The 144,179-nt window shown below is 44.0% G+C and overlaps 3 protein-coding genes and 1 pseudogene across 9 annotated transcripts in view; 1 reads left to right on the top strand and 3 right to left on the bottom strand.

The window, feature by feature from the left end:
* The window catches only part of HTRA1 (HtrA serine peptidase 1), a 46,048-nt gene extending 2,891 nt beyond the window's left edge, over positions 1 to 43,157 (bottom strand). The window contains exons 1-7 of the mRNA XM_081268001.1: positions 42,545 to 43,157; positions 20,198 to 20,297; positions 19,567 to 19,771; positions 3,813 to 4,007; positions 2,851 to 2,883; positions 1,632 to 1,746; positions 321 to 378 (exon numbers count right to left, since the gene is read on the bottom strand). Coding sequence (XP_081124127.1) covers positions 321 to 378; positions 1,632 to 1,746; positions 2,851 to 2,883; positions 3,813 to 4,007; positions 19,567 to 19,771; positions 20,198 to 20,297; positions 42,545 to 43,028 — 1,190 coding nt within the window. The 5' untranslated portion in view covers positions 43,029 to 43,157. The remainder of the gene's footprint in view (positions 1 to 320; positions 379 to 1,631; positions 1,747 to 2,850; positions 2,884 to 3,812; positions 4,008 to 19,566; positions 19,772 to 20,197; positions 20,298 to 42,544) is intronic.
* Positions 43,158 to 75,705: 32,548 nt separating this feature from the next.
* PLEKHA1 (pleckstrin homology domain containing A1) lies at positions 75,706 to 137,689 on the bottom strand. Of its 6 annotated transcripts, none has more exons than XM_081267774.1 (13): positions 137,535 to 137,688; positions 116,062 to 116,222; positions 110,496 to 110,552; positions 106,907 to 106,952; positions 100,165 to 100,262; positions 93,825 to 93,950; positions 89,641 to 89,784; positions 88,342 to 88,410; positions 83,962 to 84,026; positions 82,548 to 82,611; positions 80,979 to 81,068; positions 79,617 to 79,687; positions 75,706 to 78,259 (listed from the first exon to the last, which is right to left on the bottom strand). In XM_081267774.1, the coding sequence occupies exons 2-13, from the start codon at positions 116,200 to 116,202 to the stop codon at positions 78,046 to 78,048; spliced, it is 1,185 nt and encodes a 394-aa protein (XP_081123900.1). In that variant the 5' UTR covers positions 116,203 to 116,222; positions 137,535 to 137,688; the 3' UTR covers positions 75,706 to 78,045. The 6 variants fall into 6 exon arrangements, with proteins under 6 accessions (XP_081123900.1, XP_081123901.1, XP_081123902.1 ...); XM_081267775.1 differs by having other exon boundaries at positions 79,647 to 79,687; XM_081267776.1 differs by lacking the exon at positions 79,617 to 79,687 and having other exon boundaries at positions 106,907 to 106,947; positions 137,535 to 137,689.
* LOC308634055 (ATP synthase F(0) complex subunit B1, mitochondrial-like) lies at positions 107,205 to 109,678 on the top strand (annotated as a pseudogene). Its single transcript has 2 exons — positions 107,205 to 107,227; positions 108,911 to 109,678. The product of its transcript is annotated as an ATP synthase F(0) complex subunit B1, mitochondrial-like (transcript).
* LOC308634646 (small ribosomal subunit protein uS10) lies at positions 128,485 to 128,992 on the bottom strand. The gene has a single exon (XM_081268641.1). It carries the CDS (start codon positions 128,863 to 128,865, stop codon positions 128,506 to 128,508), a length of 360 nt encoding a protein of 119 aa, XP_081124767.1. The 5' UTR covers positions 128,866 to 128,992; the 3' UTR covers positions 128,485 to 128,505.
* Positions 137,690 to 144,179: the final 6,490 nt, after the last annotated feature.

The following is a 144,179-nucleotide window of genomic DNA, read 5'->3' as shown; positions in this document are numbered from 1 at the left end:
GCGGGACCGCCCTAGCATTCCTCCCGCCTCGGCCCACGGCCTCAAGGCCAAGGAGACGCAGGTGCTCTGGGGCTGGGCGGGCGCGTGGGGAACTCCTGGAATGTGGGTTTCAACAGAACAAGTGGTGAGAGGGCGGCCTGAGAGCAGGCAGAGTGCTCCAGAGGACAGAAACAGGGGGAACAAAACAGAGGGCCAGAGCCCTGCTCCTCCCAGTGTGATTTAAGTTTGAGCAGAAGCTGAGATGGCTTCTCTCTCGGGGTGCCAGCCTGGTGAAATTCAGGGCTACCTCAATGCAGGCAGACACGCTCCTGCTTACCCACCTGGACGTGAGTGACATCATTCGGATCCCTATGTACTTCTTCTTGGTGATGGCTTTCCCTGGTGTAACAAAAGGGACAACAGGTCAGCCCAGTTGGCAGGGGTGGCGGGGACACAGGAGCCAGGGGTCTGATGCTATAGTTTGCAGCGCAGGGTCAGGGCCAGGGCGGCATAGGCTGGGGCCGGGGTGCATGCTAGTCTGGACTCCTGTCTGCTATGGGACCTTGGAAAAGTCCCTCCATCTCAGTTAGTAGACAAAACCCTAGGAAGGGTCCTTAATCCTCACTGTCACTGACCTCTGGCCTGCCCCCAGGCTGGCTCTCTGCCCCCTCCCCCTCCACTCTGCCCTGGGCTGCTCCGGCCTCTCTCCTCCGCTGGAGGACTGCCAGAGCCTCTTAACAGGCCTCCAGCTCCCACCTCACCCTGCAGTCCCCTCCCAGCTGGCTGCCAGAGTGGCCTTTCTTTCCAGTGACAGCAATCCATCATAAGATTCCCTGTTCCCGTGCGGTTAAAACACAGCCCAGGCCCCACACCTTGGTGGCGTGAGCCTCGCTCCTGGCCCTGGCTGGCTTCCTGCACCTGCCCTGGGTGATTGCTCATGGCCACTCGAGGGGACAAGTGCCTGCTGTCTGTGCCCACTCCACTGGCCTCTGTCTGCACTGCCCCCCACCCACACACACGCTGGCTCCTGCTCACCCAGTCTGGATTGGGAGGCGTCTCCAGCCTCGCCGGCTCCACGGTCAGTCCTGCCTGTCCCTCCCTGGCCATCCGCCTGCCTCATCTTCTTGGGGCACTTGTTGCTATGTGATGTTATCTTATCTGTCTGACTGCTGCCAGCTCCACCCTCCCCAGCATAACTAAACATCACACCTGCAAGGGGCCCTGTGGGCTGCCCACACCCAGCCCCCAGCCTCCTCAGAGCAGGTGGATGCAGACATCTGATGAAGCAATGTGCTCCCTGAATCTCAGTTTTCTCGCCATGAAATGGGACTGCTCATTCCTACCTAATGGGTCACAGGAGTCAAGTGATGTAATGATAACTGATATAGTGCACAGAAGTCACCTGGGCCCATGCCTGAGACAGACTAGAATGGGAACCAGATGAAATATCCATGATCACAGGACAAAAATGCTCCAATACCTGTGACCTGGTACCAGGGACCGGCTAGTCCTGGGCATCCCCTTTCAATTCCTGATAGGAGCCTACTCAACTGGTTTTAGGGACTGCCATTGTGCCCCGCCCCATATCATCAAGGGGCAGTAAAGCTTTAGAACTGATCTCCAAAGTCCCAGGCTCTCTGGACCTTGTTTACCTTTGGCCTGCCGGTCATGGGACTCAGTTAGAAACTTCTTGATCTTGTCAGATGGAATTGCAAAGGAGATTCCGGCGGTCACCTTCAGAGTGTTGATGCCGATCACCTCACCGTCCTGAAACAAGGAGAAATGGCTTACCGCGTCGCCTGGGGCTTGGCAGCTGGTACCCCCGGGGAGCAGAGAGTCTGTATGAAAGAGGCCTGGACATGGGCAGTCAGCTTCAGAAGCAGCACACACCCCAGGCCGGAGCACAGGCCACAGCTGTGTGCAGTTTCAAGACACAATGTTGGCTCCTCTCAAAGCGAATGCATTTCCCCAATCTCTGAATCTTGAGGTGGCCTTCCTGCCTCTCCCATTTCCAGTGACTTTGAGGCAATAATTGCCTCACTGATGTCAGAAATGACCTTAGAGCCTGGGAGCTGACGCCCCCCCCCCCCGCCCCTGCAGGAAAGTGTCTCCACAGATGCTGATGTGACTGACCGGGAAACAGACAGAGGACAGGACAGTGTCAGAGTTGCACCTCTTAGTTTCCTCTGCAGGGAAGGGAAGACTGCCAAGACAACATCAATCACCTCTCACACTTCCTGCAAGTGCTGAGATTTCAGGCCCAATACCAAGGGACTGAGGGATCCTGCAGGAGGCACCGCTGTCCGGGCCTTGCCCAAGATGACCTTGATTCCAGCATCTCAAGTGGCCCTTGAGCCTTGCTCTGGCTCTGACAGTCTGTGATTCCAGGTTTTGCTTTTCACGCTCAAGGATGTAAGTTCAGAGGGAGGGAGATGCTGTGAGCAGCCTGCTCCTCCTCATTCCTCAGGTCTTGAGGGAGGGCTCCTGGCCTGGGGAAGCTCCTCCCTGCTTCCCTGCCCTGGGGACTGGATCTGGAGGAGGTGCTCCCTACAACCCACAGCTCTGCTGCGACCTTCAGCACAAAGCTGCTCCCTCTCTGGCCTGGACTGGCCCCGGACTCGACTGCGTTGGCCTGAGACTGTGAACACCTGCATGTCCCAGGGCCTTCCCTCCCCAGCCTCAACTCTGGCAGGCCCTACTCCTTCCAGAAAAGGTGTATAGGGTGATATGCAGAGATACAGTCCACTCAGAGCTCACTTTACAAGAACTGGATAACACGCTTTTGCAAGTTCATGTTCAGAAAGAAATTAAAACAAAACAGCACGCACACAGATAAAAACAAACCACGACATGGGTAATGACAGGCCTTACCAGGTTTACCAGGGGGCCTCCCGAGTTTCCATACTGAAAGAAACAGAAAAAGGAAGGTTATACTTGTGTCGTAACATGCTTCAATCTGTCCTTGCCTGGCGGCTTTCTGAGCACCGGGCCTGGAGTATGGGGTCCGGTTCTTCCCTGAGATTTGTAAGGATTCAGAAACTTAAGGGTTTGCCATAGATGGGGATTTGGGGGCTCTTAGACTCAGAGGCCCTACCGCCTCTAATCCCACTCTCTTGGCCTGGGGTGAGGCCCACTGCCCACTTGCTCCTGGATCATGGGGTCCAAATCTGCACAGCCCCCTTGGTAGGTCCCCTGTCTGCTGCTGGGGCTGGAATCCATATGGTCTGTCCTGGTTCCAGAACCTCGTGCAGATTGGAAGGAAGTTTGAGAATAAAACCTACGAGGGGCAGAGCTGCACCAACACACCTTTTCTGACTTCTCAGACAGAGGTGGGGGGAGTTGCTCTCAGAAACAAAGAAGAGAAACGTGGTGCTCGAGGGAGTCCAATTCCGAAGCAGCACCAAGAGCTCCAGTCTCAGGAGAGGGCATGGGGGCACAGGCCCGGCACTCAGGCTGTGGCCTAGGGCAAGGGCACAGGGCAGAGCTCAGGCCACCTCGAGGCTACAGGGCCCTGCGAAGTGAGTGGCCCTCTTGCCAGAAAGGGAGGCTCTGCACATCCTCAATGTGCCCAAGGGGCCTGTGGGGCAGGGCAGCCAGCAACCTGCCCGGGCGGGATGAGGATCCCCTTGCCATGCAGCCCTCGGGCAGGTCTAAGGCCCCTGTTGTAGGAATGGCAAGGATCGCTCCGGGTGCTGCCAACCCTCGGCGTCCCTCTACTTCAGAGGTTCAGAGGGAACCCCCGTGCTACAAGGATCCTGACTTCTAAGCCTGACTTTCCTCTGGCCAAAGCCTGCCCCAGTCCCCAGCGGGTGGAGGGGGGGGGGGCGGCTCACGTTGATGATGGCATCCGTCTGGATGTAGTCCATGTCCGAGTTCCGGAGCCCGAGCTCCTTGCCGCCCCGCTGGGTGGTGCTGACGATCCCTGTGGTGACGGTGTTTTGGAGGGAAAACGGGCTCCCGATGGCGACCACGAACTCTCCTGGCCGCAGCTCCGAGGAGCGGCCGAGCAGCAGGACGGGCAGCTTCCCCTGCAACCACAGGGCTGGCGTTGCTGTTTGTCTCACGTGACAAGACGGATAAACGCACAGACACAGCAGAGCCCGGAGCGGTGACGGGCACGGATGCACCAAGCCCATGGAGGGCTGGGCTCAGGACCCACACGCCTTTCTGGGGGCAAGGGAACCCACTTAACCCACATGTCGCAAGTAAACACTGAGGCCAGACCCCAAGGAGACCACCCCAGGGTCTCACCACAGCTCGAAGCTCCCAGCAGATACTTGCTCTGAACCTTCAAGGCCAACAACAGGGGGAGAAAAACCGGGTTTGGCATTTCTGTTGGGGGGCTGAGGCCCAGCAGGAGCCTGAGCCCACGCAGGCCTCTGGGTAAGCAGGGAACCTGCCCATTTCTCACATGCTCGCTCCTCCCAAGGCCCAAGGATTGGGTCCTGCCACCAGGGACTTGCTGACTTGTTGGGTAGGCACAGGGATGGCCAGGGGCCAGCAGCATCCAAGACCCAAGTAGTGGGCTACCTCTCCTGTCCTGAGAAGATCCCCAGCCTGGGCGGGAGTCCATCCCCAACACCCTATCAAGGCGGCGTGAAGTTGCAAGCCCCAAACAGCTCTTTAGAACAAGACAGGGCCCAATCAAGCCCCTCCAAGAGCCCCAGGACTGAGGGGCTGGAGGAAGGGCCCGGGGCCTCCCTGTTCCATCAGGGACACCTTCAGGTCCCGCTCTCTTCCTGCCTCTGGCACAGCCAAGCAACCTCCCAAGTTCTGAGCTCCTTCAACTTCACAGAGTCTGGCATGGATTAGGCCAGAGAGCAGAGTCGAGGCCTGTCCCCGAATGTGCCCACCTGAAACAAAGAGGCCAAGGGGCCAGGTGCGGCAGAAGTGGGCTGCTCTAGCATCTCCCCTGCCAGGGACAGGGCAGCACCTGCAGATGAACTGGGGTTGTCATTATGCCCATTTAACAAAGGAGGACATGAGTCACTCTAGAGGGAGGGATTCAACCCTGGGACCCCCCCCCCCCGTCTGCTCTACAGCACCCTCCTGCCCCAACACACCCAATAAGGAGATGCTGGCTGAGAAAACTCAAGGAGGAAGAAAGGAATGTAGAAGGGGGTGCGAACCTATAGTGACTAGCAGACTGTGAGGAGGAGGAGGACGCCCCTCAGCTCACAGACACAAGGCCCAAGAGAGCACCATCCCAGATCAAGGGCACAGACGGGGCCAGGCCTGAGCTTCAACCACTGGGGCCTGCAATTTCCTCATCTGGACAGTGGAAATAATGTGGTCCACCTGCTTCACTGTCTATTGTGAGAACCAAGGGACAGAGAGTCAGGGCTGGCATAGCATCAGCCAAGCCAGGTGCTGACCATTGTTAACGGGGTCCCTGCAAACCCCCATGGGGAAACTCCACCTATGCTGCCACAGGCCAGTGTGCCGTCACCTAGCAAGACACAGCTCCGCCCTGACTGTGACCCTTCCCCCTAGGGTCCCTGTGGCCAGAGCCTGCAGCATTCCCCACGCTCCTTATCATCCTTAGCATCCAAGGCAGGCAGGGAACTCGGCCTCATGTGTCTCTCTGGGCCCATGCCAGCAGCCTGTGCCAGGAATGACTTCAGCAACCACTGCAGAGAGGGGCAGGACTGGGGGCTGCTGACGTGCACTTGGCCTCTCCCCAAGGGATGGCCTTGAAGGACAGGCAGGGGTGGCAGAGGCTGCTGGGGCAGGTCAGCCTTCCACCCAAAGAAAGAGGGTGACAGACAGGAGGCCAAGGTGGGACCCTAACAGGGGCTCAGGCACAAACTGGGAACCAGGCAAGACAGTTCCAGGCAGGGTTCACTGCGCATGGCCACCCCTCCATCTCCTGGGAAGGCAGCCAGGAGCAGCTCCATGTCTCGGGGCATTAGACAGAGAGACCTAAAGACAGCTCTGCCCGTGTCTTCTGTTCCAAGGTCCGATCTCAAGCCTAGAGGATGCTGGGAAGGGGGCAAAGGCTTTGGGAGAAGCCATGGGGCGGGGGTGTCATCCACAAGGAGTGGCGTCCAGTCCTGCCTGCTGTCCATCCATACTCCCTGGGAGAGTCAGGCCTCCAGGGACACTGCCTGCTGCCACAATGGGCCCAGAGCACCCCACGGACAAGCCTGGCATGAGAGCAACAGAGTGGTCCACACTGGCACAGCCACCCAGGCCTGGGGAAGGTGGACACTGGTGAGGAGAGCCCAGCGGTCCCTGCAGGGGCCAATCCCCCCTCAGACACAAAGGAGGGGCGCACTGCACTGGTAGACCACCCGAATTGTCACCTCGGTCTAGGTGCTTACTCACTTGACAACGTCAGAGATTATGAAGAGTGACCTTAAGACAGAACGAGCGACAGGATGGCCAGGGGAAGGGGGCCCTTGTCACATAACCCTGAATTCACGTGAAAGGAATAAACCTGCCAAACAAAGCCCTTCCAGGACACTTAGGACTTGGAACCTGATTCTCCCCGTTTTACAGGTGAGAAAACTGAGGCTGAGAGGAGGGACTTCCCATGGCCAAGGAAGAGCCGGGCTAAACAGAACAACTCCCCAGCTCTGGGCTCACGCTCCAGCACACGGCTCTAATTCCCAGGCTTCTAATTATAGGCAGAAATCCCTGCAAGGGACGGATTGGCGCTGAGACACAGGCTAGGCCAGCTTCGCGCTCTCCACAGGCCGAACTCCTCTAGGGGCTGTTTGGCCCTGCTCCGCACAGGTGCTGGCTGGTTGCAAGCCCCTGGCCTTTCAGCGTCCTTCAAATCCAAGTGGGGTTCGTTCTCAGCCGCAATCCTCACCCGGGGCTGTCTGCTCGCAGCTCTCTGCTGGCCAAATTCCTGCTCAGTAATTGAGCTTTTTACTCCATCACCGGCTAGACATTTCTCCACGGGGGGATGGGGAGAAGAAGTGCACAGAAGGCTGAAAGGCACGGCCAGGCTCCGTCTTGACCTGCTGAGGCTGCACAGCACCTGGGGTCCTGTCCGCCCTGCTCTGGGGCCCCGGGCTGCTTCTTGCACTCCCCACATCAAAGCTTCTCCAAGGTTCCTGGCGGCAGACACTCTGTCTACGGCTCCCTTTGAAGCAGCACCGGCCACAGGCCGTCTCCACGATGCCAGCCACTCTCCCAGCAGCCTCTTCACACCCCATCTCCCTGAGCCTCCAGCACACCTGCAGAGCCACCAGGGTGAGCATCCACCCCCTCGTGTCAGCGGAGGCCAGGGAAAGAGAAGAAGGTGGCCTGTGGGTCCCACTGCACACGTCCGAGTCTCACACTCTGAGGTGCTGCGTGTCACTGCAGAGGTAAGAAGGTGACCTCAGGCCCTAACAGGAGGGCCAGCAGCTCACATGGGCCCAAGTCCTTCTAGGATACGGAACACTCCATAGCAAGTCCCTCCTCGCACCACTTGTTCTCACGGCCTCACACACTCCTGGAGATCGGGAGCCTGGGAGCCGCAGTAGAGAAGGGGCATCTAGGAGGAGGGTGGGCCGCCCACAGCTCCAGGGGACTCCCTGATACTCAGTGGTGTCCTCAGAGCCCGAGATCGACCTGAAGAGAGCATCAACCCCTAGCACCTGAGTGGTCAGCATACTGCCAGCCAGCCAGGTGGAGACCCACTCCGGGGACGGTGGCAGAGGCCTGGACGTGGGTCCAGCTCTGCCGTGTCTACAGAATTACCAAATACAGCCACAGGCAGGGAAATGATTAAAGAAGGCTCTGGCCATCTGCTTAGATTACAACCACCCACCACAAGCCTGGAGTTTCGCTGAAGGGAAACCCGCCCACCTGGAAGGACCCCTCATTGACACTCGGGGAGTCTCCTCCACGCACAGCCCAGGGTCCTGAAGACATTCACCCTCCAGGCTTCCTAACTGATGGACGGAGGCACAGACAAGCCACCTGGGCCCACAGGGTCCATCTTCCATGCCAAAGGCAGCTCAGCCCAGAATCTCCCACAAGGTATCAATATTAGAAATGATCTGTGCTTGTTAGTTAGGGTGTTTTCAGCCATGAATAAAAGAAAACTCAGCTCAAGATAGACCAAACAGTCACCTATCCAAGGGCAGAAGGGACAGGGCTGGTAACTTCAAAGCCTTAAGGACAACATCAAGAGCAAGGCTCCTTCCCGTCCATCTCCACTCCAGGCTGTCCTCATGGTCACAAGATGGCTGCCACCACATTAGCCCGGTGGAAACATGACTCCTCCAAAGAGCAAGGAAATTCCAAAGGTGCCTCAGCTTGCTCCTCACAGGGCGTCACAGCACCCAGGCATAAGGCCCCCTCCCTATGGCAAAGGATGTGAGCCTAAAAGGTACTCAGGGCTCTGCTGAGGAGGACAAAGGCTGAAGGTAGGGAGCAGCCAGCAGAGCTGACCGTGACATGGGGAGAAGGTTCGCCTGCGGGGGTGACCCTGCACAGCATCCAGGGGTGTCAGAAAGGTCTCTAATGAGTTCTCCTCTTCCATGCATGGGTTGTTTTTTGTTTATTTGTTTCAGGGGTGGGGATGGAGGGAGAAATCTTCTTAAAAGGAAACAGTGGTCCCAAATGTCCATGGGGGGCCTTGTGCCTCCACTGGGTCAAGAGGAGGTGATCAGAGCAGAGCCGGGTCACTGCGGGCAGGCTCACTCCTGCACCTGCCCTGAGCTTGCCCCTCACTTTTTCCTGCTGTCACCCACGCGGCCTGTACCACAACTGCTCTGCAGGACAGATGGGGGCAGGCTGCACATGGGGGACCCAAGTTCAAACCTCCCCCAGACCTTCACTCCAGCTCTTCTCACCAGCCCAACACCAAGGAAGGAGCTGCTCTGTCCCTCAGTCACTCCACAGAGGCAGGTGACCAGGTGGGCGTTAAGAACAGAGACCAGCAAACAGCGCTGGCTCAGCACGTCCTCGCAGTGAAGGACTGGCCTTGCTGCTTGTCCCATGGTATCCTCTCGGGAGCCCCTGCCCTGCAGCCCAGCCCTGGCGGGGGTGGGGGTCGAGGCAGGCCTGTGCCATGGCCTGGGCCTTGAGGCATGGTTTCCACAACTGGACCCTGGATGAGCCACACATGCGAAACTTCTCCAGGGCGGGAGAGCAGGCCTGTGCTGAGTGGTGGGCTCACGGTCCAACATCAACAGGAGGCACAGAAGTGAAGACCTAGACGACACCGCAGGTGTGTGCACACGTGCACGTGAGCACCTTGGGCTCCACTGTCCCAGGCAACGGGGCATCTGGGTTTGGTGTGGGTCCTGCATCACTCTGTGACCTTGGGCCACTTGGTTAACTTATCTGAGTCTGGGTTTTCCTTCCTCTAAAGTAAGGGAGCTGAGCCTGCTGAGAGCCAATGGTCATCTGAGCCCTGACAACTAGAGTTCTTTCCAGAAGACGTCACTGTTTCCAAAAATTCTATTAGTGGAAAAGAGTTAAATGGATGAAGATTGAGACGGCACTAGAAGCCTTAGTAAACCTCTTTGCATACAAGTTCCAATGGGGTCAGACAATCCCTTCCACAGCAGGAGAGGAAAGGGGAGTCCTGGGATCCTCAGGTGGTGGCCTGCTCAAGCCATCCCCCTGGGAGGAGCACAAACAGCTAGGAGCCCCCATTAGTTCGGCTTCTGCTCTGGGTTCTGCCTCACCACCCGTGGCTGCTCTGCACTGCAACCTCATTCCCTGAAGCTTGGAGAGGAGAGCAGTAACAACCAATAAAACCAAATTAAAGGAGAAGCTGGCAATCTGTCCCTAACTTAATGAGCCAAGTCAATCCCTTCTTTCTCTCCTTTGAAATCTACAAAGTGCTCCTCGGTTACAGAAATGTTTTTGTTGCTGAGTCTGCAGAATCCACCCCATCCGCCAGCCGCCCAGCACGCTCGTTTTCAGAGGCCGGTGCTTCCAGACCGTCCCTGCGTTGGTTGAAGTCTGTTCCAAAGGCTAATGTTGCAGCAACTGGCTGCCACTCAAGTGAGTGATTCAATGTGCCTTCTGGAAACGGTTATGCTAACGTTTCATTTTCTTTAAGAAACATGCCACAGAGGAAATAGCATGTCCCCCGGACCCAGCAAAGAGCCCGTGTGCCTCCTAAGGAAAATCTTGCGGGGGAGAGCTGCCAGGAGGATGCTAGGTGTAAGGACACACTCAAGAGACAGGCCCGAGTGCTCCACCTGGGTGAGAGGGGGAGGAAGAGTGACGGACTCGTGGAATACAGCCACACGAGACAGAGACCTGCTGCGACAGGTCACAGCATTTAGGGCCCAGCACACACGCCCCTTGCTCATAAAGGCACTAAAATACAAAACTTTTTCCTTTCTTCCATTTTCTCTCTCCACTGATCTTGATGGTTTCTATTTTCTAGTTATCGTCATGGTCCTTTGAGAACAAAGATACTCACAGGGCAGCAAGACACCAAGGGGGCCTCACAACTCAGTGCTCCACCAGCCAGTGACGTGCCCCACACACCGTGCTGCCGTTGGGGGTGGGGAATTGAGCCAGGCATCTCTCCTTTCCAAAGGCCCACTGTCCCAGACCACGGACAATGGACAATAAGCAGAACTGCCACCCCTGTGCCAGGACACATTAGGTACCTGGATCAGGGTAGAAGCAGCTCGCTCCTGCCCAGTGGCCTACAGGATACACCGGAGCACCATCAGCCTGAGCCCTGCACCAAGCTGCCACAGGATGCTAAGGGGTGTGATGTGCAGCCTCCCACCGACTTTCCCACATCTCTTTCAGCAATGTGGGGTGAAGTGACCACTGCAGAGATGGGAGGGAAGGTCAGGCAGGGTTGGAGTCCTAGGAGACAGAGTGGGAAGGCCAAGGACCTGTCCAGCGGAGGCAAGGCTCCAAGCCCCCTATGTGCACTCCCATCTTACTGGATGATTAATAGACGACACAAATCAAACACAGAATTAGGACGGTGATCTTGGAGTATGGGGCCCTTCTGGCCCAGAGCCTGTTATGTACACAGGCCACACGCCATGAAGGTGCCCGGCCAGGGGACGAGGAGGTGGTGGGCCAAGAGGGAGATCCTTGGGATTCCGGTTAGAGAGGATGAGGGTTGTCAGTGAGGACCAAATCAGGAGTCTGAGGCTCACGAAGTCAAGGTGGCTGCGGTGAGTGGAGGGAGAGACCAAGGAGGTGAGAGGCCAGGGCAGGAAGGCCCTGCCAGGGGCACTGAGACCACAGCACGTCAGGCTCAGAAGAAACTGTCCACCAGTCGCCATCATCCTCCGCCCAGCCGACTGTTCCTGCTGTCAGGGATGGAGCGGAAAGAAACGGGATGATGGAGGGAGGGAGAGTAAGGGGAGTGAGGAGCCGGAGAGCAGAGGGTGGCTGTGCAGACTCGGTGTGGGGAGAGAGAGCGCAAAGGAAAGGACACCACCTTCCTCCTCCCCATTTACGACACCACCATAATATTTAGTCTCCCGTCAGGTATCAAGAAACGCCTGCCATTCCAAATATCCTCTTACTCAAACCACAAAATGTCAACAGTTCTGTATGGGCGCCCAGCAGCCAGTGACTGTATACATTCTGAGCGCCCAGACGTCGCCTAGGCCAAGTCCACCGTCCGCCCTCTCCACACTCAGTGCCTTTGCTCCACCCGCTGCTCTCCACTGACCTCAGGAGGGTGACGGCAGGGCTAGGCCATGGCGGACGCTCGGTAAATATTTATGAAGTCAGTGGATAAACGAGAAAACGAACCGCCAGATCTCAAAAGTCCATCGGGATCCAAAGAGCAGACGACACCTGGTTGGCTGGGGCTGGCGCTTCGCTCAGGGCAGCCTGACTCAGGAGGCCTGGTGTGTAGCGGTCTGCGCGGTTGCGAAGGCGCCCAGCTCAGAGCAGCCTCTCAGCGACTGCTGACTGAAGTGAGGGCGCTCCAGCACCTCGTGACCCCAACACCCAAGTGCTCGCAAGGGGAGGTTCCTGGGGATGCTGCGTTGTTTTTTACTGTATTTTAAAATGTTTTTAAAGATGTATAATCTCCTCTAGATAAAAGCAATTTGAGACGTTCAATGACAAAGGGCACAAATTAATTAAATATGTGTTCAAACCATGACATGGGACATAGGGAGGCCAGTGGACTCTAAGAGCTGCCTGGTGGACAAAGCAAGGAAGGAAACGCTGTGAGTCACATGCTCCAGTTATCAGACTCCAGTGCCCTGCTTAGCAAAAGTGACCGATTAATTAGCACGTTTATTAGCATAATCAGTCCTCGATTCACCAAGAGGTCTTATTTCTCGCTTGGACAGAGAGAGGTCTGGATGTTTTAGGAAAACAATCACAGGAGACCCCAATCTCCTGCTGTGAGTGAAAGGTGGCCGGGTCAGGAGGAATCCTTTGTATTCTCAAACTCTTAGGAAATTGACTCCTTATGACCTTGGAGCTTTCTAGAGTATGAGCAGGAATCCCAAAGAACCAAGGCCAATAAGAAATAGACAATAGACAGAAAAACCAACTAACCAGAAACACTGGCTTTCATTCTGGAAGGTTCTAATAAACTCACTGGAAAATAACCGTTTGCACATGGTCCAAGACCTAGGTCCTCCAGGCTTGGCATGAAAGGAGAATTGAGTAACCCCCTCCACAGCGCTCATGCCCTCCACTGGCCCTGGGGCCGGCTCTCTCTGTCCTTCCTCTCAGTGGGCTATCCCTTTCTCACAGAAGCTCCCCTGTCTACACCACCTTTGGAGGCCTTCCCAGGCCCGACGCCCTACCTTCCTGTCTCCTTCCTCGCACTTCACCTGTTCCCACAGCAGACCCGCCTCTCCACGGCTTTCCCCATCTTGCCACAGCCTCAGCTCCTCAGAGAGAACCTGCCCAAGACAGACGCTCACCGGGCATTTATGAAATCAGCAAATGAATTAGGAACAACTGACTTTAAAAGATCCGGTAGGATCTTAAAGTCAGATAATGATCTGTAAAAAACTGTGGAATTGGAGCAAACTCCTTCCTACCAAAATCACAAAGCAATGGGCAAATACAAGGCTTCTACTGTATCTGGCAAGACCAAAGTGTCATCTTCAGCAAAGAAGCATGATTCCTCCCAAGAGGAAGAGCAGACAAACCGGCTTCTCTGCCTCCTTCCCCTGGCCACTTAGCATTTCTCCTCACTTGGTTCTTAGGGGCATTACTTCTCAGCCACTGTCAGCAACTCCAGGATAAGGTCACCGTCTACTAGTGGGGTTGGCAAGCCTTTTGTATGTAGTGACAGAAAAAGCAAATATGTTTGGCTTCACAGGTCGTATGGTCTCCATTCCAACTGTCCAACCCTGCTGGTACAGGACAAGAGCAGTCATAGGCTCTTCATGAATGAAGGAGCACCACTGTTCCAATAAAACTTTATTTACAAAATCAGGTGGAGGGCCGGATCTGGACTGCAGGCTCTATTGGGACCCTGGACTCTAATCCACTGTCATCACACTGCCAAACTCACTGAACTGCCAAGTGGAACCAATTATGTCTCCTCAAGGTGAAGAGAGCAGGAGACATTCCCATGGGGGCACCTGCAGACTCAGTCCCCATAACCTGGGCCTGGGACCTGCTCCGTCAGAACCCTGAGGAACAGTCTTCATCTCATTCCCTGAAAAGCGAGCCAGCAGGACAAAGTCACTGCCATATTAAGAGAAAAACAAGAGCCAAAGAATTTCCTCAATAATCAAAGAAGTTCCTGAAACAGGGCCAGAAAACACACAGGGCCCCAGTTCAGAGGGTTTGGGGGACTGAAATGTCTTCCCATGCCAAAGAGAGCAGGAGGGAATGAGAAGGAACCCCGTCCCCATTCACCTCTGGACAAAGGCCGGCTCAGGGGACGAAAGCCAGCTCCCACTCGCTGCTGGGTTTCCATCCCTCATGAAATATTCATCCCCACCTCCCCAAAGACGGTAAAGATCAATTTGGTAACAGAAGCCACATGACGTCAGCAGGTCCCTGGTGACTACAGCAAACGGGACGGGAGCCCTCGGAGTTCTGGAAGGAAAAGAACACCACAAGACAGTGGTGCAGAGGGAGTGGGGGAGAATCCAGAATGGAAAAACACAGAGACAGATCACAGGGCAACTGCAGAGTGTGCATTCCTGGCCAGCTGCTCTAGGGACACCCGCGACGGGCTCCGGAGGACACGCAGGCCCTGCTCTCCGACTCGCTTTGGGCAGCTTGTGCGTCTTAGTCAGCGCCCTCTGACAATCAGTTTGCCTGGAGAGGACCAGCATGAGTCAGACTGAGGCACACCACCCCCACCTTGGCCACTGCCTTGTCCCCAGAGTCTGCCTGGACCCTCCTCACTCAGATAACTCAGGGCAGAGTCACCACACGCCAGGCCAAATCCTGATGGCTGGGCCTGGAGAGACTTGGATGTGAAAGGCCCAGTGTTCCCACTCCCCCACCCCAAAGTGACCCTGTTCTGAACCTGATGATCAAGTGACAGCCATCCTGCCCCGTCAGCAAGCTCGAGGTAAAAAGACCCTCTGCAAACAGAGCACCCCAGCCCTCACGCTGTGCTTTGGCCACTCTAAACAGGTCTGTGGGAGTCACCAGCCTGAGGGTGGCACAGGTCTGAGGGGAAAAAGAAAACCAGCTCACAAGACTCGCCACAGCTGCTTGCAAATATTTACCCGGTGGCCAGCGTCAGGGAAAAGCGGCCACAGGAAATCTGACTGCCTCAGTACTTTGAGTTACCCGAGACCACAGACCTCCCCCCGCACCACAAAGCCCTGGGCAGCCGGCAGAGGCAGGGGCCACCTGTGTAGCAGCAGGCCCAGCTTCTCCCTGGACAGAGGGCTCCACGTGCACTCAAGACGCTGCCGTGGAACACCCACACTCTGATGGGTGGATGAGATGAATGTGTCCCACTCCTTCAGCAGAGGTGAAGTTGAATCAAAAATAAGTGAGGCCAGGACTGGGGGCGTAGCTCAGTGGTCGAGCATGGTCTTCGCGTGTGCAAGGCCCTGCGTTCAAACCACAGCACCAAATACATACAGGAAATAAATGAAGCCAGCCGATGCAGCCCGCACCTGCAGTCCCAGCTACTGGGAAGGCTGACACAGGGACATCACTCAAGGCCATCTGGGCCACAGAGTAGGACTCCCATCTCTAAATAAATTAACAAGTAAGCTGATCATAAGTTGTGATAAAGAGGTGAGGAGGCATGAGATAGGGATCATGTCTAGACTTTGTTCCCACATGAGGGGTCGGGGTTAAGGGGCTGAGGGATGGGGAGCTATGCCCCACAGGGGGTCAGGAAGGGATGTCTCTGGGGTCTAGGTAGGATGTGATCACAGACCTGAAGGATGGGGAGGCCTCAGGGAAAGGAGATGCCCAAGGTCGGGGGTGGCTGGGCAGAAGTGAGGAGAGAACTTAAAGAGGGCTTCAGATTAGTAGGAATAGCCCAGGTAAGACATTGTGACCTCTTTGTAGCAACAGTGGGAAGTCCATAAAGCTTTTACACAGGACAGGCAGAGCACCCTCTGAGAGAACCAGCACAGCTGGAAAAACAGCTGTAACAAAGTAACTCCCCCCCCCCCCGCCTCCCTCCATACCTCCCCATATTTCTGCCCTGTGCTCCTGGCCTAAAGAAACCCAATAGACCCCTTTCCCCCTTCTCTCCACCCACCCCCACATCTGTCTCTCTCTCTAAACTACTCAGGAAAAAAGGAACCCCGCAGACAAAAAGCTGCCGCTGGATGAGGTTAAAAATACTCTGTGCACACGCCAGTGGCTCATGTCAAGCACATTTGGAAACAGTTTGTATCCCAAGCTGAACTGGTTTGCCCTGGAAGCTGCTTTCCATTAAAGTGTTTACAGACACACTGTCCCTACATCCTGGGACTGTCCTCCTCCAGGCTCCCGCTGGCCCCGTGGAGGGTCTTTCAACCCTCAGACAACACTGTAGAAAGGGCGGTCTGGTCAAGTTGGAGGGCTGGGCCACCAGGGGACACCCCCTCTCCTCCAGCATGTGGGGTGAGAGGGCTGCTCGGTGGGCTGTTCCCCAAAGTTCTGCAGGGTCTCAACACACCCGGCACGGTGGGTGCACAATGTCTTCTCAGCAGAGAGGCAAAAAAGAATTATTTGGTCACGATCCCAGAAACAGCTCTGGCAACTGCAAGCCCCTGGAGATGGGAGGGGCGGCCAAGGGCGGGAGGAGGTGCAGAAGCCCAGAGCTGGGCTCCCCGTGGGGCGGGGCCACAGTGGCTCCTCCACCCTCCTTCTGTGGGCAGCACCCCATGTGGTCGGCAACTCCAAGGGAACGTCTGCTGGCCTAACTGGGTCACATGTCCATCCCTGGGCCGTGGGGGTTGGGGCACAGGACAGATGTCTGTGGCCCCTTCCATTTCCTTAAAAGTGTCAGGAATGCCACCTTCCAAGGGCAGCAGCAGTGTGAGTGGTCGAGAACCCTCTGAGTAACTCATGACGCTGCAGAGGAACCCCAACCGTGAGCCACCAAGTCACTGGGCCCATGGATGTGGCAGGTGGCCACACTCTCTTCACCGGGCTCTTCATAGATGGCCCTGGGGAGACTGGGCCATAGTCTTTCATGACCAGGTGCCACCGTAACCAAGTTCCTTCCTAGGGCGCGATTCTGCGGCTCTGCCTGCCTTCCCCGAGTTCCCCTGGTCTGTTACTGTGTTGTCACTGTCCCTGAGATGGCACAATACCAGGCAAGCTCATGCCCCATCTGCTGCCCACCTCCCACCTAAGACATCACGTGCAGATGGGTGAAGCTGTGCAGGGATTCACTCACCCAGTGGGGGGCTCCTTCCAAACCGAGCCTCATGACCAGCCAGACTGCTGCCCCACCACCACCTAGCTCTCATCAAAACAAGGGACAAAAGGGAAAAGCCTGGAAGAGGTGTCTTTTTTCCCCCTACTTCCAGCTAATCAGCAAAAAAGAAGAAAGAAAAAAAAAAACAGCAGTTAGTCAGTGGAAAGCGGCTTTTGTGTGGGTGTCTGCAATTTAATATCCTTTCATTTCCGATTCCATTCTGAAAAGCCACATCAGTTCAATTTTAAATTTTCCAACACCCTTTTTTGGGGGCTGGCAACACATGTCACGCAGCAGGCTGCTGGCTACACAGCTGGACTCCCAGGGACAGCACAGCTGCGTCCGAAGCCCTCTGCACGGCTCGCCTGCTGGAGCGCCCACGTCTTGCCTGGAGAGCCAGCGATGACACGAGGCTCCAGGCTCCACTTTGGCTCAAAATCTGAGAAGATCCCTGGGCCAGGAGCAATTGCACGGAATGCACCACACATTCCAAACACAGAATTACTCTGCGGGGACAGTGCAGGCACGGTACAGGCCAGCACCCGCCTGTAGACAGCTCGGCCCCACGCTGGCCACCCTCCAAGGGCTCGGAGGAGCTGAAAGTCACAGATGTGGCCACAGCCCGTGCTATTCTGGCTGCCCTCCTTCCGGTGAGACAACCACGTCCTGCACACCTTTCTAGCAGAGTTCTAAATGGGGATGTGCCAGCCTTCCTACAGGCTATTTAGAGTGAGCTGTCCCATCACAAAGAGGACAGGCTCCATCCCTGAGCTCATGGCCATGGGCTTGGGTACTTGGGGAGCGGCACCCTGACTGACCAGGAGGCTGGGGTAACTAGGTGCAGCTGTGTGGCTTCAGATCCATCATTTATACTCTCTGAGACCTGTTTCTCCCTCTATAAAATGGAGATGATACAGTTATCTCGCATACAAGTAAATGAAGGTGAGGCCTGGCCCAATTATCTTGTGACCAAGAAACAATTTTCAAAGATGAGCTGTTGCTAGAAATTCCACAGTAACCTACCAGAATAACACACAGTTGTGGTCTCACTGAAGGCCACTTGCTCTGTGCATGAGCACAGAGCCTGGATCTATTACTGTGTTGTGAAATTGCCTGGGCCAGGGTGCACAGCCTGAGCAGGTGAGGGAACATGCATAGATGTCTCAAAGCTTGTGTTTTCTGAAAAGCTGTCTGGGAAGGAGCCTGGGAAGGAACAGCAGCCTGGTGCTGTTAAAAAATAAATAAATAAAATGAAAGATCCAGAATCCAGAATCCTGTGCCCAAACTGAACACAGAACTAGCTCCACCAAGCAGCCACACCTGTTGACCTCACAGGCAACACCCAGGGGAAGCTGGAGGGGAGCCGGACAAGACCCCCCCCCCATCCCTGCTCTCAGTCTAGGGTCTCTTCCTAGACCAGCCACAGGAATCCAGCTGACCCCTCTTCCTCCTTCCATCTGAAGTCTAGAAAACTGTAAGGATGTGAAAAACCAGAAAAAGCAATTTCACTGCACTTGGCACCTGGCAAACTAATGCTCTGTAATCAACATGACGATGAGTGGGAACTTTTGATGAACTGGATTTCGTTCATGCATGAAGACTTTGCTAAGAAATCTGCAAAGCAAAAATGACTGCAAGGAGACTAGCCAAACAGAAAACATCTTCTTTTTTGTTTTTGTTTTGTTTGTGGTGCTGGGGACCAAACCCAGGGCTGCATGCATGCATGCCAGGGAAACCCTACCACTAAGCTGTGTTCCCAACACCAAACACATTTTCAAATACAACATTCCCCAACTTGAGCTCACTCTGTCTCAGCTTTGAATCCCACTTCCCATCCCTGCCAAAAAACAAAACAAAACAAGACAAAACCTGAACACTCAGAGAATTCTAATTTGAGCAAACATTGTAGTCCCTGCCCCCCCACACCCCGGGTTGGCAGGTGTATATTAGCATATTAAAGGCTCTGAGAAGTTCTGTAAAGAAGAAATCCATTGGCTTTGTTCTAATTCTAATTGGTTTCCAAGGCCCCTTGGCCCTTTTCCTTTTGAGGTACTGAGAGTGAAGCCCAGGGCCTAGCACAAGCCAGGCAAGTGCTTTATCCCTGAGCTGTATACCACCCCCCAAAAAATGTTTGAGTTTGAAGATGGATTGAAGCCTATCTAGTTACCCTGCAAAGTCCCCAACTGGGGAGACCTGTTTTGTTCTCAAAGTAGTTGTTTGGTGTCAAAGATGGCTCATCCTAAAACCCGGTACATTCCATGCTACATGGTGAACATATAAGATACCCGGGGAGACAGACAAAAAACTTTTAACAGATGCCTCAGGATCAGAAATGGGAGGGAGACTCAATTACCACTGTTTACCTACTAATTTCTTTCTCCCCCCCCCCCCCCGCCCCTTGGTACTCTGGGTGGAACCCAAGGATGTTCTACCACTGAGTTATATCTCTCTCCAGGGTCTGAAGGCAGGGTCTGGCTAAGTTGCTTTGGCTGGCCTTGAACTTGTGATATTCCTGCCTCCCAAGCAGCTGGGATTACAGGCATGCGCCACCATACCCAGCTCCACCTACTTATTTCTTTACCAACCTATTGCTTTATTTTATAAACAGTTTAAATATCTGTTGTGAAACTCTCTGACCTAGGAGACCACTTTTTCCCACAGCTTTTCTGACCCCCTTCCCCCAGGCTAAACTCCCCAAGGCCTCTCCCTGGGATCCCAGGAAGTCAGATCCCGGGTGCCTTTACCAGGTCTGGGTTTGGCCAAGATCTTGGCTGGGACATCTGAGATCTGGGCTCCGCAGGTGGACCACTGTCAGGGACACAGAAGCCGCTCACCTGGTGGTCAATCTTGATAAGAGCAATGTCCGCCTTTTCGTCGACGTCCTTGATTTTGGCTTCATAGGTGGCTCCACTTTTCAGCTCGACTTTGACCCGGTGCTTGTTGGTCACCACGTGGGCATTGGTCACGATCAGTCCGTCTTCTGACACAATGAACCCAGACCCGCTGGCCACTGGCACCTCCCTCTTGGAGAAAGGGAGCCTGGAACCAAAGGACAGAAGGTAAGCCCCCAATCCCAGATCTGTGCACCTCGCCCACCGAGGCTCTGGGGACTGGCTCTGTGTGACTCGCAGGAGGGGATCCCTGCTTCACACACCAGGTTTAACAGCCCAAGATGAAACGTCGTGCCAGTTTTTGCAACACATCAAAAAATTCCACTTAGAAAATATTCTTGGGGAATCTCTGCAGAGCCAGACGTTCTTAAAGCATCTGAAGGGTCAAGAATGTAGATTTAAATGGTCAAATGGAAAAATGTCCTAAGGGAGAAGCATTTATCATAAGGCAAGAATCTACGCAGTGACACTCTGACACTTGAATTCGTCTCAGAAATAGCACTGGTGTTTTGCTAAAGGCAGCATTTGTCATCGAAAGCTTCAGAGGTTAGAGCAAACAAGGAGGCCTCTTTACTTGCGAAACAACTCGATGTGAACCACCGCAGGAGCGATCTTCTCCACCACGTCAGCGATGAAGTTATATTTATGGCGCAAACTGTTCGGATCTTCCTGCCCTGAGAACAAAGAAAAGACCAGGCACTTAACCCTACTGTGCTTTGTGCCGCGGGGCCTGGAGGGAGATGGGTTAGAGGGAGCCCAAGTGCATCACAGCACCACCGTGCACACTCAAAAGCACACACATACACACAAGCCTGCACACTCACAGTCACGCACATACACACTCAAACGCATACACACTCACACATGCACGTGCGCACACACATATATTCGTACACATGCATGCATATACATGCAGACGCTCACATGCTCACATGCATGCACACACAGGTGCTTACATACATGCACACCTACTCTCACATGAATGCTTGCACACACATTTACATGTCTCCCTTGACTCGAGGAAAGTAGCCATTCCCCAGGCTCTAGATTGAGTGAAAACTGGACACTTCCAGGCCCTCTTGTGACTGGTCACAGCTCCCCATCTGCAGCCTCCCCCAGCAGCACCTGAGCATCTGAAGATGGTGTCTCAGTTCCTCCCCAGCTGTGCCACCAGGGACCACAGCAACCCAACTCCATACCACTGCACAGAGGGACACTCCAGGGCCAGCTTGCCTCTCTGGAGCATCTCCTATTGGAAGTGAGGGAGCATCTATAGACAAAGGCCCTCTCTGCCTGGCTCCCTGGTTCTAACAAGCTTTTCAGGGTTGAAATCTGATCCTTTTACATAGAAGGATCAGAAAAAGCCCTGCTACTACTAGGGGAAATCAACTAATCTGACAAATTCACAATAGCATCATTTTATTATTGCTGCTTTTATTATATTTGCTTTATCATGTGCTACCTCGGTTTAGTTTTTTTGTACCTTCTTGTAGAAGAAGAAAAAATCAGATACTGCTCCCATAGTATATTTGGAGAAACTGAGGCTTACAGGTTTTTGAGGGACTTCTCCATAGATCAATAGCATGCATATATGACAGGAAAATCTGAGAAAGGCCCCTGGACTTCACGGTTTCTCCAAATCCACAACTTTCCCACTTCAGAACTCTCCCCAGACATATCTGCTGCCCTCCTAGGTGTGCAAGATAGAAATGAGGGGATGGAAATGTTCCTTTCAAACACGAAGCCTGGTGAACATCACCCAGAGGTGGCTGTAAACAAAGCATCTGGGCTTCCTGGGACTGGCTTCCAGAGCAAAGACTGGGCAGAGGGCTGAGTGTGACTCAGGCAAAGCCGGCAACTCCAAAGAGCTAACGCATTCCTGAGGATCTCTCCAGAAGCACAACTACTAGATCTGCCTGCTGTGGATCATTAACTCACTTCCTCTTTCTGAGGTCCCACATTGGGCAGGCCTGGGAGAACCTGCCTGCAGCAGGGCAAGATGAACACAGGGGTTCCCGGCTCAGAGGAGAAGCCGGTGTTTTCTCACTAGTCCAGAAAAAGTGACCAGGAATCTGACCTGGACACTAGAAGGCCTGAGGTCCATCTTCATTCCACAGAATGACCTCTGCCTCCATGTCCCCATCTGCAAAATGGGGCCACTGTCTCTAGAATGAGCTGCCCTAGACTCAGAGTGAGCGCAGGGCTCTTCAACTTGGCAGATGAATAAATGGAGGGAGGGGCAGCGGAGGGAGGGGCAGCGGGAGGACAGATGGTGACACAAAGCCCGTGACAGGCCTGAATTGTGTGGGTCAGATGACCTCTGACCTTTCGAGACCATCTTTTGGTGGACCAGCATCCACAGGAAACTAAACAGAAACAGCTGAACACAAGGAACATCGATGAATTGTTCAAAGATGGCCAAAAAGCCAACCCGAGGAAGAATATTTGGCTTCTCCAACCAGAACGAGGACTGAAGGATTAAAGGAGCACCTGGCTGGGTGTTAATTCCTGATCCACTTGGAACGGGAACCGCTGCTGCCTTATCACACCCTGGCTGGCTCTGACCTCAGCTGCCAGCCAACTGTCCTCCTTGCAGCAGGGTCAGTCCAGGTGGGGACGGCTCATGGGTGAGGCCAGGCCAGGCAGCTCTGCCATGAGCTGCAGTGCAAGGGATGATGAGAGTCGGAGGCTGGGGAGGCTGGGGAGGCTGGGGCATCCCAGCCACTTGGCAGAGGGGGGCGTGCTGGGCCTGGCTCTGGACTTCGGTGGAGCAGAATATGGCCCTGGGCATGGTGCCCACTAGCTGTGTGGTCCCAGCTGTATCACAAACTCTCTCAGTCCCACCCCTTGTCCTGCAGGCCACCATAGCAGCACCCACCTCAGTGCCTGCTGTGCTCCTTCCTGAGCAATGCACAGGAAGCCCTTGACCAAGCCATGCATCAAGTTCAAGAAAGAAAGAAAGGAACTGGCACAGGGTGGTCAACAGGACAGCAGAGAAGGAGAAGGAGAGGCGTAGGTGCCACCCTGGCAACACACATGGGTCCCCAGGCTCCTCCCAGCAGTGTCTTCATGGCCACCCCTGTAGAGGACTGATCCAGGGGAGGCTGTAACTCACCCCACAGCCACTGTGGGAGGGGCAGGAGCTGAGTCAGCAGGAAATCCAGGCACCCAGACGGGCACAACCCAGAGGAAGGCAACTCTGGCCCCTGGGAAGCCAGACCCTGCCTCTCCCCTGCTTCATTCCTTTAGGCTAGAACTGAGGCCTCAGCCAGTCGCGAGGACAGGAGACCCTGCAAAGTCAAGGCCTGGCCCTTCTAACTGGTGGGTCACTGTCCTGAACAGAACCTGGCTCTGGCTGCCATACAGTGATTGGTGTGTAACAGACAAGGACGGGGAAAGGCACGGAGATTGGAAAGGAGAGAGGAAACTGCCTGTGAGAGTCTTTCTGGAAAATGCTTCAGCTCTACAGACTGAGTCAGTGTGCTGACCAATGTCCCAGAAGTACAGACTGTAATCAGTTGTACTTCTAGGTATTTGTCTATAAAAAGTTGGTATCAATTTTTAAGAACATCAATGATGAGCATCAAAAACATTAAATACTTGGGGAAATGTGTCATGAAATACATGAGAAACTGTGCACCGAAAGTTCCCAAACACTGTCAAAATAAATCAGATACCATACTTGTGGCTTGAAGATTCATTATCTTTAAGCTATCAGTTCTCCCTAAAGTGATCTGCAGATTAAACACACTCCCCGTGAATAATCTCAGCAGATATTTTTTTTTTTGAAATTTGAAACCAATTTCTCAAATTTATGTGGAAAGCAAAGAATCTCAAGTATGCAAAACATTCTCAAAAACAAAAACTGAATGATTTATACTATAGGGCTTCATTTTTAAACAGAAAAAAAAATGCTAAATAACTAGGATTAGCAGAAGGATGAGTCACAGTACTTTACAGAGACAGATCTTTCCACTTACCTAATACATGTTTATCACTACTGATACTTCTTTTTTTGTTGTTGTTCTTTTTTTGGGGGGTACTATGGGGCACTTAACCACTGAGCCACAGCCCCAGCTCTTTTTATTTTTTGTGTTGAGACAGAGTCTCACCAGGTTGCTCGGGGCCTCACTAAGTTGCTGAGGCTGGTTTTGAATTTGCAATCCTCCTACCTCAGCCTCCCAAGTGCTGGGACTAGAAGTGTACGCCACCACCATGGCTCACTACGCTGGATATTTAACACAATGAAGGACCCATTCAGAGTGGCTGGCATTTCCTCTAACTTTATGAGTTTCACGTTGCCAGGATTTTGCCCCAAGATAATAACAGATTCCTCTCTCCTCCTTAAAAACTACTAGTCAAGAACACAACTTCATAAATGTGGCTTCCTTGGGGCCCACGCTCCTCGGTGGTTTACAAATACAAACACATCTTAACGACCATCAACAACTGCTAGGAAGAGACTGCTCAGTGTGGAGAAGTTTCAAAAATCACATTCCCGTGTTTACTGAAGAGTGCCAGGGAGTAAGTGCAGTGACCCTCAGTGTCCATGGGGATTACATCCAGGACCCTCCTCAGACACCCAAATCCCTGCGTGTTCAAGTCCCTTATAGAAAAATGGGGTAGAGTACTTGATACAACCTATTCACGGCCTCCCATGTACCCAAAGTCGCTTCTAGATGACTTGCCATACCTAACACAATGTAAATGCCGTCTAAATAGTGTACTGAATCATTTAGGGAAGAGTGGAAGGAGAACATCTGTACATGTGCAGCCAGATGCAGTTTGCTTTTATTGAAGTATATTTCATTTTATTTTTTTTTACCTGCAGTTGGTTGAATCCATGCAAGAGGACCCTGCAGATACAGAAGTCTGACTGTATTTGACATCCATTATCACATTTAAGAAAATTTGTTGCAGTGAAAATGGAAGTCACACGCAGGAAGTGTGAACCCGAGAACAGACCTTTTTTGTTGTGTGGTTCTGGGGATGAACCCAGGGCCTTGTGCATGCGAGGTAAGCACTCTACCAACTGTTCCCTAGCCCAAGAACAGACTTTTCTCTTTGCTTCTCTCAGGAGAATGAGCATACATTGGATGTGTTTTAAATACATCAATATGTGTTTCATCTTTAAAGCAAACACATCAGGTAAAGATTAGAACTGAGGCAGGAGGAAGAGAAGCACATGCTTATGGTCCTAATGCCATGTTCCTCAATGTCTGCCCCAAGGTTCCCAGAACATCACAGCAAGCTCAAAAAATATTGCACGTTCTCTGGGGAAACACGAGGCTGGATATCCCCTGGACACCTTGGGAACTAGCTCCAGCAGTTCAGTTTCAAATCGGATGGCACTACCTTCCTCTTTGCGATTCACACCTTTGCAAAGTTGAGTTTCTGGTGGTTGCTGTGATAAAAGAAACAAAGCACATGAAACTCAATGTTGAACTGGAGACAGGGCTGGCAGGGCAGTCCGAATTTGAGATGTGAAAGGTCATGTGGCACCTAACAGGTGCATAAATTCTATTCACGGGGACTTATAGTTCTTGAAAAATAAAGTGAAGTATTACTTTATTCTTTTTCAAATGTCTACCATGTTGTAAGGACACAAATACTTGGTAGGTTCTTTGGGACCTAACTACTAGATCAGCAGAACCCTTGAGCAGTCCATTTGGACTGTAAGTCATGAAAAAATTACTGGGACGCTAAAGGTGCTATAAATTGTGCACATTTAGGAACCTCTGCCTGGTGTCTCTGGGCTCAGTGTTTCAGAGCAGAGGTGACTGGACAGTGAAGGTCGAGAGAGCTCCAGCTTAGGGCGCCCCCTTGCCCTTGGAAAGCGGAGTCATCATGCATCTTGGAGGGGAATAGTTAAGCTGCAGGTGGCAGAGGCCACAAGTCCCTTCCTCCATCACAGTGCAATTCCCTATCAGGGAAAGTAAAACTGGAGAATCATTTTGTTCGGGTTAAGTGAGATGTGTTTGCATATGCTGCAGTCATTCTGGGTCTACTTAGATGACCCTGCCTGTCCTGGTACAGATACAGCTCCTGGGGACACTGCTATCACCCACCCACCAGTCCCATGTAGCAGACCAGAAGTGACGTGGGGGTCCAGAGGACTGTATGTGGGTAGTAGGGAAATACGCCGGAGGATAGACTGAATTACTCCTAGCAACATAAGTAATAATGAATATAAAAATAACTGCTTCTTCTCTGTAGGAAATTTACGAAATCACGGTCACTTGAAAAGGTGATCAATGAGCCCACAGCCATAAAATAAAGGGGAAGGGACTACCTGAAAAGTGCAGGTATAGGGGCTGGGGTTGTGGCTCAGCAGCAGAGCACTGGCCTAGCATGTAGGAGACCCTGGGTTCAATCCTCAGCACCACATAAAAATAAATAAATAAAATAAAAGCAACTACACCTAAAAAATAAATATTAAAAAAAAGAAGAAATGTGAAGGTGTAAACTGGGCACAGTGGCCCACGCCTGTAATCCCAGTGGCTTGGGAGGCTGAGGTAGGGGGATTGCAAGTTCAGACCCAGCCTCAGCAAAAGTGAGGCACTAAGCAACTCAGTGAGACCCTGTCTCTAAATAAAATACAAAATAGGGCTGGGGATGTGGCTCAGTGGTCAAGTGCCCCTGAGTTCAATTCTTGGTACCAAAAAAAAGTGCAGGGGTAGTCGGGCATGGTGGCACACATCTATAATCCAGCAACTTGGGAAGAGGACCACCAGTTCAAATGCCAACCTTACCAACTTAGCAAAACTATCTCTAAATAAAATATAAAAATCTCTGGAACCCCAGGCCAACCCTTGCACTACGACAGCCAGCAACTCTCCCAGCCCTGGCCCCTGGCCAGTCCAGCACTAGAACTAGCTCAGCTCTGTCCTCAGTGCAGTCCTTTGTCCCTTGTCCTTCTCCCTGCAAGCTGCCTGCCCTCTCCCAACCTGGCATGGCAACTGTGGCTCACAAACTCAGGAGCCTCCAGGGTGGGCAGGAAGGCCGAGCTGAACCCCAGCCCCCGCAGTCCCAGTGAGGTCAGTGAGGCTATGAAAAGTCACAAGCCCCCAGTGAAAGCCACTTTGGCTTCAGAGGCAGAACTAGCATCAAACTCCTCCTCTGCCCCTTGCAGCTGGGACACTCCAGGCAGCAGCTGTCCTTGTCCACACCTCCATCTCCTTTCCTGGAACATGGAACCCTGTGACATGTAGGGCAGGTAGGGGGCCTAAGTGACAGAATGCATATAAAACACTCATCTCATGGCCCACACTCAAGGTCATGGTCTCCGGGTTACCATGTCCTAGATCTCAGCCCAGCACCGGGTCAATGCATTTCAACACCTCCAAGAACTCCTCTCATACTTCCAAAACTTCTAAGCATCTCATTTCTCCCTGAGCCCCCCCAGATGCTGTGCTCCGTCCTAATCCCCTGCATTCACACTTATTCTCCTTCCTGCCTGGGACACTTGTTTCTCCCCCACTACAGCTAGTCAAATCCCACCCAACCTTCGATATTGGCAACAAAATAATACACCAGTAAGAGTAATGGTAGTTATTTATTGAGCACTTACTATTTATCAAGCACAATGCTAGACACAGATGTGCTCTCTAATTTTTCCTGCACGCCTGAGAGGTGGAACTTATGTCCAGTCTACAGAAAGATGGAAAAACAGAGTGTCGAAGAAGGAAAGCACCATGCTCAGAGCCTCAGCCCTGGCAAGTAGCAGAGGCCGGAGGCCAGCCCCATCCATCTGGAGCTCCTGAGCTGGAGCTTCCCGTGCTCCATCACTGTGGGACGTGCTTTGCACTTCCAGCCCAAGAAATAAGGGCCAGGATGCATAACCTTCCTTTCCAGGGAGAACAATCCCACCATCCAATTTCTCAGCAGAGTTGATAAGTAGAGCTAATTTGGAAAACAGAACACAGTGTATTCGAGGGAAAAGAAATGAATCCCCCTTTATTCACAGGGAACAGCATGTTCCCAAAATTCAAATCAGTTGCAAGAACAGATTGATCAAATCCCTGGCATTTTAATGCACTGTCCTACATTCAGGACGGGCTACATAATTTGCAGAGCCCAGGGCAAAATGAAAATGAAATTTTTGTTCAAAAACTATTAGGATCTCAAAACAGCAACCCCAGAGCATTAAGACAGGTGGGACCCTGCTGAACATGGGGCCCGTGTGACTGCGCAGGCCCATGTCCAGGAAGCCTGCCTGGCCTGCACTGCAAGTTCATTTCATTTAAATCCAAAATCCAGATTAAGTAGCAAAAGGTGCCACAGGTAGTTCAGGAGCTACAGGAACTGTGGCCTCAGTCTGTGGAGCCCAGGTGCCTGTGGCCCTCTGCAGGGGCTGACACAGCACCCCGCTGCTAAAAACAGGAGGTGAGGCAGCCAACCTCAGCGACCTGCAATGCCGGACAGCCCGCGCCCAGCCAAGGACAGCTGCAGGAGTTCAGGCAGGCCCATCAGGTGGGGGGCTCCTCAACTTTTAAATGAGGAGACTTAACTTGGTGACCTCTCAGGTCCCTTCCTGTTTTTAAATCACTTGTGATTTTTGACCTAATTTCTTCAACTTTGAACACAGCACAGGCTTTCCAGACTACAAGCAAGGGCACAGCCCAGTTCCAACAACCGCCCGGATTCAGGGAACAGGAAAGATGTGAAGAAAACAGCCAGTCAAAAATACAGCAGAATGGGCACGGGGACTGCTCTTTAGGACGAGGGACAAGCTAAGGCACCAGGCAGGCCGGTGGTCGGTGAGGACGGCTGGACGTCTCCTTTCTTCTGCCACTTGGACCTGGCCAGAGACAGAAGCATGCAAGTTTTTTCGAATCCATCGTGCAGAGGTTGGAAATGAGGGCAACAGGAGGCGTTTGCACACTGGGAGGGCCAGGAAGCCACTCTGACCATCTGGGGTTCCAGGAGAGCCTGTGCTGCGGCCTCCACTGCTGTGGGCTCAAAGCTCCGCCCAGCTGCCCAGGAAAGTCTCCCTGGCCTCCTGTAGTCACTGCTCTGGGTCTCCCTGGAAAGGAAACTGTAAACAAAGAAGGCAAACACAGCAGCCCCCAGCAGGATGCTGAGCAAACTGGGAAAGATCTTTGGGACCAGTGCAGTGTATGAAGGGGTGGGGCACCTTCCTGCAGCCCGCCCCAGAGGTCCAGCCTCCTGCAGTGACACCCAGAATCTGTTGCCGGAGGCATCCTCTCATTCCTGCGCAGTCTGAGGGCCACTCTCACATTCCTTTGGTCCTCCCATCAATCCCTAGCATTACCAGAGGAGACCACAAAGACGCTACTAAGCAAATCCAGGCCCCAATCCACAGGGGACCCCCAGGAGGAAATGACACTCCTGGGACCCACGGACAAGTCCTCACCCACCTGCTCTACTCATAGTCCAGCACCTTTACAAGGGCTGGGACACAAGGGAGCAGCTGGGGGGATCCACAGGTCAGCCGACCCCCACCACTCCTCCTGCTTCCCAGCACCCCCTGAACCAAAGCCCACCACCACCAGCACGTCGGATAAGGGGGTGCACTAGCAGAAACAGAGCTACAGAGAGGTGGGAACAAGCAGGCTGCAGGCCAGGGTAACCGACACCAAGTGCCCAAACTGGCCAGTCACTGGACAGGACCTGGAACACAGATCTTTACTCAACACTGGGTCCCCCCTCAGGACTTTTCGTGTCAGGATGGAATTCGCCTCATCTCTCTGGCTGAGCATAGGCACCTGAGGGCCAACCAGCACACCTGTCCCAGGAATGGGTGGCAAGCTGAGACAGGACCAGGAGACAGGCGGTTAACTACTGTGCTGCCTGCAGCTGGGGTGGGGTGCTGGGTGCATCCAGGGAGGGAAAGGGGGATGAGTCTTCCCCTAAAAAATGCTCCCTTTGTGAGGATTCTTGCTGAATCTGAGAATGGCCTGAGAAGACAGCGGGGAAGAAGCCGGATGAGCAGGGAGGGAGAGATGGGCCGGGAGCGGAGCAGGAAGGAGCACGGCCTTCTCCTCCTCCTCCAGCGGGGCTGGCCACCTTCTCCCTGCAGGTCCAGGGGACATCTATCTGAATCAGTCACGAAGCGCAACGGGATGGATGGGGCCTCCTGCTTGCGAGAGAGTTTGCCTGGGGAAGGGAAAGCAGAACCCGGCGAGTGCCGGAGATGCCCCACAAGACCGCTGGCTGCCTGTGTTGGGTTTGGGTGGCTGCGCTCTGTCTACGCCACTCCATTAAATTCCAAGGAAACTCGTCAGCAGCAGCCAGAGTCGGGCTCAGGGCTGGTCTGAGGCGTGGAGACGCTGAAGCAGAAGTGACACCTTGCACATTCCAGAAAACCAGACCCCCATCCTAATCCGTGCTGGGGCTGTAGATTCCAGGGCGAGGGGCCCCGGGGGCACAGAGGAGCCCAGGCAGAGCGGTCTCCTAGAGCCCAACAGAGATTGTGCCCAGGAAGGACACAGGCATCACCGAGCTGTGGCCACAGTGGCCAGCTGAGGTCTAAAATCAACCTGAAAAGCCCAGGCGCCATCATCATCATCCCCAAGTCCAAGGAAGAACACAACAGAAAGACGTGGCCCCCGGTGTCCCTTTGGTGTCCTGTCAATCTTCCCACAGCCAATAGCCCTTAGAACCGCTCTTGCTAAAATACAGTGAATTCACAGGTAGTCACGGTCGTTTTTCCTAAGATTAAAAATTGAAAAATGGGCAGAGACCCGCCCTGTCGTTTGCAGAGAAAGAAACAGAACTCATGTGACCTCTTTCTTTCCTTTTAATGAATAAAGGAGGAAGAGGGGTGGAGCAGGAGCCTGGCCTCCCGTCTCCAGCCCACACTGGCACTCCAAGAGCTGGCAGCACCTCTCTTTCTGGTGCAGTCTCCCAGGCGGCTCCGAGGGGAAGGCTCAGCCGACAGCAGACCTCAGGCCGCGCTGCCCGGGGTGGTGCTCTGAGCAGGGCCTGTTTACAGGGCCTGGGCCAAGGCTGCGGTCGATGGCGGCAGGTGAAGGGAAGCAGAAGGATCACCCAAACAAGTCTAGGACAGTCTCCCTCAAATAGGCGCATCAGGAACCAGCTTTGGGGGCACCTGGCCAGCTGGCTGCGAGCCCCTAACTCTGCTGTGACTCACAGGCTCAGCCCAGTTCCTCAGCTTTGGCTTTACTGGGAAAGGGTGCCTTTTCCAGAACGAGTCTCTGCTCAAAGGTGCCTGCCATTGAAAAGTTGCTCCTCAGTTTCAACGGCAAGGAGAAAAAAATTGTGACAGTGACCCTTGCTGGCAGCCTGTGTGGAATGCTTGGCTTCGGTCCAGATCCTTGCATTTGACTGACTTTTCTGGCCTCTTTTATGTAGTAGAAGAAAGTTTCCAATTATGTTCCACCGTACAACTTCTTTTCAGCAGTGTGTGAAGGCCCCACATGATGCATCTATTATCTTTGGGGAAACAGCTGACTGCCCAGTCTGCAACGCCATCAACAGTTCCTCTTGATAAGCATCTGGCTCCGGTCCTGACCTTCACAGATTTCTCCACTGGCCTCTCTTCCTGCCAGGACTCCTCGGGTTGTTTTGTCTGGGGCTGCCCAGGCACTGCGGGCCTAGGAGGCAGGGCCAGTAGAGGCTGCTCGCCTGGGGGCAGAGGGAGGGTCAGGCTAGCCCCAGGGGAGAGGAGATGGAGAGCAAGCCTCGTCCTCCAGGAAGAGGCCAGAGCAGTGGCCAAGGCCCACTTGCCCATGAGCTGCTAAAGGAGGCCCATGAGGGACCACAGAAGCCTCAGCAGACACCAGAAGGAAATTCCGCCTCAAGGAAGAAGAGTGGACCCGGGACCCAAGACAAGCCACTTCCCTGCTCTGGGCCTCAGTTACCTTGTCTGTCAGATGAGGGGGAGGGCTAGACCACTTCCCACATCCTTTCCAGAGCCAAGAAAAGCATATGAGCTAATGAATCCCAAAACGGCATTTCCTCATGTTTTTGCTCTCCCAAGACAAGGTTCCCGCCCCACAGAATGCCCTGATATTCAAAGCCCGGACTGGCCGGGCTCCGCTTTCTTCTGACAGGACCCTCGGCACTGCCTCAGCAGTTTAGGCGTCCAGGGCTGGTGTCAGGCTCCACAGCAGGGAGATGCAGCCCTCCTAAAGCCACAGTGAGGGACCTTGAAAACAGGCTCAGTGACAGGAGCCAGTCCCAGAGGACCAGCCTCTGAATGAGGCCAATTACAGGAAACATCTAGAAAACACAAACTCAGAGACAGGAGGCTGGCTAGGGCCAGGCAGAGGGGAAGAAGAATGTCTTATTTATGTGCTTGTTTGTTTGTTTATTTAGTGTGTTTGTGGTACCAGGGATTGAGCCCACAGGTGTTCTACCACTGAGTCACATCCCCAGTCCTTTTTCTTATTTTAAGACGCTTAGGGTCTCGCTAAGTTGCTGAGGCTGGCTTCGAGCTTTCGATCCTCCTGCCTCAGCCTCCAGAGTCTGGGATTAGAGGTGCGCATCATCACAACCGGTGAATTATATCTCGATGAAGTTACTATGAAATTAATGTTACTTTTGTTTTACTTTCTTAGTGTAACTACTAGAAAATTGAGTTTCTTATGTGTGGCTCACATTCTACTTCTAAGTGTACAAAACATTTGAATGGGGCTGGGGATACAGTTCAGTTGGTAGAGTACCTGCCTTGCATGTGCAAGGACCTGGGTTCAATCCCCAGCACCACAAAACAAACAAGCAAAACATTTGAATGAACATATTCTTCAAAATAAACAAAACTGGGGCTGGGGATGTGGCTCAAGCGGTAGCGCGCTCGCCTGGCATGCGTGCGGCCCGGGTTCGATCCTCAGCACCACATACAAACAAAGATGTTCTGTCCGCCGAGAACTAAAAAATAAATATTAAAAAAAAATAATAAAATAAATAAAAAAAATAAAAAATAAATAAACAAAACCGTCTGGCCTCCTCCTGCATCCTGGACAGCAATGGCATCCTGGAGATTCCTTGCTAGAGTCCCCGAGCTGGGCATCCAGGAACTCCAGCTCTGATATGTCCTGCCTCATGACCTTGGGCCTATATCTCCCCTACTGAGCCCAGGCACACTGGACCTGACAGCCACACGAACCCTCCCAGGTCAGACAGTCTGTGATCACAATTCTCCCTAAACCCAGGTAAAGGTGAATGTCCAAAGTGCTCATTCTGCCCAAACATCGCTTATCCCTTACAGAAGATGAACCTCAGAATAAAGGTAACTTTGAAGACCAAGAAAGTAACTAACAGAATGACTGGTTTGGACCATCATTTTCCATCTATCCCAGAGGATTTCCCTCAGGATTTTTCTTATTGACCTTCAGTGACTTAAGAGGTTGAAATTCTATAACTGATGGCAACAAATATTGCCACAACCTTCTGGAAAATAATTTGGCAATTCACAAGTAACGTCCTTCCATCCAGTTACTGCACTTCTCGGTGTCCACCCTAAGAGAATGACCCAAGAAACTTAAGTAGCCATGAACATGACTGTGCGTGCCTCTGCACTGTTGCCCCTGCCCAAAGGGACATCAGCAGGGATCGCTACCCAAACAGTGGCAAAGCTTGGGACAGAAATGAGGATGCTGCTGGAACACTAGTGGTGGAAAATTCACGAATCTTTTCCCTTCTTTTATCTTTGATGTGTTTAGATGATATTTCTAACTTTTAAAAAACGGACACAGTACAACATGCTGTCAGGTGCATGAACGCGCTTCCCAGGATGGCTCAACAATGTGGGGAAAACAAACTAAAAAGAGCCTTTACGCTAAGAGGAAAAACCTGGCAGATTTATCCCAAAAGAAACCTAACCAACCACAGGCTAAAAGCACTGAAGCCTCACCTCGGCCGATTCACCGTGTGTCCACCATGATATTTCTGTGGGTTGTTTTGCCTGCAGCAAGAGCACTATAATTACCATCCCAGCCTTCACGGGTGCTTCCAACCCCCCAGGGGAGAAGCCAGTCATAGAATTGCTTTGCATTCATCTTCCAACCCGGAGAACAAAAAGTTATTTGGGGGAAATAAAAGCTATCCTCAGCACCATCTTGAAAAGGGAGAGTAGGTGAAGATTCCCGCTGTCCATCACGCTTTGAGGGGCGTCCTCTCCCAAACACCCACTGCTCCTGCAGGAGGAGGCAGCTGGGAGGGGCTGTGGGAGGGGCCCCGGGTCAGGTGCCCCAGGCGCCCGTGGATGAGCTATGCCTCTTGTTCCCATTGGGTGCCTCAGTTTCCCATCTGTGAAGTGAGTTTGGGCTGTAGAACCTGCAAAACTGTCTACACTCCAGTTTTAGGCACATCTGCCCCACAGGCAGGTGGTGGCTTTGGCTAGCTACCACGTCTGTCGGTGCAGGGAAGGCAGCATCCTCGTCCACAAGGTCCAGGAAAGTAGGAAAACGAGGAGTTGATATGGGAGACGTGGAAAGTGAGAGCTGTGATGTTTTTTCAGAGGATGAAGGGGTTCTGTGGTGGCCGACGATGACTGTTCCAAGGGGACAGACTGCAGATGCTTAGGGAGAGCAAAACCTCAGTGCACGGGGCCCTTGGGGTTGTCTCAAGTCTCCACCCTTCCTTCCGCATCTCCCGGACAATTACCTGGGTTTTCCTGCTAAGTTTTGGCCAAGGGGGGCTGAACCATATTGAGCTATACTTTTCAGAGCCAAAAATCTCAGACTGGTGGAGAAATGTCCGGCTAGGATCTGAGGCATGTCAGCTCAGGCCATTTCCTGACCAGCAAATGTTAAACAGAAACTTGGCCTGAAGCTGGGAGTGGTGGCACACAACTGTAATCCCAAGAACCCAGGAGGATCACAAATCCAAGGCCAGTCTGGGCAACTTAGCAAGACCCTGTCTCAAAATAAAAAGGACTGAGAATGTAGCTCAGTGGCGGAGTACTGCTGGGTTCAATACCAGTACCACAAAAACAGAAAAAGAAGAAACTCAGACTGAGAGGACACTATGCAGACACAGCCTCATGATGGGGAACGTGCCCTCTGTGACGCTGGCTCAAGACAGTTATGTGCTCCGTATAGTGACTGGGATGCTGTGTTTTGGAACAAAGTGTTTTAGTATTTTGCCCTTGGAGAGGATGGTAGTGAACTCTGCCTTGGACCTTCCTGAGCTACCACATCACCTGCTACACTCTGAGCGTGTCCCCAAGGGTTGGTGTGTTGTCAGCCTGGGCCACAGGGTGGCGATGTTGGGAGGTCGTGTGGAACCCTTAAGTGGCAAGGCCTAGTGGGATACAACTGGATGATCGGGGTGCTGCCCTGGGATCCTGGTCAGCTCTTGCAAGAGGCTTGTTATAAAAAAGCAGGCCTTGGCCCCTCCTGGTGTGTGTGTGTGTGTGTGCGTGTGTGTTTGTGTGTGTCTGGCTTCCTGTGTGGACATGTGACCTCTTCCTTTTATATGCACTCCTACCATTATGCCACCACCCACCATGAGTTCTTCACCAAAGCCAAGCATACTCTGGCTGGCACCACGCCCTTGAACCTCGGGAACTGTGAGCTAAATAAACGTCTTTTCTTTTTAAAGTACTCAACCTCAGATATTTCATGATAGTAACAGAAAACTGACTACGACAGTGCCCAAAGGAGACCTATGCCTGGACACCTAAGAAGCATATCATTTTCCATCCTTCCAGCTCCATTCCTGGTCCTGGTTCTACCTGGACTCCTGGAAGAGTCTAGCCAACTAGAAGTCCCTCTCCCTTGCGCTACTCGGAGACCTCAACGTCCCTCTTGGGCAGGCAGAAAAATCAGTGAGGACCCGGTCCATCTAAACAGCATGATCATTCCCCTACATCTACACAATGGCCAGTGGACACCTGTCCTCCATCTAGCAGGGAGCAGTCACCAAGACTGAGCTCTCTGACAAGCTTAAAGGAATAGAAATAATGTAAAGTACATTCTCAGACCACAGCAGAATTAAAGTAGAAATGAATAACAGAATTGATGATGGAAAACTACCCAGAGGTGAATCAATACTTCCAAGCAGCACTGAGGCAAAGAAGTCTCAGGGACAGTTCCCAAGTGAGAGGACTTGGGGTCAAACCCCGGTCTGCCTCCCTCCGCCTACTGGCTGAGTTAGGTGAACCTCCCAGAGCTTCATCCACCCTGGGGCTGGGTAGCCCAGATGGCACCTCTCCCTCCCTGGGCAGCTGAGGGAAGAACCAGGCAAGATCTGGAACCTGACGGTCAGTGTCCAGCTCAAGAAAGCACATGGAGATGACAGCTCTTTGGTCACTGTCCTGCATGGTGGCACCTCCCCCATCCAGCCTGTCCTGGGAATGTAACACTCGCTTCCCCACGTAGCACCTTCCACTCCAGGGAAAAGCAGAGTGACCACAGAGCCTTCCGTGGCCCACATCCGGTGGGCAGCCATCTGCCTGGCAAGTCCAAGTGGCAGAACTCTGTGTCTGTCCCAGTGCAGTGACTGCCACTTACAATGCTGGCACCAGAGCTCATCTCAATCATGGGGTGTGAGATGACACGAGTGTTGGACAAGTGGGCAAAGTCTTGCCCCGCTGGTGTGCAGGGTTGGAGAACATGGCTCCTCGTGCAGGCAGGCCCACCAGCTCCCCTGGCTATTGCACAACTACTGAAGAAGATGCTCCTGAAACTTCAACTATTGCACAAGGCTCTGACTCATTAAGACGAGGTTATTCAAATTTGGAAATGATCAGAAATTCCAGCCACAATCCTATGCCCTCAGAGACGTTCATGTGCAGGGAGACGCGGTTCTCCCATGCGGAGGCACCAGCTACAGCCCTTCCAGGCTGTGGAGGGCAGTGCTTATGAAATGTGCTTACATGACAATTTGTCCTAGGAATTTAAAATTGCAGGGTACTCGTGGGCTCCCGGCCCAACTTTTCCTTAAGCTGTGACAAATTTTTCCCTGTAAGGAATTCCCAGAGCACGGGAAACCAAGCCACTTGTTGTCCCAGAAGACCCCAGGGCTTCTCCAAACTGCCATCCCCGGGGAGTTACAAACTCCAGAAAGGGTTAACAAGATGACATTTGTAAAACCCCAGGTGTCCCAGACACTGGGCTCTTAATTCAAGGGAAGCCACATACTTCTTGGATCTCCATCAGAGTATGACAGACAGCGGAATCTGACTCGCTCTGCCCGGAGACCTTCCCGAGGTATGAACTGGTAATTCCAGGCCAGCCTCCAGGACACCTGCCCCGGCTCCCCTTCTCGATGAAGCCTTCCTAACCAGCCCGCCCACTCACCCCGGGGAGAAGAGACGTTCTCCCACTTCTGCCCTGGGCTGGCTGCCCTGGCAGTCCTGGGTGACGGTCACAGTGGTTGTTACAGCTCATACAGCTGCTGATGGAGCTCTAGAAAAGCACCAGGCACAAAGCACTTCACCAAGCGCGCACAGGCTCACTGGATTTCTGTCAGTGCTGATGAGTGTTTTACAGTTGACATCCAAGAAGTCACACATCCTCCAAGTGGTGACCAGACTTCTGAAGCCCAGCCCTCAAGCTGGGCACCACACAACCTGTGATGAGCACCATGAGATCAGGGGACACCGGGCCTTACCCTCATTCCCTCTACTGGGTACATTTCAATGCACAGTAGTTATTCAACAGATGTTCTGAAAGAATTTAGAAATGGACCTCACGTCACTGAGCCTGAAAGGTGAACTCTGCACCCATCCATCAGTGACAGACAGGCCTCTTCCTTGCCACTCCTTTCTGTCCTGAGGCATGTTGTCCTGGCTAATGTCCTCCTGTGGTTTTAAACACACATCACTAAGCAGAGCTGAATCACACCAACTTCCCCGCCACTTCCGGGAGTCTTTTGAAAAAGTACTCAGAATGGCTACAGGTCTTAACTTCTCCGTTGATGGCATTTTTCTCTTTTCTCTGTTAGTGGCAGAGAAGGTGGAAAAAGACAAGCCATGCTGGCTCAGTAGGAGACTCACTCCAGAGGACCAGAGGCAGTCCAGCCCCAGGCCCCAGGGAAGGACACCAGGCCCCAGAGCCTCGGGTTCTTGGGGGTAGATATGTGACCCACAGTCTCCCAGGGACTTCCAGCAGCCAGCACAGAACCCAAGTTCAGGACAAACAGGCTCTAGATGGGTCACATCCATTCAGTGCCAACCTTGACTTTGACAGTTGTAATTTTCAAAAACGAAGTAACTCTTTGGGCAACGCACTCAGCCTTCAAAATAGAAAGGCTGGGGCTCCGATCTCCTCTGAGACTGATTTTCTTACAAGAAGCACAGGCCATTCTAGCTAGAAGGGACCTCAGAGATCAGCTGGTCCAGTCCTCTCCTTGCTGAGAGCTCAGAAGGAGGAGCTGGTCATGGGTCAGGTAACCGCCCACAGAGGCCAGGGCCAGGTGTCAGCCCTCGGGCCCTGCCATCCCAGCTGGTCTTCCAAGGAACCTCAACCCCTGCCAAGCTTGATTTCTCCTTCTCATTAAATTTAACCAGAGATATTTATTCACTAGAAATATAAGCTCATGGAAAGTCTGATTTCTGAATCCAAGGCACAAAACTTGTCCAGAATCACGAAACTCCAAACCTACTCAGAATCCAGCCCCGCTGTGCTGAGGCTGTCTGGCCACCGTGAGCTCATGGTCCGGCCATAATCACCTACAGACTGCAGTTATTTTAAGCTCCAATGCAACTATTTACAGCTCTCCTGGACAGAATGAAGTAAATCAAATGCTTGGCTTTTGATCCTGTTAGCTTACTAATTTTATGAACACTTAATAGTTTTTAACTCTTTAGTAAAACCATCAGAGCAATAAAAGTAGATAAGCAACCACAGTGAGCAAAGTCTTTTATATTAAAATTTCCAAGTTTCAAATGACTGAAACCTGGAAACTCAAAGCTCTCTACCAACCCTGCCCTAAAATGAAGCCTTGGCCCTTGCATGCTTATTTCTTAAACGGCAAAAGATGTGTTTGAAGTGCAGATAGTGGAAATGACCCTCTAGCAGATGCTGCACTTGTAGTGATGGAGGCTGGTACCTCCCCGACTGTGTCAAGCCTGAGCCTCCAGGGCAGGGGCTTTGTTTTATTCCACGATGTCTCCCCCATGTTCAGCAAAGTGTCTGGTCCTCAAATAACAATGATTAAGGTTCAAGGAACCCATAAAAGAACCACTTAAATAGAGTCTACAAATGGTGCGAGCCTTGGAGAAATAAAGCAACTGTCTATTCTGTGACCCCCATCTTCAGAGGCTCTGGGGCGAGTCCAGGACCCGGCAACCCCTGAGAACCTCCAGTGCGGGGGTCCCCTGGGCATCCTCCTCCTGCCTGAGGCTTGGAGACTCTAGGCTCATCGGGGCCACCATTGGGGATAAGGTGGGCTTGTCTGGACTGTGTACTAAGAGGAGAAATGAACTGGGCTTCTACGGTCTGGGGAGTCTTTTTCGGAGCTCCTTCCTGGCTTCTCGTCCACTTAGCAGAGACATGCTGTGTCACACAGTCCTGGCTCATCTTTTGGAATCTCCAGGGATCCAGAAGGGCCTTTTTCTCTCAAGAGCAGCTTGGGATCTGGGACTCTAGTTTGGAAATGATTTAACTACAGCCCCTTCTAGTTTGCTTCTCCTTGGCAGGGCTACAAGGATGGCAACTGAAGAAAAGCTTGTCCTCAAAATCCTGCGCCTGCAGAGGGAGAGCTGGGATCTGTCCTGCTTAAGGCCACAGCCATCTGGAACACTGTTTATCTCAGCTCTTAGCTGTGGCTTAGCTGCAGTTGGCTTATAATCGCTGCTGCTCTGTCGACAGCACCGAGTGGGGGTTATGAACAGAGCTCTGGAACCAGAAGCATGGGTCCAAGTGCAAGAAAAGGCACTGCTATGTGATTGTCACCCAGCTGTGACAGGGGAGAGTATAGCAAAACCATTGTTAGGAGGATGAAGAGTCGATAAAAAATGCCCAGAGCAAAAGAAGCACGAGCTGTACATGAGCCCTTATTATTATTATCCTATTCTTAATTGCAATTCTATCTTTTCCCTGTACTTTCCTAACCACCATAGCACATGACAAATGCCTGTTCTCTGCTATAACTATAGTTTTCCAAGGAGACCCTGCCAGCAGCGATGAGTTCTGAAATTGATGGTTTGCCTTCATTTCCAATTCCATAATTAGAGATGTTCTCTGAGGTCTTCATTAAATAATTCACAGACAAAAGTGCTTTTTTTTGAATGGTGACACTTTCTCCACCCAAAGGGCCACCAGGACTCCAATGGATGGCTCCCCTGCCCAAGGACCTCTCCTCTGACAGCATCCCCCTCTCTTCCCCCACACACTGCCCAGACAAACCCTCCTTTGAATTCCTGTGATCCTGGACCACCCTTACGGCAGAGTGCTCCCCACCCTGCCCCATCTTCTACTCAAACAGCACCTCTCTAAAGGCCTCTGTGTCCACCCATCTAAAGCTGCACTCCGGCAACCCTTGCACGAGAACAGGCGGCCAACTCTCCTCATTCACTATGATGTCAACTGACCTACCCTGGGTACCAGATGCAGAGAGCTGGAGTGGGGCTTGGACTGAACAAAGGTCATTGGCACCCAGGCTCCCGTCCTGGAAATAACTCTGGGAAGTTAGGGCAGAGTGACAGATGGGGAGCAAGGGGCAGAGCAAAGCAACGCCTTCCACTAGCAATAGGATGGCTACGGGTCTCCAGCACCTCCTATTTACGCACTCATTCATTCATCCATCCACTCATTCATCCACCCATGTATCGATTGGGTGCTTTCTATATGCCAGGCAGACAGACACACAAACAGTGTCGGACATGTTACAAACTCAATAAATATTTGCAAAAGTAGGAGGGATGGATGAGGCCAGTGTTGCACCCCTTCTGTCTCCCTCCAAGCTCATTCTTCTGTGTCTGTCCCCACCCTAGTGCATTGGAGAACCGCTGGTAGACAGAGGGCCAATGAGGGACCTGTTTCTCTCCAGAGGCAACTCAACCAAACAAGTATTTGGACTCTGCCAACTCCAGAGCTCGTTAAGTGACTCGGCTTCAGTGGCAATAAATTAGGCGGTTCCCATGGTGAAAGTAACTCAGGACCCCGGGCAGCCAGACTACAAACAGTAACGGCTGCCTTTTTTTGACCAAAAAATGCTTTCCTAACGTTGTCACTACACACTCAGGTTCTGGCAGGAGCCCAAACTCCTCACCCTCTGGTATTCTCACTCCTCCACTAGGCTAGTCCCCCGCCAGGCTTTCTCTGAGCTGCCAAGAACGTCATTGTACATGACACGGTCCCTCTTCCTCCATCCAGGGACTCTGATCACCCAGCCCGGATCATTCCTGGCCCTCCCCAAATGTCCACAACCCCGATCCATTCCCCACTCCCCAAACAAAACTATGGCTCTGCTCAGGCTGCTCCACGCCCCAGATGAGGGAGCACCCCCAGGATCCCTTCCTCCTGGAAAGCCCCCTCCCAGGGCTTTGATGTGGCCCTAAGGCTGGCTCTGAATAAGGCTATCTGGGTTCACATTTCAGCTGAGTGCCCTTGGAGAAGTGATTCAACCTCAGCTTCACTCGTGTAAAACAGGAAGGGGAGGCAGAAGCTTCCTCCGGAGAGGCTATCAAAACTGAAAGCGTCTGGGGCAACTCACCTGGCAATGGACTTGCACTCCGAAGGTGTACCTTCTCCACGCTCCTCCCTGGCCCTCAGATCACTTGTCTCTGAAATAATTCTCCTCTCCTTAAAGAAGCTGAGTTTCCTGAGGGCTGAGGTTGGGCTCTGTGCTCCCGTGTTAGTGGATGCACGTCCTCTGGCCACTCCCTGTACCACTCTGGCACCCTCCTCTCCATGTGAGCCATGCTGTGCCAGGTGGTCATGCTCCTATAAAGAACAGTCTAGACCCTCAGTCCTGCATGCTCCCATCCCTCTCTCCATATGCATGCACTGAGAAAGTGACACCAGGTCTGGGCAGCAACCCGGTGGCTGTGGCCAAGTGCACTGCCAAGCCCAGCTGGCCAGTCCCCACACCACTGTACTGGCTGGGGCTGAACTCTGTATTGTTTTTCCACATGGCATCTCTTCATGGAGACACAGGATCTCTCCCTAAAGTTAGGACAGGCATTTCTCCACTGTCTTCCCTGCCCCCACCCCACCCCCCCACACACACACACCTCCTGGGTCAGAAGGGGTCTGGATACAGTCAAGCTGAATGAGGGAGAGCTGGTCATTTTCCTCCTCATCCCTAGCCCATCCTGCCTCTGGCTCTGCAGATTTCTGATCCAGCGCTGGAGTTTAGTTTATTCAGAAGCAGCCGCTTTCACTTTTTTTTTTTTTTTTTTTTTTTTTTTTTTTTTTTTTTGGCTCAAAACAAGCGAGACTGGCAGCGACAGTGCTGAAACGTCAGGGGTACTAACACAGTCCTTTCCCCGGGAGATCATCTGGGGGAAACTACAGGCAACGCTGTTTCTTTCCCAAAAAAAGTTAAACTTTTCACTGAGGAGCCATGAAAAAATTGCTGCATGGGTGATTTCAAAGCTAGGAGGGGAGCAGAGAATAGAAGGAGGGAAGCAACCGAAATAAGTTCTTGTGGTCCCAAAGCCGCTCAGTCCTCAACTTTCCCTCCTTATGTTTACACTCCTGTATTTTTCCAGGGGTCCCGGGTGCTGTGGTTCCGCGCAGGGCATCCAGCGGCAGGCCACCGGGCGGGATGCCTTGTCACCCTGGCCCGGGGCTGCCGGGCAGAGCGCGCTGAGAACACGCCAGGCGCCGACCAACCCCGGGCCGGGCGCAGCGCTCGCTTCCGAGGGAGCCCGTGGAATGCTGCCATCCCAGAGCCCTACCCACCTCTCCTGACGAGCGGGCGCCCTGAACACCCTACAACGCTCCGTTGCCCCTCAGCTGGCCCATTTATCCCGCGGGGAAGGCCAGGGTGGAATGGAGGGACGGGGGAGCTGCCCGGTAGCGCAGGGCGGGAGGGGTACCTTGTCCGCAGGCGCCGCGCTGTAGGACGATGACCGGCGGCTGGTGCAGCCTCTCGGAGCGACGGCTGGCAGCGCGCAGCTGGCACAGGTTGGCGTAGGTTTTGGCGTCGCTGCCGCACACCGGCTCGCTGCTGGCACACACACAGAGCCCGGCCTGCGACCGCCGGCGCACGGTGGCCGAGGCGGGCACCCCGAAGGACACCACACACTGCAGCCCCTCGCCGCAAGGGCCCTCCTGCAAGCCGCACGCGGCGCCCTCGGGGGCGCCACACACCTCGCAGCAGCCGCACGCGTCTCGGACACGACCACCTTCGCAGTTGTCGGGCGGCGGGGCGCAGCGCGCGGGCTCGCAGCGCTCGGGACAGCCAGCAGCTGGCCCGGTGGCAGCAGGCGCGGAGCCGCCGGCCCGGGGAGGCAGCGCCGAGGCAGGCGCCGCCAGCAGCAGCAGCAGCAGCGGGAGGAGCACGGCGCGCAGGGACTGCATGGCGGATCCGACGGCGGCGGGCTGGACCAGGGCCGGAGAGGAGCGCCGGAGAGAGCGCGGGAGGGCCTCGGAGGCAGCGGGTGCGAGTGCGCGTGGCCGCTCGGCCCAGCCTATTGGCCTCCCGGCGGTGACGAGCCGCCTTAGGGACGGGCTCGGCGCCCGGGAGGGGGGTTGGCCGCAGGGAGGGCGGGCAGCTGGCCCGGGACCGCCCACGTCGGGGAAAGGGCGGGCGCGCCGGGACAGGGCGGGTCCGGGCGGCGCGCGGTCCTCCCGCCCGCGGGGCTCAGTTTCCCCTTCTACGCGCCCCTGTGTTCTCCTTCCGCGGGTTTTCGCCGCGATTCGCGATCTTAAAACCAAACCAAAACGACAGCCTGTCGAACCTGCCGGGGCCTCGCGCGCGGGCGCCGGGAAAAGTTCCCGCAGGTCTCCCGGCTGCGGAGCCGCCCCGGCATCGTCGCAGAGCTGATCTCGAGTGGGAGGAGCCCCTGCACAGACCCCGGAAAGTGGCCGAGCCACCCGGGGTCACGCACTGAAACTGACCCCTGTACCCCGCACGCGAGTCAGTGACCGCGGACCCATGCAGCGGTACAGGGGCGGCGTCCGCGGGGCTGGCGGGAAGCCAGCGCCCAGACCCACGGTTAGGAGAAAAAAAGGCCAAGAGCAGAAACACGCTAGGATGTAATGCTTGCATCGGGTTCTTTTTTAAAGTTGATATCGCTGGTGGGCGGGCTAGTACACCGGAGCACCTCCGAAAAGAGACGTACCTGGCGGAGGTGAGAATGGGCGGCAGCGGTTTAAATTTGTCGGGGAGGGACCGTGTGTGGTTTAAATTTGTCCCCACGTGCGTGATTGTCTCAGAACGTTGTTATCAAATAGAAGAGCTCGCCGTTGGTCTTCCCCTGAGAGTCTTCAGGGCGTCCTTGGGACAGAGGCGAGTCTAGGCATCGCCAGGAAGGGCAAGAGCGACTTGGAGTCGCCTCCCTGTGCCGGGTGACGATCTTGACCAACGCTGCTCAGCTAGTCAAAGCTTCCATCCTAGAGCACGGTCGGAGGCTTCTGCGCAGAGGCCCCAGCGACCGTGAGCCTGGGACCTGGAGATTTGCGGGGTTTCCTAGTCTTGGTCTGAGTTGTTCCCTTGTGCACACGTTCCCTTTCCAAGAAAAATAGCTTAAAGAGTAAAATCCGACTCCCTCAAAGCCCGTCCCAGGGGTGAGCCTTGTTCGGCATCCAGGTTCCAGAGGGGTCCACAGGAGGCTCCAAAGGAAGCCAGAGGCCAGCAGCCTTGGACGTGAGAAATGCTTAGGGGTGCCCAGCTGACTTCCTCTGACCCCAACCTGACTTCCTCTGAACCCACTACATTTCATTCAGAAACCCCGCACGGTGGTGTATGCCTGTAATTCCCGTGGCTCAGGAAGCTGAGGCAGGAGGATCCGGAGTTCAAAGCCAGCCTGAGGAAAAGCAAGGCACTAAACAACTCAGTGAGACCCTGTTTCTAAATAAAATACAAAATAGAACAGGGGAGGTGGCTCAGTGCCACCACTCCACAGTGCCCCTGACTTCAATCCCTGGTACCTACCCCCAAAAAGAAAAAGAAATGAAAGCCAGAATCCCACCTGTGGAAAGAAAAGCCTTGACCCAGAATCCACTCAGCCCAGGAAACTGAGGGGGCAGTTACCTCATGCAAGCCCTGAGCATCCTGCTCTGTGGTTAATTTGGAGAACAAAAGGGGGGGGCTGCAATTATCAAAGCTGATCACCAGTGAGGGACTCCTGGGAGGCAGATGAACTAAATGGGCATGTGGTGGCGAATAAACTAGTGAAAACCTCTGTGTGTCCAGTTCCCTTATTTTATAGATAAAACCCAAGACCAGAAAGCTGTGACTCAAGGGGAGGGGGGCATCACACAGGAGTGAATTGTCCCTGTGGCCAACCCTCACCCTCCAACCAAGGGGCCAGACACAGGGTAAACCAGCTGATTTACCAGTGTGAGCCCAGCTGCCCCACTGGAGCTGGGGAGGATTTCCACTCCCTTGCCTGAGTCCCCATCATCCCCACCCACTCCACCTCGCTGCACCCACACCTTTCACCCACCACCAGTACAGAATAACCTGACTTTCCAGAACATGCCTTCCTGCTCAAGTTCTCCACGCCTTTACTCCAGCCCTTCCCTCTGCCAGAAATGCCCTTCCTCCCCTCATGTGACCCGTGTGACCTAATGAAACAGAGTGTCATCTGAGGGACCTTGGTTCACATCCTACTCTGGGTCTGAATTCTATGACTCTGAGAACGGTGGGTAGTTTCACCAGGAAAATGGCAGTAACTGTCCATCTCCTGGAGTGACCGGCCTAAGGCCAGCACCCAGGCGCCATTTGCTCAGGGCTTCTTCCAGTCTCATCTGGCACACTCCCCTTCCACCCTCACATCCCTGCCCAGTGCCCTTTCATTTCCTCTGTCTCTCACCTGTGGCCACCCTATGTGACCGTTACTGCCCTAGTTCGTCACCCCATCCCTGGGGTAGGGGTTCACTCCTGCTGGTCTCTGAACATCCCAATACCAGCACAGGGCTGTGACATAGCCTACCCTTTGGAAAGTGCCTGTTGAGGTGAGGCTATCCCTGTGAAGGAGAACAACCTGGAAGGGGCGTTTGCCATGGACAAGAGTAAGTACAAGACATACACAGGCCTCCTAGAGAGTAAGCCTCATACTAGAGAAGGAAGACAGCACCACTCCAGCACTGAGAGCCATGCTGGGGGCTTCAGAAGGAGGAGTAGAGGACCACATGGTACCCAAGAGGCAGAACTTGCAATGTCCAGGGGCAGAGACTCTTCACAATATGATCACAGAATCATCTCCCAGTTGTGAGTGCACCTTACCCCCCATGCTCTTACAGGTCACTAAGTAAACAAGCAACTTAATAGAGGGTCTTAGTCCATTTTCCATTGCTATAACAAAAAACCTGAGGCTAGGTCATGAAGAAAGAAGAGCCCACCATTGTGGTGGCTGAAAGCCCAAAATCAGTTCAGTCTCTGGTGAAGCCTTTCTGGTATATCACAAGTTGGCAGATGGCATCGTGACGGGAGTGAATGTACACAAGAGGTAGAGGTCACATGGGAAACAGAAATAAGAGGGATCCAGGGGCCAGGCTTGCTCTTGTTCACAACTTACTCTCTTGGGAACTCACTGGGGTCCCTTGAGTACTGCATTACTTTCTCCCAATGATGCTCCAAGAACACTTCCCCCAAGGCCCAACTCTTAAGGGTCCACCACCTCCCAGCATCACCATGCTGGGGACCAAGCTTCCAGCACATGAGCTTTTGGGGGACACACTCAAGCCACATTCAAACCATAGCTGGCCCTAACAAATCCTTCAACCCTGAGAGAAATAAAGTCCTGCTGGAAGGATTAGCCCTGAATAGGCCACACAGGAGAGTGCTATACATGTGCCTGTGTGTCCCTGTGTGCGTTTCCACGCACATGACCACTGGGTGGGGGTGGGAAGGAAAGAGGAAAACCCAGCATCACAAGCCCATCCCCAGTCTCCGCCCATCCCTGGTCTTCTGGTGTCCTCATGCCTCCTCCTCTGCTGGCTGTGCTTTTCATCTGCAAGCGTTGCTCCTTCTCCTTCAGATTCTTCCCCACCTGCTCCCATTTATAAAAGTGATTTCTTAAAACATGCATTTTTTGATGCATCATGAAAATTTGTTTCTCACCCACAAAGTCTTGGCACCAATTCCTAGAGAGGGTTTTCCAGAAAAAAAAAAAAAAAAAGCATAATGCTGAAGGCAACCCGGCAAGTTCCCTGCCCTCTCTGCAGCCCTAATTTACAGCATTTGCGCTTTACTTTTGAACAGAGGAGTCCATTCATGAATAATGAATGACGAAGCGCACCACGGCCAAAGTCTTGATGGGGAAATGAGGCTCCTGAGTTGGAACCCAGTGCCCTGGTTGCTGCCCAGCAGAGGAAGGATCTGTCACCCAAGGCCTCTGTTCTCTCAAATGTACCAAAGACCCAGAATGGTCGGAGGCTCAGATTGCCTGTCCTACTTCACAGAACCCCAAACCCAAGGCACTGTATTCATGATTCTGACTCTTCTTATAACCTTACACTCCCCAACTCCCTGATTTCCAGGGGCTCTAGCCCCAGAGAGATGAAGTCCAAGCTGACTTCCCAAGTCCTCCACGGTGTCACCCAGACTGGCACTCAAGGCAGGTTGTTCAGTGGCCCCAGGGCAGCAGGCATCTTTCCGCAGCCATCCATTTTCCCATAGTGACAGAAGCCTGGCTGGTTCTGACAACAGGTGGCTTCTAAGCTGGGTAGGACTCCCTTTCCTGAGTGCCAGGCACACTCGCATGTCCATTCTGAAGCTTATGTGGCCCAGGCCCTTGCTCAATGCTGGAGAGACAGGCTTGCATGAGCCAAGTGCCTGGGGAGCTGAGGCCCAGCATTTTCTGCAGTTCTCTGCCTGTGCTCCCAAGAGGGCAGCTACTAGCTACAGGTGACCACTGGGCATGTGAAGTGTGGCAAGTGAAAACAAGGACTTGAATTTTTATTTCTACCTAATTTTAATTGATTTAAATGTAAATAGCCACATGAGTGCACCCCATGAATCACCTAAGACCTTTGGTCCCACAGAGAAGGGGCTCAGAAAACAACTGCAGGGTGACAAGAGGGAATCCCACCCAGAAAGGGGTGGGATATTAAGAAGAGGTGGCTAAGCTAAGGGAGCCAGGGATAGAAAGACAAGTGCTGCCCCTTGTCACTCATGTGTGGAAGCTAAAAAGCCATCTCATAGAAGAGAGTGAAATAGTGGCCTCTAGAGACTGGAAAGGTAGGGTCGAGAGGAAATGGTCAGAGGTTAGGCGTGAGCATCCTAACACAGTTAACCAGGAGGGACTGGTTCTGGTGTTCCACATCAGTCAGGTAACCACAGCCTACAGCAATCTATGACATATTTAAAAATAACTAGAAAGGTTGGCAATGGTGGCACACACCTATATCCCCAGCATCTCAGGAGGCTGAGGCAGGATGATCTCGAGTTCAAAGCCAGCCTCATCAGCACCCGTGTCTGGCAACTTCTGAGCTGGTTAGGACTCCCTTGCTGAGGTGCTAAGCAACTCAGTGAGACCCTATCTCTAAATAAAATACAAAATAGGGCTGAGGATGTGGCTCAGTGGCTAAGTGCTCCTGAGTTCAATCCCTGGTATTGCCCCCCAAAATAATAACAACTAGAAGAGTCTAAAGGATCTCAACATTTGGAATTGATCGGTGTTTGAGGACGTTAAAATGGTATTTACCATGATTTTACTGTTACACATTTTATTTATATATGTGTGTTAGATCATCATACAGAACCCTATAAATCCATAAAATATTATATGTCAATTAAAAACATTTCAATTTTTTTTTTTTTTTGGTACTGGGAAGTGAACTCAGGGTTACTTGACCACTGAGCCACATCCCCAGCCCTATTTTGAATTTTATTTAGAGACAGGGTCTGACTGAGTGGCTTAGCTCCTCCCGGTTGCTGAAGCTGGCTTTGAACTCAGATTCTCCTATCTCAGCCTCCAAAGCCGCTGTGATTGCAGGCGTTTGCCACCACACCTGGCTACAATTTCTTTCTTTCTTTCTTTCTTTCTTTTTTTAAAGGAGATAGAGCTACATCTTGAGGGATGGGGACGATTTGGGCAGGTAGACAGAAGAGGGGAAGGTCAGTACCATGAGTCCATCCAGGTGGGGAACCTGCAAGCTGCCCAGGATGGCTGCATACAGGAGTCCCCAGGACAGGAGAGGCAGCTGAAGGAGGGTCCCCTGAGCCAGATGTGACAGGCTCTGGCTGTCCTCCTAAGGAACTTGGACTTGACACAGGTGCTGGCGAAAAGTTTGTCAGTTGTTAAGAGGTGTATCATCTTGGGAAAAAAAAAAATGATTCTGCAACACATTATTAAATATAGGTACATTATTATATTTTAGGCTGAGGAGCACTTTGAATTAAATTGAAGATGCAGTCAGTACAACCCAATAGGCTAAGAAGTAAATAAATTCCATTAGCTTTGTAACAATTCATTTCAGTATGAGCTCTTCAATGCAAACTTCTTCAAAAAACAACTCAAAGTGAAGATGTTTAATATATTTCTGAGAACTTCTAAAGCACTTTAGATGTGCTAATATCAAATCACAAGACCTTCTTGTCAATTAATTAAGACCCTAAACCCCGACCTCAGGCCTGGTTACAGTATTTCCCTTCAACTGTTTAAATTCTTTTTTTTTTAATTTTTTTTTTTTTTAATATTTATTTTTTAGTTCTCGGCGGACACAACATCTTTGTTGGTATGTGGTGCTGAGGATCGAACCCGGGCCGCACGCATGCGAGGCAAGCGCGCTACCGCTTGAGCCACATCCCCAGCCCTGTTTAAATTCTGTGTATTCTTTAAGATCCATAATTCAGATCTTTCATTAACTGAAACTAAATTAATGAGGGATTTGAACTAACTTTTCCCCTAAATCAATTGCTTAGACCAACATTCCACTTGTACATTAATTGCCTCCTTCCAACGTATTTGCTTTAGAAAATTAAAAGTGCATGGCAGGTGACCAAATTCTTCAGTCGCAGAGATGAAGATCAGTCAGACGCAAATTCAAAAAGAACCACAGGCAGCTGCCAAAATGTAGTGAATGACAACTTGCGATTTTCTGTTATTTGGGAACAGCATATAAAGCCGAGCAAGGTCAAGTTTAGGACACACCGCCTTTGGGGCACAATTGTTTTACTTTGAATGAAGGAAGGAAATCATGAGCCAGAATTTTAGATGTGCGTATAACAAGAAATTTTTAAAGGGGTGATGGGGAATTTGAAACTTTTGAGCTATTTTATTATCTTAATTATATAGACTCTACAGTAGGGACGAAGGCCCAAAATTCTATAAGCATGAAGAAGCATCCACCAAGCTTTTTCAGCAACGTTTCAACATTTTTTTTTTTTAAAGAGAGAGTGAGAGAGAGAGAGAATTTTAATATTTATTTTTTAGTTATCGGTGGACACAACATCTTTATTTGTATGTGGTGCTTAGAATCGAACCCGGGCCGCACGCATGCCAGGCGAGCGCGCTACCGCTTGAGCCACATCCCCAGCCCGTTTCAACATTTTTAACCCACTTGAGCTAGAAGGCTCACATTCTTTCCCTACAAACTTGCATTATTATTTTCTTACATACAGCCAAGTGTTTTCCTAACTCCTAAATGAATGGGAGCCATGAACATGTAGAGCTGGGAAAATCCAGAAACAGCAATGCTACACTAAGCCCCAGGGGAGCCGTCGCCCACAGCCGAGTTTCACGTTTCCTTTGGGTAACTCCAGACCCAGGCCACTGCTTGAGGGACTGCTCTGGGCTTTGGGTTCTTGCTTACCCAGTTCTACCCTCTTACCTAGTGTGCTTTTCTGTTTCCTTGGTCTGGCACATAGTAGGTGCACTGGGAACACTGATATTCCCGACCCGACTTGCTGGCTCTAGGGAACACGTATGTGGAGCTCCTTGATACACAGCAGGGTGCAGGGACCTGTCCTGCCTGGGCATCCCTGCAGCCACACTAAACTAGAGGTCCTCAAACAGCACCTGCATCAGACACCCGCAGGGCGGCGTGAAGTACAGATGGCTGTGCTCCACCCCCTGAGTGTCCAGCTCCTTGGGTCTGCACCCAAGCCTGAGAGTGAGCATCCCAACTAGTTTCCAATGACACTGATGCTGCTGGCCCAGGGACCTCACTCTGGTTATAAATCACAAAACTGAATCACCTGTGTCCCCCTTCTGTCCCTGTCTACCTCGGGTTCACTCTAGTTGATATAATGGGAGAGAAGCAAGTGGAGCCTACCTGAAGCCTCTGAGGTTCTCCCTAGAGACTCCAGAGTGGGAGTCTTAAAGAGTGAGGGGGGGAGGGGTCAATAACGATGTATTAAGAAAAAACCCGGGAGAGACCGAGCTTTCATAGCCTCTGTAATGTGGCCAGGCGCCGTGGTGCACACCTGTAATCCCAGGGGCTTGGGAGGCTGAGACAGGAGGATCCCAGTTCAAAGCCAGCCTCAGCAAAAGCGAGGCACTGAGCAATTCAGTGAGACCCTGTAGAGGAAGGGCAGATCGGGGACAACCTGCTGCCTGCCATTTATTAAATCCAGAAGAACACAGGTTTCAATCAGGAAGAGGATGCAGTCAGAGTCCTGTGTTAGAAAGACCATCGGGGCCCAGTAAAGCCGGTCTGAGGGATGGGAGCAAGGAGGGGGAGCCCAGAGGCAGATTCTAGGAGAGAGGAGGGACTGTGAGGCGTGGATTTGGCAGCTGGGATTATGGAAGGCAACACAGCCAGCTGCCTCTCCTCCCCTCTGGTGGGAAGCACAGACCCTCCAAGGAGGAAATAAAGAATGCCGGACTAAGAAGGGCAGCCTGGCCGCCCCAGGCCCCAGGAGCTCTCCCACCTCCCCCTCCTCACAGTTCTGCTCCTGGGGGGAGAAGGTGCAGCATGCCCTGGGCCCTCAGGCAGAGACAAGGGTGCTGTCCCCTTGCCAAGTTGGCTGGCCATCTCACTCAGCCAGGGACAAGATGCTTTTCCTAAGTCACACAAAGGTGTCCCATGGTTCAGGGCACCCTGACAACTCTGCTCTAAATTGTGCTGGGTGACCTCAGAGAGGGCAGCCCCCCTCTGGCTCCCACAGTCCTCATCTGCCAGAGGAGTGACAGAGGTTCCTGATGCTGGTTAGAATCTGTGGACTGTATTAAAAGGGCCTATATCTGGGACTTGAACAAAGTTAAATTTGGTAGGTTATAATGCTGAATCAATGTTGATTTTCTGGTTTTGATTATGTTACAACTGGTTGCATAAGAGAAAAATTTTTAAAGAAAAACCCACTGAGCTGGGCTGGCGCACTCCACTCCTATATTCCCTCCTGAGGCAGGAGGACCACAAGTTCAAGACCCTCCACAAGTTAGCATGACCCTATTTCAGGGGGAAAAAAAAAGGCTAGGATTGTAGCTTAGTGGTAAAGCACCTTGGGGCTCAATCCCCAGTGAGAAAGAGAGAGAGAGAGAGAGAGAGAGAGAGAGAGAGAGAGAAAGAGAAATGCCTTGAGCAGGAATCTACAAATACAGGAAGATGAGTAGGCTGCTTGGAGCTGATTGAGCAGAGATTTAGGGATAGAGTAGCTCAAGTTTCAGGGCTTATTTTTAAGAGAAAGAAAATGGGGGCTGGGGATGTGGCTCAAGCGGTAGCGCGCTCGCCTGGCATGCGTGCGGCCCGGGTTCGATCCTCAGCACCACATACCAACAAAGATGTTGTGTCCGCCGAGAACTAAAAAATAAATATTAAAATTCTCTCTCTCTCACTCTTTCTTTAAAAAAAAAAAAAGAAAGAAAATGTTTTGAAATTGAAATAGTTGTGGATGTCTATGAATCTATCAAAACCATTGATCTGTACACCTTCAATGGATGAATTATCTGTTATGTGAACTCTATATCAATAATGATGTTTTGGGCTGGGGATGTGGCTCAAGTGGTAGCGCGCTCGCCTGGCATGCATGCGGCCCAGGTTCAATCCTCAGCACCACGTACCAACAAAGATGTTGTGTCCGCCGATACTAAAAAATAAATATTAAAAAACCTCTCTCTCTCTCTCTCTCTCTCTCTCTCTCTCTCTCTCTCTCTCTCCTCTCTCTCTCTCTCTTTAAAAAAAAAAATAATGATGTTTTAAGAAAAGACCCTGGAGGGACTGAGCATTCACAGTGTCTGTAATGTGGCCGGGCACAGTGGCACACGCCCGTAATCCTAGTGTTTCAGGAGGATTGTGAGTTCAAAGCCAGCCTCAGTAAAAGGGAGGCACTAAGCAACTCAGTGAGACCCTGTCTCTAAATAAAATTCAAAATTGGCTGGGGATGTGGCTCAGTGGCTGAGTGCCCCTGAGTTCAATTCCCCGTACCCAAAAACAAAAACAAGAGAAGCCCCATCTACCCTGGGGCTGCAACTAGGAGCAGTGCTGAGAACTACAGACAGGCCATTTCTAGGCACTAATATCATGTGAGTGCACCTTTAAGCCATTTCACTTACTCTATAGCCACAGCAATGACCTTAGAGGTCTAAGATTCCATGACACTAGCAATTGTGTTTAACTCTTAACCCTTATTCAGCCCATCTATGTCCAGATGGGTCACTACATTGTCCCCCCACTGCTGGCTGGACGAGCCACCTCTGGTGGTGGCTCTGATCTCACACTGCTGTGTTAACAGGTGCCTTCAGCCACAGCCAGGTATAGCACAGAAAGAACACAGTTTTGTCTTGGTTTTCATTTACTTTCTTAAACATGATTCCAGTTTTGATGTGACTTTCAGCTGTCCGCTGTCTGCACTCCCAATGGCGGGTGGCATGGCACCAGCAGAGCACTCTCCTGATGAATCACAGTGAGGTACTTTTCCACTCAGCCAGCTCTCCCTTCTCCATCCTTCAGGAGAGTTCTGTCTCCTTGCATGGCGGAGACTGTGTCTCTCACCCCCACCTGGGGGGGGGGGGCAGTTTGTAGACGCTCATGCTGAGTTCAGTACAAGGCACCTCGTTATGAAATCAATTCTCTTTTTCTTTAGGAAGCAATCACCACTTTGGGAAATCAGGCTCAAAAATGCACCTCCTTCCTCTCAGGAAGACCTGCAGCTCAGAAGGAGGAGAGAGAGAAATAACCCAAGACCTTAAGCTTCAGAAGACCAAGTTCAGGAAATCCTCCCTAAGGCCGAACTTCCCTGGTTTGAGATGCAAAAGGAAATCGGATCCCCAGGGTAATGCTTCTACACTGAGCAAAAAACGCAGAATACAGTACCATGTGCACTCTGCTCCTGATTATTTAAGAAAATGACATTCAGACGCAACCCTGGAAGGAGATGAGGTTAACTGTGACGCATTCTGGGTGGAGGGGCGGTGGGTTGTCTTTTCTGCTTTTTATTTTCAGTACCATCAATATTAGGGAGAGGGGCAATTAAAACCGGAAGAAAGAAAAGGTAAAGAAAGGCATCTGTGGCCATGCAAGACTGTCTTGAGCATGTCCTCCTTGAAGCAGAGCTTCTCCATGAGGGCACTCCCAGAAGGGCCCGGCCACGGTGGCCTCTCCTCTGTCCTGGGGCACTTCAGACTCAACCTGCACCACCTCTAAGCTCAGCACCTGGGCTGCTTCCGCTGGTTACCAACTTCCTCCCTCCATCTCCACCCTGTGTCAGCCACTGAGCTGGGTGTGCCCCCAGGAGCCTAGCAGCAGTGATGCTCTTTCCAAAACAATTGAAACCTCTGAGGGGCTGGAGTTGTAGCTCAGTGATAGAGGGCTTGCCTCATATGTGTGAGGCAGTGGGTTTGATTCCTAGCACCACATATAAATAAGCAAATAAAATAAAGGTCCATCAACAACTAAAAAATATTTAAAAAAATAAGCGAGGTGAGACAGACAGTTATTTTCTAACATTTTAAAATGAGGATGTCTTTTCATGACCTTTAACACCTATCCATCACAAATAAAAGAAAGTTTAAGTCTTCAGAAAAACTCTTTCGCTATCTGGACACTTGTATGTTGTACTTCCCCAATTCCACCTTTCCATTTCCTGGTACAAGGAAATAGCCTTAAACTCTCTCTATTGAGAGAGACAATTCCGAGAATACTATTAAAGACAGTGTCTACTAGCTCTCACAACATAATTTGACAATAATGAGGGGAGTTCAGTATAGGCACACACATACACAAATAAGTCAATAGAATCAAAGGGAACCCAGGCCAGACTGGTACATACCACGAGGCACCTAATTTAACAAAGGGATAGCTGTGATTCAATAGGGAAAGGAAAGTGGTGCTGGACCATCTGCTATTCATATGCAGAGATAGAACTTTGCTCCTGTACACACGGGACAGAAAAAGTAATTAAAAAGGGATCGTAGATCCAAATTTGACAAATAAAAACAATAAAGGGAGGAGCTGGGGATGTGGCTCAGTGGCAGAGTGCTTGCCTAGCATGCACAAGGCCCTGGGTTCATCCCCAACACTGCAGAAATAAATAAATAGACAAGCGTGGCGGCACATGTGTGTAATCCCAGTGGCTCAAGAGGCTGAGACAGGAGGATCATAAGTTCAGAGCCAGCCTCAGCAACTCAGTGAGGCCCTGAGCAACTCATCAAGACCCTGTCAATAAATAAAATACAAAAAAGGTCTGAGGACAGGCTGGGACTATAGCTCAGTTGGTAGAGTGCTTGCCTAGCAAGAGTGAGGCACTGGGTTCGATCCTCAGCACCACACAAAAATGAAATAAAGGTATTGTGTCCATCTACTACAAAAAAACATTTTTAAAAAGGGAGGGTGTGAAGGGTGAGGGTGTGGTTCAGTGATTAAGCACCCCTGGGTTCAATCCCTGGTACATAAATAAATAGAGAAAAAAAGGCTCTGGACTTGACAGAAGAAGATATAGAAATGGCCAATGACGTCAGGAAAATCCAAACTGAAGTAACCAGACACATCCACAGAACAGCTACAATTGAAAAGACTGAGTCTGACAGTGATGGAATTCTAAGGGGCCTCTGAGATTTCTGCCCTCTGGTGGCCACGCCCCATACAGTTTGCCCCCCACACACTGTGAGCAGGACCTGTGGCTCTGATGGACGTCACTTCTGAGACTCAATTACATTATATTCCAAAGATGGAGGGATTTTTGCAGATGAACTTTAATGACCTCTAACCAGTTCAAGTTCATCAAAAGGGAGAGTATCCTGGGTTGAAGAGAAGGAACTGCCCTGAGCTTAGGCAGATTTTCTGGCTGGCCTTGAAGAGGCAAGTAGCCATGAATCTACAGATGTGCGGAAATGAATTTGGCCAACAATCCTATGAGCCCTAGCAAAAGGGCACCCCAAACTCCCTTGACCTCTCCATCCCCCACACCACCTGTCCTAAATCATCTGCGGCTGAGGATGGGGCAGGCACCAGGTCAGGTTCCCACAGACAGGCTCTGCCAGTCCATGTCACTGCCTCTCTCAGCTCCCTGCACAGAGCCAGGCACAATGTAAGAACTCAGCACATTTTACATTAATTGACTGAGACATGAGCGTTGAAGCTGGAATCCAAAACAAGTGTCCCTAAATCCAATCAAAGGTTCAGGTGACACTCTTGGGCTTTTACCCCCTGTCCATACATAGAGGGGTTTAGTTGCATGCAGCTATCTCAAGTGAAAGGATTTGTAAATTAAGGTTTCCTGTATATCCTCATCTAAATTTAAAAGAAACCTTGCTACTATTGATATTTTGCAATTTTGCTGGTGTCACCACGGAGTAGATTGCAGATATTCGTTGCCTGCCCTATAGGATTCTATCAGGTTAAGCTATGTACAGTGGAGATTATTTGTTCCTTCTTTTTTTTTTTTTTAAAGTGCCTCTTCATCTATGTTTTTTTTTTTAAAGAAAGAGTGAGAGAGGAGAGAGAGAGAGAGAGAGAGAGAATTTTTAATATTTATTTTTTTTTAGTTCTCGGCGGACACAACATCTTTGTTTGTATGTGGTGCTGAGGATCGAACCCGGGCTGCACGCATGCCAGGCGAGCGCGCTACCGCTTGAGCCACATCCCCAGCCCTATTTGTTCCTTCTTGACTTAATAAAATGCCAATTTCCTATGGTTCACCAAACTACTCTCCTGATCCTTTGATGTCTAGCTTGGCCATTTTCTCTGGCCAATGAAATGTGAGCTTTAGAGGCACTTCTAAGCAGTTTAAGAGTGACTGCATGTTGACCAGTGGACATTCATCCTCTGCCAGGATGACCAGACAATTCCCAGACAGAGGCTGCTTAATGTGTGCGGGTCCCAGGTGAAAATGACAAAGGACAGAGCTATTGACAACCTACAATGAACATACAGCATGCAGGACCAACAAACCTCTGAGGTTTCTGTGACGGCAGCACAATCCAGCCTGTTCCATCAATAGGCTGTCTTTTAGGTGTCCTGCAGTAGGCGTAACGTGAGTGCACCTCACTTACTTTTTATATCCTAGACTCCAGCACAATTTTTTTGTCTATAGGAAGCCCTTGGAAAAAAATATTGATTGGATCTAATTAAGCACTGTGTCTTCTGCTGGGCAAGAATCTGGCTGAGCACAACCACAGAGGTTTGTGGCATTCATTAGTATCTGTTCTACCTTTAAACTTAAGGACAAGAAGCAGCCGCAAGCCAAGCTGAGTTATGTCAGAAAAAATCCCCAACAATTAAGCCACCCTGGAGTTGTTTCCACAACCATCAGGAGTTAGGGAATGAGTGCTAGCTCCCCTTCTTGGAGACCCTTTTGTCACTCTAAGCAGGACAAGGACACCAAACCCAAGCCAGAGTAAGTTGGAGGTACCTAGAACTAGGTCATGAAGGGCCTTCATAGACCACGAGACTCCTATTGATGAAAACTCTCAGAAGTGTCTGCGCAGGGGAGAGACAGAGCTGGTGTTTTAAACATGGTGAGACCTTGTCGGCTAAAATTTAGGAAAAGGGGAAATAGATGGGATAGAAAGTTTCTCAAAAATAATAAATTGCCAATCCCAACTAAAGACAAAACCTTAAACAAACCACTATCGATGGAGAAAAAAGAAATATTGTCAACAAAACAAGAACCTCCTCTGGAAAAAATTCTTGAAGCCAAACAATTTCATGATTAAATTCTTTGAAACTTCATGTGAACGGATAATGTTATGTTCTTTCAGCTGATATGGAGTATGGAAAAACCTTTTTTTAAAAAAAAACTTTCCAATTTATTTTACAAAGCAAATTCATCCAATATTAAAACCTGTCAGAGCTACCATGCATTCTTTCCTGCAAAAAAAGACCTACCAGCCCAAATCGTACCTGGGTACAGGCACAGAACTACCCCAGAAAATATATACAGATCCATCCGGCATTATGTTAGAGAATAAATATGAATGAAGAGGCACTGATTTATCTTATCTCATAAATTGCCAAGATGACTCTAAATAAAATTTCACATCCATCTCTGAGGGGAACTTTTGTTTTTGTGAACTAAAAAAATAAAGAACTTCCTTAACATAGTAAAGAATATCTCAAGTCAACAGCCAGCTCAAATAAAATTATAAAACATAAAGAGACATTCCCGTTATTTCCAGAGTAAAGCAAGGATGCTCAGCACTGGGAGTTTTGACCAATTCCGTGAGAAATAACACAAATAAAAATTGGGAAGAAGAAGGAGGTAAAAGGATCATTTACTGTAGATGATACTATCATATTACTAAAATCATGTGGGAATCAACTAAAAAAGACTAGTAATTTTCTTTCTTTCTCTCTTTCCTTCTTTCCTTCTTCCTTCCTTCCCTCCCTCCCTCCTTCCCTCCCTCCCTCCTTCCTTCCTTCCTTCCTTCCTTCCTTCCTTCCTTCCTTCCTTCCTTCCTTCCTTCCTTCCTTTCTTCCTTCCTTCCTTTCTGTTGGGGATTGAACCCAGGGCCTTGTGCACACAAGGCAAGCACTCTACCATCTGAGCTATATCCCCTACCCAAGACTAGTAATTTTTTAGTTGATGAATTTTTAGTTTAGGTGATTAGTTTAAAAAGTTACTTTATATAAGCATTAGCTTCCCTATAGACTAGCAATAAGTGGTTTTAAAAGAATCCAGTTATGGGGCTGGGGATGTGGCTCAAGTGGTAGCGCACTCACCTGGCATGCATGCGGCCCAGGTTTGATCCTCAGCACAAAGATGTTGTGTCCGCCCAAAACTAAAAAATAAATATTAAAAAATTCTCTCTCTCTCTCTCTCTCTCTCTCTCTCTCTCTCTAAAAAAAAAAAAAAAAAGAATCCAGTTAATAGAACTAAAAATATAAATTAGATATAGAAAAAAATATAAATATAAAGAATTAACTATAATAAAATGTAAATAAATATAACAAAAAATATTTGTTAAAGAGGAATAGAACTGCCTGGAAACTTAATAACAAAACCATAGAGGAGCTCTATGAATACAATTACTGGAGGATCTAAAGACAGTGGGAAGACATAAAGATTCCAAGGTGGGAAAAATATTATGTGTGTGGAACTTTTCAGTCCCTTGGTCTGCAGTTACGCACATTGGACTGCTCGCAGGCCCTTGAAGACTGCAGGGCCTGACTCCAGCTCACACGGGGTAGTGTTTGATGATCCCAAGGGATTTCTGGCTCAGAAATGCTCCGCCCTTCCTCTGCAGCACAGACACCAGCTGAGCAACTCCTGGGGGTAGGGGGCTCACCCTGCCCAGGGCCAGTGGTCTGTCTGGAGGGGGACAGCTTCTTTCCCCAGGGCGCTGCCCCAATCCCTGCTCCCACTCCTCAGATTCGCAGAACCCTTGAAGCAATGGTTGGCTGGTAAATATTCAGCAACCAGTCCTCTAGGGGGCAAAGGTTTATCATAATTTTTTCGGATATGAAGGATACTCAGCACGTGATTTACAAATGACCACATATGGGTTAAGTCTGATCCCTCCCTGGATTTGGACAACATGCAATGAAAAACATGGTTTTTACATTTTTGAATGGTAGAAAAAGGAAGAGCTGTATTTTATGACATGTAAAAATCGTACGAAATTCCAATTTCAGTACCCACAAAGTTATGTTACACTACAGCCTGTCGTCCATTTGTGCGTCGATGGTTGCTTTTGCTCAGTCATAGCAGAAACAATACTTGTGACAGAGACTGTGTGGCCTTTTACAGAAAATGTTTGCCAACCTCTCATCTAATCATCAAAACAAGCAATCATGCATGCCCTGGTTTGGAATCCTAATTTGTTTGGAATCGTGCATGCCCTGGTTTGGAATCCTAACATCCTAATGTGGTAGCACTCAGGCGGTAGCATTTGTCAATTTGCATAGTGTAAAAACTTTCACTGCGTCAATGTGTGACGTCATTGAATATGCAGTCAGGAAGAGAGGCACAGTAGCAGAAATGATACGAGGTAGCTCTGGGGATGTGGCTCAGAGGCAGAACAATGGCCTAGCATGCACAAGGCCCAAGTTCAAACCCTAGCACTGCAAAAAGAAAGAAAACAAAGGGCACAGGAAATGATGGATTTGAGGATTTGTTACTGAGTCAGGAAACGGATAGGCAGGTAGAATTGGGGTCCCACCATCCCCGGTTAAACGCTGGGCTAGAGCTTGTTTGCTCTTGGCAGCCTGACCAGAGCCCCACTCATGCTCAGATGCCTACACAATCTGCAGTTGCCCCAGGCTTCCTGGACTACTCTAACAGGAGTCAACCTCAAAGAGTTGATATGAACTCAAGGAATCCTTATTAAAAAAAAAAAAAGTACAGGAAAAAACTCACGTTAACAAATATATGAAACCATCCCATTATGGGAATAAGAAATCAAAATTGTACACCTTCAATTGAGTCCAAAAAAAGAGAACAAGAGAGACTTTCCAAGAAAGGTCAGTTTCTCTTATCAAAACAGCATAAAAGGGCTGGGGATGTGGCTCAAGCGGTAGCGCGCTCGCCTCGCATGCGTGCGGCCCGGGTTCGATCCTCAGCACCACATACCAACAAAGATGTTGTGTCCGCCGAGAACTAAAAAATAAATATTAAAAATTCTCTCTCTCTCTCTCTCTCACTCTCTTTAAAAAATTAAATAAATAAACCCTGCTTTAAAAAAAAAAAAAAAAAAAAAACAGCATAAAAACCCCTAGACAGAGAGCCACCAAGCAACCATGCGGTGGGGGCTTTTCTTGTTTGCTCCTGATGAATCTGCTACTGAGTCTCTCCTCTGTCCTCTGTGTACTTCATTTTTCTGATTTGTGAGATGAGAACCCTCCAGCCTCACACAAACCTGTGTTACATTACCTTTGTTCTGTGTGTGTGCCCACTCTGCCACTGTGGTCCTGAGTCAGCAGCTCTTCTTGGCACCCATCTTCAAAATACAGATGCAGGGCTGGGATGTAGCTCAGTGATAGAAGCACTTGCCAAACATGCAGGAGGCCCTGGGCTCCATCCCCAGTACCCCTCTCCACAAATAATACTAATACTAATACTACTAATAATAATGATATTATTATTAATGATGCAGATTTATTCACAGTTCAGAGCACCGACCCTCTTGACCCTCTCCTTTCCTCCTATGTGAGCAAAGCCCCTTCCCCCAAATGCAAACAATCTCCTGGGAGAATCATCTGTCTATAGAGTAACCAAACACCTATGGCTGGATCTGAATGTCAGTGTCCCCTGGTGAGAAATATAAAGTCTCAGGGGCTAGGGATATAGCGCAGTTGGCTACCCTAATTCTGAAACTAGCCAATCACGTAGATTGTACCCCAGAGTCCTCCAATTTTGGTAAAGGGCAGCGCTATATTAGGTACATAAACAGGTGACCTGTCCATCTAGTGAGCTAGCGGGTGTTTGATTTGTAGCGCCACCTTGTCATTTCTAACACCCTCCAAATCCACTCGGAATCCTAATATCCTAATGTGGTAGCACTCAGGCGGGCCCTCATGACTGAGATAACCCCTTCCAGCCCCCTCCAGCTGAGAACACAACAGCTACCCTCTCTAACGCCAAGCACGAGGCCTTACCAGACACAAGTCTGATGCTGACTTCATCTTAGACTCCCCAGATCCAGAACTGTGAGCAACAGCTTTCTGTTGTTTAAGAATTACCCCATCTAAGGTATTTTGTTACAGCAGCCCAATATTACCAAAAGCCTACAACAGAACAGATGGCAGTATCCCAAATAGGTACATTTGGCTGTGTATGGGTGTAGCTAAGAACAGGGGTGGGGGGGGCTGCTTTACTGTGTGTGAATGAGAATAGTCAGTGGTCAGCAATTTGAAGTGCTGGGCCCCAACAGAGGTCCTGTTCAAATGCAGAAACCAAACCTGCAGGCTCACTGGGCACCTGAATGAGCACCAGCAAGGCCCATTCAGATGTAGAAGACCCTGAGGCTCACCCTGGAAACCCTCCAGCCAACGGTTTTGTCCCAGAGGTGGAAAACTGGAAGACTGGGGTAAACCCAAATGGAAGCTGCAGGAAAGCAACAGCCTCGATACTTTTTCAGTGTCTGTTTTCTGGATTTTGATCAATGATTTTGGTGCTGTTTGCAATGCCTGTGTCATATAGATTTTGCTCCATGCTCTACCCAGACCCATATATAAGCTCCAAAGCTAGTGAAAAACCAGCCTCTACCTCTGAGCAAAGCCTGCCCAAGGAAGGGACATGACCTTTGTCCTTGGAAAGACCCACAGAGCACTCCTAGGCACATTCCCACCCTGCTAAGTTGTTTATCTACAAATAACGGGAGAGATCTGCTGCGCCAGGCATCCCTGACTCAGTCAGGCTAGGTGGGGATCCATAGCAGCCCCCTAGCAGCCACCAATCAGCATGAGACAGGGAAATACCTGGGATGCCAGGTGACCCTCCCAGTAGTTTATGGTGGTTGATAACGTGTTGGGAAACCATGTAGTTCAGCACGTACACCCCTCTTGGCTTAAACCAATCAGTTCAACGAATACCCCTTTTGTAGTAACCAATCACGCCTACCCAACTTGTTCCTGCCAGGGAATGTGCTAATCATGTTTTAGAGTTGTTATTTGATTTTCCCTAGGTGTGTGATGAATTGCTAAGAGATGCTATGACGTATGTGGGGGTCCCTACCTTCTCCAAAGAATGTATAAAACTGCTGCAAACCCTGGGCTCGGGGACTCTTCAGCATCACCAGTGCGCGCGCGGGAGGACCGAGCTAGCTCGCAATAAACACCTCTTTGCTGTTTACATCGATCTTGGTCTCTGGTGGTCTTTTGGGGGTCCCGAATTCGAGCATAACACTAGCACACCAAAATGGGCTTTTCTGCTATCAGCCACCCCCACCCCTCCCCCACCCCACTCCACTTTTCCCCCCAACTCCCTCCCCTGCTACACATGGCAGGATTTCTCTCTCTCTTCTTGCTTAAATAAACCCTGCTCCATTAACTCTTCCCTTCCGTGGATTTTATTCTTCAAAATTTGCAAGACAGAACCCACAGGAAATTGGTGAAGCAGGGAATCTAGTCTCATCTCAAAACTCTAGTTTCAGTGTGTGTGGCCTGTGATGTCTGGCTGGCTTACAAACACTGTGGAACACCCGTACACATACACAAAGAGCTGAAAGGCTTGGGAGCGTCATCACCGAAATGTCAGCACAGGCCATTTCTTGGTGGTAAGATGACAGGTTATTTTATTTCTTGTCGGATGCTTATGTGAATGTCCCACAATAATGTGTTTCAGCTAAAAATCAGGAAAAACAGACTGTTCTTTTTCAAACCAAACAAACTCTTGGTGTTGCAAAGGAAGAAAGCAAACAAAATGGAGTACAGTAATGGTCACAGTGGCTGTGGTTCCTGAGGGTGCAGCATCCCCAGGGAAGGGAAAGTCAGCAAGAGCTGGGACGGCTGAAGACATGTCACCAGGCGTCTGAGTCAGGGGAGGCAAGGGGTGCTCCAGCCAGAGGGGACTCATTTCCTCAGACTCAGCTCAACAGATTGCTCCTGGTGCTACAGGGCGACTTGGAAGAGGAGGAACTTTCCATCCTCTACAAAAACTGTCCAAGGCCTTGGTCCCCAGGTTACTCAGGTCACCTGCAGCAAAACAAGTTTCTGAACATTTAATACCTGGAACTTTCACTTCCCAAAAAGGTGCTAGGCGTCATCCTATCAAAGACTAGTATAGACGTCAGTGTTTTTGCTTCAGGAGGCTTGGGGTTAGATCAGTGTTTAAGCACTTTCCTCAATTCCTGATAAAATTCTGTTCATGTATGAAACTTGCTGGGAACAAAGGTTCTGGTGTCCGACCACTGGTCACTCCACTAGAGCTGGGGAGACAGAGGATGGTGAAGGAAAGCAGAAGGAAGATAGAGGAGAGCTTTTTGAGTAAGGGTGCAAACAGCTTCTATGAGAGGAAGAAGCCGGGCAGTGGGACAAAAGGCAGGAAGTCTGCCTTGCTCCAAAAAGCATTGCCACCTCCACTGCCTCCCTCTCCAAGCCTCCTGTGGCTGCGCATCACTTCAAGGGGAACCTGGGCCTCCTGGGGCCAGCATCTCTGGTATTTTCTTTTCAGATGGACATGTTACATGCTGAGCTGGGGAGAGGCCCTGTGGTGGCTTTCTTTGGAATTTAGAATGTCATGGGAAAGAGATGAGCAAGGGAGAAAGATTAGGGAAGAGCTTGGGAATGCAGGAAGAGAAGGAAATAACATGTAAGAAAAACATCTTCCCAAGGGAACTGGAAAAAATGCCCGACCAAACAGCTCTCTTCCATTGAGACTGTTGGATAAGGGACACTCTTCATTCCAACCTGGTTGACTTGGTCAGAGCAGGTTCATGCAGGTAGCATTTTTTCAGTGGGGGTCCTCGCTTGAAGCACAGGACACAATGATTTGATGACCATCTTCTCAGCTCTCCTAAGGATGCTGTGTAATAGTGCCATTCTAGATGCACAGGGGAAAAGTTTACTTGTTGCATGCAAGGGACACTTTAGGGCAAGGATCTCATTCTTTAATGGTCAGAAGCACCTTGAAGGCTGCCTAAAAGACTGCTGGCTCCTTCCCAGAGATAATTCCACAGGACTGGGATGGGACCAATAATTGCATTTCCAGCAAGTTCCCAGGTAATGTTGGTATTGCTGGTCTCAGGGAGCACACCAGAGAACCACTGTACTGGGGACCAGCATTTAGTTTCTCTCACTGCAGGCTTTGAGGCAGCCATGGGGTGATTGTGAACTCCCTGAAATTTGAATACACAAGTAGGAAAGGGCATGACCATCTGCTGCTGCCTATAGTCAATCTGACCTACACATTACCTCTAGGGTGTTTGAATTTTGTTTTCCATTTTACCTAATTTGCCTTTGGGCCAATCTAATCAACCAAGAGCTGACTTGGGCTGTTTCCATTTTCTAATCTCTTTCAAGTTTTGAAGTCATTTGCTTTAAAAGGGACTGCAGTGGAGAGAAGAAAGCTATTTAGTCAGCACAGCGTTTAAGAGCAAAAGCTAAAGTGAATTCTGGCTCCAGCCTACTGAACCAAAGGCCCACAAGGAAAGAGGAGGATCCGGTGTCTGCAGGGAAAATGAGAGGGATTTCAGTGCCACAAGGAGAAAGTTGGATTTTGCTGACAATTGGAAGATGGGTAGATTAACAGGCAAGGATTAAGAGGAAAGTGGAGTTCCAGGCAGTAGAAACGGTGAGAATAACGAATAACGGCAGGAAGGTGGGAAATCCAGGAAACAGTACAGGTACAGCTGCAGTGGAGTTGAGGACACAGGTAGATGCACTCTGTGATGAGGAGGTGAACACGGAAGGGCCATAAGTACAAGCAAAGTTTACAGTGTTCTCCTGGGATCATATGAATTTTCTTTTCTTCTTTTTTTGTAGTGCTAGGGATTAAACCTAGGGTCTTGTGTATGCTGGACATGTGCCGTATCCCTGGTCCTTTTATTTTTTATTTTTAAAAATATTTATTTTTGTAGTAGGACACAATAACTTTATTTATTTATTTTCATGCGGTGCTGAGGATCGAACCCAGGGCCTCACTAGTGCTAGGCAAGCGCTCTACCACTGAGCCACAACCCCAGCCCTCCCTGGCCCTTTTAAAATTTCATCTTGAGACATGCTGAAGCTGGCCTTAACTTGCAATCCTTCTGACGCCAACCTCTAGTCATTAACAGTTGTGTTCCCAACCCCCCAAACCCGATTGATGTGTCTCTCTTTAAATAAGAACAGTAGGGTTGGAATAGGGCTCAGTGGGCGAGTACTTGCCAGGCCTGTCTGAGGTACTAAGAACAACAACAAAAAGAAGATCTGTATATTTTGCTCAGCTTCATGCATACACAGTAAAAATTTAGATAAAAGGTCTACTTTTCTTGGAGTATAATTTATCAAACTGACCCTAGAAGAGATGACCTCAAAGAAAGGTCTGGGGAGTTCCTGGAGAGAAGGGGGACCTTGACTCAGGACCAGGGGTATTCTTGGCATGCGGGACAGAAACTTTCAGCGTGTGCCAATCAGAGGCAGACAGAAGTTTATTTAGTAAAGTAGTATTCAAGGGCTGGGGATGTGGCTCAAGCGGTAGCGCGCTCGCCTGGCATGCGTGCGGCCCGGGTTCGATCCTCAGCACCACATACCAACAAAGATGTTGTGTCCGCCGAGAACTAAAAAATAAATATTAAAAAAAAAAAAAAAAAAGTAGTATTCAAGGTGATACCGCAGGTTACTGGTGACGAGTTCTGCTTCCCCACATGTTGAAGTTTGAACATTAGAGGAGCACGCCAAGGCAAGCACATAAAACAGGTTTATTTAAAAAGGGGTAACAGACTTCTCCCAGGAGCAAGAAGGGGGCATAGCATGTATCCTGGTATCCCAAGAAGCGAGGTGTTCTCTTTTTAGATGTCTTAGGCTTTCTTTGTTCTCCTGCCTTTTCCCCCTTATCTTTCTCCTTCCTGCTCACATGACTAGGCATTTGATGGGCCTAGGAAATAAATGCTTGGTGGGATGGCCAAAAAGTGGGAAACAGGTGGGCTGAACGGGGAAGGACACAGGGGCCATTCCTGGGATAGGTTACCTTAGCAACAGGCTGGAGCAGGGGGCGGTTCTTGATGAGGGTGGAGGAAGGGCTCTGAAGGAATTAACATTTCAATCCCCCAGGGGACAGTCTCCAACTTGGCAGATTTTCTCTAAACTGGCCTCTTAGATCTGACCTGACTCGATTTACCTATCTATACTGACTGCCTGCCTAATTCCGGCTTCAGAGGGAGAATGGGGGTAAAGCAAGAAATACACATTTAAGGCATTTAAGGGAGAATGGGAGAGATGTGCATTTGGGGCCTTCCCAACTCTTGGGTTAAAGGAAACTTGGTGAGGGAGGGTATGGAAGTGTAGATAGGGAAGGTAACAGTCAAGACAGTTTCTGGTGGTCTGGTCAATCTCTGGATCCTCAGGCTGACATGGTATTATCATGACCTGATTATTGATCAGATAATGAAAGTCCCCTACACTATAGGTTCCTCAGAAGGGATACCATCTCTTCCTTTGTAGGATCTATTTACTGGGGGTTAATTAGACTTACATATTTTCCAGGAATCTGAGAGTGACAGGCCTGGAAGGTAGTAAGGCGTAGGGAGTGACAGGCCTGGGAAAATGTGTAACTTCTGAATGAAAATATTTTTTTCCTAGTCCTTACTTTATGTCTCCTTTCTACTCATTTCTTATCCTACCTATTTCTTATTCCTTCTATCCTACCATGGAACAGAAGATCTCAGCACATCTGCTTTCACAGAGAAAACGAGGAAGTTGTCAGAGACATCTGAGCTCCAGGTCCAGAAAGTTTTATAAGAAAATTCTACCAACTTTTTTTTTTTTTTAATATTTTTAGCTGTAGATGGGGACAATACCTTTATTTTTTACTTATTTATATGTGGTGCTGAGAATTGAACCCATTGCCTCACACATGCTAGGCAAGCGCTCTACCACTGAGCTACAACCCCGGCCCCAAATTCCACCAACTTTAAAGAATGGTTATTTCCAGTTTGTTTAAAGCTGTTGTGGAACAGCTTAAAAGAACACCCCCCAGGACTGAAGTTGTGGCTCAGTGATAGAGCACTCGCCTCACAAGTGTGAGGCACTGGGTTTGATTCTAGCACTACATAAAAACAAAGGCATTGAGTCCATACACAACTAAAAAAAAAAAAAAAAAAATTAAAAAAAAGAACACCCCCCAGGACTGAAGTTGTGGCTCAGTGATAGAGCACTTGCCTCACAAGTGTGAGGCACTGGGTTTGATTCTAGCACTACATAAAAACAAAGGCATTAAGTCCATACACAACTAAAAAAAAAAAAAAAATTAAAAAAAAGAACACCTCCCAAGTGTTTCCCATGAGGCTAGTGTAACACCACAAAACTTACCAAAAGCCAGGCAGAGTGGTGCAGGCTGTAATCCCAGCAGCCTGTAATTCCAGTAGCCTGGGAGGCTGAGGCAGGAGGACTGAGTTCAAAGTCAACTTCAGGGGCTGGGATTGTGGCTCAGCGATAGAGTGCTTGCCTAGCATGCGCGGGGCCCTGGGTTCGATCCTTAGCACCACATAAAAGTAAATGAATGGAATAAAGGTATTGTGTCCAACTACAACTAAAAAAAAAAAAAAAAAAAACAACAACAACAAAGTCAACTTCAGCAATTTAGTGAGACCCTGTCTCAAAGTCAAATATAAAAAAGGGCTAGGGATGTAGCTCAGTGGAAGCACAGGTGGGTTCAATTCCTAGTACCAAAACCAAAAAAGAAAAACCTACAAAGACAGGCTGGTGGCCCACGCCTATAATCCCAGCGGCGGGGGAGGCTGAGGAAGGAGTCCAAAACCAAGCTCAGTAAAAGGGAGGCACTGAGCAAATCGGTAAGACCTTGTCCTTAAATAAAATACATAATAGGGCTGGGATGTGGCTCAGTCACTGAGTGCCCTTGAGTTCAACTCCTGGTGCCCCCCCCAAAAAACAAACCCGCAAACCAAAAAAAAAAAAAAAAAATCTACAAAGATTAGATTTATACAAAATAAAAATAGACATATACCACATATTCATGCAAAAATCACCAATAAATAGCAAAAAGAATCAAGGAGTATATTTAAAAAATAATAAGTATCAGGGAGGTGACACACCTCTGTGACTCCACAGCTACTTAGGAGGCAGATGGAGGAGGATCACAAGCTCAAGGCCAGCCTGAGCAACTTAATAAGACTGTCTCAGAATAAAATAAAAAGGGCTGGGGGTGTAGCTCAGTGGTAGAGAGCTTGCCTAGTATTCTGAGGGCCTAGGTTCAATTGCCAGTACCCCTCACACACACCAAAACAAAACCAAACCTGACCAAATGGGATTTAGTCAAAAATTAATGATAAATATTGGAAAATGGATCAATATTTTTCACCAAATTCAACCAAAGAAGGAAAGAAAATTACTTCCATAGATACTGAAGATAGGATGTTATGGTCTTTTGTGAACTGAGGCAGCACAGAGCCCCCCTTCATGTGGATTCTTGAAATCAGGCCAGAAAATTTCAGATGTGTCGCAGAGTGAACTAGAAGGGATGGGAAATGGGGAAAGGGACACTGAGCAACTAGGATCACAGGCCTTCACCACCACACCTGACTCTTTTACCTTGTTAGCTCAGTTTCTAGTTTTCAAACCAAAACACTTTCCATTACCCTACTACCTCACTTCCTGTCACTCCTCAGACCTGACCCACTAAGATTCTCCACCTTAAAAACATAAACAGACAAAGGAGAGTGGGAAGGCAGGACAGCCTAAGTGACAACATGACCTAAGACCATGAGTGTGAAGTATGCATGGTTACCAAGAGTGGACATCACCAGGACCAACGGCCACCTATTTGCAAAACGCAGTAAGTTTCCATGGGAAATATGTTATAATCATATCACAAAGGTACCAAAAACAGGCAGGGAAAAAAAAAAAGGCTTGATGTGGGCAAGTTTCCAAATCATGGCAAGTTCCCCACATTCCCTGCCTCACCCTCACCCTTCCTCCTTCAGAAGCCTAGCATGAGAGGGTTAAGTACAGCAGTTTGGGAGGAAGAGGCAAAAATCTTCAAGAAAATGATTTCAATTTTATGCACCAGTTTGAACCCAATATTTACAAATTGTCACGTCACGTGGCTGTTATAAAGAAATACTTTTTCTCTCTGGGACTTCCTAAAGGCCCTTTCTCCAACGTCTCTTCTCTTACCCACACTATCCTTTGCCTATCATCAGTCTATGGGTGTGTAGTTTTCCACGCCACTGTAGTTTTCCATGCTAGATTTTATCACCTATAAAATTATACTTTGTTTCTTCAGGCAAATTCCTGTGGACAGCTTCATCACCTTAGGCCTCCTGAACGCTGTGTGTCATACACTGAAGACATGGATTTGAACTAGACTTCAATGGGTCAAAAGCTTTCTCACACAGAAAAACACCTCACCCTTGCCCACACCAAAGTGATTATCTTCATGATCCATCTCTATATCTACTTCCCGTGCAAGAATTTGGCATTTCAATCCCCCGCCCTATTTTGTATTTAGAGACAGATCTAAGTTGCTTAGAACCTCACTTTTGCTGAGGCTGGCTTGAACTATTAATCCTCCTGCCTCAGCCTCCCAAACTGTTGGGATTATAGCACCACTGTGCCTGGTGATCTTTATTAATTCATATGTCAGATGTCAGAGCATGAAATCTTTCAGGAAGGTTATGATCAGGAAACTTATCTATTATTCTTAAAAGTTCCCTTGAGCTGGGCATGGTGGTGAAGCCAGATTTAAAGTTAGGTAGTCAGTGTAGTTAGGTAAATCGGGTCTAATACCGAGTGAAATCTAAAATGGAGGCCAAGCTGAGAATGACTCAGGAAAAACACAGGACAATGGAATGTTAATGGAGCCCAGGAAACAGCCCCCAACAGATTTGAAGATAGCCCTTCACAAAGAAGTGTTAATAAACAGCCCCCAGCAAACTTAAAGATACCCCATCCCAAAGAAGTGATAAAGAAGTCCTTCCTGCCTGGCCCACTGGTGTCCCAACCCCTCCCACCTACATTCCATCACCAAAACTATAAGAAGGGGAAACAACCGCACTTCCGCGGATTCCACCTCTTGGGTCCCCTTCTTCCTCCGGGAGAAGTCTTTTCTGCTGTCCTCTAATAAACTTCTACTTTCTACTCTGACCTTGCCTCAGCGTGCTTCTTTGGTGTTATTCTTCAACATCGGGGAAGCAAGGACTCGTCACCGGTCAACAGCGGTATCAGTGGTACACACCTGAAATCCTAGTAACTCAGAGGCTTGATGCAGGAAACATGGCAATTTTGAGGCCAGCTTCAGCAAATAAGTGCGACCCTCAACAATTTGGTGAGACCTTATCTCAAAATCCAAAATAAAAAAGTCCAGGCAATGTAGCTAAGTGATAAAAGCATCCTGGATTCAATTCCCAGTGTATTAAAAAAAAAAAAGTTAAAGGAATGTATAAAGGCAACTGTCATTTGAAATGCGGTTGTGGCTGGGTGTGGTGGCACAAGTCTATAATCCCAGCAGCTCAGGAGGCTGAGGCAGGAGGATTGCAAATTCAAAGCTAACCTCAGCAATTTAGTGAAACTTTACTCAAAATAAAAAATAAAAGGGATTAGGGGTATGGCTCAGTGGTTAAGCACCCCTGGATTCCACCTTGAGGGGGAGGGAGGAAGGGAGGAAGAGAGAAAGAAAGGAAGGAAGGAGAAAAAAGAGAGGGAAGGAGGGAGGGAGGAAGATGGATGATTGATTATGGTCTTGGAAAATGTTGAAAATAAGACGGAATGAAATTTCAACTCATTATTAGTAACCAGAAATAATATAAACAAAGCAATTTTCAAGACTCCTACTGTGACAAGAATATCATAGGGGTCAGAAGCCTAAACTTTGGTACTTAAAGATTGCATTTTAATCCTAGTGTGACTCTGGACAAATAACTAAGTCTGTTTCCAAACCATAAAATAGAGGGATGTGACTATAAAAGGGTCAGAATGAGGGAATTGTTCTGTATCTTGACTGCATCAGTCTCAATATCCTGGTTATAATACTGTATTATTTCAGTTGTGAAAATCTGAGTAAAGTTTCTAATATTTCTTATAACTACATGTAAAGCTACAAGTATTTTATACAAAAAGTTTAATCCAAAAATCATTTGTAGCCGGGTATGGTGGCACATGCCTGTAGCCTGTAATCCCAGCAGCTGGGGAGGCTGAGGCAGGAGGATCACGAGTTCAAAGCCAGCCTCAGCAAAAGGCGAGGCGCTAAGTAACTGAGTGAGATCTTGTCTCCAAATAAAAATACAAAATAGGATTGGGGATGTGGCTCATTGGTCAAGTTCAATCCCTGGTACCAAAAAAAAATTCATTTGTAGCTGGACATGGTGGTACCTACCTACATGTAACTTCAGTGACTCAGAAGGTTCAGACAAGAGGATCACAAGTTTGAGGCCAGCCTCAGCAATTTAGCAAGACCCTGTTTGAAAACAAAAAATAAAAAGGACTGGGGATGTAGTTTAGAAGTGACCCTTGGTTCAATTCCCAATACCCCCTTCTCCCCAAAAAGTCATTTGTAAATGGTGGCTTAAATTTGATATTAACTTCAAAACTATCTTAAGCAACCACCTATCTTCTCTAATTTTCTGTTTTGGGTAAAGAAAGTGAAACAGGTACCAAATTACTTTTAATTTTAGCAATGGGATAACCAGAAGGTGGAGCTATTATCCATGAATATACAATAGTAAAACACTATTCACATTTTATTTATTTAGGTACCAGGGGTTGAACCAAGTGGCCCTGAACCATTAAGCCACATCCCCAGACACACGCACCCCACCCCCCAACTTTTTTTTTCTTTCTTAAGACAGGCTCTAAGTTGCTGAGGCTGGTATCAAACTCTGAATCCTCCTCAGTCTCCCGAGTTGCTTGGATTACCACAAGGGGCTAAATCTTTGCATTTTTGATATAAATATTTCCTATCTCAACAACTGTTAGCAGGTTTATGTAGTTTCTTTTTAAATTATTTTTTAGTTGTAGTTGGACACAGTATTTTTATTTATTTATTTTATGTGGTGCTGAGGATCGAACCCAGGGCCTTGCAGGTGCTGGGCAAGCACTCTACCGCTGAGCCACAACCCCAGCTCTTCTTTATTTTTTCTAAGAGACAGGGTCTTGCTACCTTGTCCAGGCTGCTCTTGATCTCCTGGGCTCATGTGATCCTCCTGCCCCAGCCTCCTGAGTAGCTAAGGTATGTACCACGGTGCCCAAGTGCCCAGCTGGTTGTAAATTCTTGAGCTGCAACCAAAAGTAAAAGGAAAGCTGTCAAAGCAAAAAGGTTTAGCATTTTCCTTCTTATTTTGGGGTTTCTTTAAAAACATTTAAAATAGTTTTTGAGGGAAGAAAATTAAGTTGCATGGGTTAATAAAATTACCAAGGCAGATTCAATTCTCTCGTTTTCTATAATGTAAAGGTGAGGTTTCAAAATACTTTACACTTGCCCAAGTGTGGCAGACCTGGAGCTGAATCCAGGCCCCAAGATTCCTAGTATAAGACAGCTGTTATATGTAGACCAACAAGAGAAATTCAGGTAAAAAGACACACTGAAGGCAAAAATGCAGTATTTTTGTTTTAACTGTGTATTGTTAGTGCTTGTTTGTTTGGGTACTGGAGACTGATCAAACTCAGGGGTGCTCTAATACTAAGTAAACCCACAGCCCTGCAAAATTGTTGAGGCTGATCTTGAATTTGAGATTTTCCTGTCTCCCAAGTCACTGGGATTACAGGCATGCACCACTTTGCTGGGCTGTTGGTTTAATTTTAATAGTCACATTAGTTTTAAGTAGATCTTTTTTAAAAATGGACAAACTATGTCTATGAATAAGCAAAATTATGTATTCAGCCAGGCACAGTGGCACACACCTGTTAATCCCAGTGGCTCAGGAAGCTGAGGCAGGAGGATTGCAAGTTCAAAGCCAGCCTTAGCAATTTAGTGAGACCTTGTCTCAAAAAAAAAAAAAAAAAAAAGGAAAAACAGACTGGGGATGTGGCTCAGTGGTTAAGCACCTTGGGTTCAATCCCTGGTACCAAAAAGAAAAACAATAATAAAAAACTATCTGCAAGAGAGCTACTTATTACAGGAACATAAGAAGCATCAAGAAACCACAAACAAAAGGGTAAACAAAAAGCATCTGCGATCCAGAGGGGAAAACAGCACCAGATGCTGGCAGGCCAGTAGCTTTCAATGAGGTGGCTTCCAAGATAAATGTGCTAGAAATTATTTTCAGGTTACAACTGTCTCTCATGGCTGGACGTGAACAAGGGAACATGGGCTAAGCATGCAATGATACCTTTTAAAAAATATATATTTTTAGTTGTAGATCAACACAATACCTTTATTTTATTTATTTTTATGTGATGCTGAGGATCAAATCCAGTGCCTCAAATGCACAAGGTAAGCGCTTTACCACTGAGCTACAACCCCAGCCTGCAATGGCACTTTGAATTAAAAAAAAAAATCTTAATCTTTTAGAAAAATAAGTGTACAGATAGTTAATAAAAAAATCAAACTCAGATAAAGTCTTGGAAACAAAGCTTTCCCCAAATAGTATCAGTATTAAATATTCCCCTTTCTGAAAGCACTGAAAATGCTATGTATAGAGATGTCAAGCGGGTTTCTTCCAAATGAAATATAGAAATGTCCACGGATTTCTAAAAAATGAAACACTGATCAAACCTCAAGTTCCTTGCATTCTAGGGCCAACATGGTCCCAACATGGGAAGGGCGAGTGGGAATGCACACTAAACTACTCAGCAGCTGCTCAGTGGGTTTTTCACCAATCATTTTAATAAATGAAGAGATCTGAGGGTCTATGAAGAATAAAGCATTTCAGAAAACAAGTGGCCTTAGGAAAATGAGAGTGAGACCAAAGAGCAGAACACTAAATGAATCTGTCTGGAGAGGAGAGAGGAATTCCTGGAGGGCACCAGGAGCCAACCCACATGACTCTAGCCAAGGTATAGATCCTAACAGTTCTTTGTCCATGGGCAAATCCTCTCCTTCCTGGTGGCACAGGTTTGGACTGGTTGATCTTTAAGATATTACTCAGCTTTTGTAAAAAGAGCACACATCAAAATGTTTAATGCCTGCCCTGAGCAATGACAGGATGAGGGTGGTACAGAGGAGTCTAAGAGGACATGAACAGGTGAGAGGAGATACTGGCTCAAAGTCATTTTGGCAGCATCTCAGAGGACAGGATTATGAAGATACAGGAGAAAAGCAGCAGAATTTAACAATGAACTAGACATAAAGAATAAAATAAAACATCTAAGATTATTGAAGGTTTCTTTATACAGAGAACATTCCAGAATTGCAAGTGAAGAATTTGTATTTTAAAGTACATAGTACTTTAAACTGTACAGTTCAATACATTCTCTTCATGCCTTGTCCTCACTTATTGAAGGAGGACTTGAGCTTTACCTGTACATCACAAACCACACAGGGAGGGCTCTGGGTGCAGTGTTCACCACAGCTGTCAAGAAACATGTATTATCAAAAGGGAAAGCTTGGCCTGGCACAGTGGCACACGCAACTCAGGAGGATGAGAGTTAAAGCCAGCCTCAGCAACTTAGCAAGGCCCTAAGCAACTCAGTGAGACCCTGTCTCTAAATAAAATACAAAAAAGGGCTGGGGATGTGGTTCAGTGGTTGAGTGTCCAAGTTCAATCCCCAGTGCCCAAAACAAACAAAAACCAGGGAAAAGTTTCGAGAAGCAGCAGCCCATGGAGTTTTTTATGAGGGTACCTCAATGTCCCACCTGGGAATCAAAAGGCCTCTGCATCAAGCCTAGGCTCACACCATCTAACCAATGAGCAAGCATGATAAGCAACCCTGATTGTCTGATTCTATACTTGCAAACTCCCTCACCCCCCAAACCCTGACATCTTTCTTTGTGTAACTTCACATGAAGCTATGCCTTAAAAATTCACAGATCTGAAGTTTCTTAATTTTTCAAAGATTAGCAAATAATTACTATTCTTAAATATGTAAATTTAAGTCAATTACCAAAAACATTTTGTACTTGCCCTGTTTACTTGTTCATAGGAGAGCTGAAGCAAATGGAATGAGAAATAAATTAGAATGAATTCTGAGTAGTTTATTCTCAAGTCATTACAGTGTTCAACCAGTTCAACATATAAAGATAAAAGACGTAACAGTAAACATTGGGAGGCACACATTCCCATTCTGAAAGAAGACAGGTTACACACAGGAAAAAAAAAATGCAGCAAATATTAGGGTATTCAAAGTAATTTTTTGACACTTCAGATGTGACATATTTACAAGAAAAGTGTAAGTTTTAAAATAATTAAATAATTTCCATAGACTTATAAAAGAATTGAGATAAATACTAGGAGACCCTGACAATCACAAGAACATTTTCCTATGCTATTGAACAAGGGTAGTTCTATAAAAAGTCCCAAAATAGAGCTAATATTTGCCACCATTAAATATATCAAATTACCAATACCAAAATATGCTAAAAGGAACATGCAATGTGGAAGCTGTACCAAAGAAAACAGCATCAGGCTCTTGAATATTGCAAAGTTCTATACAAGTCTTCTTAGGTGCATCCATGAAACAAAACCTTCTTTCAAAAGAGCCATTAAAATGGGTAGGTCAGCAGAAAAAGTGTAATTATTTAAAACCTTTTTATTCTATCCTTTTCAAATGTAGGTGCAAAAGAGAAAAATCTAAATATAACTTTAAAAAACATTAGCTTATGAATAAAAAAAGGTGAGTGGTGCATTCTAATGCATTTGGATTTTTAAAAAATATTTTTTCAAATTGCAGATGAACACAATACCTTTATTTATTTATTTATTTTTATGTGGCACCAAGGATCAAACCCAGTGCCTCCCATGTGCTAGGCAAGCACTCTACCACTGAGCCACAACCTCAGCCCCTGCATTTGGATTTTTTAACTCATACTCTATTAATTCCAGTATAATGTATCTTAAGCTCTGGACCTTACCACACTAGTAGAAAATTTTCCTTCCTCTCAGACAAGAAGTCATCTTAGAAAATAAAAAGGAGAAATGGTGATATGTATGAATTCAAAACAAAACAGTACTGGAAAATGGTAAAATATAAAAATAGCAGCATGTGTAATTCAAGATGTGTTCTTAAAGCAAATGTTTAAGACTGAACTGCAAAATGGCGCTTTCTCAAACTAGTCTATTGCAACAACAGAATTCTTTAGAGAGGTGTTGATATTTTTGACATCCCCATGATTAACTGTATACTTAAAATTGTTTTTTAAAACATGTATATTGCACAGGTAAGTATAATACCAGCATTCTGGTATCTCTAACATAAAATGCTATATTATTTAACATATTAAGCTATGCTACTAAAAGTTTTATCTCAATGTTTAAAGCCAATCATGTAGGAATTTTGAGCATATTAATCTCAAAATATTCTTAAACAAGATGGAAAAACACAGGCACTTGAATACAGGTTATTAGTAACAAAAAAGTAGAGGCCACGATTTCATGACTAAGGGCAGTTACGTTGTCACATATAAAGTTGAGGTCTTTCACCAATCCAAATATGGAGATGAGAAATATTTACAAAATTTTGTTAAGAAAATCAGGTATCTCCAATATTTCCAACCTAATGATCGTCACTGAACAAAAGCACTGACAGCTGCAAGTCCTAAGCTTTTTCAAACAAATATTTAAAATATAGTTTGAATTCTAATTTCCCCCCCTTTCTCCAGCCTAATACAACCCCCATCCCTACCAAGGGTCTAAATCATATCTTCCGTGCAAAATTTAACACTCAAGATCCAGGGCATCAAAAATGGTTATGATTTCAAAATAGTCTACATTGCAGTATAAATTTTGCAGCACCACAGACATCATGAGCTTAGGAATCTTAGTCTGGCAATATTTCATTCAATAATATTAATCAATAATGATGGTTAAATATCAACATTTAATAGGAATCATAGTAGCATTTTTTAAATGACCAAAATCATTAATAAGCATTTTCAATGTTTATAAGTTGTTAAACATTTAAACTGTCAAAGTCACTAGGAAAAAAAATACCACACACACATTTTTACCACCCAAAGGAGAATACACAAAGCTTCAGATAGTTGATATGAAGACAATCAGGTTTTTTCCTTCTTTCTGAAAAAAATGACATTTCATTTGGCTACTCCCTAGATTCTTGGTTTACCAGCTTTCAAAGAATACATCTAAGAGGCAGTATAATATACGCATTAAAACCCACTTCCCCCTTTATCATCTTTGGCTAGAAGCCTCATGAAGGACACTGAGGATGGATGGTGGTAGGCCCTGCATGCTTCCATCTTACACATCGCTGACTGGAAGGCTTGCATCATCCAAGTCCACGGGGTCACCATCTTTTTCCTGAGGGCCATTTTTACTTTGAGGTTTTAGCAGAGCTTGTTCAGTCACTTTGGAAGCTGGTTCTCTTGTAGAGACAGTCTGGACCTTGAAGTTCCCTGGCCTGACCTTGGCAAGAGATTCGTAAAATCCTCGCTTCTCCATGGTAAAGCTTGAGACCAGAGAGTTGCTGCGAGAGGCTGTGGAATGTGAGGTGGCTGCTGCTGCGGCACCGGCAGGACGGACAGTGTGTTTGGACTCTGAAGGACTGTGGGAATGCTCCTAGAAAGAGGAGTAATGGTCAGACACCGTCAATCATTGACAATAAGGTTAGTAATTCAGCGTAAGACTTGATTCTCTGAAAAACACACATACACGCACACGCAGCAGAAGCATAAGCCATGCAGGATAAATGCGCAAGTTCTTTCCCAAAGCAAATGCATTTTTAAAGGTGAGTTTAAAGCAATGACAGCCAACAACCATTTCCACTAAGAATCTAGTTCTGTCACCAAAGCTGAATTTGGTAGCTAATGACACTTTGAAGACTTAGCCAGCCTAAACCAGGATAGTGTTCCAACTGCAACTGAACTGTATTTAGAGGAAGCCTACCAGCTTTACCTTTTATTTAAGAGTATATTCTCAATTGACAATGGGAATTATCCCGTGTATTTTAAAAGATAAAAATACAAAGTCGTAAATTTCTCTGATAATCAGGAATCAAGATTTTTCAAATATTCTATCTTAACAATCTGATAAAATTTAGTTTGTTTCCCTAAATTTCATTGCAACCAATAAGAACACGGTCTTTTCATCTAATTTCATGTATTTAGTTTTGAATGTTATATATTCATATGGTTTAAGATTTTAAAGGTAAGAAAGAGCATATAGTCATTTTTAAACTGGTGAAGTAATATTAATTGTGAATTTTAAAATGCTTCTAACTAGATCAAATCAGAATATACCTTTAAACTTGACCATTCTAAGTGCATTGTGCCATATACTTCTTAGTATATTCTGTTCATTTATGATATCAGTGGCTTTGAAAACAAAGTACTACAAATTATGAAAATACAACAGAGTTCTATTATATGGCTGAATTTCATTAGATTTAAAATGCCATGAAAATTAGTTTATTCAATGTATATGCATGCAAGGCTTGTATATATTATTGGAACAAAGGTACATTTCAAGTGTTGCAGTATAAAATATCTCAAAAAACATAAAATATAGAAATTCTTGTAGCAATTCAGTAAGTGAATTTTTAGAACCTAGCTTAATATCTCTTTACATTATTTAAGTTGTATTTTTTAAATCTTTTTAATAAATTACACATTCAGGGCTGGGGTTGTGGCTCAGAGGTAGAACACTTGCCCAGAATGCATGAGGCACTGGGTTGGATCCTCAGTACCACATGAAAATAAAATAAAGATATTATGTCCACCTATAACTAAAAAATAAACATTTTAAAAAAATACACATTCAACCTGATGACTGCAGTGAAAGTTTGTGTTAGTGTTGACAAAGTCAGTCATGACAACTGCAAAAGGCAGTTTAGTGAACTCAACTTTCTAGGATCAGCTGTTAAGTAGTGAGTCAGGCCCTCTACTAAGAAGGCACGTTTGCGTGAGAGCCCACATACGTGCTGCATTCACCAGTTCTTGATGTATACCTCTGTATACAAGGGTTCGACAGCCTTCTGGCCTGCCGCATCTGGAACACAGTGCAAAGCTAAGATTAGAGTTAACCTATACATGGGAGAGGGAGGAAAAGAGAAAGTTGTGCTGACAGTGACAGCTAGATAGTTCACCTGCCCCCACCAAAAAGCACAAAACACAAGCACCCTTTTCCAGCTTCTCTTCCCAACAGACATTGTTTTTGCAGAGAATCTCAGAGTTGACTACTGAAAAGGTCACATAAAATGAAGGTAGTTACAAAATTAACACCCACAAAAGTGACTTCTCAGACATTCCAAAAAGGATATAACCTGAATTTGCTGATCTGTAATCATCACTACCAGGACATTAAAAGACAACACTTCCAGGAAAAGTATTAAAAGTACAGATTACATATAATGAATCTAGATAATAAAAGCTATACATTACATGCTAGACTATATTCTACCCTTGACAATGCAACACTTTAAGACACCACATTTTTTATTTCTCAGTAGAATTTGTATTTTCAGATGAGAGATCGGTGGCCAAAGTATTCCAAAGGAAAATACAAGTCTTATTATATACTTGAACAAGATATTTTGTATTTAATTAGAGAGATGGTCTCACTGTGTTGCTTAGCACCTTGCCATTGCTGAGGCTGGCTTTGAACTCATGATCCTCCTGTCTCAGCCTCCCAAGCCACTGAGGTTACAGGCATGCACCATTGCACGCAGCTTGAAGCAGGCTTTTATATTAACCTGCTACAAAATAAATAAACATGAAATAGAAAATACTGAATGGGAGAACTAAACTATATTTAAGGTTCCAGCTTGGTCAGGAGTCTTATGGCATGCTAAGCCAAAAAATTAACCCCAAAACCAAAAAACCAAAAATGAAACAAAATGTTAACTGATATTAGAAAAGAATAAATTGACATTCACAAAACTGTGTAATGCTGGAATTAAAGGTGCCTTTCATGATTAGGCCACATTCCACACTAAGAGTCTTTCAAATTATACCAAATCTAGACCTAATGACAAGTTAAGAATTGCTAAAACAAAGCAAGGAAATGTCTATTCTTTCATTGCCCTGCTTGTGTATTTAACACAATACAATGCACAGAAAGTTAAGTATACGTAACACTACAAGGAAGCATTAAATTAGAAATGCATTATTCTTCGCAAGTCTAATTGGTCTAAAAGTTAACATGCAAATAAATCTCAAAAAAAAAAAAAAAAAAAAAAAAAAAGAAAAGAAACCAAAGGGATTAGGGGGAGAGGAAGGAAAACAATTCGACCAGGTCGCCGCACCCGTGGGACTGTCACCCCAGAGAGCAGGAAACCTACAGAAGATGCTGATCTGCCAGGTCCCCGCTGTGCTACAATGGCGCCAGAGACTGCTTTAATCCAGCTGTGCATCTCTTCAGGGCTATCAGCCTAAAGGAAATAAAGGATTCAGTTAATTTTTCCTCAATATGTACCTTCTACTTCCATAAATCCAACATATTTATTTTGGTAACTTGTACTGCCACCAACAAAATCATTATCTAAGACAATGGTTTCCCAAAATTCTGGAAACAAACAAACAAACAAAAAATATATATATATGATATATGTATGTTATAGGTGAACACAATACTTTTATTTTATTTATTTATTTATTTTTATGTGTGCTGAGGATCAAACCCAGTGCCTCACACATGCTGGGCAAGGACTCTACCACTGAGATAAGCTACAACGGGAGCCCTTGGAAACACTTTTTGGGTGGGGGGGTACTGGAGATTCAATCCATGGACACTTAACTAGAAGCCACATCCCCAGCCCTTTTTAATATTTTATTAGAGACAGGATCTTGCTGAGTTGCTAAGGCTGGTTTTGAACTCTCAATCCTCCTGCCTCAGCCTCCCGAGCCACTGGGATTACAAGCATGCGCCACTGTGCCTGGCAGAAATACTTTATTAAACCAGGTTTTGCTGGGTAAGTTACTATACCAAGACATAAGTTGAGAACTAATATTTTGAGATCAGACACATCAAAAAGGGTCCATAATGAATACTTCTGGAAATAAAATAATAAAAAGAAGAAGTCAAAGAAAGCCCTTCTTATTTTGTTCTTTCAATATGTACACAGCTGTCATTTAAAAAAAATTTGACATCATTTTACATATTATTTTTCTAGAAATAATTTTTAGTAGTACTATTTAGAAGTATTGGCAGTCATATTCCAAAATGCCATATTCCTTGATAAGTACTTAGCTTACCTAAGTTGGCAACAGTGGCGCACGACTATAATTTCAATACTTTGAGATACCTGAAAAATACTTAGTTACTGGGATTATAGACATAGTACCACCACACCTGGCTAACAAATATTCTATTAAAAACCTTTCTATGGGGCTGGGGATGTGGCTCAAGCGGGTAGCGCGATCGCCTGGCATGCGTGCGGCCCGGGTTCGATCCTCAGCACCACATACAAAGATGTTGTGTCCGCCGAAAACTAAAAAATAAATATTAAAAAAAATTCTCTCTCTCTCTCTCTTTAAAAAAACAAAACAAAAAACACCTTTCTAGGAGGCAGGTGTGGTTGCACACGCCTGTAATCCCAGTGGCTCAGGAGGCTGATAGAGGATTGCAAGTTCAAAGCCAGCCTCAGCAAAAAAAGTGAGGCACTAAGCAACTCAGTGAGACCCTGTCTCTAAATAAAACACAAAAAAGACTGGGGATATGGCTCAGTGGTTAAGCACTCCTGGGTTCAATCCCTGCTACCAAAAAAAAAAAAAAAAAAAAACACCTCTAGGGCTAGAAGTATAGTGCTTGCCTAGCATGGAAGCCACTGGGTTTGATTCTCAGCACCACATATAAATAAATAAGTATATAAATAAATAAATAATCTATGATTTTCAAATAAGTACCTTACCTGTATGTAGAAAGTTCGAGATGTTGTTACAATTTCAAATAGGTTGTCCCTCATCATTATATCACTGTTACCAAAAAAAAAAAAAAAAAAGTTGTATTTAAATAGCAGTTGTTGGGCAGTTTTGTTTTTTTTTTACCTGTTTATAATCTGTGCCAAGTATGTGTCAACAATTATATATCACAGGTAAAACTGATTTACAAAAATAAGTTTTTAATTTAACCCATTTATTTTGGGTATTTTTGCAAAAATTTTTACACATATAATTTTAATAAAGCATCTAACTATGAAGAAATGAATTATTTTTATTATTTTTATTTTTTTAGTCATACATGAAGAAATGAATTTAATATACCAATTTGTCAAATCTGATGGCATAATTATAAGTTGCTCATATTAATTTTTTTCCTTTCTCATTAATAAGCTATTCCTGAACTTTTAGTTTTTAAATAAACAAAATATTTCAATACTTTTGAGATTTTTTTGTGGGGGAGGGGACCATTGATTGAACTTGGGGATACTTGACCACTAAGCCACATCTCCAGCCCTATTTTGTATTTTATTTAGAAACAGGGTCTCACTGAGTTGCTAAGCACCTTATCTTTGCTGAGGGTGGCTTTGAACTTGTGATTTTCAGGCCTCAGCCTTCCAAACTGCTGGGATTAGAGCCACTGGGATTACAGGTGTGGACCACTCCAATATGCTGGAGAATTTTGAAAACTTTAGCAAATTCCAACTATAAAGAGTTAAAGATAAGCCAGGTGCAGTAGCACAAGCTTGTAATCCCAATGTGGGAAGCTGAGGCAGGAGGAACTCGCATTCACAGCCAGCCTTAGAAATGGTAAGGCATGGGCTGGGGTTGTGACTCAGTGGCAGAGCGCTTGCCTAGCATGTGTGAGCCACTGGGTTCAATTCTCAGCTCCACATATAAATAACTGAATAAATAAAGGCCCATCAACAAGTTAAAACATTTTTTTTTTAATATTTATTTTTTAGTTATTGGTGGACACAACATCGTTGTTGCTGAGGATCGAACTCGGGCCGCACGCACGCCAGACGTGCATGCTACCGCTTGAGCCACATCCCCAGCCCTAAAACATATTTTTTAAAGAAAGAAATGGCAAGGTACTAAGCAATTCAGTGAGACCCTATCTCCACTTGAGTAGGTGAGGAAGGAGGACTGAGAATTCAAGGCAACTTGGGTAGAAAGAGACCATCGAAAATAGAAAATAAAAGGGCTTCGATATAACTATGTAGTACAGAGCCCTGGGTTCAATTCCAATCCTCCTCCGAGGGGAAAAAAAAAAAAGAACCTGCTAGAATAGAGACAAACATAACCTGCAAGCACGTCAATGAAGCCAAGGCAGTCCTCTGTCTTAATAAGCTGTGCCAGTGTCAAGTCTGAGCACTTCCTTACCTTTGCTTACACTCTTGAACTTTATGAACCTCTTTAAGTGGTATTACGCGGAGAGGTTCCTTTTCCTGGCAAAAAAGCAAACAACAGGTGTATGACATTTATCTTTAACATCCCTTCGAAGCTTAGTTATCTTATTTGGAGATTTGTTTATTTTCATGTGGAGATCTATGTGAAAATTATGCTTCTTTAAGCCCATCTAAGATATAACTATACCTTTTTAAACCACCCAGCATCAGAACAGCTCAAATTCTCTACCCTTCTATGTGTGTTGTTTGAAACAAAGCTTCCAGGCTTAATGAGTATCCCTTATTAAAAGCCATGAACCAGCAGAGTTGGTCTTGGAAGGCCCACTGTGTATAGTAAATGAAGCATGCTACCTCCTCTTTTGGAATGTCACTTTGACATATAAGGAATCTGAGCAGTGAACATTCAGTTTGATGTAAATCTATCATTTTACATATGTCACTTTTATATAAATACATTATTTTAATATGCACCATTTCTTGGAGTGCCAGGGCATCTACCAGACTTTTATATGTGTTACCTCACACTTTCCACAATCCTATATACACATGCTACTATTCACCTGAGAAAACTAAGGATTAGGCATGCTACTAAAACTAAATATAAAAATATAAATATAAGATATCTGGTTTCTAGTAGGATAATATTGATACTATACATTCCATTAAAATACTATATCCATATTTCACTGAATATGCCACCATAAGATTAAGACATAACATTATTTTATGTAGCACCAAGAAATCAAATTTTCAAGGTTTTACAAAAGTTTTATTTTGAAATAATTTGAGACTACAGGAGACTTACAAAAATAGTACCAAGAATTTCTACATACCTTACACCTCATTTCTAAGATATTAATATTTTCCACTTGTTTCAACACTGTGCATATGTGTATGAATACATATGTTGAGTATACTTTCCTGAAATGTTTGAAGTTATAGATATGATACACTTTTCTAAATACTTCAGTTATTTTCTTTTTCTTTTTTGTATCTGGGACTGAACCCCTAGGCACATAACCCCTGAGCAATATCCCAGTCCTTTTATTTTGTTTTGGTTTGTTTGTTTGTTTCTTTTGGGTACTGGGGATTGAACTCAGGGGCACTCAAACACTAAGTCACATCCCCAGCCCATTTTTTGTATTTTATTTAGAGACAGGGTCTCACTGAGTTGATTAGTGCCTTGCCATTGCTGAGGCTGGCTTTGAACTTGCAATACTCCTGCCTCAGCCTCCGGAGCTGCTGGGATTACAGGTATGTGCCACCGTGCCCAGCTGTCTCTATTTAAACATTGAAGCAATCATGAATTTACACAAAAGTTGAAAAGCCAGCACACATACACAAAAAGTTTTTCCTAAGTCATTTCAGAGTTAGCTGCTGACCTGGCTCTCACACTACCTCTGAATACTTTGGTGCTTATTTTCTATAAAGACATCTTCTTACATAATCACATTATAGCCACTAAGTCAGGACACTGTCCCCAAATGTTTTTTTTTTTTTTTTCCTTCCGGTCCAGGGATTGAACTGAAGGGCACTGGACCATTGAGCCACCTCCTCAACCCTATTTTGTATTTTATTTAAAAACAGGATCTTACTGGGTTGTTTAGTACCGTGCTTTTGCTGAGGCTGGCTTTGAACTCTCCAGCCTCCTGCCTCAGCCTCCTAAGCCACTGGGATTACAGATGTGTGTAATCACACCCAGCCTCAAATGTCTTTTATTAGAGCAAACGCACTCTATTCAGAATCAGACTACATCTGCGCCATCTCACTTTTCCTTCCCTTAGTACGAACAGTTCCTCCTTCTTTCCTTGACTTTTATAATCTTGGCACTCGTAAAACTACAGAGTTATTCTGTAGAATGTTCTTCATTTGGGTGTGTCTGGTGTTTCCTCATGATTAGATTCAGATTATGCATATTATGCATATTTGGCAAGAATATCACAGAAGTAAGGCTGGGTCCTTCTCATACCATCCTGTCAGATGATAAGTGATTTTAATTTTCTTATTTAAAAAGTTCATTTGAATCATTTACCTGTCTGATTAAAGAGGGTTTTTTTTTTTTAATATTTATTTTTTAGTTTTCGGCGGACACAACATCTTTGTTGGTATGTGGTGCTGAGGATCGAACCCAGGCCGCACGCATGCCAGGCGAGCACGCCACAGCTTGAGCCACATCCCCAGCCCCAAGATTAAAGAGTTTTTTGCCAGGTTTTTTCACCATAAATTTGCTCTTTTCTCATAAATAAGTATTCTGAAAATGTAAATATCACATTCCTCACTATACATACAAACCATTTACCATTCAGCCATTTATTTATACATGTATGGATTCCTACTTTATCCAGTGAGCTATAATCTGTTATCCTCATTATTCATTTTGATGCTCTCATTGTCCCAGATTTGGTGAGAGGGAATGTTTTCAAAGTGGCTTGTGGGATGAGCACTGAGGTGCACACAGGTAATCCCAGGAATATATATTAAAAAGGACTGGGGATATGGCTCTGTGGTAGAATGCTCTGGTTTTTGGTTTCTTTCTTTCTTTAAACGGAGGGGGGGGAGTGGCTTTGGGGTCTTTTTACCTGTCTTTATCATTCTACAATTACTTCCTTTTTAGTTGTAAATGGACAGCATGCCTTTATTTTGTTTATTTTTATGTGGTGCTAAGGATTGAGCACAGGGCCTCACACTTGCTAAACAATGCTCTGCCAACCCTGAGCTACAGTCCCAGCCCGAGTACTTGCTTTCTGATACAAGACATTCCATGCTCACCTTCCATTTATTTCTCTTATCCCACTCTATAATCTGCTATTTCTCTTTGGAAACCATTTCTGAAATGGTAGTTTTCTTGGGACACAGAGCTAGGGAATGCATTATTCACTCACTCTCTCTCACACACACACACACAATACATTTAAATCTACATCTATCTCAGTGTGCTAAATTATGCCAGATTTATCCAATTTCAATCTAAGACCAAAATTTTCTCATTTTTCTTATTTGTCCTTCCTTGGTTTGACAGAAACTTGGCTTCCTTTATCTTTAATATATTTCCCCATTTTATCATTTTATGTCTGTAACCATTTTCCCATCTCTGCCACCATCTTCTTCCCCATGAGGATGACACTTTCTTCTCCCTACTCCATGCTGGGCTATCCCTGAAAGAGGACAAACTCATCCTGTGTGATTGCTGACTGCCCACACCAAGCTATGCTGACTACTCCCTTTTCTACGGCCACAAAAGCTTCCTAGAAGAGCTGATAGCTGAGATGAAACTTAAAATAGTCTCTTCCTATTTTCTAGAGCACCACTGCCATATATAGTAGTCACTAGTTTTGTGTAACTATGTCAATTTTAATTAATGAAAATGAAATAAATTCAGTTTTCATTTTAAAGTAAAATGAAGTCAATCAGTAGGCACATTTCTAGCACACAAAAGCCACAGGCAGCCACTGGTATGGACAACACAGATATCAAACACTCCCAGCTGAGCAGAAGGTTCTACAGGAATAGTGCTTTTCTGGTGCCTTCATTCAAATAAACAGCCTGGTTCCCCTCAACAAGAAGAGGTACAGAATTGTATTAATTTATGCAACCATCAATTGCAGGATTCAGGTCAGCTGACAACATTTTAAATAAGGGTATCATTCAAACATGTGAGAAAGGGAATCTCAATTTCTGATTCTACCTTCAGATAGGAGAGAAACACCTTACATAAAACAACTTAGGAGTTGATCTGAAAAGATAAAGAAAATATCGGGAGAAGGCAGAAATACAAGGTGTTGTTAGCCTGAAAGGACAACCCTTCAGGAGGACATCTGTAGACAAATAAGTTTAGATCTTTCATGGTGGAAAATCTCTTTGATGAAATGACATTTTCATTTAAGAAATATACCATTGGGCTGGGGTTGTGGCTTAGTGGTAGACCACTCACCCCAGGCCCTGGGTTTGATCCTCAGCACCACATAAAATAAATAGATAGATAGACAGATAGATAGATAAAGGTGTTGTGTCCATGTACAACTAAAACATTAATATTTAATAAAAAGGGGGGTCTGGAGTTGTGGCTCAGTGGTAGTGCGCTTGCCTGGTATGTGTGAGGCCCTGGGTTCAATCCTCAGCAACGCATATAAATAATAATAATTTTTTAAAAAGGTCCACTGACAACTAAAAAAGAAAAAAGAAAGAAATATACCATTAACCAACAGTTTCACAGTAGAGTAAACTGAACTTTAGGTGCTTCTCAAAACTAGAAGCAGCTTATTCTAAAAATAGAGAATGCACAAAACCATACACCACCACACTGTAACACTTCTCAAACATTTTTAGATGCAACATTTATGATGCAGCAACATACCAGTTCAGATTTAAAGTAGCCTATTGTGTTTTCATCCAATTGAAAATATCTTCTCTTCCAGTTTTTCATCTACCAGAAATAAACACAGATATAAGATTTATTTCTAAGAATGTCAAATGTTAATCATTACTTATTCATTCCACTATAAACCCCCAATGAGAAATGCTAAGGATTAAAACACCTCACTACCTTCCCCCAGTGAGGCAATTTATGAAACACTGGCTCTCTTTTGCTACCCAGGACTTGAACTTCTGGTTCAACTTTTGGTGTCTAGATTTCAGCTTTTATTAATGATTTTATGATATTTTATATTTTTAATGCTCTAAAAGAGGCACTTTTATTTCCTCGTCATCCCCACAAAGTAAACAGCAAGCACAGGAAATGTTATTAAACCACTGGGTTTCTCTATCTATAAAACAAAGAAACTATAAGTATTTTACATGTAGTAGCAAAGCAATAAATACTTAATTCATGAAATAGTTAATGACAAACACATATTTATATATATTTAAATATTTTTACAATTATTTTTATTAATGGGTATACTGAAATGTCTCTAAATGAAATTTTGGACTTGGGAGTAAATCAAAAAGGAATCCCTCATTAACACACAACAGAGCATCACGGCCTGGTGAGGATTCTGATTCTACCCCTAGACACTCTACAGGGAGAGACCTTCAATCATCGCCTTCATTTCCCTGCACCTAGAGGAAGTCAAACAGCTGGGAGAACTTTCCCTGGGCTGACCTAGGGGAATCAGAGTTGCCAGAAAGGGATGAGCAATCAAACAGAACTGCCAAGAGAGTTGCTGGTTTGTTTTTTCCCCCTCTTCTATTTTCAAATTGTAAAGTTTATTTTCTCATGCAATTCTGAAAATTTAGCCACACAGAAAGAGTAAATTAAAGAAAAGCATTTTGAATCCTTAGAAATACTGGTAAGTTTACACTTTCTACTTTCTATTGGCTGCCACTTTGCACTAGAGCTCTTTCCCTCACCCATTCTAGAGGATAGAGAGAATCAACAGAAAAACTTTGCAAAATAAATTTAAACTGTTAAAAAGGCTCATTTAAACTGAAGGTTAATGGTAATAGGCCTTAATTTACCCAACAACCCTTAGACCAAGGAAATACTACCATTACATTATAAACACAGAACAACCCCTGCTCTAGGTCCTAATGCCCTTCCCAGTATACTAGTCTCTACTTTCATAAAATAAAGCAAACATTCTAAATGTTAACTTGCAAGTTTTCTAGTACATTCACATTTTCATAATCTCACACATTTTATTAAGTTACTCACCACTGCTCCTTGTTTTACACAATATCCAGCTTTGATAACGGCACTATCAGGAGGTGGTTTTGGAGTAAAGCAAGGAAGATGGCTTTGTGATCGTTTCAAATTATTTCTGTCAACACTCTCGCCACATTCATTTACTTCTTCTTTCTAAAATGGAACAAAAGAAACAAATTTTCTTGCATGTTTGACTTCAAAGCATACTTTCATTTCATATTGTTATCCTAGTAGAAAATCTTCGTATCTACCGTAATGCAGTAGGAACACAGATTTTGAAGAGAGGAATTTTCTAATTAACCCAGGATACCTAATCATAATTTTCCTTTTATTGATTAAAACACAAATTTTCACTTCTGTGGGTCTACAAAGTCTTACTAATGCTTTTATGGGGGGCAGGTAATTCCCATACATACATACATATATACATATATATATATATATTTTTTAACTTGTTGATAGACCTTTATTTCATTCATTTATTTATATGTTGTGCTGAGAATAGAACCCAACACCTCACACATGCTAGGCAAACACTCTACCACTGAGCTACAACCCAGCCCTATAAGTCTTATTTTGAAATAATTATACAAATTCTTGATAGGAAGTTTATCCCCCTCACCAAAAATGTACAAGACATCCTCTGACCCTACAACCAGATTCCCCCAATAAGAAAAGTGTATAACTATAGAATACATAACTAAAACCCAGAACAGACACTGGTACACCTATAAACCTTATTCAGAGCTTACCAGTTCCGTAGGTACTCATTTGTCTGTGTGCACATATAGTTCTACTCAATTTGATCACATGTGTAGATCTGTGTAACCACACCACAATCAAGATAAAGAAGGCTTTACCCCTTTAGAGATCCCACCCCAATCCTTCCGTCATTTATCTGTTCTCTTTGTCTGTAATCTGACACTTTGAGAATGTAAGTGAAATCAGGCAGAAGGTATTCTTTTAAATTGATTTTTTTTTTCCACTCAGCATAATTCTCTGGAGATTCATCCAGGTCATTCCTTGTATCAGTAGTTCAACTCTTTTTGCTGCTGCATTCTATAGTATAAATGTACTATACCAGTTTTTTAACTTTTAACCATTTACCCATTAAACAGCATGTTCTCCTAGTTATTAGGAGAATTAGGAATAAAGCTACTATAAACATTTATGTAAAGCTTTTTATCTGAACATAACAATCCATATCTTTAGGATAAATGGTTAGGATTATGTTGTAGTTTGAATCTGCAATACTTTCCACCCCAAGGGCTCGTGTGTTGAAGGCTTGGTCCCCAACACAGCAGTATCCAGAGGCAGGACCTTCAGGAAGGTGATTGGATGATGAGGGTTCTAACCACTTCAGTGGACGAAGCCATGGAAAGATTCATAATCTGATGGCATTACTGGGAGGCAGTAGAAATTGCAGGAGGTGGGGCCTAGCTGGAGGAAGTGGGCCACTACAGGCACTTCCTGAAAGGGTATATCTTGTCCTAGGTTCCTTCTTTGCTCTCTTTGCTACCCAACTCCCATGAGGTATGCAGCTCTGCCCCACCATGCCCTCTCTGCCATGATGCTCTGCCTCATCACTGCAGGCCCACAGCAACAGAGTCGGCTGACCATAGACTAAAATTTCTGAAACTGTGAGCCAAATTAAATCTTTCCTTCTTAAAGTTGTTTTTCCTAGGTATTTTGTCACAGTGACAAAAAGCTGACTAATACAGAGTACAAATACTGGGTTGGAGAGCAACTGTTAATTTATTTGTATAGTAATAAAACAGCAAAATCTGCCAAACTCTTTTTTGAGAATGTCTGAACTATTTTATGTTCCCACCAAAAGTGGATGAAAGACTGTTTTTTTCCCTTCATCCTTGTTAGCATTTGTCTTGTCACCAGTTTATTTCAGTTACTCTGATAGGTATGATATTGTGGTCTTACTATTTCCCTACTGACTACTGATGAACATCTTCAAGTGTTTATCATATGTGATTTCATCTTTTGGTGAAATGTCTGTCATGAATTTTGTCCACTTTCTAATTGGATTTTGTTGTTGTTGGGTTTAATTGCTGAGAGTTCTTCACATGTTCTAGATACAAGCTCTTTACTGGCTATGTGGTTTACAAATGTTTCCTCACAGTCTGTAGCTTTTCCTTTCATCCTCTGAACAAGGTCTCTCACAGGGCAAATATTTTTAATTTTGATGAGGTTCAATTTATCAATTTTTTCCTTTTGCAGATTATACTTTTGATGTCAAGTCTAAAAATTCTATTTAGTCCTAGATCTTGAAGATTTTCTACAATATTCTTTTTCTAAAAGTATAGTTTTATATGTAAGCCCAGTGTTTTTAACCTCTAACTATACCAGGATTCATGTTTCTCAGAGCACTGGCTTCTTGTTTGTTTCAACATCTAACAATTTAAAATCCCACAAATAAGCCAAAGGTATATTCAAAAACTCCTAAAATTCAAGAAAAACCTACATCTAAATTGTATACGTACCTTAAGGCTTTTCAACCTGTTCTACATTTAGACAGGTGGACAAAACTACTTACATACTTAACTCACTGCTTTCATAAAACTTATTGAATAAATTCATCATGCAAATGAGATTTAACATTTTCCTGATACTATATTACCTAAATGCTTTATAATGAGTAAACACTACTTTACTATTTTATAAACTATTGGTAAATACTAAAGCAATAAAATTCTTTATTATAGAGTGTTTAAAAAATGGCACCCCCCTCAGAACCCAAATTGAAACAGCCAGAGATACAAACTGCTACAATATCTAAATAAAACTAAAGAGAGTCTTGGCCCTACTGTCAGTGCAAGTCACAACACAGGTGAAAGCAGCTTAGTCTAGCTGTATATTAACCATAAGTTTAACAAGTTAAAATCATTACTTTTAGAAAAAAGTAAATACAGATGCAATCCTATTGTATCTTTTTATCCAACCTTGGTAAAAACTGTAAGTTTCTACTAGAACAAGGAGTTTTATTAATATCCCTTGCCAAGTATAAAGAAAACATTGAACAGCTAATTAATTAATGGTATGATTTTTCTTTCCACTAATCACTGTCCCCTGCCAAAGACCTAAAAAATATGGTGTATAATATAATTTGATTTAAAAGGTTTATAAGTGTTAGTTAAGTTCAAGAGATATGAAGCTAATGAAAATGCACGAACACTGGCAATAATAATTACTTTAAAATTCCTGGTTTCTCAATTACTAGTAATTAAATTTGCATTATAAATTCATTCCTTAAATAGCAAAACAAGAAATATAAGCTCATAAAAAGTAATAATTTCGTTAAAAAATGACTACAAATTTATATTTTTCTTAGTACCCAAGTGAGGCTAGCATGTCAATTCTTTTGGGATACAATAAAATCAGTATTCAAGAACTCTCTTTAGTTCACTTAGTACAGGTTTTAGGAAAAACAGGTTTTAAAAACTGTACATTTTTACAAATTCTTTGAATCAGCAATTTTATTTCCAAGAACTTATCTTTTAGAAAATACCAATAATGTCTCTAAAGTTTAAGAATGTTCATCATGGCACTATATATAAAAGAAGAAAGAAAAGGGAAAAAGAACTCCATTTGTCCACAATAGAGTATTTGTAAAATTACGGTAAATTCATGGCAGAACTACTATGAGTCAATAAAAATGATATTGAAAGCTGGGCACAGTGGTGGGTTGCTTATAATCCCAGTGACTCAGGAGGCTGAGGTAAGAGGATAGCAAATTCAAGGTCAGCCTCAGCAACTTTACAAGACCTTGTCTCAAAATAAAATTTTGAAATAAAGGACTGAGGTTACAGCTCAGTGGTAGGGCACCCCTGGGTTCAATCACCAATACTGGGGGAGGGGGGAGCAAAGTAACTGTAGATGATTTGGAACATGTTCATGATAAAAGTGGAAAATATCTAATATATAATTCACATCTCCATTTATGGGGAGGAGTACACAGAAGGCTCAGAAAAAACATGAAATTTATGTATTTTAATCTGTGATCTCCATTTTTCTTAGTAATAAACATATACTTTGGAATTAAGAAACACAAAAATAAAAGTTTCCTACAGTACTGAGTATTGAATTCGTTTAGTAAAGATGCACACTGTTTTGGTTTTGATGACAATATAAAAATCAATAGAATAACAAGACCCTCATACAATAGAAGATTTATTTATTACCTGAGTTGGAGTAATGATGGGTACACCACCAACAATGTCAGTTCTGTAAGACACTTGCTTCTTCCCACATTCACCCTGGCGACTTGGATTATCTGAATTAGGCTGTGAGTCTGATTGCTTTGGTACCTGAAACAAAGTTAGTTTGTAACCAGTGTTTTATATGAAACACTCTATCAAAGAATTTCCAATTGTTCATTTATATATAATTGACAAATACATCTGGGTGTATAGGCACACACACGTGAGTACCAATCCCATAGGTTGTCACATTAATTTTCTGATCTAGTAATGCTTTACAATACAGCCATCAAATACTGAGTGCTAACTTGGCACAGGTACTGCTTGATCCATTTCTTCATACTCCTTCTGTCAACCCTATGCAAAGAAGCAGTATCTCCATTTGAGAAGTAAGAAACAGAGACCCAGAGGCATTAGGGAACAGGCTCAGACCCTGGTTGTATTAGATCTAGCCAAGTCTGTTTAACTCTCTTCCAAACCATCATGGACCCTGCTCAATAGAGAACTTTATATGGATTGTAGATCTTTGCCGCCACCCTCCCTTTCCTCCATTTCTACTTAGGATTCTGCAAGGTCTGGGGGTTAGAGATCGTGGCACAGTCATCTTTAATGGCTTCAAGACACAATCTATTTCTAAACACATAAGTATTCAATAAAGGCTGAAAAACTGACTCAATAAACACATTTAAAATCAGCAGGAAAAAAGAACGAAATTCCTTAAGAGAAAAAAAAAACAAGGTATTCAAAATAACACAACACTTATTAGGGATTTAAAGATGAGATTCCAATTCTGAAATCAATGATAAATCACTCATAGTATAAACAAATAATGACTGTGATAACAGGAGAATCTCATACATGTATGCCTAACTGATGTGGAATCATATTTAACATATACTTAGCTTTTATTTGTGGCCCAACTAGGGACCACAAATAAAATACTCAGCTAATCAATATTTTTGTCTATAGACTGTTAAACATGGTATGAACTTTTTTTTTTGTTGTTTTTTTTTATGAACTTTTTTTTCTGGGAATTGAACATTGGGGCACCACATCCCCAACCTTTAATCCTCCTGCTTCAGCCCTCTGGAAACTGCTGGGATTATATGTATACACCACCATGCCCAGCTTATGGTCTGAATTTGAATGATAAATTTTTAAGGCTATGAATAAAATGTAGTAAAACCTACAACATCAATTATGATACTTAACATGATGTAAAGGACATTTGGGGATCTTGCAGTCTTTTAGAAACATTATAATAAATACTACTGAAAATCACAAAACTAGTGGCATAAAAACATTTAAGATTAAATGTCACATAGTTAATCTGCTGGTCACATAGTTAATCTGTTAACAAAGTCCCAAGAGAACTAAAGGAGACTCCATTCATGCTGTATCCAAAGTCCCTAATCATTCATTAGTATGATCCCAAGGTAGGGTGGATTCTCACAAACTGAAATGTGCTCAAGGTATCACCCAGGAACATTATTGACAAATTCAGATCCTCAGGCTTTATATCCAGAAATTCTGATTTTAAAAAAATCTAGAGTGCAATCCCCAAAAAAATATTGTAAGAGAAAACATTAAGTGTTTTTGAGGGATGTGTTTCACAAACCATAGTTCAAGAAAACACTGTTCCAAAACCTGTGTTCTTTTTATATGATGCTACTCTCATTAGGTTTATAGAAAAGCAGCTTTTTTGCAAAATAATTAGCAAACACAGACCATGCCTGTGAGAGAGGATGTTGAGCTGCAGCAGACCACACAAACTTGGACATAACTGTTTATGGATATAAATGATTTGTCTCATAGGTGACCTTTAAAACTCCTTGACCTCTCCCTTCCACCCTGCCTTCCACTCAGTCTTTGGGCCCAATCCTTCAGCTTCTGACATGAACTTATATTACAATGCCAGTCACTGGCAGAAACAAAGGAGAAAAAGAGAAACAGTAAAGGAAGATCAGAAAGTGAATCCTGGATACCTCAAGTTCTATACATTTTAGACTGCTTAAAAGGTAACACAGGAGTACACAGAATTTTAGCTGCCAACGAAAAATAGAACATCATGCCCTAGAACAACCTGCTGAGGAAACATACATTTTTCTAATAAACAGCATCATGTATCTAAATGATTTTGACAGTGAAAATGTCGCCTTTTATCTTACTAAAAACCAAAAACACCATAAAGAGAATTTGAAACCAGAGAGAAAATGATCTCTTTAACTACGTTAGATGAGATGTGCTGTCAAGAGGAGACTTATAAAAAAAGTAGTAGCTTCTCCTTTTTACAAGAAGTTGAGAGTTCAGCTGTATATGGTAATTTCCTAAGAAAAATCTTTAGTGTAACTCAAAAATCTACTGAAATTTATATTAGGTTTTCCATTTTTCTTCCAAAATTATAGTATATTAAAAATCCTCAGCTAGGCACAGTGGCACACACCTGTAATACCAGCAGCTCAGGAGGCTGAGGCAGGAGGATCATTTGAGTTCAAAATCAGCCTCAGCAAAAGCTAGGCACTGAGGCAACTCAGTGAGACTTTGCCTCTAAATAAAATACAAAATATGGCTGGGGATATGGCTCAGTGGTTGAGTGCCCCTGAGTTCAATCCCTGGTACCCTCCCCACAAAATCCTTCCTTATGCTGTTAAACCAACTGCTTCTAATTTGTCCCTATAATAAAATCAAGAGTTAAATATAACATAACTCCAATGTTCAAGTCTAATAATTAACTCAGAATTGCATTTTGTAACAAAAACTACCTAACTTATAGTTACCTTATTATCTTAAGAACAATACAAGCCAAATATCCATAAATATATGTAACTCCCTTAAAAATTATAGGTACTTAGGCTTTGGAAAGTGGCCCAGTAGTACTGTACTTGCCTTAAATACACAAAACCCTAGAATCAATCCTCAATGTATCTCTCTCTCTCTCTCTCTCTCTCTCTCTCACACACACACACACACAATAAATTAAATACATTTTCAATTAATTTTTTTAAAATTTAGGTACTCTGAATGAAAAGTTAGTCTAAATTCGGCCATTAAACTAAATTTTCAAGAACCCTAAGCCACAAGTTTCCAAATAAGTCAACTGTTAATGAGAATCAGAAATGTGGTCTCACAGGGGAGGGTGAGAGCAAGTGTCAGACACTAAGCAGGTCTGGTCCGACTATTGCCTTTCCCTGCTTTCTTTCTTTTTTTTTTAAACATGATTGTTTTTCATGTGAGATTTGGATGCATTTTAGCATGTATTTCCTTATGAATCTAATGTTAAAAATTCCAATAGTAGGAAAAAAAAGGTAAAAATAATTTGGGGCTGGGGATGTGGCTCAAGCGGTAGCGCGCTCGCCTGCCATGTGTGCGGCCCAGGTTCGATCCTCAGCACCACATACAAACAAAGATGTTGTGTGTCCACCGAAAACTAAAAAAATAAAATAAATATTAAAAAAACAAGAAAAGGTAAAAATAATTAGAGAGTAAAGAGATGAATAAAACAGACTTTGATATTTATGACGGAAATAAATGGAAATGCTATATATTTCTTAGAAGTTAAAGGAAAGGTTGATGTTCAATTTACTAATTAGACAGTACTTGAAGACTAAAACCTGAAAGGTTCAGACACAAATTCCTGGACCTTCCCAGCCATATTTTGTATTTTATTTAGAGGCAGTGCTCTCCACCTGACATGCCAGTTGAAAATATTACTTTAAAACAGAAGGCCCAGCTAACACTCTTAGGCACATATACCATTTTGTTAGAACCAAAGTCTTATACTCAGTTCACACTTCAACTTGCTCTCAGTGGCCATTAAAAAAAAAAAAAAAAAAAAAGTCAAATTTGAGTTTGTAACACAAATGAAAAGATTAATTTTTAGATTAAAATTGACTTTTAAATTAAACCTATAGTAGAGCTGAGCAGGGTGGCTTACACCTGTACTCCCAGGTTTAGCTACTTGGGAGGCCAAGGCAGGCAGGAGGATCAAAACTTGCCTTGGCAACTTAACTCAGGAACGCTCAACAACTGAGCCACATCCCCAGCCATGTTTTCTGTTTTATTTAGAGACAGGGTCTCACTCAGCTGCTTAGCACCTTGCCACTGCTGAGGCTGACTGAACTTTCAGTCTTCCTGCCTCAGACTCCCAAGCTGCTGGAATTATAGGTGTGTGCCACCTCACCCAGCTGAGTCAAGGATTTCTATATTTCCTAAATGTGAATTATAAAAACCATTACTAACAAATTTACCTCAAAATTTAAAAATTTTAGGGGATGTACCAAGGAATGAAATTGATCAAATTATGTTATGTACATGTACAAATGTTACAATGAATCTGAATATTATGCACAATTATAAAACACCAATAAAAAAACTAAAAATTTCAACATGAAATAAAGCTGCAAAACCACAAAAGCTAATTAAAAATCCACATTTTAAAACATCAAAAAGATGGATGCTTATTATTGCAAATTGTAAAAAAAAATAATTCAGGAAAGATACCACATATTGTCTTTTTTTTTTTCTTTTTTTAGTTATACGTGGACACAATATCTTTATTTAATTTTTATGTGGTGCTGAGGATCAAACCCAGTGTCCCATGAATGCTAGGCAAGCGCTCTACCTCTGAGCCACAACCCCAGCCCCTTGTCTTTATTTTTCAAGTAGAGAGTATCTACTGAGGTAAAAATGATCATTGAAAACATTTTAAGAATATATACTTCTGGGACTGGGGTTGTGGCTCAATGGTAGAGTGCTCCCCTAGCACATGTGAGGCACTGGGTTCAAACCTCAGCACCACATAAAAATGAAATAAAGATATTGTGACCACCTACAACTAAAAAATAAATATTTTAAAAATATATACATACTTTTGAATTAGTTCAAAATATTCCTTTCCTAAAACTGCAAGCCCAAAATAACTTCATGTACAAATCAGATACGATATGTGGGCATTTTCCATCATGTGATAACTGGCTGTTCTGAAGACAAAAAATTCAATCCACCTGTGAAAACAGCTTTAGCTACAGTAACTCCTTCTGCTGCAATGTAAATATGGGATCATTCATTTTAGAAGGAAACTAACAAGTGACTAACAAGCTGACTTTCTGGGCTTCTGTTCTTTAAGAGTAAGTTGTTTAGAGCCAGTAAATAACCCTTTAGGGGCTGGGGTTGTGGCTCAGCGGTAGAGCACTTGCTTGGCATGTGCAAGGCACTGGGTTCGATCCTCAGCACCACATAAAATAAATTAATAAAAGAAAGGTATTGTGTCCAACTACAACTTAAACAAACAAACAAACAAAAAAAAACCACCCTTCAGCTGACACAATCCCCACAGGAACTCCTTCCCAAGCTTTTCCAGGCAGCCTACAATGTGTTTCTCTGTTAGTGTAGAAGGAGATAAAGGTGCAGCAAGGCTCAGTCAGGAGTACACCCTATGCTCTTGCTCATCAGCATCAGTAGTAAAACAAAACATCAGGATAGGCTCTTGTTCACTGCACTTCAGAGCTAGCTAAGCTCCAAAACCTGACAGACCATCCCCAGGCTCCCAGTCCCACAGTTCACCAGTTCTGAAACCTGTACAAGTCACTGAATCTTTCTAAGCCTCGGTTTTTAGGTAAAACCTTCAGTTCAACGCCTGTCATAGTATAAATAATCAATAAATATTAATGTTCAACAGAAAAAAAAAAAAAAGCTCATGTCAGAAGCAAAGAGGTTGTAGGAGTAGAGGAAGGTCCAAAGAGTACCAAGCTCTGGAACTCAAGGAAAAGGCACAGGAGAGGTTAGAAAGCTAGTGCCTAAGATCAACTCCTTAAGGCCACCTGGGCAGAACCATCCAGCTGCCACAGTCTTCCCACCGGATCCCTATATTGTACCTCATTTCTTAGCCTTCATTTCCCTTTGTTTTGCTCCCATCTTCAACTCCTGCCCTATCAGGGCTTAGGCCTATTACCATCACCTGGGTACATACCCGGCAGAAAGCCTCTTCTACTCTGGAAGAAAAAAATAACATGCCCTCAAGATAGAACTCTGCATGCTACATGTATTTCCCCCAGCAACATAAGAAGTGGTTAAAATCTCCAATAATATATATCCTTATTGGTACATAATGGGTGAAATGCATTTGTGGGCTGATGAAATGTCTGATGGTCACCAGGTACAAGAGAACTATTTCACATTCTGAACATCTGTCTTTTAAACAAAGCTCAAGTATGTGACCTGACAGAAAGCTGGGGACATTTGGTAGGTACATTTTCAAAATGTTAAGATTACTTCCAGACACTCAAAATTGTAAAAAAAAAAAAAAAAAAATCCAAATACTTACTGTGATTTTTATAGCTTTGTTCAACACATTTACCCATTCTACTAGATCTTGCTGATCATTGGCTTGTAGGAAATATTTCCTCATTCCTGCATTCATAACTGTTGGAAGGAAAAATAAACATGAAATATAGTACTTGTTACCTCTAAACTTGTTCACAGCAGCTAAAAAAATCTTGCTAGATTCAACACTTTGAGACTTTCTTGGATTTGACAAAATATATTTGCCTATATAAAATAACCCAATTACATAGGGAAAATTCTTTGATGGGCACATTTTTTCATTAAATGGATATACATAATACAGTGCGTCAGTCCCCCAACAATAGACACTCAGGATATCTCCAATTTTTGAAATTAGATAAAATATCAAAACATCAGCACTAAAAAACAACAAAATCATGGCATTTGCAGGGAAATGGATGGCATTAGAGCAGATTATGCTAAGTGAAGCTAGTCAATCCCTAAAAAACAAATGCAGAATGTCTTCTTTGATATAAGGGGGGGCAACTCAAAACAGAGCAGGGAGGAAGAGCATGAGAAGAAGATTACCATTAAATAGGGACTAGAGGTGCGTGGGAATGGGAGAGAGAAGGCGAATTGCAGGAAGATGGTAGGAGACCCTCATTGTTATGCAAAATTACATATAAGATGGTGTGAGGGGGAAGAAAAAAGAGAGAGAAACGTGTCACAGTACATTGGGTAGAAAGAGGGGAAGGGGGAATAGGAAGGGCAGCACAATACAATAAACACTAGTATGGCCCTAAGTATAAACGTGGCTGTATAACCAATGTGATCCTGCAATCTGTACACGTGGAAAAATAAGATTAAGATTACATACCCCATTTGAATCAAATGTATGATATGTCAAGATCATTGTAATGTTTTGAGCAATAAAAAAATTAAAAAAAAAAACATATCTTTCTCCGTATTTGGACTAGTATTTCTATGAGATTTCTTGACACAGACTTGCTGGTCACAGGGAATTCACTTAAATTTTTTAATAGGTATTAGTTATTGTCTTGTAAAAAGGCTGAATCCATTTATACTTATTCCTTTCACTTATTCCTCCTCACCAGAACTGGTCATTAGTACCTGTGCTAGACCTACTGTTTTCAGCCCCAGGGCTATGTAACATTAGGGCTTAGAGTCCGCACAAAGTACTTCCTAGGCTTCCTTGCAAACTAAACTGCCCATGGGAGGTACTAGTAGAAGCCTGAAAGGTGTAGGGAGGAGGATGAGAGTGGATACTCTTGACTACCTGCTCTTGACCTCCCTCCAACAGCAGCACACAACTAGCTACTGTTCCAGGACCTCCTGGTGCTCCCTACACCATCCTGGCAGGGTGCCCTCAGGCACCTAAGGAGCCCTGGCAGCTCCCTAGTGGCTGCTTCTCCAAATCCTAGATGATAGTCTACCTTTTCATTTTTGTCTCTCTGGTCCTGGGGTAGACTGCTTCACACATTTTCTAATTTGTGGGTGACTTCAACATTCCCTTTATGCTCTTTCAACATTTAAGTAACCAATTACCTATAATAATTTAAATCCCCTGAGACTTATGTTTTCTTGACTGGACTTTGACTGATAGAGAAATATTTGAAACCTAATCAGTGGATAATTATACCTTGTTTATATTTGAATTTCTTTAATTATTGTGACAAATTACTTTGGCACATTTATTAGTCATCTGTACTTGTTCCATGAACTTTACTCATATTTCTCCTGAGTTGTTCATTTATCATCCACCCTTTCTGTTTCATGAAGTACTTCCCCTAGTCTGTCATTTGACTTTTCACTTTGTTCATGGTATTTTTGATCAAACAAATATTCTACCAATTTTTTCCTTTAATGCCTCTACATTTCATGTATTTAGAGAACTTCCCTTACTTAGAATTAGAAAAATAAAGACTGGGATCCAAATTAGAATAAGATATACTCCAAGTCTGCATAAATGTCAAAAAAGTCTCTAGTGTCATGTATAACTAAAAAGAACAAATTAAAATTAAAATTAAAAAAAAAAAGATTAGAAAAATAAAGACCTTCATTTTTCAAGTCCTTAGGAGTTTTCTTTACATTTAAATTCTTCATATATTTGGAGCCTCTAATGCAATTTACATATACATAGGGGACTGGGGCTATTTATAAAGCAAAGCACAACTGCATATATAGCTGGCTACAAAGATAGTTTCTGAATTAAAGCTATTTATTATATAAAATGTGGATTTATATTTAAAAACATAAATATTATTACAGAAGCTAAAGCATGTGAACAGCTACACTGTTGCAATGTGTTACATTACATGTGAATAGCTATACTGTTGTTAAAATATAAAAATAACTTTCAAAAGTCTGCACCAAAACTTGAAATGATGTACTAGCATCCAGCTGAATAAGACTAAGGAAGAAATGAAAACCCTCAAGGGAAAAAAAGTTACCAAACACACAAGATTTTGAAATTGGGATTGGAACCAAACCAGAACTTCCTTGATTAAGGTGAGGGTCTCAGAAAGGAAATAAAACTGTATCCATGAAGTGCCACTGAACAACTAGTCTGGAAACTAAATATTAACACACTGTAAATTGTTCCTTTATATTCTTCTAAAGACTGGAGAAATGATAAATACCATAAAGAAAATTTTAAGATAAACTAGTGAGTTACATATGTTTAGCAAGAACATCATATATGTCAATATACAACTTGTGTTTTTTAACTCCCAGCTGTCAATACAGTATGCTTTCAGACTCTTTCACAGCTTGGGCTGAGACTCAGCCCTCATGATGGTTTCTCCCCGTGTTGTTTGGGCATCCACTCAGAATGCTGAGAGTTTGAAAATCTCAACAGTAATTAATATACTACACCTGGTACAAAGTCAATGTTTAATACACACATTTCTGAATGAATAACAATTCTAGAAAAACCTCTTCTAAGAGAAGGAAGTGAGACCGCTAAATCTCTAAAAAGACTTCTGGCACACCTTGAAGTCTGAATAAAAACCCACATACTTTTATTATATCACAGCAAGAGAGGCACAGTGATCTGCTGTAGAAAAAATAAATAAATCAGAGCCTGGAAATTAGTCAGACCTGACTGGCTGATGCTCTTATAAGCAGAATCATCCCATAAACATCATTTGACTGCTAAGCCCTGTTTTCTACATCTGTGAAACAGAAATGCCAACTACCCCTTCCTTGAGAGGTAGAGATGATACATGCAAAAACCTAGCATAGTGCCTGGGACAGGATATTATTCTCCATCATCATCCTTGGAGATTTCACGAACTATGGAAATATTGTGGAAAATATAAAGCAAATTACTGGAAAAGCGGTATATTTGCAATATCAGAGGCAAGAGGAAACAGGGAAAGAGACTCTGATTAAAAAAAAAAAAAAAAAAAAAAACTAGGACATCTCTATGTTGTCATCTTTTTAAGCTCAATGAACAATGAATGTGCCCAAGGCTTGAGTGCTTCCTGCCTTTTCCCTGGAAAACTTCATTCCAAATCTTTACCATCCAAATAAATAAAATAAATGAAATAAAAACTAAAGCATAAACATTAGCTTAACTGCAAACTCAAATCATCTCACAACCCAGCACTGACTATGGCTCAACTGTGGTTACATATTACGTGCTGATAAAACACGTTATCTCATTCTTTGTCAGGTTACCTAATCTATTCTTTTTCTGCCCTCTCCTCTCTTAGATGCTGGACTTCCTTGAGAGTGTGTCTAATTTTCTTAATTCTCTCCTCTTACCTCTTTACCTTTGTCCTACCTTTAGATTTTTTTTATTTTTCACGTGAGTTTTGCACTGTCTCATGTCTCTTTTCCTATTTGATAATTCTCCTTAAATATTAAGTAATTCTGGGCTGTCTATTCATGTTTTAAAAAGAGGTGTTAAAAAGACTGACTAGAACCCAACTACTATGTATAACTATAAAGGTAACTAAAAAAAAAACAATAATAATATGGGAAGAATTTTTTTGGGAAAAAAAAACCCGTGTGAACTCTCTTGGATTATGGGGCTGCTGACTCTTCTAAGAAAATTTCCAGGTCTAGAGTCAGGGTAGGGAAGGACCCAAAATGGTTAGCTCTTCATTGGCCTCTTCCTCTAAGCTGCCTAGGTACCTGTTATTCCTCCATCTTCCTTCTATCTTTATACAGTGAGGTTCACACATGTCTATTAGAGGTCTGAGTGTTTCTTGTCCTCACTGTTCTGGAGCAATTTGTGAGATTAGGTTGCAATTTGAAATGGAAATTGTGGTTCATTTTAGAAGCCAGTGTCTGTCTCTCTCTCTCTTTCTCTCTCTCTCAAAGAAAGCATTTTATGACTCATTTCTCTACTGCAATAGAGAGACCAGTAAGTGCTTAATCTTAATCTTTGATTCCAAATAAATCATCTATTTTAAATATCCCAAAATTATGAATGTCAAATTTATTACTTTACACTATTTCTTGAAATTTTACAAATAAAGATTTGTCAAAAAGTATATTCATTAAATATTCTAAAATACAAAATTCTTACTTGACTTGCCCCCAATAGCCATCATTTGTAAGGCTCCTAAGCATGTTCTTATTTAATAACCAATAGTATAATTTGTAGTAAATACGTTTTTTTTTTTTTTTTTTTTTTTAGGGGGGTGACTGGGGATTAAACCACTAAGCCACATCCCCAGCCCTATTTGTATTTTATTTAGAAACATAGTCTCACTGATTTGCTTAGGGCCTCACCTTTTGCTGAAGCTGGCTTTGCACTTGCAATCCTCCTGCCTCAGCCTACTGAGCTGCTGGGATTACAGGCCTGCACCACCATGCAATAGCTTCATAGCTACTTTTCCAACTGCTGTATTCCATCCTGCTCCTATCATATTTTCTTATTGGATATATGATTACTATCAGATGCTTTTCCTAATTTATGGCCTACCAAAGAAAGTTGCCCTTTGCAAGTAAGAGAGAGCAAAGAATTGTAACATTAACTCTGCCTCCCAAAGTAACTTTTTTTAAACAATGTAAATAGTCTCTCTTTATGTCAGCTGGCCATTCCTAATTTCTGTCTCTCCCACTACTGGTGTCCACTAGGATATTCTCTGAGAGAATATTAATTCTCCCAGCTTCAACCATCTCCGTCTCCAGTTCTCCATTCAGGGTTGGTTGGTTTGTTTTTTGGTGGTGCTTACCCCTAGACCTTCTCCATTCTTAATCTTCCAGTTTTAGCCAGTTATCAGTTATTGCCACCATAAGATTTCCACTTGAAAGTTCCCTCACCCCTTCAACCTCCTACCAAACATTTTGCCTTGTCCCATCAGCTCTCCTCAATTCCTTTTTTTTCTTTTCTTTTTTGGGGTACTAGGAATTAAACTCAGGGGCACTCCACCACTAAGCCACATCCCCAGCCCTATTTTCAATTTTATTTAGAGACAGAGTCTCACTGAGTTGCTTAGCTTCTTGTCGTTGCTGAGGCTGGCTTTGCTTGTGATCCTCCTGTCTCAGCCTCCCAAGTTGCTGGGATTACAGTCGTGCGCCACAATGCCTGGCTCCCTCATTTCTTAACATAAACTTCCTTGCTATTTCTCTCTTCCCTTCAGCTCCCGTACATCCAGCATCCAAGTTTTGGGGACTTCAAATGTTTTCCCAACCTTCCTCTTTCTCCCATTGGTACCATGGTAATTCAGGCCCTTAAGTACAGCAATTTAAATGCGACTGAACCAATATGCATCAAGGCTCTCCCAAACCAAGCTACTTCACCTATGGGTTGCTTCCATATCTTTCTTCCTTTTTTCCTTTTTTCTTTTTAAATCTTATTATTTAAAAAAATATTTTTCTTTAGTTGTACATGGACACAATGACTTTATTTTATTTATTTATATGTGGTCACTTGTCAACCCACCCCATGCAGACTTATGCCTGCCTTTTTACTCTAGCCTCTCACGACTGTCCCCAGCTTCACCAAGTGCTCAGCCCCCACACACCATATTCTACCTGGCACACCTCTGCCCATGTGGTCCTCCTACCTTTCTCCCCAATGTAAAGGATGATCAGGAGTTTACTTGGCCTCAAACTCAGCACTTCATCCAGTGTGGTTCCCCTGACTCCTGAGGTCCCCTATGAAGGTGTGGAGCTCTTTCTTGGTTCTTCCTTTAATAGACTATACCCCCCTTTATGTATTTTGATAAATGTAATGATAATAACCTAACATTGTGTCTGTATGTGAGACAACCGGCCTCTGAGAGCCTTAGAGGCAGCAACTGCTCCTGTTCACCTCATCATCCCAATGTAAGCACAGTGTCTGCCACAAACGAGGTAGTCACTAAATATCTGCTCAACAAGGCGATCTAATATACCTCAACTACTCCTGCCTCCAAACTATAAATTTCTCCTGACAAACTCAAGACCAAATCTTTTTCATTATTTACGTGTTTAATAATATAAAATAATACTAGGTATAAAGTTAAAAATTACCTAAAATCTCACTGAAGGTGAAAATTATAAACGTCAAGATAACAGTAACACATGGGTGCAGGAAGGAGGCTGTGACTAGGATAGGGCACAGAAAGAAGCTTTGGGTTTGGGGATTGGGACAAAGTTTTATTGACTTACCTGGATGGTGACTGCAAGGAAATTTGTCTTAAAATAACTCTTTAAGCCACAGGTTTACTCTCTGTGTTTTCTGTGACTGTTTTCTTTTACTCTGATGGAATTAATTATATCAATCTAATTTAAAGTAACTAACATAAAATATGGCTACTTACCAAAACAGAACTCAGCCTTTGGCCTTAGCTTAGTTGCATCGCTAACCTAACAAGAAAGAGAGAGATGCATTATTCAATTCAACACTACTCTAACCAAACTCAAATATCATATAAACTCTCACATGTATACTTTCCCAACAATGATGAACACTTATCATATAAATCTGAAATTAAACTTCAAAGGCAACTGAAAAACAGCAGCAAATTAAGTATAGAATCTGAGTTTCACATGTAATTTTAAACAAATGTTACTTCCATGTTTTCTTTGAAAAACCTTGTTTTTTTCTCTGAAGGAAATATGAAGAAGTTGAAAGTAAAACAGTAGGATTTGTCACACACATAAACATTTTTCATTTAACATCATCTTTAAAACTCCCTCAATGAATAATCTATAAGCTCTGAATTGTTCTCAAATGTCATGTTTCAAAATCAGCTGTGAACTCTAAGTGAAATGGGGGTGGGCAAGGGGAAGACTGTGTATTTGAAGTCCCCAAATCCAGAAGGCATTAATATGCTATGAGAAATTAACAAGGTACTTAATCCCCACTTTTACAGGAGAATACAGGGTAATGGGGCTACTTACTTAAATGTAGCACAAGGTTCCTTTTAGAAAGTGAAGCAACTAGCTACACCTGGTTGCTGCTATCCCCAAATAAGAAGCTCTCAGAATCCCACGCATGACTATCGCTATGCTGTTGCCGAGAGGAAGAACTCATAATTGTGGCATCTATTTTGTACCTTCAAAAGGAATTCTGATCCCAACTACAAATTCACAGCTGCGTCACACTGAACTTTGTTCCGGGAATAAATTCTGGGTAAATAAGTTGAAATGTCTAAACTAGAGTACAAACTGTAAATCTCAAACTTCAGTAAGCTGTAGGACAGACAGAAAGTCAGAACTGCACAGAGAAGAGGTTGTTGTTGTTATTATTAATATTATTATTTTGGTACCAGGGATTGAACTCAGGGGCACTCAACCACTGAGCCACATCCCTCTATTTTGTATGTTATTTAGACACAGGGTCTCATTGAGTTGCTCAGCACCTCACTTTTGCTGAGGCTGGCTTTGAACTTGTGATCCTTCTGCCTCGGCCTCTTTGTTGTCTGAGGGCTAATAAATATGTTTTGTCGGGGCTGGAGTTGTGGCTCAGTGGTAGAGCACTTGTCTGGCATGTGTGAGGCCCTGGGTCTGATCCTCAGCACCGCATATAAATGAATAAATAAATAGAATAAAAGATCCATTTACAATTAAAAAATATTTTTTAAGAAAAATATGTTTTTTCAATGAGAATGAATAGCTTTATTGTAATACTGATGAAGTCTTTTATTTAAAAAAGTATCTGTCTTCTGAACAGAGGCCCATCTATAATCAATATTCTATTGAAATGATCCATCTTTGCCAATAATCACAGTATGTGTATCAGTGTACATTATTTAACAGCACTGTGTGATACCTTTCGCATCTCATACTTTACCAACAAACTTCTTATGGCTTTTGTGTAAAACAAAACAATCACACGACTAGCACCTCCATGTCTCTTTCTAAAACACTAATTAAAGAAAAGGAAAACAGCTATCTGATCAATATAAAATCTCAATTTTTGAAAATAATAGAAAAATAGTACTATAAGAGCACCAGAAAAACAAATAAAAAAGAAAACAGAAACTAGTAGAGGGGCTGGGGATGTGGCTCAAGCGGTAGCGTGCTCGCCTGGCATGTGTGCGGCCCGGGTTCGATCCTCAGCACCACATACAAAGATGTTGTGTCCGCCGAAAACTAAAAAATAAATATTAAAATTCTCTCACTCTCTCTCTCACTCTCCTCTCTCTCACTCTCTCTTTAAAAAAAAAAAAAAAGAAACTAGTAGAAACAAAGTAAAAAGAAGGAAAAAAAAATCATCCTTTCAACGTGAAGATAGTCCACATTTTCCTCAAAATAAAACATAAACATAATGTCAAAAACAAAGGAGCTGGGGCCCCTACGGTCTCTGGTCAGAATCACAGGGACACTAAGCCTGCTACCTGGATATTTGCTGACCATGGTCTCCTGGTGGTACTTTTTGCTGCCGCCAAAGCGGCCCTGTCTCAGGAATGCAACCTTCCTAGGACTGGGATATTACAGGCAACGAGGATCTTTCATACCAGGCAGTCACATCTTGCCCCTCTACCACCTCTTCCTGGATATGGAGGAAAAGTTCATCTTGGGCTGATCCCTGAGGAATTCTTCCAGTTTCTTTATCCTAAAACTGGAGTAACAGGACCCTCCATGCTTGGAACTGGGCTTATCTTCTATTTTATATCCAGAGAAATAGATGTGATTATTACCCCAGAGACCTTCTCTCCCATATCAATAGTGGGGTTACTTGTCTATGTAATTAAAAAATATGGTGCCTCTACTGGAAAATTTATTGATAATGAGCAAAAAATTGCCCAACTAGAAGAGGTGAAGAAGGCTTCCATCAAACATATCCAGGAGAATTTTCCAATTGAGTTGGAGAAGTCAAAGCAGGCACTGGTTCAGAAGCACCACTATCTTTTTGATGTCCAGGGGAATAACATTGCTATGGCCTTGGAGGGAGGTAAAGAATTGCCTGGATTATCATATCTCTGTGCAGAATATGATGCATTGAAAGGAACAGGAACACATGATAAACTGGGTGGAGAAGCTTGTGTACAGAGCATCTCTGCACAGCGGGAAAATGAAGCGACTGCCAAGTGCATTACAGATCTCCAGCTGCTTGAAAGAAGGCTCAAGCAAAGCCGGTTATGTAAATGTATCTGTCCCAGTTGAGACAGCTATACACAACTGACTGGGTAAATGAAAACTATTTTACGTGACAAAATCTTTCTCTACTGCTATCTACTGAAATTACAGTTTACCTTTTCTAAAAAAGAAAAGTTCAAGTTTCTTTTAGTGAGACAGCTAAATCTGTTGGCCAAATATTTCTCATCATTATTCTGCATTTTGAGTTGTTCTTTGATTGCTTTTTAAAAAGTGGTTTGCTTTTATTAAAACATATTGCCTGGTGAAAGATTACCAAGTTACAATTTAAATTTAAAATTAATTCCATCATCTTGCAATAAAGTAATGATTAAAACAAAATTAAAAAGAACAAAGGAGCTAGATACGGTGGCTATTGAGGCAGGAAGATCTCAAGTTCCAGGCCAGATTCAGCAATGTAGCGAGGCCCTGCCTCAAAATAAAATTTTAAAAAGGCTCTGGATATGGTAGAGCACCCTTGAGCTCCCTAGCACTACAAGAAAACAAAATAACAACAAAAACAACCACACATTTAGAAAAAACTTCTCCAGATCTTCTCAAAATAGTTAACTGATTTTTCTCATTCTGATGTTCAAGTATCTGACCACAAACATTAGTATTAACTTCTGCAATTCATCACATCCTGAAGATTGAATTTATTTTCTTCCCAATTTTGTCAATTTAAGGATCTTCCTACCTGTAGTAATCAGGTACTGTTTTCAGCGTGATATACACTTTAAATGAAATAGAAACTGCTGCTTTTGTTCACACTTGCACTAGGAGGAATTTTAGTTCACACATGAAAGTAAAACAAAGTATAAAGATTACCTTTGAAATATACGTAAGTTTAATGGCTCCGACACGTGATGATCCAGAAGGAAGGTTCTAGAAACAAATTATTAATATATAATTAATAGCCAACATTATACATTTATTTATAATAATGTTTCATATATTCTAAAGGTAAGAAATTAAGAGTTGTTAAGATCACATTTTAGAAATCAGCTTTTCTCTGGTATGTATCACAAGGTTTGATACTAAGATAGAAACTTGGATAACAAAGTGGCAACTCCTCTGTTCCATTTGAATGCAGTCTATAACTGAAAGTCTGTTTTTATCATTGTAGTCAAACTAATGTTCTTTTTCATTAGCTTAAAAAGCCACAAAAAAGGATAAGACATTGAAAACATAAACAAATAAAACTAAGAAATTTTAGAAAACTACACATATTACTGTTTTATTAAAACTTCTTTATCAAATGTATCTCTTGAAAAAAAAATGCTGGATTCTTCTCTCATTTAAATGGCTTAGTGTTTGTCATACCACATTTAATCTATATGGATGACTTTTTTTCAAAATATTGATTCTCCCTAAATCATACGTAGGGAACGTTGAGACAAATGAGGATAAATGAATTTATAGTGTTGAAACCAATGAAGAAGGCTGGTGAGCAGATACATAATCAAAATTATGCTTTAATCAATGCACCGTGAAATATAATAACTAGGTAGTTTATAAAAGAGGAAGATGGAGGTAGCAAAACTAAAAAAAACGAACCTGGGGAAAAGTAATGAAGAATACAAATGAAAAGAATGATATAAGATTTTAAAAGTAAAACTAAATCTTGACTTTGAAAACCATCTCTGCTAAAAATGAAACAGGATCAACTTTTCTTCTGACTTTATAATAATGCACATTAAGAAAAAAATCTAAAGGGGCTGGGTTTTGGCTCAGTGGTAGAGCGTTCACCTCACATGTGCGACGCCCTGAGTTCAATCCTCAGCACCACGTAAAAATAAATAAATACAATAAAATAAAGGTATTGTGTCCAACTACAACTAAAAAATAATTAAAAAACAAATCTACAGCTTATTCCAACGAATAGTTAGGAAGTACCTTCATCAGATAAGCTTATTGGAAGCTTAGACATTTCAGTGTTAAGATTCCCAAACTTGAGCTGGTTATTGTTGATAGGCACAGTCTTTTCAAAATATTTACTACTATGTAGAGTAAAACTGCATTATGTTCTGCTTTGAACTGTATATGATGTCCAAACTTTCAAATATAAATCAATAAATATGTATATAAAACAAAATTATAGTTTTTAATGTTAAGTTTTTAAAAGTTTAGTCGTATTCTAATATTTTATGCTTAGGTTGTTTTTTAAAAAAAATTTTGGATAAGGAAATGTATGTCTTCAAGAATCATTCATATTAAAGTGAATTTTTTAAAACAGTTACCCTTTAATTCAAAATAACTTTTTTTTGTTTTAAATCTTCCGTAAGTGTATTGTTTTAACTCACTGGACAGAGCTCTAAGCCTTTGGGTAAGAAAGTGAGAAATCAAAGTATGAAACGTAGGATCATGGAAGAAACAGTAGCACAGTAGAGGGAAATATCAGTGGAATATTTAAAAATATATCTATGGACTAGAAGGACTCTTGTAAAGTTCAAATAGGAAAAAAAAAAACAGGTTTCAAAATGTATTACTTGACAATGAAAAAGAAATAATAAACTAATAAGACATCTAAGATACAAAGGAAGACAAGCCATTTGTTAGTTAGCTCCTAAACTCATTTTGCCAAATACTTTTTAAAGTTTCTTCAAATTCACTTCCTAGCACAGTTACTTCATTATTTAATTCTCCACTATTATCAACATCCACAACAGAACACAGAAAGCCCCCAACTGATACCTAGTAATACATTAGCATTGATTTTTTTAAACCAATGATTAGTGGAAGCACTTAAGAGAGGAATTGGCTCTCTAAAGACAGTTGCATCAAACAGATTTTCTTTACCAGAGTTATTACAATCAGTATAACCACGTCTTGCACTTCCACAAAAACAATGAGACTGAATCATTTGAAATTGACATTTTTCAGTAATTCAAAATGACTAAAAACTGGAATTTAATATGATTTAACTAATGTAATAATCTTAACAAGATGTTTTGCTAAAGTTTCCATAAAAAAAATTATGTCTTTTTTTAAAATTAGTTACACATGACAGTTCAATGACCTTGACATATCATACATTTGAATCAGATGGGGTATAATTTCTCATTTTTCTGAGTGTACAGGTTGCAGAATCACATTGGTCATGCAAAAAATTATGTCTTAATCATTACATTTAGGTGACACAAAATGTTATTAATAGCAGGTCAAAATTTTAAGGATTCTCATAAGCTGGAAAGAAGACAAAAAATTAATAAGAATTTAAAAAAAATTAAATTCTGCAAATAGCCAGAAAAATCACTGAACTAATTACAAGAGAAACAAAAAAGTTGACGTGAGAGCCTGGGTACGTAGCACAGAGGTAGAACCTGTGGTTAGCATGCACAAGGCCCTGGGTTCAGTCCCCAGTAACACCCTCATTCCCAAAAATTCATGTGACAAAGACCCTGCTGAAACCCTCAATAGATATCCCCCACTGCCAAAGAGATAAACTATTGTCCAAATGTGCCATGGGTCCTCTTGCCTTGACTGCTTTGTCCACAGCACTCTGAGCCCTGGAATAAACTACTTGTTATCACCTCTTGACCAAAATCATATCCAACATTCTAGGTTAATTTTGATGTTACCACATATAAGTTGCACAGACCTTGCAAAGAGAGAGGTCTTTCGGGGAGAGAACACAGGCTAAACTATGTGATGGTTCTGGAGAAGAACCAGGAGCTGAAATCTGGCAAGCAGCAATTATAGGGAGTCAAGGAGTTCTCAGTTTCTACCTGGGAAAAAGAAGTTTATGAGGGGACCATGCCCCAGATAAAGAATTGCAGTCCTGAAAGGGAGGAATCTGATCTACACTTTTTTTAAAAAAAGCAAAGATGAACTTTTGATTTTTGCTGACCTATTGTTCCTCCCACTGACTCTAGCTAGGTAAATAAGGTAATACACATCAGGTGGCTAACTCCCAAGAAAGGTGGTTACACCCAGAGGTAAGGCAATAAAACAGGGTGTCAATAAGCTCTGCAAAGATAGTAGTAGCAAACAGTTCCCAGCAAAATATGTCTAATACAAAGTCACTACTCAAAAAATATCAAGTGAATTAAAAGTGAAAGGCTGCCTATAAATAAAGACTTAAAACTTAGATAACAGAAAACTGGAGGGCAAAAGTGAGATTAATGGTTAGATGATGCAATGAACTAGATTTTGACTCACAGAAAAAAATAATAAACACTGTCTGAAATATAATTACTTTTTAGTAATGTGTGTTTCAAATATCTAAAACCCACTGGGCAAGACATTTGCTAGGGATTCACTCCTGCTTTGCATATATTTTCTTGTAGCATACATTTCTGTTTTTAACTTTTGTATCAAGTTTTATTTGAAATAGAGTCCCACAAATAAATTTTAAAATTACTCACAGATGATTTCTATTTTTAAGTCTCTCACATATCTTGAAACTGGGATCCTAATTTTTAATTTGTGATCTTTATCCCAATGACTTGCAAAGCAACAATAAAATTTAAATATATTTCAGTTCACATATGGCATTACAATGACTGACAGTCAAGTCTTACACTATAAAAGAACTATATATGATTTTGGGTTTTTTTTAGTGCTGAGTAATATTCCATTGTGTATAAATGCCATTTTTTGTATCCATTCATCTATTGAAGGGCATCTAGGTTGGTTCCACAGTCTAGTTATTGTGAATTGTGATGCTATGAACATTGATGTAGCTGTATCTCTATAGTATGCTCTTTTTAGGTCTTTTGGATATAGTCTGAGAAGGGGAATAGCTGGGTCAAATGGTGGTTCATTCCCAGCTTTCCAAGGAATCTCCATTCTGCTTTCCAAATTGGCTGAACCAATTTGCAGTCCCACCAGCAATGTACAAGTGTACCTATTTCCCCACATCCTCGCCAGCACTTGTATTGTTTGACTTCATAATGGCTGCCATTCTTACTGGAGTGAGATGATATCTTAGAGTGGTTTTAATTTGCATTTCTCTGATTGCTAGAGATGGTGAGCATTTTTTCATGTAATTGTTGATTGATTGTATATCCTCCATACCCCATTTGAATCAAATGTATGATATGTCATGATCAGTGTATTGTCATGAGCAACTAAAAAAAAAAAAAAAAGAAAAAGGAGTAATAGTTTGGGCTGAGGCTAGGGCTCAGTGTTAAGAGTGCTTGCCTAGCATGTGTGAGGCACTGGGTTCAATCCTCAGCACCACATTAAAATAATAATAATAAAAATTATCATCTTCATTATCATCATCATCATCATCCCTATCCTACATACAACATCTCAACCAAATGAGTTAAAAATTTTCTACCAGAACTATGTATACCCCTTTTAACATTCAGAGTTAAAAAGGGTTTTATATCTCATCTACACATACTTTTTTTTTCAAAGGAATAAGATTTTAGATAGGTGGAAAAGCATTTGTGGTAGTTAAGATTTGAACATAAACAAGGTAGGTATACAAGCTGAAAACATATTTGCAGAAGCCTAAACCCAGATGTGGTTCTTACTCAGTGCTACAGATAGACTGAGTCCTCTTTTAGGTCACAATTATGCAGTAATTTTGGTTCACAGAATTTTATATTAAATTATTTGAATGTATACAAACCTAAATTTAAAAATCTGTACATATTTATTATTATACCTGTATTTTTGGTAACAGGGATTATTGTTTTGTTGTTGTTGTTGTTTTTCCTCTTTCTGGTCCCAGGATTGAACTTAGGGGGCACTTAATCACTGAGTCACATCCCCAGTCCATTTTATTTTAGGATAGGGTCTCACTAAGTTGCTTAGGGCCTCATTAAGTTAAAGAGGCTGGCTTTGAATTTGCAATCCTCCTGCTTAGCCTTCCAAGTTTCTGGAACATATATCATTTTGATGCATTAAGATTGATAAAGGGCTGGGGCTATAGCTCAGTGGCAGAGTGCTTGCCTAGCATGCGTGAGGCAGCACATAAAAACCAACAAATAAATAAAGACATTCTGTCCATCTACAACTACAAAAATTTGTTTTTAAAAGATTGATAAATATTGCTGATTTAAATTTTAAATTACACATATGCTTAAAGGACAGAAATTTCCAGGAAAGTAACTGTTAAACTAGAATATGTAACTTTTCAACTTTTTAAATAAAAAGCAAGATTAAAAAAAAAAATTCCACTGGAGGTAACACTTCTCTCCCAAGAAGGATATACACATACAAACACACACACACACACAATTTTTATCAAATGATGTAGTTTTACCTTCTGAAACTCAAACAAGACAATAAGGGTCATGGGTACAGATAAGACAGACAGTGTAATAATAAACATAGTATTACCTAAAAAGACAAATCCTAAAGCCTATAGAGCATGTCAAATCATGTAATAAATGAACTTTACTATGCTTTTTAAAGGTAATCTTTGGATTTTACAAACCTGTGGATTATCCATGTACCATACAAAACTATCTTCTCTGGTATCCAGTATGAAGTACCTTCGAAGAAATTTCCCACTGTTTTCATTTTCTTCAATGTCTAGAAAACCACAGATTCGATTCTGACGATCCACATAAGGCATTTCTGGGCTTGAACATTACCCTGTAAAATAAAAACATTAACAGTAAGCTCCCTAGAAAAAAGAAAAGAATTTTGCAATAGGAAGCAAGATTAAATCTGTGCTATGATGCAGTCGTTTAACAAGAAGCCTACTCTTCTCAATGTTAGGTGAAACTAGTTAATAAGAATTTATGCCAAATGACAAAATCATAGAATTTGGAGGGAAATGGATGGCGTTAGAGCAGATTATGCTAAGTGAAGCTAGCCAATCCCTAAAAAACAAATGCCATCTTTGATATAAGGGGAGTAACTAACAGAGTAGGGACGAAGAGCATGAGAAGATTATTAACATTAAACAGGGATGAGAGGTGGGAGGGAAAGGGAGAGAGAAGGGAAATTGCATGGAAATGGAAGGTGATCCTCAGGGTTATACAAAATTATATACAAGAGGAAGTAAGGGGTAAGTGAAGAATAATACAAGTGGAAGAAATGATTTACAGTAGAGGGGGTAGAGAGAGAAGAGGGGAGGGGAGGGGAGGGGAGGGGAGATAGTAGAGGATAGGAAAGGCAGCAGAATACAACAGACACTAGAATGGCAATGTGTAAATCAATGGAAGTGTAAATGATGTGATTCAGCAATCTGTATACGGGGTAAAAATGGGAGTTCATAACCCATTTGAATCAAACTGTGAAATATGATATATCAAGAACTATGTAATGTTTTGAACGACCAACAATAAAAAAAGGAAAAAAAAGAATTTATGCCAACATCTAAAGCATGAAAATACATCACTTTAGAAAATAAATTTATGTTCACATTGATAGGGACAAAGAAGAGCTATGTACCCCTTAGCTGAGTAAGTTACTTACTTTTACCCTAAAATAAACTCAAGTGAGTCAAAAATTAGCTTTCCAAATTTTAATTTCCTAGCAAGAAAATCTACCTTTTGGATTGTTTTAGAATATTTAAATTTGTAAGACAATAGTAATAATAGCTAATGTTTATAGACCACTTACTCTATTATAGGTTCTGTGCAATGTTCCTTTCTATGCATTATCTTAATCTTCATAACAACCCTAAGCGTAGGCATCACCAATCCATTTCACAAATAAAGACGTCAACATTGACAGTAAGTAACTGCCCTGGATTACAGAACTAGTAGGAAAAGAATCAAAACTCAAACCCAGATTCCTGGACTCCAGAGCTCCTTTCTTAAACTCTACACCACCCTATCTCTGTAAAACTCTATGGAGTGAACATGTAATAACAACAAAAAATGTTTTATCTAAATCTGAATTACTCGGTCCCTTTATATCCCACTACCAAAGACAGAAATTCAGAACACACAGGAACATATTAAATTGCACCACAGGGATCCAATCAGCAACACTGAGATCCAATCCAAAGCCAGGCTGGGAAACTAAAAGACAGACTACCCAGTTTCTTAAGCAAATAAATTACCACAGGGGGAAAAAAGGGGGAGAGAGAAAAAGAGGAGGTACAGGTTAAAAGAAACTTAAGAAGTATAACATATTCTGGTTCTAAAGTATTGAAACTTTTGTTGTAAACCAGGATCTGGGTAAACAGTGATGTTTCCAACCATTTTTGATCTAAAAACTATAGATGTATGATCTTCCTGACATGAAGCTTAGTCCACTCTGCAGATAGCTGTTCCTATACTGGCAGAGCCAGCAACACTATTCCTTTTGTCAGACTGAACTTGTATAATTAGTTCTTCATTTAAAGGCTCAAGGTAAATTAACTAGAATATTTAAATTTGTAAGACAACAGAAGATTCAATAACAATGCAGTCTGATATATCATTATTTTATATGTAGAGAAATGGTGAAACACATCAAAAAGTTTCAAATAAAGTTGTCCATTAAATGTGTGTTATCAATGGAAGGTTTTTGTTTTTTTCTTTTTGGTGGTGCTGGGGACCAAACCCAGGGCCTTATACATGCTGAGCTAGCATGCTTTACCCACAATAGCTACACCCCAGCTAATAAAGTTTTATTCAGCCATTAAAAAAAAAAAAAAAAAGGAGGGCTGGGGATATAGTAGAGCACTTGCCTCACATGTACATGTCCCTGGGTTCAATCCCCAGCACCACACAGACACACACACAAATGAAATTATGTCATTTCAGGAAAATAGATGGGATGTGAAAACATTATGGTGAGTGAAATAAGTCAAACTCGGAAGGTCAAGGGTCATATGTTTCTCTTGTAACATATGACCTAAGTAAGCCCCAGGGGGGGAGGGAGTCCGCAGGGGGGGAGGGAGTCCGCAGAGAGGAAAAAGAAAAAAAAAAAGATGTAGGGGAAGGGATCTCATGAAAAATCAAAGGGAGATCAGCAGAGTAGAGGAAAGGGACCCTAGGGAAGGAGGAGGGAAAGAAAAGGGGAAACATCAGGAAATGACACTGGTCAAATTATATTGACTGTGTGCATGCATAAATACATAAAAACAACCAATAAGTACAATAATGCACCAAAAAAAATGTAGAGAAAAAAAGTGTGTTATAAATCTAGCACTTACAAAGAAATAATCTCTTTACTCAAGTTTTCCAAATCTAAAATATAATCAAAGCTTAAAAAATTAATACTCTATACTAAACATACACTACAGTAAAAGCTATCAACTTTGTGGTACTGCCATGAGCACAGGCACAGACCAATGATATAAAACCAAGAGGCCAGAAATAACCCAGATACTATTGCTGAAAGATTTTCAGCACAGATGCTAGCACCATTCAAGGAGAATGAACAGCCTTTCAACCAATAGTGCTGATGTAACTGAACATCCACAGGTATAAGAATGAAGCTGGATCCCTACCTCATACCACACCAAAACTAACACAAAATGCATTAACAATCTAAAATAAAGGGGTAAATAAAAGGGTAAATCTTTTTAATCTTGGATGTGGCAATGAGTTCTTAGATAAGAACTAAGAGTATGAACAACAAAAGAAAAAATAAGATAAACTGGACTTCATCAATTAAAATTTTTATGCATCAAAGGATATCAATAGCTGGATGTGGTGGACACCTGTAATCCTAGGAGGCAGGAGGATCATAAATTCAAAGCCAGCCTCAGCAACTTATAGAGCCCTAAGCAATTTAGTGAGATCCTGTCTCAAAATAAAATATAAAAAGGTCTGGGGATGTGGCTCAGTGGTTAAGTGCTTCTGGGTTCAACCCCAGATGGGGGGGGGTGTTTCATTCATATTATATATATTATATAATATATATAATATAATATATACATATATAATATTATATATATATTTTGAAGAGACAATCTATAGGGAGTAACTATCTTCAAATTATATATCTAATAAGGATCTAGCGTTCAAACTATATAAATAATTCTTATAACTCAATAACAAAAAAAAAAATAATTTAAAAATGGACAAAGACTTGAGATATTTCTCCAAAGAAGAAATAAAAATGGCCAATCATAACACAAAAAGATGCGCAATTTAATTAGCCATTAGGGAAATGCTAACCAAAACCACAATGAGATACCACTTCATACCCACTAGAATGGCTATAATTAAGACAGGAAAATAGCATGTTGGCAAGGACATGGAGAAATTGAAACTCTCCATTACTGGTATAAATGTAAAATGGTACAACAGCTGTGTGAAACAGCTTGACAGTTCTTCAAAGGTTAAACATAAAATTACATAAGACCTAGCGATTCCACTCCAGACATACTCAGGACTGAAAATCAGTACTAAACACTTGAACATGAATGATTCATAGCAGCACAACTCATAATGGCCAAAAGGGGAAACAACCCAAACAGCCACCAACAAGTGAATGGATAAATAAAACAGGGTATGTATCTACAGTGGAATATTATTCAGACAGAACAGGAGAAAGAAATTAAGATACTGATATATGTCACAGTCTGGATGAACCTCTAAACGCTAAGTGAAAGAAGCCAGCAACAAACAGCTACACATTGTACAACTCATTTACATGAAAGATCTAGAAAAGATATATCCAAAGAGACAGAAAGCAGACTGGTGATTGCCAGGGTGGGGGTGGGGGGTGGAGGGTGGCGGGGAGAGGTAAGTATAAGTAATACGTATAAAACTGTTTTGACACTTTTTGATTAAGATGGTGGTTTGCATAAATCTGACAATGTATTAAATGCCAGCAAATGAAAACACTAACATGCTTGTCTTATGTTAATTTCGCCTCAATTTATAAAAATAAACTTACAGGATATCTTTTTACCCGAATGATTTTTACCTTACTTATTTTGAAAAAGTAGATCAGATAAATTACCTATGTAAAAACAACTTATATGCAAAATGAGACTAACTTTAAGACCCCCATGTTGTGTAAAAGCCAACTATTCCACAGAGAAGCTGTGTGGAGAGAAGTGGCCAGCCCACACCCAGCTGTCCTGGCCATGCAAGCAGAGCAAGAGGCTGGCTCTGGTGATCATCCAGCCTAGTCAAGCTGCAGAGGACTGGAGTGCCAGCTGCCGTGTGACAGCAACTGCATGAGGGAGCCCGGGAAGAAACTGCCCAAGTGAGCTGGGTCAATTCAAAGAACAGTGGAAGACAATGAATTGTTCTTAGAAGACACAAACACACACACACACACACACACCAAAAAAAAAAAAAAAAAAAAATCTTACCCACTTTGGTCCAGAAGCATTTCAAGTTTCAGAGTTTTTAGAATTTTGGGATTTTTGCATAGAGTTTACCAGTTGAGCATTCCTAATCAAAAAATTTGCTATCTGTAATGCTCCAAGATCTGAAACAGTTTTGTTTTTGTAAGATACTAGAGATTAAATGCAGAGCCTCACACATGGTAGGCAAGTACTCTACCACTGAGCTACATCTCCAACCCTTTTTTATTTTGAGACAGGATCTCAATAAATTGCCCAGAAGGCCTGGAATTTATGATCCTCCTACCTCCGACTCCAGAGTAGCTGGGATTACAAGACATATACCACATGCCCAGTGGAGATCTGAAACTTTTTGAGTGCCAACATAACATTCAAATGGTTTGGGATTTCACAGCATTTCAGATTTGTGAATTGGGAATGAGAAATCGGCATAAAACATTCAAGGAATTGTATTATTATTATAACCTGCTGGATTTTTTTTTTCTTTTTGGTACTGGGGATTGAACCCAGGGGTGCTTTATCACTAAGCTACCCCCCCAGTCCTTTTCAGTTTTGTAATCTTGAGACAGGGTCTTATGAAGTTGCTGAGGGTCTCACTAAATTGCTGAGACTAGCCTCGAATTTGTGGTTTTAGGATTACAGGTATATACTACCATACAATATTCTGGATTTTTGTTAGTTTTTAATGCTATAGATCGAATTATCACCTGGACAGCTATTGAAAATTAAGATGATGTACATTTAAGTAAACCACAGATGAAAGAAAAAAAAATTGAGAGAAATCCAAAAATCTTTTTAACTGAATGAAAATGAAAAAGAAAAAGGTCAAACTGTGTGGGATGCAATTAAAGAAGTGTTTTAGAGGAAAATTTACAGCTTTAAAATGCTATCAGAAAAAAAGGCTCTAAAATCAATGATGTTAAGTGCCACCTTAATTGGTTACAAAAAGGGCTAAAAAAGAACAGTTAAAATTTAACAAAATAGAATATCATGCTAAGTGAAATAAATCAATCCTAAAAAACCAAAGCCTGAATGTTCTCTGATAAGTGAATGCTGATCCATAACTGGGGGGAGAAGGGTAGGAAAAATGGAGAAACTTTGATGGGGCAAAGGAGGAGGGGGGTGAGGAGGGTGTATGGAAACAGAAAAGATGGTGGAATGAGATGGACATCATTACCCTAGGAACAAGTATCACTGCACATATGGTGTGACTCTACATAGTGTACAACTAAAGAAATGAAAAGTCGTGTTCCATGAATCAAAATGCATTCTGCTGTCATATAGACCTAATTAAACATTAACAAAATAGCCGGGTGTGGTGGCACACCCCTGTGATCCCAACGGCCTGGGAGGCTGAGGCACTGAGCAACTTAGTGAGACCCTATCTCCAAATAAAATACAAAATTGGGCTAGGGATGTGACTCAGTGTTTAAGTGTCCCTGAGTTCATTCAATCTTTGGTACCAAAAGAAAATTTAACAAAATAGAAAAAGAAATGGTAAATATTAGAAAAGAAATTAATGAGGGCTGGGGTTGTGGCCCAGTGCTAGAGTTCTCGCCTAGCATGTTGAGGCACTGAGTTCAATCCTCAGAACCACATAAATGTAAAATAAAGATACTGCGTCCACTTAAAACTAAAATAAAAAATAAAAATTAAAAAAAAGAAATTAATGAAATAGAAAACAAACAATAGCCAGGCGTGGTGGTGCATGCCTATAATCCCAGCAGCTCGGGAGACAAGAGGATCACAAGTTCACTGAGACAAGAGGATCACAAGTTCAAACCCAGCCTCAGCAATGGCAAGGCACTAAGCAACTCAGTGATACCCTATCTCTAAATAAAATATAAAATTGGGTTAGGAATGTGGCTCAGTGGTTGAATGGCCCTGAGTTCAATCCCCAGTGCCAAAAAAAAAAAAAAAAAAAAAGAAAAAGAAAACAAACAATAAAGTAAGTTAACTAGAACCAAAACTGGTTCTTTTGAAAAAACAAACCAACAAAACTGATAAATCAAATACTTGGGAATTAATCTAACAAAAGAGTTGAAAGACCTACACAATGAAAACTACAAAACACCAAAGAAAGACAACGAAGACCTTAGAAGATGGAAAAATCTCCCATGTTCCTGGAAAGAAAAAATTAATATTGTCAAAATGGCCATACTACCAAAAGCGTTATATAGATTTAATGCAAGTCCAATTAAAATCCCAATAACATTCCTCATAGAAATAGAAAAAGCAATCATTTGGAAAAATAAGAGACCCAGAATAGCCAAAGCAATTCTTAGCAAGAAGAGCAAAGCAGGATGCATCATAACACAAGACCTTAAACTATACTACAGAGCTACGGTAACAAAAACGTCATGGTATCAGCATTAAAATAGACAAGTATACCACTGGTACATAATAGAAGACACAGAAACAAAATCCACATAAATACAGTTATCTCATACTAGACAAAGGCACCAAAAACATACATTGGTGAAAAGATAGCCTCTTCAACAAATGGTGCTAGGAAAACTGGAAGTCCATATGCAGCAAAATGAAATTAAACCACTCTCTCTCACCATGCACAAAACTCAACTCAAAGTGGATCAAGGACCTAGGAATTACACCAAGAGACCCTGAACCTAATAGAAGAAAAAGATCCTGACTTCCTTAACCAGACTCCTAAAGCACAAGAAATCAAATCAAGAATGTATGGGATGTAGTCACCCTAAAAAGCTTCTTCTCAGCAAAGGAAACAATCAAGAATGTGAAAAGAGAGCCCCCAGAGTGGGAGAACATCTTTACTACATACACATCAGATAGAGCACTAATTTACAGGATGTATAAAGAACTCAAAAACTCAGCATCAAAAAATAAATAACCCAATCAATAAATGGGCTAGTGAACTGAACAGACACTTCTCAGAAGATATACAACTGATAAACAAATATATGAAAAAATGTTCAAATTCTCTAATTAGAGAAATGCAAATCAAAACTACTCTTTAAGATTTCATCTTACTCCAGTCGGAATGGCAATTATCAAGAATACAAGCAACAGTAAGTCTTTGCAAGAATGTGGGAAAAAGGTACACTCATACATTGCTGGTGGCACTGCAAAGTGTTGCAACTGTATGGAAAGCAATAAAGAGATTCCTCAGAAAACTTGGAATGGAACCACCATTTAACCCAGCTATCCTACTCCTCGGTTTACATCCAAAGGACTTAAAACCAGCATGCTGTAGTGACACAGCCATATCAGTGTTCAAAGCAGCTCAATTCACAATAGCTAAACTGTGGAAACAACCTAGATGCCCTTCAACAGGTGAATGGATAAAGAAACTGTGGTATATATACACAACGGAATATTACTCAGCATTAAAAGAGAATAAAATTATGGCATCTGCAGGTAAACAAATGGGAGTTAGAAAATGTTACGCTAAGCAAAGTAAGCCAATTCCCAAAAAAACAAAGGCCAATGTTCTGATAAGCGGATGCTAATCCATAATGGGGGGGGGGGAGGTGGAGGAACTTTGAGTGCGCAAAGAGGAGGGAGGGAGGGAAGAATTGGGGGTATGGGAACAGGAAAAATGGTGAAGTAAAATAAACATCATTATCCTAGGTACAAGAGTAATATACATATTGTGTACATATGGTGCAACTCTACATCGTGTACAACCAGAGAAATGAAAAGTTGTCCTCTATTTGTGTACAATGAATCAAAATGCATTCTGCTGTCATGTATAACTAATTGAACAAATAAAAATAAATAAATAATTTTTAAAAAAAAATGTATGAATCTACAGCTATGTGTACCAAGTGAAAAAGAGAGCAAAAGCCAATATTAGGAGTTAGGCACAGTGGTGCACACCTGTAATTCCAGCAACTCAGGAGGGGGAGCAGGAGGATGGCAAGTTTGAGGCCAGACTCAGCAACTTAATAAGACTCTCAGCAACTTAGTGATAGACTGACTCAAAATAAAAAATAACAAGGACTGGGATATAGCACAGTGGTAAAACACCCCTGGGTTAAATCCCCAGCACCCCCGCCACACACACACACAAAGCTATAGTCTAAAAACTATCAAACTTCCAGAAGAAAATACATAATAGGGCTGGGGTTGTGGCTCAGCGGTAGAACGCTTGCCTAGCACGTGCAAGGCCCTGGGTTCGATCCTCAGCACCACATAAAAATAAATAAATAAGGGTAATGTCTACAACTAAATAAATGTTAAAAAAAATATTATATATATATAAATAAAGCCCTCATGGCCTCTGGGATAGACAGAGATTTCTTAGATAATATATAAAAAGCCTAAACCACCTAACTGATGCATTGAATTTAATCAAAATTTAAAATGTCTGCTCTTAGCCACTTGCCTGTAATCCCAGTGGCTCAGGAGGCTAAGGCAGGAGGATCATGAATTCAAAGCCAGCCTCAGCAATTTAGCGAGGTGCTAAGCAATTCAGAGAGGTGCTAAGCAATTCAGTGAGACCCTGCCTCTAATAAAATACAAAATAGTGCTAGGAATGTGGCTCGGTGGTTAAGTGCCCCTGGGTTCAATCCCCAGTACCCAACCTCCCCCCAAAAAAGTCTGCTCTTCCATTGAGTCGCAAGTTTTCAATTCTGCAAATATTTCAACAAAATTGATACAGATGCATTAAAATAGGCTGGAAATCATAATCCAGAGCTTATGTATCCTTTTAATGTATGTTTACAAACACGTATGTCCAAATGCTCATTTATCTATTTATTACCTTTCTTCAAAAGAATAGATCTCTTGGGGGCTGGGGTTGTGGCTCAGTGGTCGAGCACTTGCCTAGCATGTGTGAGGTACTGTTTGATTCTCAGCACCACATATAAATAAATAAAATAAAGGTCCATCGACAAATAAAAAATATTTTTTAAAAAGAATAGATCTCCCAAACCATAATTATTTTGTAAATAGTAAATGTGCTGCTCAGTTTAAGTTTTTACAGGTGTTCCACATCTGGCATGATGGGTGATGCATTAAACCCCAGCAACTGGGATTAAAAAAACATAAAAACAAGCCACAAAATGGGATCCAGGACAGGCAGGTAATTATTACAATTCAGTAAGGCAGACAATCAAACAGGAAAATAGGCAAAAGACTCAACAGGTATTTGAACGAAGAAGACACACAAATAGTAAATAAGCATCAAAAAAAGGGATGTTCATCATCATTAGTCTATAAGTTATTACAAAAAAAAACTATGAGATACTACAATGTACTTACTAGAATGGCTGAAACAAAGACAAAAAATGTGACAATACCAAATGTTATCAAAACTGTGGAACAAATGAGCTCTCATACATTCCTGGTGGGGATGTACAACTCTGGAAATCAGTTTAGCAACAGTTTCTTATAATGTTAAACAAATCCTTATAGTACAGCACAGCAATTCCCTTCCTAGGTATTTTTGTTCATGTAAACTTTTAGAGCATTATTCATAATTGGCAAAATCCAGAAACAACCCAAATGTCCTTCAACTGGTGAGTAAATAATTAACAATGGTATATCCAGTACAATGGAATACAACTTAGCAATACAAAGGAGTTAACCATTAATATATAAAACAGATGAGTCTCAAATGTATTTTGCTAAGTTAAAGAAGTCAGGAGAACAGATCCCTGGGTAGAAGAAGTTCATTTCAGAAGGTAATTCTGGAGGTGGGAGAGCTGACTAATTGTGGTGAGATACAAGACTATGAATGTCTTAAAACTATTAAGCCTAAATACCACATTTTCATGACCTTAATCACATGCAGAGTAAAAAGACAAGAGGCTGGTGAAATAGCTCAATAGGTAGAGTGCTTGCCTTGCAGGGTTCAATCCCCAGCACCACAAAAGAAAAAAAAAAACAAAACCCTAGTGATGGAAAGCAGATCAGAATTGCTCGGACTTGGAACAGAGGGAAGAAATGACAACAAAGGACAGGAGGAAAATATTATTTTCTTTTTTTAATTGCTAATGGTTATGCATGTGTATGTAAATGCCAAAACTCACAGAACTAGACCCATTTTAAAATGGGTAAAATTTATTGTTTATAAATTTTAAAATTTATATTTATATTTATAAAATTTATATTATAAATCAATAATCCTGAGTTTAAATTTAAAAAAATATATACACACTTACCAGAACAAATAAAACTATACAGATTGATAACAAAATGTCATCAAAGATGTAGAACATCCAGTTTATACCCTGCAGATGGGAATGTAAAATGGTACAAACACTTTAGAAAAAGTTTTGTCAATAAAACCAAACATATACCTATCCTATAATCCAGTCATTCTATTCCTACCTGTTTACCCAAGAGAAAGAAAAACATATGCACACAAAGACTGACAAAAGTTTAGAGTGACTATTCATAAATCCTAAACTAGAAATAACCCAGAATGTGCATCAACTGGTGAACAGATAAATAAAATGAGTAATATCTATGTAATTGAAGACTGCTCTACAATAAAAAGGAATTACTGGGCTGGGGATGTGGCTCAAGTGGTATCGCGCTCGCCTGCCATTCATGGGGCACTGGGTTCGATCCTCAGCATCATCCCTAGTCCTTTTTCACTTTTGAGACAGGATCTTGCTAAGTTGCTGAGTCTGGCTTTAAAACTCCTGACCCTCCTTCCTCAGCTTCCTTGGTTTCTGGAGTTACAGAGATGTACATGGCTAAACTGTACATTTTAAATAGACAGCTGTATATAACTTCAAAAAGCAGCAATAAAAAAATCCAGAAGAAATAAAAACTCATTTCATTGATAAATGACTACAAGTAATTTTTCAAAAGCTTCTGCTTGTCAAAAACTTGATAAGTGAAATCAAAGTAAAAAATATTTGCTATTTATTTATCACAATGTGCTCATCTCCCTAACATTTAAAGAGTTTACCAAAAATGGTCAAAGAAAATATATCAAAAGTATGATAGGAAAAAAAATGAGTAACAGTCTTGAACAGACAATGCCTTTAAAAATGGCCTTTGGGCTGGGGATGTGGCTCAAACGGCCTGGCATGCGTGGGACGCTGGGTTCGATCCTCAGTACCACATAAAAATAAAATAAAGATGTTGTGTCCACTGAAAACTGAAAAATAAATATTAAAAATTCTCTCTCTCTCTCTTAAAAAAAAAAATGACCTTTAGGGCTTGGGTTGTGGCTCAGTGGTACAGCTCTTGCCTAGCATGCATAAGGCACTGGGTTTGATCCCCAGCAACACATTAAAATAAAAACAAATAAAATAAAGGTATTGGGTCCATCTAAAACTAAAACAACACTTTCTTTAAAAATGGCCTTTAAATATACGAAAAGATGTTTAACACCATGCATAAGAGAAATCTAAAAAAAAAACAAAAAAAAACCCCAGAAATGTGGCATTACCACTAACATTACAAAAAGAAGCAAGGGGACTTCCTATACTTCCTCACAGAAGAGTATGACACCATTTATGAACACTTTGGGGGGAAAAAACAAAAACATTCTGAATCCAATCCTCTAAATCCAACTCTATAGGAAACACAGAAGGCAGTGAAAGAGCATGAGAAACTACACCACAGGGATTCAAATGATAAAAATCTATCCTATCAGAAATTTCTTAGGACAACTAGTTTCTTTCTTTCTTTTTTTTTTTTTTAACTGAAAATCAATTTATTAAAACAGTTGACTTAGGCATCTGCAATGGTGACTTCGACTTCCACTCCTGGTTCAATACTGATGGAAGTAATCTGTTTAACAATCTCAGAAGGGCTGTGCAAGTCAATGAGTCGCTTGTGTATTCTCATCTGGAAACGATCCCATGTCTTGGAACCTTCACCACAAGGTGTTTTTCTTGTAGTGATCCTCAAAGTCTTCGTAGGCATGCGAACAGGTCCTTTCACTTTGAGATTCTTTTCCTTTGCGCCTCTGATCAAGTCGGCACACACTTTCTCGAGCGACTTCACGTTGCGGCTGGTAAGGGTAATTCTGATTCGATGAATCGCCACCTCTGGTTCCACGGGTGTCTTTCCGGTGTCTTTAAATGCCATGGCTGCGGCGCAGCTTCCTGACCGACTTGTTCCTCGGCAAGAGTGAACAGCGGTGAGTCAGGAGCAGAAGCGGGCAGAGGACTGCTCCTCCTCACCAACAACCGCGTCGCTCGCTAAAAGGACAACTAGTTTCTTCAATATTAAATGAAAAAGCAATAGGAGAGGCCGGGCATGGGGCACATCCTGTAATCCCAGTGGCTCAGGACGCAGAGGCAGCAAGATTGAGAGTTCAAAGCCAGCCTCAGCAATTTAGCAAGGTGCTAAGCAACTCGGTGAAACCCTGTCTCTAATAAAATACAAAATAGGGCTGGGGATGTGGCTCAGTTGGTCAAGTGCCCCTGAGTTCAATACCCAGTATCTCCCCCCCCCCCCCGCAAAAAAAAAAAAAAAAAACAGCAGTGAGGAAGAAAGGAACTGGTCAGACCCTACAAACCAGAAAAAGCCTCTGAAAGAAGATTAAACCTATTATAACATATGTACCTTATTTAAATCCTATTTAAGAAATGTGGGGAATTTGAATAATGTCTAATGATATTAAAAAAGATACTTATGTGGTGATAATGGTATTATTGCTGTTATAAAATGGGTTATCATTTAGAGATGTCTATTGATACAGAGACAAAATGTATCTGGGATTTGCTTCCAAATAATTGTGGAGATGGGAACAAATGGAGAAGGAAGTTTGGGCTAAATGATGATGCATGAGGACAATTTATATTACTCTTGTCTACTTTTTGTGGATGTTCTCCACAATAGTAAAGTTTAGAAATATCTAAACCTGTGGTGCATGTCTATAATCCGAGCAACTCTGGATGCTGAGGCAGGGGAATCACAGTTTTCAAGGTTAGCCTCAGCAATTTAGCAAGATCCTAAGCAACTTAGCGAGCCCCTGCCTTAAAATAAAAATTAAAATTAAAAAAAAATGGGCTGGGTTTGATCCCCAGTACAAAAGTAATAATAATAATAAAAATAAAAATTTTCTAAAACAAGAAATATCTAGGGCTGGGATTATAGCTCGGCAGCAGAGCACTCGTTCGAGGTGCCCAGTTCAACCCTCAGCACCCCGTAAAAATAAACAAACAAAATAAAGGTACTGTGTCCAACTACAACTAAAAAATATCTCCCCCCAAAAAGAAAGAAATATTTACTATACAACCAGAGACATGAAAAATTGTGCTCTGTATGTGTAATATGAATTGAAATGTATTCTGCTGTCATGTATAACAAATTAGAATTTTAAAAAGTTTTTTAAAATACATTAAAAAAAAAGAAATATCTGAACTACATAGAAATATGATTTTCATTTATCACACGGGCAAAAATTCCAAAGTCTGGGATGGGGTTGTGGCTCAGTGGTAAAGCATTTGCCTAGCATGTATGAGGCCCTGGGTTCAATCCCCAGGCACCACATAAACTAAATAAACAAAATAAAGCATTGTGTCCATCTACAACTAAAAATATTTTTAAAAAAATTCTCAAGTCTTGGGCTGGGGATGTGGCTCAAGTGGTAGCACGCTCTCCTGGCATGCGTGCGGCCCGGGTTCGATCCTCAGCACCACGTACAAAGAAAGATGTTGTGTCCACCGAAAAGTAAAAAATAAATATTAAAAAAATTCTAAAAAAAAAGGAACTAAGATTTTCACAGCAAACAAAAAAGTACAAACACAAAACAGAAGGAAAACCTCTGTACAATGTATCTGAATTACTACAAACTACAAACTCATGATCTTTCAAAGTACAACAGTAATTAAAAAAAATTACCACTTTGCAATCCCAGTTTATTCATTAATTTAAGCAAACATCTTTAATAAACACTATAACCACCAGATGAGACACTGTTAGGGAACAGAAATTAGTAAAGCCTTAAAGTCCCACCCCAGTTTTCTTACTGAAGTATTAAAGAGGAAAATGAATCTTTACAATGGAAAAGCTTTTGGAGCCCTACCACCTTTACTAAACAATTTAGAATCAAATCTATTCTAAAAGGTACGTCCTAATAGATAATACTTCTCTCTCAGTAGAATACACCTTATGTGATTCCCTTGATAGGAAATACCCAGAATGGGCAAACCCTTGAGGATAGAAAGTAGATTAATAGCTGTCTAGGGATGGGGGATAAGAGGGAAATGAGCTGACTAGGGATGTAAGGTCCAAGGGTTATAAAAATATTCTAAAATTGATTGTAGTGATGGCTGCACAACTGCAAATACACTAGAAACCACTGAATTCTGCACTTTAAATGGGTGAATTAAATAATGTGAATAATTTCTCAATAAAGCTATTTTTTAAAAAATGAAACAACTGTAATTGTCTTTATTCTAAAGAATATCAGAAATCCTAATGGACACTTCATCTTCCAGACCTCTCTGTATGTTGGAATGTCTCAGGGAGACTGTGGACCTCTTTCTATTTACATTGTCACTCAGTGAGCTCACTTAGTTTCACAGGTCTAAAGAGTGAGGATTTCAAATTGGTACCTCCAGCCCTGAATACTCTGTTGACCAGATAATTCTATTGTTCAGCCAAAGTTAAGAAGCATTATTTCAATAGGACCCCATCCTACTCAAAGTAAAAGCCAAAGCCCTTATAAAAGCTATAGGCATCACTTCCCAGCTCACCCCATCCCACCCCCACCCGGTTGCTCACTCATCTGGCTACTGGAGCACCAAACAAGATGCCCCATTCAGGAACTTTTAACTCAACTATGGCTCTTTAATGAAGCATTCCCTAAGACCTTATCTAAAATTGGAAATCTTCCAAACTGACCTGCCTCTTCCTACCTCCCCTCTCCTTCCTGCTTACTCTTCTCCTTAGCATTTGTCAATAAGTAAAAACTGATATACTTCACCATTTATTTGCCTGTTTCTCCACACTGGAATACAAGCTCCATGAGAGCAAGAATTTTTTTTTTTTAATGTTATTCATGTCTATTTCTCTAATACCTAAAACAGCAGCTGGCACATGGAAGACACTCAAAAACTATTTGCTGAATGAAGTATTAAATAAACCCATAATTACTACATCAAATATTGATGTTTTCAGATAGAAAGGTACTTTTTCCTCATCATATAAAAAAATCACTTAGCAGATTTAACTGGTTTATTTAGCTAACAGAAGGAGAAAAGTTCCAATACTGTATTTCTGTTTGGATTTATATTCCTAGGAAAGCCAGCATATGGCAGGAATAATTAAAATTAGATTATTAACCCCTGAATGTGTCCTTCAGCTTTACTTAGGCTCTTAGGTGTAGGGATATCTTACAAGAGTCATAAATTAAGATATACACAAGTTAACACTTTACCAGTCAGGATCCAGGAAGTAAAACAAAAAACAAACCCAAAAAAATCAAAAAGAGAGAAATAAAAGAAAAGGAAAAACTGAATTCTGCACAGTGAGACATTCTTAGGCCTACAGGACTTCATATTGTTTGTTAGATGCCGAGTGGACCTAGTCCCGTTGCCCCAAAATCTGGGAAAAAAAAAAAAAAAAGCTGAGAAGATAGTCATTCCCTCCTTATCCATAGGGATTAGGTGGATGCTAAAGTCCCTTATATAAAATTACATAGTATTTGCACATAACTTATGTACATCCTCCCTGTACTATAAAGCATACCCAGGATATTTATAGTATAATATTTAATACAACATAAGTGCTATGTAAAGAGTTGTGACTATATTGTTTGTTAAGAAATAATGACAAGAAAAAAGTCTCTCTACATGTTTAGTAAAAATGCAATTTTTTTTTTCTCGAATATTTTTTAACTGTGGTTGGTTGAATCTGTGGAAAGAGAATGGATTATACAAACATCAAGGATCAAGGCACGCTGGTACAGCCTATAATTCCAGCAACTCAGGAGGCTGTGGTAGGAAGATAGCAAGTTCAAGGCCATCCTCATCAACTTAGTGAGACTGTCTCAAAATAAAAAATAAAAAGGACTGAGGATGTAGCTCAGTGGTAAAGCACTCTTGGGTTCCATCTCCAGTACCAAAAAAAAAAAAGATCAAATCTCTGTGGTGTTTTGGCCCCCTCATCTCCCTACACACAAACACCTCAGGGCCCTGGCACCCTAACCACCACCTGCCCTCTATGGAAGCAAGTGGCAGAGGAGAGGAAAGAATTAGATATCTTCCAAGTCTTCAGAGAGAACACAGGAGTCATAAGGTGGTGTTCACCCAAAAACAGAGGTGGAGGCCTCCAAGAAAAATCACTCACTAAGATCAAAGTACCCAGAAGGAGGAGAGACTGGCATCTCATCCTCCATTTCAGTGTCTAAATATTGGGTAGACTGAGTGACTGCCTGTCTATTTGAACAGGGGAACAAGGAGAATGGATGGGAAGTAGAAGGATACAGAAAAAGGGCACATACTTATGCAGTCTATAAGACATCATATGGCATCAGAGGAAGTGAGTTTTCAGTGTGATTAGGGGGAAATGCAGAAGCACCTAAACTTGAGCAGTCTTGCCATTATCAAAAAATCTGCACACAGAGCAAAAAGATCCTCACCCAAACTCACCCACACTCCACACTCACAGGAATAGACAAGTGGTGTGTGGGTTGGAAAACATTTAGCTACAGAGAATTTCATACCCAGGAACTATGTGCAGTAGGGAGTCTCCTGGCAAGAGTTCACCAAAAATGTCAGTGTGGTTGTTCACCAGTGGATATCAATGGCCTGCCATCGTTAATCAAGAGACCTTTGGACCCAACAAAGTTTCATATCTCAGCTGGGTGTGACGGCACATATCTATAATTCCAGCGAGTTGGGAGGCTGAGGCAGGAGGATGACAAGTCTGAGACCAAGCTGGGCAATTGAGTGAGACCATCTCAAAAAATAAAATGGTCTGAGGATCATCTCAGAGGTAGAATGCTCCTGAGATCAATCCCTAGTACGTATACACACACACACACACACACACACACACACACACACAAATAAAGGAGGTGGAGGGATTAGGAGAAACTGGTAAGAAATACTTGCCTTTTTCCATTTCTCTTCTGAGTAATTCCTGTCCAAGTAGATGTCTTAAGAGAAAAGAGGCATCCTAGAGCATACCACAATCCCCCCTTCCCCAAGTGCTACTGCAGCCAGACCCTGAGTAAGAGAGGAAAGGAGTTCTAAACTGAATATGAGATTGAAGGTTTAAACTAGAATAGACTGGAGCTTTTAATAGCTGTAAATGATAGAAAAGCTATCATTTACCCATGATGTCATGAGGCAGAGGGAGGAGGGAGAAGAAGATCCTACAAAGCACAGTTGAAAGCAGTGAATGGTGAAAGTTAAAACTGTCTTTTTGTTTGCACCAGTTTTGGACTGCTCAGTACCTCGATGACACACGAATGGGAAGGAACACATGCTGTGGGAATTCTCAAGAGTGATTTACTGTACTGCGTAATAACTACGCTAGAAGGTCTCTGAAACTGCTCAACTTTACTGTCTATAACTGTCTGTTCTTCAAGAAGAGGTTAAATGAATCCAGAATCTAGAACTCAATGGTTAAAAACTATAAAAACGTACAATGCCTAAAGATTTAGTAAAACCCTAACTTTGGGGAGAATAAAGAGCTATCAGATGGACAAGTCTGACAGAGCTGCATTTGGGAATAATATTTTATTCTAAATCATATTCAATTAAAAATCCTAAATGACTCTAATTCTCTTACGCTGAACAAAAATTTCAGTTCAAAGAAAGTTTAACATAAAAATTCCCCAAAACAGTATTTTTCTGAAGCAAAGCTATTCAACTAGTCAAAAAGGCTATTCTAAAATAAACAGTAAACAAATGTTTGCTTAAATATCTTCTAGGAATTACAAATGCACATCGTACCTACAAGGAAAAAATATTACTTCAACAGTTTTATTACTCATTAATTTTAAGATACTGGGAAAGATGGGAAACATTTTACATTTTCAGAGGGCCTTTTTCCTTAAAAATACTTGCTAGAGCTTTTTAAAAAGTGACTTTACTTCAGCAAATACCAATATGAACTTTATTTTCACATAAAAACATCCCATATGTATGTTTTTAAAATTATATAAACATTACAGACAAGCACTGGAAGCTACCAAAAGCCCCTGCTCCATGAAGTTCTTTCTGGCGCCATGTCAGTAAGTTTCTAAAGGATGGGTATTCACAAATGGTCAAAAAAAATCTTTAAAACTAAATTTTAATATTTATATTCTGAATCCACTTATTGCAGACCTGAAATTAGACTTAAAAAAATATTGAAATTTAAAAATTACGTTTTAATATTACCAAAAGTACACTGCTCAAGCATGTTTTAAAAAATTTGTGTATTACCTCAGCTCACAGTTCTGGCACAAGGGAGAAGTACTTAAGGCAGTTACTGTTATAGTATTCAAAATTTTCTATCTATTAAATTAGATAATTTTTTACCTAATAAAAACAAAATGTAGCAAATGACAGACTTATTTAAACAAAATGTAGTAAATGACAGACTTATTTAAACAAAAATAAGAGTAACTAACATTAAGCAAAACATTGATGTAAAAATTCAACTTAAATTATGCTTATAAATTCTGCTTAAATTTCACTCTGGGTTACAAATTATACAGGCAAATAAACTGTGGGATTTGGAGTATGACTATGAATAACAATTAAAAACTTTCAGGCTCAGGCAATAATGTCAATTTTTAAAAAGCTCTAGCAAGTATTTTTAAGGAAAAAGGCCCTCTGAAAATGTAAAATGTTTCCCACCTTTCCCAAGTATCTTCCTGGAACTCTTCAATAACATTACATCCCAGAGATTATCAACCAGCATTTGAATAATGCCCACAATGACTTTTTAAAGAAAAAACCCAATGCTATTCTTAACAACCTTAAATGCTTCTAAAAAGGTCCTTCCGGCTTATGAACTCATGGCAGTTTCCTCACAATTGTATACTTATCCTGTTCCACTGTCTTTCCTAGTTTAAGACAAACTCAAATTTACTACCACCTCTTTCTATTTTCTTACATCGCTAAATCTGGAAAGAAAAAAAGACAAAAACCTGCTCTCCACCCCCACACCCCAACTAAAACAAAACTACAAATTAACAAGATAAAGTGACATGAAAGCAACACTTTTATCACATCTTCTTAGTGATGTAGAAGTTTTCCTCTGCTTAGCCCAAATCCACAGCCATATATCTTGATGCAGTTTACTCGCAAGAGAAACCTGTCAATGGATACGTTGTCCATTTTATAGCACTATAAAATAAATTAACTGCCATTCTGCCAAGTTTAATACTCCTGTTTAAGTGTATCAGTATTCTAAAATGTAATGTCTCTTTGGAAGATTTTGACCAGATCAGGTATATTCACACAAACTTATTTGCGGAAATATTTTTTGCCTCAAGTGTGTCAATATGAAAAAAACTGAAGTGTGAAAAGTAACAGGTATCTTAGGATAAGTCTTAATATTTCTGAAATAATGGTTCAAGTTCTTCAGATTCCAAAGGAAAATAGTTCTACAAAATTGTGAATTTTTTTTTCCTCCAAAGTTTTTCTCCGAATCACATACCACTCACCCAAATTTTGCGGTAAATTCTTTTAATGGCATTAAACACAGAAAGTATGTGCGCTGGGTACTCGGCGGGAAATAATGCAGATCGCTCAGTAGTTCCAAGATGAAAGACAATGGTAGAAACCTCAGAGTGTGCTACTTGTTCCAGTCATTAAACACACAGGAAATAAGATTTTCTTGTTAGAAAACTAATCTGCAAAGGGCAGTGACTTACTTAAGGCAAAGAAAATCTTATTAAAGCAAACAGCCATCAACAGCAAAGTAAAGAAACCAGTTATTACAGAGGACTCGAAGGCGAAAATGGCACAAACTGCCTGAACAAGGGCTCCTTAAACCTGCTCTCGGACCTGCCCCCAACAGAGCAACAGAGTTTGGGAACTGCCACCCGCCCTCGACGCTCGGCTGGGCGGCGCAGCCCACCTAGAACCCACAAAGGCTGCCAACACCTGGAGAGCAGGACCGCTTCCGTTATGACACCACTTTCCCCTCGGCTAGTCCTCCCGGAGGTCAATAGAAAGCATCGGAGACAAACCACAAACCCCGCGGGGCCGCCCGTCGGCGGCGGCGGCTGCAGGCTGGTGTCAAAGCCCCCAGACCCGGCTCCGGGTCGCCTCCCTGGTCCCACCTGCGTGACCTTGGGCAAACCAGTCGGTTCTCCCACTGGCCGTCTGCACCCTTGCAGCGCGAGGGCAAGTCACCCCGCCTGCGCGACGTCCGCCGGGGCGACCCCGAAGGGAAGGCGCAGTCGATGCCCGGATGAGGATGCCCAGCGCCGTCGACCGGGCGCGACCTGGAGCCGCGCCACTCGACAGGCGCCGCCGCCGGGAATCCCCGGACAGCTGCCGGGCGCTGCTCGGAGACAGGGAGGGAGGGGCCGCCGCGCTTCCCGGCGAGGGCAGCGAGGGCTCCGCGGCCCCCGCCCTGCCCGCCCGGCGCCGCCCGCTGCCCGCGCGCAGGTGAGCCGGCCCCGCGGCCTCGTCAGGTGCACGGCGCGCGGGAGGGGGCGCGGCCCCGCGCTCACCGGCCCGCCAGCCCCGCGGCGGACTCCCGGCCGCTTCCCGCTCGCCGCCGCCTCGCTCCGCATCCGGCCTCGCCTCCCTCCTCGCCAGCCCCGGCGCCGCCGCGCTCCACACGCCCCACCTTACCGCGGCCTCGGCCCGGAGCACCCGCGCCGCCGCGGCCCCGGTTCCTACAGGCACCCAGAGGCCAGCAGCGGCGCCCACGACGGCCCGCCCGCGCACTGCGCACGCGCGTCCGCGTCGCCTCAGCCCCCAGACGGCGGCTGAGATTCCGGAGCGGGCACTCCCAGTGCGCGAGAACTCCAAGTCCCGGCAGGCCCCGCGCGCGCCCGGCGGCGTGGCGAGCCGGGCGTCGGACGTCTTCCTGGTTCCAGGGCGCGTTCCGGGGCGCGTTCCGGGGCGGGGCGCGCGCGGAGTGCGGGCCCCTACGCCGCCGTGCATCCTGGGATGCGTAGTTCTCAAGGACCGCAGGCTTGGCTTGGAGGTGGAACTCCGGGTTCTCTGATGTCATCGCCCCGAGCTGCGAGGCGCAAGGATCTTTAAAATGAAGCTTCGTTCGCTTGCAGATAAATTTGTTTGCAAACCGTCGCACAGTCGGTACCGAAGGCATTAATTCACAGACTGCAGTGTGATCTGGAGAAAAGTGCTTTCTACCTCTGAGCACAATTTTTCGCTCTTAACCACTTCTTTCTCCTTTAGAAATGCACCTCCACCTCCTAATTAGAATGCTGTTAATAGTATAGGTGGCTACGCGAAACTTAAAGAATTAGTCGAAATTCTTTAAGGGCGGATGTCTTCTCAGATGTTTATAACATATTTGTTGAGCACCTACCATGTGCCAGGTACAGTTCTCAGGGATCCTGCGTTAGGTAAGGGGAGCTAGTAAGATCATTACAGATTTTAATGCGGTGAAGAGCCGGACAAACTGCAGAGGTAGTGTCAGAAAGGGTGGTCAGGGAAAATTCTCTGAGGAAGTGATATTTGAGCCAAAATCTGAAGAATGAGAATCTTTCAAAGACACTAAGAGTTAGAGAAGAATTACATACTATAATTTTCTCGCTACATAGCACACACTAGACTCTGAATAATTTTGTGTTCGTTTCTTCTCCGTGCACAACCTTAGATCACATTATTCCCCCTCCAAATGTGTTTTCAAAACCTTTCAGAACATCCTTTCTATGTGAAGATGGTGCAGGAGACAATGTCCTGAAGTAGGACACACTGTACTCAGAGTTGGATAAACTGAAAAAGGTGAGCACACCTTGCAAACTGCATGGAATGTTCCAGTGCTGGCTCTCAGATTTCTTCCTCAGCTGCCTTTCCTCCAAGATGATTATTCTGTCGTCTTCCCAAAAATCTTTTTGCCCATGCAACCTTAATGACACTTGTCTCTCCTTGGGGCCTCATTTCCTCATCTGAATAATGGTTGAAAGGGTTTAGCCTCACCAGAGTCTATGAGCAGACTGTTTTCTTTGATCCACACAATGAGTTTGTGTTGGTTTAACTGAATGTGTGGCTGATATTTAAAAATAAGAGTTTTCACATAAAAATCCAGATGTCACCTGATTCCTCCAGGCATTTGAACTGGGTGGGCTTTCCTGGCTTGAAGATCTGGAAGAAGTCTCTAGCTTTTTAGCTCTAGAATCCTAGAAGATTCCAGATGGGATATTTGAGACATACTTAACAGATTTTTTAATCTGAAAACCCTAACCCTGAAATCAGACCACTGAGACAGAGAGCCTCCAACTCCCTGTGGATGCAGAGGGAATCATTCTCCTAATGTTACTACCATTTGACATCATCAACTGAGAAGATAATATTGCTCCTTTGCTCTTTTTTTTTTTTTTTTGTATAAGAAACCCCAAATATAGCCGGGTGCAGTAGCACCTCCTGTAATCCCAGCAGCTCAAGAGGCTGATGCAGATGGAGGTGAGTTCAAAGCCAACCTCAGCAAAAGTGAGGTTCTAAGCAACTCAGTGAGACCCTATCTCTAAATACAGTACAAAACAGGGCTGGGGATGTGGCTCAGTGGCTGAATACCCCTGAATTCAATCCCTAGTACTACCCCTTCAAAAAAAAACCCAAAATATTGTTTGACTTTCAGCACCAAATCTGTATACAATGAGGGAAGCCAGAGAAATGACTCAGTTTGCCCAAAAACACACAGCAAGGTAATCCCAGGACTGCTTTGAGGCAGAACTTGACAGCTCCTGATCAGCCAGTAAGTACAGAGACTGAGGAAAGAAAGAAGAAGGAAACAAACAACAACAACAAAAAAAGCTGTCTCTGCTTTTCTTCGTCCTTTTTTTTTTTTTTTTTTTTTTTTGGATGGAGAGGTTTTTGTTACATAACAGTGCTTTCAGTGTTACTTAAAAGAAAAAAATGTGGAATATTTCCCTGTTGAAATTACAGTCTGAAAGCAAACCAAGAAACTAAGGCACACCAAAGGCACTGAGGCAGGATGGAATATTCCATCAATCTTTATCATCAGAAGGAAAAGGACAAATTCTGAATTCAAGGACCAGCAGTTCACCTTTAGAACATCACTGTCATTGTCACCATGGTGCTTTGCACATATAAAGTACTTGAATGTTTCATCAGAAAACACATCTTCACCCTTTCCTCATGCTTAGCATGGGCCCTGGGTCCTCCCTAAAGACATCAGCCCCTTTGAGAGGCATTTACTTTATCCAAAATTTCAGGGAAGGTCACTGAGCTCTGGCTGCCTCTCTAACACAGTATTTGACTTCCCCACTCCTGTGCACATATTGTATCTCATTTCTCCACTTTATTTTTACATATGTATGTATAATATATATCTTACATATTTATTTTATATATATATATATATATATATTTCATTTACCTTGCTTATTTTCTGCCTGTCCTCCTAGAATGTAGTCTCCACGTGGACAGAGATCTTCTCTGTTCTGGTCAAACCTTAATGCCTCAAACAGGTACATCTGCTGAACAATGAACGCCACAAACTCGCTTTATGGATGGAGTTAAAACAGGAGGAGCAATTCCAGAAGTCAAGCCCTTACAAGAAATCAGAACTAAAATAAACAAGAATAAACATGAACAGAACACTCTCTGAACCCAGCTTTGTTCTTTTGTGTCCCCTCCAAAAACGGAGTAGCAGAGAGTTAAGCTCTTCCCTATTTTTTAGTGTAAAATGGAACCAGACCCTGCCAGGGTCAGAGCGTTGCTTCTGTGACTGGAGCCAGGAGGCTTCCTGACCACCAACAATCTAGTGACAGGGAGGACCGTCCTAGGTTAATTACCCAGGGCAGGGCAAGTTAAGGGACCTGCTCAGACTACAGATGAGATGACTGGAATGTCCTACGGCCAATTCTTACTTCCCAGAGCTGACCACAGTCCTCCTTCAGGAAAGAGCATGGAGGACTGCCCGTATTTCTTGCTTACAGATGTCAAGAATAGGGTTTCTGAAGGGCTGGCTCTGAGAAGTCTGCAGGGTGGCTGGGTCTGGCCTGACCTCCAAACCCACAAAGGGAAAAAAGTGGGAGTTGGGGGAGGTGATGCCTCCAAGACTTGTGGAGGGCAGAACCAGGTCTTTCTGACCCTCAGATCATCCAGCAATAAGAAGCCTAACCCTAAACATCTGGACAAATGTGATAGTAAATGTCCTGGTGGTATTGGGGTCCTGAAGCTCCCCAGAAGTCCTATGATCTATGTTGTGCTGACCACACATGGCATTCTGGGATACTGGTAAACCCTAAAATTGAGGAGCAGGATTGCCCACTATCATCCAAACATGTACACTCTTGCACCCATGTGTCATTCAAACTTGAAGAGCAAGGTTTTCTGAAGTCAAGGCTATCATCCAGAGCCCCAGCTAGGTGGCTAATTGCTGTGTTGAACTGCAGAACATTCTAGAAGCTGAGGGAGACTGGGGATGAGCCCATCTTGGCTTCACAAGCTCCTTGGCCTAGGAAAGAGGAGCTCACACCCTGCCCTGACCTGTCCAGCTCCTTTAGTCAAAGGCCACTGGCTTCTTTCTTCTATCTCCATTCGCCAGAGGAGGTTATTGATGTTCCACAACAAGAACAAATGCCCCCAGAGTCCCTAAGGGCTGGCTGCAACCTGTGCTTTGAATCCCCCAAGGAAGAAAAGCATAGAATCACAGCTTCCGGGGCCACCGTGGGCCCCGACCCAGGGTATTTCATTGGGCTCTAACATTTCTTCATCTGTAAAGTAGATGACAATAGCTCCTGCTTCTCAGCCTGGCCAGGTAAAACGGCAGCAGTTAGTGCTTAGCTCAATTCCTGAGCCTGCCTTGCCAAGGCTGGCTGAGGCAGTAGGAAAGTTCTAGATTCACAACTCCCCCACAGTGCTGGGGATTGAACCCAGGGCCTTGTGCATGTGAAGCAAGCACTCTACCAACTGAGCTCTATCCCCAGCCCTAGGACTTATTTGATTGATTACGTACATCAGGATGACTGAGATGGGATTACAGTGTGGGATCTTGGGGAATTTAACTTGGGTGGATCTGATGTTGGGGAAGGAGAAGAGCCTGCCTTGGAAGGACCCAAGATGCCAGGGCAGGACTATGATGGTTTCAATCCTCTCTGGCTCCCTCAGAAACACTTCACTTTCACCTAAAGGCTCCCGGGACTCCAGTACTGAAAAGTAAATACATAAATAAAAATAAAAGCTCCAGGTTGCTCCCTTCCCCCACAACTGCCCCACCCCCAGGCAACAGCAGAGGCAGCTCTAAAAATAGCTTGCCTCCACCAACCCCCTGTCGTGTAAATACATCTTTGTTCCAGGCTGGCATTTAATAACTGTACTTTATGGTGAAACAAAAGCTGTAATCAGAGCCCAACAATGGAAGCTGCAGTCAGCACAGAACAACACTCAGAATTCCCAGGGTGATCTCCCATCCGCAGCTGTGAGAACCAGAAGTCGGCAGCATGATTCCATTCACAATTATTCACCAGTCCACTGTAGCTCCTTTCCATCACAGCTTTCTTGCCTTCTTAGCAGGCTCTTGAGGGGTGAGCAAAGATGCCAAGCCTGGGCCCCCACCCAGAGCAGGTGTAAAGCTCTGCAAGGGCTGGCTCTGAGAAGTCTGCAGGGTGGCCAGGGACAAAGCCAGGCTGCCCCGTGCTGGAGACTGCAGCAGGCAGCTCTGCACCAGCACTTCATGCAAGACTTCCTTCAGGTAAAAGAGTGCCTTGCACCTGCTTCCTCCTGGGACCCTGCAGTCTGCACATTCCAGGACCAGGCCCCAGCTCCTTGTGCACCAGGTCCTGCAGCTTGGAGAAGCAAGGTCTTCAAGAGAGATCATGTTAGGGGCCTGAAGCCCTGCTGGGCAGTCGTCACTGGGGATGCTTTACAAAAGTTCACTCAGAATCCCTGCTCCCAGGAACTGGCTTCTGTTTTTTCTTCTTCTTTTGTTTTGAGATTTAACTTAAAGTCTTAAAAGTCTACAACTCTGTGTGTGTGCATGTGTGTATGATGCTGAGTGTTACTGAGCTACATTTCCAGTCCTTTCTGGACTTTTCTTTTTTTTTTTTTTTTTTTTTTTTGATGGTGCTGGGGATTGAACCCAGGGCCTTGTGCATGCTAAGCAATCACTCTACCAACTGAGCTATATCCCCAGCCCCTCCTTTCTGTTTTGAGACAGGGCCTCACTAAATTTCTGTGACTGGCCTGCAACATGTGATTCTTTTGCCCCAGTCTCCCAAGTAGCTGGGTTTATAGGCATGTGTCACCGTGCCCAGCTTAAAGTCCTCAAATTTTAAGTATAAAGCTCAATAAACTGTGTATCCACCACTCAGAGCAAGATATATTTTTAACACCTCACAAGATTCCTATGCCAACCAAAGTTCACCCTGTTCTGATTTCTATCATCCTAAGTTAGTTTTGCCTGTTCTCGAACTTCCTATAATAACATAGTAGGTTATATACTTTTGGGGTCCTAACTTCTTTTATTTAACATTATATCTGTGAAACGGATCTAGGTCACTGTGTGTTGTATTGCTAGGTAATATTCCATTGTGTAAAAAAAACACAATTGATCTGCTTTCCCGTGTGGTGGATGTTGGAGTTTCCGGTGGAGGGCTGTTATGAATAAAGTTGCTTGGAGCATTCTGTGGACCACTTTGGTGGATGTTGGTATTCTTTTCCCTTGCATATCAAGTGGTGTTCCTGGGTCAGAGGATAAGAGTACACTTAACTTTATAAACATACTGCTGCCCGGAGTGCTACACCAATTCCACTCCCCCCAGCAGAGAGTTCCAGGGGCTCTGTCTTCTCACCAAACTTTCATTCTAGCCCTTCTGATGGACATGTAATGGAATCTCATTGCAGCATCTGTTCAGAAGCTCTTCAGTTGATTCTAATGCACAGTCAGGGCTGAGGGTCAAGGATCTTATCCACCTTGGTTGGTAGATAAGGAAACTGAAGCTAAGAGGAAGAAAGAGCCCAAGTCAAGCACAGGGCTCCCCACTCCAGGTCCAGGCTCTTCCCATGAACTTCCCCTGGATGCTTGCTTGGGATTTTGGCCTCCTTGTCAGAATGAGAATGGCGCTGGGCTGGCAGCTAGGTGGGCCTACCATGTCTGCCCACTGCCAGGCTGAAGGAATTGGTGAAGCTCCTCAGGCTGGCTCCGGGGAGGCTGGAGGGCTCTGTAGCTCTATGACCCGAGGGGCAGAGGAAGCTCCAAGCTGTTCTTAGTCCCTGAAGAAGCCAGGGACGAAGGCTTCAGAGGCCCTGTCAAAACGCCACCTCCCTTGTGAATTCTCA

The sequence above is a fragment of the Spermophilus citellus genome (assembly GCF_964194105.1).
Source record: "Spermophilus citellus genome assembly, chromosome: 15".
Classification (NCBI taxonomy): domain Eukaryota; kingdom Metazoa; phylum Chordata; class Mammalia; order Rodentia; family Sciuridae; genus Spermophilus; species Spermophilus citellus.
This window is presented reverse-complemented; position numbering and strand designations above follow the sequence as displayed.

What these genes read in the sequence shown, in the direction of transcription:
- PLEKHA1 (XM_081267771.1), bottom strand. Translation starts at nt 116,202, where the DNA reads ATGCCTTATGTGGATCGTCAGAATCGAATCTGTGGTTTTCTAGACATT. An exon ending in CCATCATTACTCCAACTCAG is followed by an intron (nt 89,785 to 93,824) that starts GTAATAAATAAA and finishes GTTCCATTTTAG; the next exon opens with AAAGAAGAAGTAAATGAATG. An exon ending in GTGTAAAACAAGGAGCAGTG is followed by an intron (nt 88,411 to 89,640) that starts GTGAGTAACTTA and finishes TATTTCTGGTAG; the next exon opens with ATGAAAAACTGGAAGAGAAG.
- LOC308634646 (XM_081268641.1), bottom strand. Translation starts at nt 128,865, where the DNA reads ATGGCATTTAAAGACACCGGAAAGACACCCGTGGAACCAGAGGTGGCG.